Source organism: Pseudophryne corroboree, chromosome 7 (assembly GCF_028390025.1).
Source record: "Pseudophryne corroboree isolate aPseCor3 chromosome 7, aPseCor3.hap2, whole genome shotgun sequence".
Lineage (NCBI taxonomy): Eukaryota > Metazoa > Chordata > Amphibia > Anura > Myobatrachidae > Pseudophryne > Pseudophryne corroboree.
The window spans coordinates 502248404-502365639 of NC_086450.1; the positions used below are offsets into that span (position 1 = coordinate 502248404).

Genomic DNA, 117236 nt, shown 5'->3' on the forward strand with positions numbered 1-117236 from the left:
TAAATATACTGGAACTAAGGGCCATTTACAACGCCCTGAGTCAAGCAGAGCCCCTGCATCAAAACCACCCAGTACTGATTCAGTCAGACAACATCACGGCGGTCGCCCATGTAAACCGCCAGGGCGGCACGAGAAGCAGGATGGCAATGGCAGAAGCCACAAGGATTCTTCGATGGGCGGAGAATCACGTGCTAGCACTGTCAGCAGTGTTCATTCCGGGAGTGGACAACTGGGAAGCAGACTTCCTCAGCAGGCACGACCTCCACCCAGGAGAGTGGGGACTTCATCAAGAAGTCTTCACACAGATTGTAAATCGCTGGGAACTGCCACGGGTGGACATGATGGCGTCCCGCCTCAACAAAAAGCTAAAAAAATATTGCGCCAGGTCAAGGGACCCTCAGGCGATAGCTGTGGACGCACTAGTGACACCGTGGGTGTACCAGTCGGTTTATGTGTTCCCTCCTCTTCCTCTCATACCCAAGGTACTGAGGATAGTAAGAAAGAGAGGAGTAAGAACTATACTCATCGTTCCGGATTGGCCAAGAAGAACTTGGTACCCAGAACTACTAGAGATGATCTCAGAGGACCCATGGCCTCTGCCTCTCAGACAGGACCTGTTACAGCAGGGGCCCTGTCTGTTCCAAGACTTACCGCAGCTGCGTTTGACGGCATGGCGGTTGAACGCCGGATCCTAACGGGAAAGGGCATTCCAGATGAAGTGATTCCTACGCTGATAAAAGCTAGGAAGGATGTGACAGCAAAGCATTATCACCGCATATGGCGGAAATATGTTGCTTGGTGTGAGGCCAGGAAGGCCCCAACAGAGGAATTCCAGCTGGGTCGATTTCTGCACTTCCTACAGTCAGGGGTGACTATGGGCCTAAAATTGGGGTCCATAAAGGTCCAGATTTCGGCCCTATCTATTTTCTTTCAAAAAGAACTGGCTTCACCTTGGGATCTTAACGTTGTGTTGGATTTCCTGAAATCACACTGGTTTGAGCCACTTAGGACCGTGGAGCTAAAGTATCTCACGTGGAAGGTGGTCATGCTGTTGGCCTTAGCTTCAGCTAGGCGTGTGTCAGAATTGGCGGCTTTGTCATGTAAAAGCCCGTATCTGATCTTCCATATGGACAGGGCAGAATTGAGGACTCGTCCCCAATTTCTCCCAAAGGTGGTATCAGCGTTTCATTTGAACCAACCTATTGTGGTGCCTGCGGCTACTCTGGACTTGGAGGATTCCAAGTTGCTGGACGTAGTCCGGGCTTTGAAAATGTATGTTTCCAGGACGGCTGGAGTCAGGAAAACTGACTCGCTATTTATCCTGCATGCACCCAACAAGCTGGGTGCTGTTAGGGTCTCCTGCCCTGTGCTGCCACGTCGTCATGGCAACCGGGAGACAAGTGCTAGTGGAGTAACCTGAGCGCAGCTGATACTCCGGTTCGGGTCTTTTGCTGTGCAGTGGTTATAGGCTCTGTGCACGGCAGGGGATCCGGTGCTGGTTTTTGTGCTCACAGTCTGTGAGGTCTGAGTGGGGCGTGGACAGCACCTGCTTTATAAGGCCTCTTTTCAGGGTAAACAGATGCTGCTGAATCTTTGTTGGTTAGTCAGTTCATGAACGTTAGCCAGTACTGTGTAGCTTTGTATTTGTTTGTTGCTTACTGCATATAGGCCTGGGAATTTGGTATTACACTCTGCCAATCCAGACCTAGCAGTAAGACTGGAGTCAGTCGTTTAGCTTGCTGGGGTTCTGTTACTACTCTGTGAACTTAGCAAGTTTGCGGCTGTATTCTAAGACTTGCCTGTCTAATCCTGTCTCACTGTGCTAGGTGTCAGGGGTCAGTTTAGTGGCAGTAAGCTAAAACCTGTGCACTGCAAGTGAGAATTTGGATTGTGGAGATTCTCCTTGTGTCTATCATTCCATCTCTGACCAAGGAGTTTACTGCCACACCCGTTGGTAACCCTTTAGGGTTTTGCTGTTGCCCTTAGCAACAGCATTTCGGGTACTCTACGTATTAAAACACAACATCTTGCTTTTTCCATCTTAGCAGTTCTAATACAAGGGAGATACCCAGTTCCTTAGCCTCTGGGCTTCTCTGTTCACTTTGTGTGTATTTTGTTACCCTATCACCTTCTGTGTACGTTATGTCATATCCCCCAGTTTGTCTGTGAGTCCATCTGTTTTGCATAACAGTTCAAACACCAGTACATTCCTGCAGACACTGGAGTGCATAACAGTTCTGACACTAGTACTTTCCTGCTGGCACTGGTGTGCATAACATATTCAGCAGCCTAATACTCCTGTTGAAATTTTGTGGGAATATGGAGCATACCCCTCAAAATACATTGCAACAGGTGGTCGATCAGGTGCAGGTCCTGACTCGACAATTTAATGATTTGTCCATTAAAATGCACACCTCCCAGGCTGCTGGCGGAGCTCCCGCAGCAGCAGCACCTGCAGGGGTTAAGGAGCCGAAAGTAAATCTCCCGGATCGTTTTTCTGGAGATCGCTCGCAGTTCTTTTGTTTCAAGGAGAGCTGCAAGCTATACTTCCGGCTTAGGCCTCAGTCTTCTGGGTCGGAGATTCAGCGGGTGGGCATAGTGATTTCCTTGCTACAAGGAGACCCACAGGTCTGGGCATATGGGTTGCAGCCTGACTGTCCGTCGCTTAAAAGTGTTGATGCTTTTTTTACGGCACTGGGCATGTTGTATGATGACCCTGACAAGACGGCCTCAGCCGAGGCTCAGATTTCGATCCTTAAGCAAGGGCGCAGGCCAGTTGAGGTTTACTGTACGGAGTTTCGGAGGTTGGCCCATGATACCCAGTGGAATGACCCAGCCCTGAGACACCAGTACCGAAGAGGTCTTTCTAACCAGATAAAGGACCAACTGGTACAATATCCCTTGCCTGATAGCTTGGATCAGCTCATGCAGTTATCCATCCGGGTGGATAGACGGCTGAGAGAGCGTAGGCTTGAAAGGGAGACTGAGATTTCCTTCCTTCCCAAGGGAACCTCAGACTCTGAGGAATTTTCTGAGGAGCCTATGCAGATTGGGGCTACCCGCCTCTCCTCGCGTGAGAAGACGCGGAGGAGACAGCAGGGGTTGTGTTTGTACTGTGGGAATAAAGGTCATGTGGTAGTATCATGCCCAGAAAAGCCGGAAAACTTCAGGGCCTGAGGGTGATGGGAAATATCCTGTCAGGCCAGAAGTCAGAATTTCCCAAGAAGACTTTTATCATTCCGGTGACCTTGAAGATCCTCGGTCAAACTGTCAAGACTGAGGCCTTTGTGGACAGTGGGGCCGACGGGGTTTTTATGGACCGCCAATTCGCCCTGAAACACTCTGTTCCCTTAGTACCCTTGGCATCGGAAATTGAGATTTGTGGGTTAAACGGGGAACCATTATCCCAAGGTAAAATTACCTCTTGCACTAGCCAGATTTCTTTGTTTATTGGAGCCACACACTCTGAAAAATTGTCCTTTTATGTGACTGTCTGTACTTTTGCCCCATTGGTGTTGGGGTTACCCTGGTTAAGGGCCCACAATCCTCAATTTGACTGGGTCTCTGGGGAGATTCTTAGTTGGGGTACTGATTGTTTCAGGAGTTGCTTGAGCCTTCCAGTCAGGCTCTCGCAGCTAAGTTTGCCAGGATTGCTAGGGTGTTATGCAGATTTTGCGGACGTGTTCTCCAAAAAAGTTGCAGAGGTACTACCTCCCCATCGCCCCTATGACTGTGCCATTGATTTGTTGCCAAATGCTAAGCTTCCCAAGAGCAGGTTGTACTCCCTGTCACGTCCTGAGACTCAGGCTATGGCAGAGTACATTCAGGAGAACTTGGCTAAGGGATTTATCAGACCTTCACAGTCTCCAGTTGGGTCGGGGTTCTTCTTCGTGGGTAAAAAGGACGGTTCGTTGCGACCCTGCATCGACTTCAGGGAATTGAACCGTTTCACGATTAAAAACTCATACCCACTGCCTCTCATTTCGGTCTTGTTTGACCAGCTTCGTACTGCCACCATTTTTTCTAAGATTGACCTACGCGGTGCGTACAATCTAATCCGAATAAGAGAGGGGGATGAATGGAAGACTGCCTTTAATACCCAATCAGGGCATTATGAATATTTGGTGATGCCTTTTGGGCTCTGTAATGCCCCGGCAGTCTTCCAGGATTTCATGAATGATGTGCTCAGGGAATATTTGGATAGATTCTTAGTTGTATACTTAGATGACATCCTAATCTTCTCCCATTCCCTGGAGGAACATCGGAAGCATGTACGCTTGGTCCTCCAGAAACTCAGAGACCACCGGCTTGGGGCAAAGCTGGAGAAGTACGAATTTGAAGTTCAGCAAATCGCATTTCTAGGATATATTATCTCCCCAGAAGGTTTCCAAATGGAGGGTTCCAAGGTACAGGCAGTCCTGGATTGGGTGCAGCCCACTAGTTTGAAGGCGCTTCAGCGTTTCCTGGGCTTTGCGAATTTTTATAGACGATTTATCGCTGGATTTTCGTCTATAGTGGCGCCCTTGGTGGCACTCACTAAGAAAGGGGCGGATGTTGCTCACTGGTCTTGTGAGGCTAAAGCGGCTTTTGCCCGTCTCAAAAGGGCATTTGTTTCGGCCAAGGTGCTGCAACACCCAGATCCAGAGCGTCCTTTTGTGGTGGAGGTGGATGCCTCTGAGATGGGTATTGGGGCAGTGCTTTCTCAGATGGGAGTGTCTGATAATCGCCTTCATCCCTGTGCTTACTTTTCCCGTAAATTTTCGCCTGCCGAGATGAATTATGACGTGGGTAACCGGGAATTGTTGGCTATTAAGGATGCACTCGAGGAGTGGAGACACTGGCTTGAGGGGGCTAAGTTTGTGGTCTCAATTCTCACTGACCATAAGAATCTGGCATATTTAGAGTCAGCGAAGCGTCTCAATGCCAGGCAGGCACGATGGGCTTTGTTTTTTGCTCGCTTTAATTTTTTGATAACATATCGCCCTGGGTCAAAAAACATCAAGGCTGATGCGCTCTCGCGGAGTTTTGCTCCAATCCAGGAGACCACCGAGGAGCCGTTGCCCATTGTTTCCCCATCATGTATTAAAGTGGGCATTACCCAGGACCTCTTATCATTAGTCCTTAGAGCACAGGAGCAGGCTCCTCCAGACCTTCCGGTAGGTCTTTTGTTTGTGCCTCCTAGGTTAAGACAGCGAGTGTTCCTGGAATTCCATGCCAAGAAGTCGGCAGGTCACCCGGGTATTGCCAGAACTCGGGAGTTGCTATCTAGGGCGGTGTGGTGGCCCTCGGTGGCTAAGGATGTGGATCAGTGGGTTCGGGCATGTGACATCTGTGCCCGAAATAAGACTCCTAGAGGGGTTCCTGTTGGCCCATTACATCCACTCTCTATCCCATCTAAGCCATGGACCCACATTTCAATGGATTTTGTGGTGGACTTGCCCAAATCCTCGGGGATGACAGCCATCTGGGTTGTCGTTGACAGGTTTTCGAAGATGGCGCACTTCGTTCCACTGGTTGGGCTGCCATCAGCCAGACGCCTGTCTGAATTATTTATGCTGCATGTTGTGCGTCTCCACGGGTTGCCACTTGATGTGGTCTCTGACCGCGGATCCCAGTTTGTGGCCAAATTCTGGAGGGCATTTTGTTCCGATCTCCAGATTTCTGTCAGCTTGTCGTCAGGCTACCATCCGCAGTCTAATGGGCAGACTGAAAGGGTGAACCAGTCCTTGGAGCAGTTCCTCAGGTGTTATGTCTCCAAGTGTCAGACTGACTGGGTTGCTCATCTGTCCATGGCGGAGTTTGCCTATAACAACGCGGCTCACTCTGCTACAGGGATCTCTCCCTTCCTTTGTGTGTATGGGCATCATCCTAAGGCCAATTCTTTTGACCCCGTGGACTCCACGCCTGGTGGTTCCTCTGTGGTTTCGGTCCTTAGAGGTATTTGGCGGAAAGTGAAGAAAGCCCTTGTGTCTGTGTCATTAGTGACCAAAAGGGTTTTTGATAAGCGGAAAAGACCCAGCAGCTTCAAATTAGGAGACTTCGTCTGGTTGTCTACCAAGAATTTGAAGTTGAGACAGCCATCTCATAAGTTAGGGCCCCGGTTCATCGGCCCTTATAAGATCACCAGGGTTATCAATCCGGTGGCATTTCAGTTAGATCTGCCCCGTTCTTTGGGTATCAATAAAACATTTCATTGTTCCCTTTTAAAACGGGCGATTAGTAATCCTTCTACCAGTGGAAGACCTTCCCCTCTTCTGATACGTGGCCAGAGGGAGTTTGTTGTTGAAAGGATTCTTGACTCCAAGGTGGTTCGGGGTCGGCTGTCATTTTTGGTGCACTGGAAGGGGTATGGCCCGGAGGAGCGGTCGTGGGTGCGCAGTTGTGATCTTCATGCCCCCAGACTGATACGCTCTTTCTTCTCGCAGTTCCCCGATAAACCCGGTGGTAGGGGTTCTTTGACCCCTCGTCAGAGGGGGGGTACTGTTAGGGTCTCCTGCCCTGTGCTGCCACGTCGTCATGGCAACCGGGAGACAAGTGCTAGTGGAGTAACCTGAGCGCAGCTGATACTCCGGTTCGGGTCTTTTGCTGTGCAGTGGTTATAGGCTCTGTGCACGGCAGGGGATCCGGTGCTGGTTTTTGTGCTCACAGTCTGTGAGGTCTGAGTGGGGCGTGGACAGCACCTGCTTTATAAGGCCTCTTTTCAGGGTAAGCAGATGCTGCTGAATCTTTGTTGGTTAGTCAGTTCATGAACGTTAGCCAGTACTGTGTAGCTTTGTATTTGTTTGTTGCTTACTGCATATAGGCCTGGGAATTTGGTATTACACTCTGCCAATCCAGACCTAGCAGTAAGACTGGAGTCAGTCGTTTAGCTTGCTGGGGTTCTGTTACTACTCTGTGAACTTAGCAAGTTTGCGGCTGTATTCTAAGACTTGCCTGTCTAATCCTGTCTCACTGTGCTAGGTGTCAGGGGTCAGTTTAGTGGCAGTAAGCTAAAACCTGTGCACTGCAAGTGAGAATTTGGATTGTGGAGATTCTCCTTGTGTCTATCATTCCATCTCTGACCAAGGAGTTTACTGCCACACCCGTTGGTAACCCTTTAGGGTTTTGCTGTTGCCCTTAGCAACAGCATTTCGGGTACTCTACGTATTAAAACACAACATCTTGCTTTTTCCATCTTAGCAGTTCTAATACAAGGGAGATACCCAGTTCCTTAGCCTCTGGGCTTCTCTGTTCACTTTGTGTGTATTTTGTTACCCTATCACCTTCTGTGTACGTTATGTCATATCCCCCAGTTTGTCTGTGAGTCCATCTGTTTTGCATAACAGTTCAAACACCAGTACATTCCTGCAGACACTGGAGTGCATAACAGTTCTGACACCAGTACTTTCCTGCTGGCACTGGTGTGCATAACAGGTGCTCCTGCTTCAAAGCAAACTATTGCTCGCTGGATCTGTTGCACGATTCAGCTGGCACATTCTGCGGCTGGACTGCCGCATCCTAAATCAGTGAAAGCCCATTCCACAAGGAAGGTGGGCTCTTCTTGGGCGGCTGCCCGAGGGGTCTCGGCTTTACAGCTTTGCCGAGCTGCTACTTGGTTGGGTTCAAACATATTTGCTAAATTCTACAAGTTTGATACCCTGGCTGAGGAGGACCTTGAGTTTGCTCATTCGGTGCTGCAGAGTCATCCGCACTCTCCCGCCCGTTTGGGAGCTTTGGTATAATCCCCATGGTCCTTACGGAGTTCCCAGCATCCACTAGGACGTCAGAGAAAATAAGAATTTACTCACCGGTAATTCTATTTCTCGTAGTCCGTAGTGGATGCTGGGCGCCCGTCCCAAGTGCGGACTCTCTGCAATACATGTATATAGTTATTGCTTCACTAAAGGGTTATTGTTATGAGCCATCCGTAAAAGGAGGCTCAGTTGTTGTTCATACTGTTAACTGGGTATGGTTATCACAAGTTGTACAGTGTGATTGGTGTGGCTGGTATGAGTCTTACCCTGGATTCTAAATCCTTTCCTTGTAATGTCAGCTCTTCCGGGCACAGTTTCCCTAACTGAGGTCTGGAGGAGGGGCATAGAGGGAGGAGCCAGTGCACACCAGATAGTACCTAATCTTTCTTTTAGAGTGCCCAGTCTCCTGCGGAGCCCGTCTATCCCCATGGTCCTTACGGAGTTCCCAGCATCCACTACGGACTACGAGAAATAGAATTACCGGTGAGTAAATTCTTATTTATTCATGAATACACATTATAAAAGTACACAGCCACTGTAGCACTCTCTGTAACCTCTGTTTGCTTATGGCCTTTCCTCCATTTAATGATGCCTGGGCTATTGGTGTAATGCGTTGGTATAGAGATGTGGCGGGAGGTGGAACACATTTATGTATAATATTGTTTCTCTGACGTCCTAGTGGATGCTGGGGACTCCGTAAGGACCATGGGGAATAGACGGCTCCGCAGGAGACTTGGCACATCTAAAGAAAGATTTAGGACTACCTGGTGTGCACTGGCTCCTCCCACTATGACCCTCCTCCAGACCTCAGTTAGAATCTTGTGCCCGGCTGAGCTGGATGCACCCTAGGGGCTCTCCTGAGCTCCTAGAAGAAAGTATAGTTTAGGTTTTTTATTTTCAGTGAGACCTGCTGGCAACAGGCTCACTGCAACGAGGGACTAAGGGGAGAAGAAGCGAACCTACCTAAGTGGTGGTAGCTTGGGCTTCTTAGGCTACTGGACACCATTAGCTCCAGAGGGATCGAACACAGGACCCGACCTCGTCGTCCGTTCCCGGAGCCGCGCCGCCGTCCCCCTTACAGAGCCAGAAACAAGAAGGTGGTCCGGAAAATCGGCGGCTGAAGACTTCTGTCTTCTCCAAGGTAGCGCACAGCACTGCAGCTGTGCGCCATTGCTCCTCATGCACACCACACACTGCGGTCACTGATGGGTGCAGGACGCTGGGGGGGGGGCGCCCTGAGCAGCAATAGTAACACCTTGGCTGGCAAAACTAACACCATATATAGCCCCAGAGGCTATATAGGTGTATATTAACCCCTGCCAGAAACGATAAAATAGCGGGAGAAAGACCGCCGGAAAAGGGGCGGAGCCAACTCCCTCAGCACACTGGCGCCATTATTCCCTCACAGCTCCGCTGGAAGGAAGCTCCCTGGCTCTCCCCTGCAGTCCTGCACTACAGAAAGGGTAAAAAAGAGAGGGGGGGCACAATTTAGGCGCAGTATATATATATTATAGGCAGCTATAGGGGAAAACACTCTGTATAGTGATATCCCTGTGTTATATAGCGCCCTGGTGTGTGCTGGCATACTCTCCCTCTGTCTCCCCAAAGGGCTTTGTGGGGTCCTGTCCTCTGTAATAGCATTCCCTGTGTGTCTGCTGTGTGTCGGTACTGCTGTGTCGACATGTATGATGAGGACAATGATGTGGAGGCGGAGCAAATGCCTGTGAATGGGATGTCACCCCCTGCGGGGTCGACACCAGTGTGGATGGACTTATGGAAGGAATTACGTGACAGTGTCAGCTCCTTACATAAAAGGTTTGACGACATAGGACAGCCGGCTACTCAGCTTGTGCCTGTCCAAGGGTCTCAAATGTCATCAGGGGCTATAAAACGCCCGCTACCTCAGATGACAGATACAGATGTCGACACGGATACCGACTCCAGTGTCGACGATGATGAGACGAGTGTACCCTCCAATAGATCCACCCGTTATATGATTGAGGCTATGAAAAATGTATTACACATTTCTGATGATACCCCAGGTACCACAAAAAAGGGTATTATGTTTGGTGAGAAAAAACTACCAGTAGTTTTTCCTGCATCTGACGAATTAAATGAGGTGTGTGAGGAAGCGTGGACTTCCCCAGATAAGAAATTGATCATTTCTAAACGGTTAATGGCTGCGTACCCTTTCCCGCCAGAGGATAGGTCACGCTGGGAAACACCCCCTAGGGTAGATAAAGCGCTGACACGCTTATCAAAGAAGGTGGCACTACCGTCTCCGGATACGGCCGCCCTAAAAGAACCTGCTGATAGAAAGCAGGAAAGTACCCTAAAAGCTATATACACACACACTGGCATTATATTGAGCCCCGCTATTGCATCAGCTTGGATGTGCAGTGCTGCTGCTGCGTGGTCAGACTCCCTGTCGGAAAACATTGATACCATGGATAGGGACAATATTTTGCTAACGATTGACCATATAAAAGACGCGGTCTTATACATGCGTGATGCACAGAGGGATATTTGCCGGCTGGCATAAAAAATAAGCGCTATGTCCATTGCCGCCAGACGGGGGTTATGGACTAGGCAATGGTCAGGTGATGCCGACTCCAAGCGGCACATGGAAGTTTTACCCTATAAAGGGGTGGAACTTTTTGGGGAAGGTCTTTCAGACCTCGTTTCCACAGCTACTGCTGGGAAATCGACTTTTTTGCCACAGGCTACCCCACAGCAAAAGAAAGCACCGTATTATCAGGTACAGTCCTTTCGGCCCCAGAAAAATAAGCGGGCTAGAGGCTCATCCTTTCTGCCGAGGGGCAGAGGAAGGGGGAAAAAGCTGCAGCACACAGCTAGTTCCCAGGAGCAGAAGTCCTACCCTGCGTCCGGTAAGTCCACAGCATGACGCTGGGGCTGTTCAGGCGGAATCGGGAACGGTGGGGGCACGTCTCAGGTTTTTCAGCACACAGTGGGCTCTCTCACAGGTGGATCCCTGGGTCCTTCAAGTGGTATCTCAGGGGTACAGGCTGGAATTCGAGACGTCTCCCCCCCGCCGTTTCCTAAAATCTGCCTTGCCGGCAACTCCCTCTGCCAGGGAGGCAGTGTTGGTGGCTATTCAAAAACTATATTCACAGAAAGTGATTGTCAAGGTACCCCTCCTTCAGCAAGGAAAGGGTTACTACTCCACAATGTTTGTGGTACCGAAACCGGACGGTTCGGTGAGACCCATCTTAAATTTAAAAGCCTTGAACACTTATATCAAAAGGTTCAAGTTCAAGATGGAATCGCTCAGGGCGGTTATTGCGAGCCTGGAGGAGGGGGATTACATGGTATCCCTGGACATCAAGGATGCGTACCTGCATGTCCCCATTTACCCTCCGCACCAGGAGTACCTCAGATTTGTTGTACAGGACTGTCACTATCAGTTCCAGACGCTGCCGTTTGGGTTATCCACGGCACCGAGGGTCTTTACCAAGGTAATGGCCGAAATGATGATACTCCTTCGCAAGACGGGAGTTTTAATTATCCCGTACTTGGACGATCTCCTGATAAAGGCGAGGTCCAAAGAACAGTTGATAGTGGGGTTGGCACTTTCTCAGGAAGTGCTACAACAGCACGGCTGGATTCTAAACATTCCAAAGTCACAGCTGGTCCCGACGACACGTCTTCTGTTCCTGGGAATGATTCTGGACACAGACCAGAAAAAAAAAGTGTTTCTTCCACTGGAAAAAGCAGAGGAATTGTCATCTCTAGTCAGAGACATCCTAAAACCAGGAAAAGTGTCGGTACATCAATGCACACGAGTCCTGGGAAAAATGGTAGCTTCGTACGAAGCAATTCCATTCGGAAGGTTCCACGCAAGGACGTTCCAGTGGGACCTGTTGGACAAATGGTCCGGGTCCCATCTCCAGATGCAACAGCGGATAACCCTATCGGCCAGAACCAGGGTGTCGCTGCTGTGGTGGCTGCAGAGGGCTCATCTACTAGAGGGCCGCAGATTCGGAATACAGGACTGGGTCCTGGTGACCACGGATGCCAGCCTTCGGGGCTGGGGGGCAGTCACAAAGGGAAGAAATTTCCAAGGACTGTGGTCAGATCAGGAGATTTCTCTTCACATAAATATCCTGGAGCTAAGGGCCATTTACAATGCCCTAAGCCAGGCAAGACCCCTGCTTCAAAACCAGCCGGTACTGATCCAGTCAGACAACATCACGGCGGTCGCCCATGTAAACAGACAGGGCGGCACGAGAAGCAGGATGGCGATGGCAGAAGCCACAAGGATTCTCAGATGGGCAGAGAATCATGTGTTAGCACTGACGGCAGTGTTCGTTCCGGGAGTGGACAACTGGGAAGCAGACTTCCTCAGCAGGCACGACCTCCACCCGGGAGAATGGGGACTTCATCCAGAAGTCTTCCAAATGCTGGTCAACCGGTGGGAAAAACCACAGGTAGACATGATGGCGTCCCGCCTCAACAAGAAGTTGACAAGATATTGCGCCCGGTCAAGAGACCCTCAGGCGATAGCGGTGGACGCTCTAGTGACACCATGGGTGTATCAGTCGGTTTATGTGTTTCCTCCTCTACCTCTCATACCCAAGGTACTGAGAATAATAAGAAGGCGAGGAGTGAAAACCATACTCGTGGTTCCGGATTGACCAAGAAGAGCTTGGTACCCGGAACTTCAAGAGATGCTTACAGAGGACCCTTGGCCTCTGCCGCTCAGACAAGACCTGCTGCAGCAGGGACCCTGTCTGTTCCAAGACTTACCGCGGCTGCGTTTGACGGCATGACGGTTGAACACCGGATCCTGAAGGAAAAGGGTATTCCGGAGGAAGTCATCCCTACCCTGATCAAAGCCAGGAAGGATGTCACTGCAAGACATTATCACCGCATTTGGCGAAAATATGTTGCTTGGTGTGAGGCCATGAAGGCCCCGACGGAGGAATTTCAATTGGGTCGATTCCTGCACTTCCTGCAAGCAGGGGTGACGTCGGGCCTCAAATTGGGGTCCATAAAGGTCCAGATTTCGGCTCTGTCGATTTTCTTCCAAAAAGAACTGGCTTCACTGCCTGAAGTTCAGACTTTTGTCAAAGGAGTACTGCATATTCAGCCTCCTTTTGTGCCCCCAGTGGCACCTTGGGATCTCAATGTGGTTTTGGCATTCCTGAAATCACATTGGTTCGAACCACTTAAGACTGTGGATTTAAAATATCTCACGTGGAAAGTGGTCATGCTGTTGGCCCTGGCGTCGGCCAGGAGGGTTTCAGAATTGGCGGCTTTGTCTTGTAAAAGCCCTTATCTGATTTTCCATATGGATAGGGCAGAATTGAGGACTCGTCCTCAGTTTCTCCCAAAGGTGGTCTCAGCTTTTCACTTGAACCAACCTATTGTGGTGCCTGCGGCTACTGGGGACTTGGAGGATTCCAAGTTGCTGGACGTAGTCAGGGCCCTTAAAATTTATATTTCCAGGACGGCTGGAGTCAGAAAGACTGACTCGCTGTTTATCCTGTATACACCCACCAAACTGGGTGCTCCTGCTTCTAAGCAGTCTATTGCGCGCTGGATTTGTAGCACTATTCAGCTGGCGCATTCTGCGGTGGGCTTACCGCAGCCTAAATCTGTAAAAGCCCATTCCACACGGAAGGTGGGCTCATCTTGGGCGGCTGCCCGAGGGGTCTCGGCTTTACAACTTTGCCAAGCAGCTACTTGGTCGGGGGCAAACACGTTTGCAAAATTCTACAAATTTGATACCCTGGCTGAGGAGGACCTGGAATTCTCTCATTCGGTGCTGCAGAGTCATCCGCACTCTCCCGCCCGTTTGGGAGCTTTGGTATAATCCCCATGGTCCTTACGGAGTCCCCAGCATCCACTAGGACGTCAGAGAAAATAAGAATTTACTCACCGGTAATTCTATTTCTCGTAGTCCGTAGTGGATGCTGGGCGCCCATCCCAAGTGCGGATTGTCTGCGATACCTGTACATAGTTATTGTTACTAAAATCGGGTTTTGTTGTGAGCCATCTCTTCAGAGGCTCCATTTGTTATCATACTGTTAACCGGGGTTCCCATCACGTGTTATATGGTGTGATTGGTGTGGCTGGTATGAGTCTTACCCGGGATTCAAAAATCCTTCCTTATTGTGTCAGCTCTTCCGGGCACAGTTCCTAACTGAGGCTTGGAGGAGGGTCATAGGGGGAGGAGCCAGTGCACACCAGATAGTCCTAAAACTTTCTTTAGATGTGCCCAGTCTCCTGCGGAGCCGTCTATTCCCCATGGTCCTTACGGAGTCCCCAGCATCCACTACGGACTACGAGAAATAGAATTACCGGTGAGTAAATTCTTATTTTATACAGTATAGCAGAGATTTTCAACCTTTTACAACTCGCGGCACACTGAACAAGATTTAAATATTGCCAAGGCACACTCAAATATAATGGTGATGCATGGTGCAGTTGCGTGTCCTAGGATGTCATGGCGCAGCTTCTCCATAGGTCACGCCTGAGCCACATCTGAGAAAGCCAGAAGAGCCCAACACTGCCCGGGCCCAAAATTAGAACTGGCTCTGCAACCACTAACTCCACCAGTATTGAGCGTTCCAGGACCTCAGTTGCGGCAAAACACTGACGGGCCTGGCTGTGCTTCTATGGCGGCACACCTGGAGACTGCTCAGGGCACACTAGTGTGCCACGGCACAGTGGTTGAAAAACACTGCAGTATAGCATTCGTTATTCTTACTATCTGGCCTGTCTCCAGACCCCGGTCCTAAATTAAGAGCTACAGCAAGGGAAGCTGGGTGGGAAGCCGGAGATATAAGTGCAGATTTAAAATGAAACTTTTTTGCCAAGTCTTATGGCTTTTGGTCTGATTACACTGAATGTAAAAGTAGTCCTGTGGTTGTGCGAGCCAGCACTTCTGTACCCGCAGTGCTACAACTTTGTGTTCCAGTGGAAATTATTACTGATAAATTGTATGACACCGTTCAAAAGGGGATGCAGTCATTAGGTCACCACCACAATGTAGACAGTTATGATGATAAAAGGCAATGTGTCAACAGAATGTTGACATGTGAAATGTAAACATTGTCAGAATGTCCGTGTTAGGGTTAGGCTGCAGGGGGGATGGTTAGGGATAGGCTGCATGGGAGGAGGGGGGGAGATCCCGGTCTCATTCCGCGCTGCTCTGTCTCCGGGTGACATCTGCTGCGATGAGCTGCTCCACTTGTAACTCTGAGATGTGGTCACAAAATCTGCAAGGATTGTATGGAGAGGGCAGGAAACGCTCAGGAACATGGCGAATCAACGTGTACTGAATGTAGGAAACCAGCCGAGGATGCTGAGGTCTTCTGCACCTACTGCATACACACTTCTGTTCCTGCTGTGAAGACATATCCAATGGGCACAGATCAGCGGACCACGTCTTAATCGAACCCACCACATCCTTCTGCCCTTGTCTACAATGAGCTCCTGAACTACTACTGCCCACGAAGACGGATCAATGGTCTGCAACACTTGCTGGCTCATCGGAGAGCATAAAAGACACCAGGTGGAGCCACTGAATGAGGCTTCTGAGAAGAAGGAGAAACTGAGAAATGTTCTGGAGAAACGTAAGTTGAGGAAAGAGAAGACACAAAAGAGAATTGAGACTTTCTGAAAACAAATCAGCAGGGTTAAGGACAAAGCAAATAGCCTGAACCACAGCCCTATTTACAGACATCAGAGACCATCTGGACGTCCTGGAGAAACGGATGCTGAAAGAGGTCTCAAGGCAGGAAGAGCAGGTTTTACTTGCCATATCCGAACGTATCCAAGAACTGGAAATAGAGAATGTTGCGTTATCAAGGCAGATATCTTATACAGAGAAGCTCTGTAAAATTACTGATTCTTTGGTGGTCCTACAAGGACAGAAATTTGATAACTCTAACACTTGTCTTGCTTTGGAGGTCAGTAATGGCAGGAGGATGAGCGGCGAAGGTGTCCAGGCTCTTCACGACCTCATTGATGGGGGTCATTCAGGCCTGATCGCTCGCTAGCGTTTTTAGCAGCACTGCGATCAGGTCAGCACTGCGCATGCGTATGCACCGCAAATGCGCAGGCGCATCGCACGGGTTCAAAGCGGATCGTTGCTGTGCGAAGGGTTTTACAAAAATCGGTTCACCCAGCCGATTGCAAGGAGATTGACAGGAAGAGGGCGTTTGTGGGTGGTAACTGACCGTTTTCTGGGAGTGGTTGGAAAAACGCAGGCAAGTCCAGGCGTTTGCAGGGAGGGATCCTGACGTTATTTCGGTCCCGGACAGGCTGAAGTGATCGCAGCGGCTGAGTAAGTCCTGGGCAACTCAGAAACTGCACATTACTTTTTAGTACCACTCGGCTGCACATGCGTTCGCACACTTGCAAAGCAAAAATACACTCCCCTATGGGTGGCGACTATCTGATCGCAGCAGTGCAAAAAAACCATAGCGAGCGATCAGGTCTGAATTAGGCCCCATGTCTTCATCTTTATGACCTTGTAAAGAAATTTGGCTGAAATAGTGAAAAATGTAAAACAGATGAAAGGCTTCCACATGCCAAAGGCTGCAGGGTCCCCTTTGTGATGTCACATGCACCGCCTCCTGCCTAATGCTCGTCTTCCTCTCCGTCCTCCAGAGAACGTGTCCCGAATTCTCTCCAGAGAGATATAACGGTGCCTGTATATACCATGTGCATACATTGCAGTGCCAGCATTGTGTGTATGTGCAGGTATGTGCTCCAGACACCGCACACCGCCTGCATCACCTGCTCCTGGCTGGACCTGTCTTACTGTATGTTCCTGCTTTATATATCTGCTGCATTAACCCCTTGTCTGGCATCCTGCGTTTTACCTGGTTAATAAACCAATCCCCGGTTCTGCTATTCATCGTGTGGAGGGACCTCTATTACGCCCCGCTGACACCTAGCAAGTGTCGGACTGGAGCCTGAAGGGCCCACCGGGGAAATGCAGTGATAGGGGCCCATACTTAGGGGTGTGACCAGCCTACAAAAGGGGTGTGGCCATCCCCCACAGGGGCTTGAAATACACAATAGACTTGTGCAGTGTGATGCAACATTTCTACCATGTATAATACAAGTGCGCAGTCTGGAACCTGATCCCTAGAGGAAGGAGTGGGCCCTCAGGCAGTGGGGCCTACCGGTGGTTTCCCCTGTACCCATGTGGGCCAGTCCGACCCTGCGTGACCTAGCAACACCATAGGTTCTGCCTATAATAATAGCTATTAAACACAGGCCAGATGAGATATATGTAGCGGTTTCCCTTCCCCTGGTCCCCAGAATGGCCATTTATGACACATGAAGGTAGACACATAGCTTTACACATATGACACTGACATTAACACCCCGCCAGGCCATAGCCCCTTCGTTACTTTCTGAAGCTCAACCCTTTCCGTTCACCATGCTCCTGTATTGGGAAAGCAATGAGTCTTACTGTACCAACTAAGGACAATCATCTTCTCCGGCAATAGGCTCTGGGCCTATATTTACCTTTCCCGCTGTAAACTTGAACAGCCAGGACCCCAATGGCTATTGCTGCTTCGGAGACAGGATAGATCTATGCGGGGGGGAAGTATGGGGGCAGGAGAGGGGACGGGACTCTGCCTAAGTGAGAACGGGTCTACCCACTGCAGTGCCGCCTGTCCTGTCAGAAGGATCATTGCGTCCAGTTTGCGCATCACTATGCATAGCCGCATTTGCGTGAGCTCATTTTCCGAGCATGCACTGAGCGAATTGATGCAAGATGCCCCACGCAAATGGGGGTGCATTAAACTCAGCATGACGCCCACTGTGCATTTTGTGCTGACCTCTCAGCACTATCACACTGATCGTTTCCCATATCTCACACTGTAAGTAACAGGTTTGTGTTGGTATGTGACGCAGTAATCTATGTACTACCATACCACACCACAAGGTGTCACTGCTGTAACATTATTTGTCCCATTTGCTGGTGTGAATCTGAGTGCTTCATGCATCCTTCATCTCTAGATGACTCCTCAAAGTACCCAAGTGACATAACTGTCCCACCGGGTTGGGTACGGAATCCCGACGGTCAAAATACTGACGCCGGAATCCTGACCGTCAGAATGCCGGGGGGGCGGGCGAGCGGAACGAAGCCACTTCCCGGCTTGCTACGCTCACTATGCTGCGGGCTCGGTGGCTCGCGCTCACCAAAGGTTCTATTCCCACTCCAAGGGTGTCGTGGACACCCAGGAGTGGGAATAGATCTGGCGGCGCTGCCGGTATTCTGGCGGTCGGGATTTTGGCGTCAGTATTTTGTGGTTACCTGAGACTGAGTTATAGAAGCCATAGCCAGCCTGTTACACTGAGCACCTGTTTCTGCTTACCTGCCTACTGTCTAATGCTGGTTACCTGAGACTGAGTTAGAGAAGCCATAGCCAGCCTGTTACACTGAGCACCTGTTTCTGCTTACCTGCCTACTGTCTAATGCTAATGCTGGTTACCTGAGACTGAGTTAGAGAAGCCATAGCCAGCCTGTTACACTGAGCACCTGTTTCTGCTTACCTGCCTACTGTCTAATGCTAATGCTGGTTACCTGAGACTGAGTTAGAGAAGCCATAGCCAGCCTGTTACACTGAGCACCTGTTTCTGCTTACCTGCCTACTGTCTAATGCTAATGCTGGTTACCTGAGACTGAGTTAGAGAAGCCATAGCCAGCCTGTTACACTGAGCACCTGTTTCTGCTTACCTGCCTACTGTCTAATGCTAATGCTGGTTACCTGAGACTGAGTTAGAGAAGCCATAGCCAGCCTGTTACACTGAGCACCTGTTTCTGCTTACCTGCCTACTGTCTAATGCTAATGCTGGGTACCTGAGACTGAGTTAGAGAAGCCATAGCCAGCCTGTTACACTGAGCACCTGTTTCTGCTTACCTGCCTACTGTCTAATGCTAATGCTGGTTACCTGAGACTGAGTTTGTATAGTTACGGTCAGCTTGCTTACCTGATGCATTTTCATCTATTTATCTAATTGCAGTTGTTGGATTGATGAACTGTTATGTATGACTCTACAGTATGGTTGCCTTTTTAACCGTTCAAGCATATAATAATAAAATGGAGTTGGATCTTGTACCGTGTTTGGGCATTGTGTCTGAGGGGTAAAGCAGGTCTGCCTCTTTGATCTTAACCAGACTTGGTTTATTTTACACCTACATTGAGCTTTAGGTTCCGGCACCGGATTTGCGGGCATTACATATATCAAACAGATTATATATTTGAATAAATGAAAATTACTTACTGGTTTGAACAAGTTTAGTTCTGGCCTGGTCCGCCCTTACAGTTTTAAAGCTTTGTGGTGAGGGCTAGAAGGGATATAGCTCTGCCTCAGTAGTGGTGCGGTGGCCAGAGTCTGCCTGACTCCGCAAAGGACCATGGGAGGAGGAGCTGCAGCGGCCAGGAGCTGTGGCCATCCTTGTTAGGGGCAGCCGACGCAGGAATGCCCAGACTGCCCCTCACATAATCATTTCACATGAATCCATCCTGACCGGGGGACGGCGGCAGGCGCAGCGGTGGTAGGCAGACACAGGAATGAGCAGCGATCAGTGTAATGCAGGCGTGTCGTGTGGGGGTGGCCGGACATTAGGGGGTGCCTGTGTGCACCAGTACACCCCCCCCCCCCCTCCCGTGCGCGCCCCTATGATCACTACTTATTGGTACACATGGATAATATTACAAACTGGCAGCACAGAGCTTAGCGTGCTTACAAAAAATAGCGTCAACGTGAAAAGAATAAAATGTACAGTATACCAACATACTTTTATAAAATGTATCACCAGGACGTAAGAGTAACATACATATAAACTAATGTGAACAAGGCATTGTGCGTATCTACATTATTCATAAGGGAAAGGAGAAGCTTTTTGCTGTGTATCGTGGATTGGATGTAGAAGCCTACACACCTGTCCAATCGCCAGGAGATCAGGTAGTTATACAATCCTACAGCGCACCTGCTCGCAGATTGTGCATTCAATCCATCCCAACACACTTGTCCATATTTTCAACAGACATCCAATCTGCATCCTCTCCAGGACTTGGAGTGTCTTCCAGCTTCTTCACCCGGGGGGCGGTGGCCTTTAAACTCACCTGCATGGCCACCGCCTCCCTAGGACTTCTAACCTCCTCTGCCTTCAGGAGCTCTTGCCTGCTCCTCCTCCTTTATCTAATATGAGCCAGCACAAGGGGGTGGAGTGATAGCTCAGGGCTCACTGCGGGCAACTTGGATTTTAAAAATGCCACTGCTAGTGAACCAATCACGGTTACCGGCGTCATTTTTGAATCTGAAATGCCACCTTTGTCCCCAAAGGGCAGCAGATGGCTCAGTTGGTAGAGTGCATGTCTTATACATTCAGAGTTAGTCTGTCACTGGTTTGAAACCATAGCAGTGGAAACCCGCTACCACTGCTGAACTCCGCAGTAATGGCTGACATGGCTGAATACTCCAGGATCCAGGCCCACCTGGTCCAGTCCTACTACATTGGTAGATGGTGTCGGGGTCCCTCCAGACCCGGACACCCGTCACTCTGGTGTTCTGAGCTGCAAGGACTGTATATATATATATATATATATATATATATATACATATATATATATTTTAGAACTCTAGCTCGTACGTCTAACCAAGAATAAAAATCAGTTCATCCCTATGAAGAACCCTATAAGGTTATCCAGGCATAGCTAATTGTAACTATTGTTAATCGTTTTTTTAAATTATTTTTTTCTTGATAAACTTTATTGAGAGTATCAGTTTTGAGGTAAGGGGGATACTGAAGGCAAGGAGTGGGGCAAAGGGGGAGGGTACAGCGCAGTCTTCATACAATATAGTAAACAAACAGCAATTAACTGGATCACACATTTATGAAAGTGGCATACGTAGGAAAATGTAACCAGCAGGATGCCCATGAAACAGTCATGGCTCCAGCCGCCTGTCCAAGGTGACAAAATAACTAGATACCAAAACAGTGAATGGGGAGCTCTGTAGTCAGCCACCCATGGAGTCCAAGGGCAACATTTGTTGGGAGTATTGGAAATGGAAACCATATGTTCTCTACAATGGTGGTTAGAGGAGGGGGAATTGAGTTCTTCCAATAGGAGGTATCTGAACACGTAGGGGCTGATTCTGCAACGGATGCGGCCGCAGTTGTTTCTTTTGCCACAATAGTGTCTGCGTTTTTAAGCTAATGCCACTACAAAGTCCTTCACCGGTGTACGTCAGCATAACGTGTGACTCTGAAACAGGCTTTGCATTGTATATTGTTCACTGGGATGCTATCTGTATTGTAGACTTAAGTAGGATACTCTACTGTATGATGGTCAGTAGGGTGTGCTGTTTATTGTATGGCAGTCACTAGGATGCTCTCTGTGTTGAATGTTTTTCACTACTATGCGCTATATTGTGAGGCACTCGGTACAATGTGCTCTGTATTGTATATCTGTGACTAGGATGCTCTCTGCATGTCTAAGTTTTGGGTACTGGTAGATTCAGGCAATGTGATTATTCTTTACTTTCTTTAACCCTGTCCACATTATATGTGGGCCCTGATTACAGTTAATTTGAGGCCAATATTTTTTTCCCAGGGCCACTTTAAATTCCCTCAGGGGTCTAACTATGTTACATGAGTAGCGATATTGTGATAGGTGTGTTACTATATTTTATGAGATATGTGACTGTAATGAGGTGTAATGAGATGCCATTGTGTCCTGAAAGAAGGGACACTGTAATGATTGTGTCAGTGAGTCTCCGGAGAACTGAGTTCTGATAGCGGCATAACTGTGTCTCAACATGGTGTCTCATGAGATCTCGGACTGTGATGAGACCCCACTGAGTCTCATGGTGCCTGGGACTGTGATGGGGAGCCACTGTGTATCATGACGTCTGGGACTGTGGTGGAGTGCCACTGTGTCTCATGAGACCTGGGACTGTGGTGGGGTACCACTGTGTCTCATGAGACCTGGGACTGTGGTGGGGGTGCCACTGTGTCTCATGAGGCCTGGGACTGTGGTGGGGGTGCCACTGTGTCTCATGAGACCTGGGACTGTGGTGGGGGTGCCACTGTGTCTCATGAGACCTGGGACTGTGGTGGGGGTGCCACTGTTTCTCATGAGGCCTGGGACTGTGATGAGACCCCACTGTGTCTCATGAGATCTCGGACTGTGATGAGACCCCACTGAGTCTCATGGGGCCTGGGACTGTGATGGGGAGCCACTGTGTATCATGACGTCTGGGATTGTGATGGGGTACCGCTGTGTCTCTTGAGGTCGGGGACTGTGATGGGGTTCCCTCTGTATCTCTTGAGGTCGGGGACTGTGGTGGGGTACCACTGTGTCTCTTGAGGTCGGGAACTGTGGTGGGGTACCGCTGTGTCTCTTGAGGTCGGGGACTGTGGTGGGGTACCGCTGTGTCGCTTGAGGTCGGGGACTGTGGTGGGGTACCACTGTGTCTCTTGAGGTCGGGGACTGTGGTGGGGTACCACTGTGTCTCTTGAGGTCGGGGACTGTGGTGGGATACCACTGTGTCTCTTGAGGTCGGGGACTGTGGTGGGGTGCCACTGTGTCTCTTGAGGTCGGGGACTGTGATCAAGTATATAATACTTGGGTTTATATGTAGTTGTGGGGATATTTCAAGTTTTCTTAAAAGGACAAGTAGAGAAGTTGACCATAGCAATCAATGTTCTTCTGTCTACAATGTATTGTATAAAATGATAGTTGGAAGCTGATTGGTTGCTACCTTTTGAGAAAGTTTGACACATCTCCCCCTGTGTCTCATGCAATTGAGATTGTGATACAGTCTGGCATGATGCTGATGTAAATGCCTTTCCTCATGTAACTAGAGTGTGCTATAGATCACCATGAGGTGTCTTGTAGGGTCACTGTGCTGCGTGTTGTAGGGTCACTGTGCTGCGTGTTGTAGAGTCACTGTGCTGCGTCTTGTAGGGTCACTGTGCTACGACTTGTAGGGTCACTGTGCTACGACTTGTAGTGTCACTGTGCTACGTTTTGCAGGGTCACTGTGCTGCGTCTTGCAGGGTCACTGTGCTACGTCTTGCAGGGTCACTGTGCTACGTCTTGCAGGGTCACTGTGCTGCTCTAAGGTCACTGTGCTATGTCTTCTAGGGTCAATGTGCTACGTCTGGTAGGGTTACTGTGCTGCGTCTTGTAGGGTCACTGTGCTACTGTGCTGTGTCTTGTAGGGTAACTGTGCTGCGTCTTGTAGGGTCAATGTGCTACGTCTGGTAGGGTTACTGTGCTGCGTCTTGTAGGGTCACTGTGCTACTGTGCTGTGTCTTGTAGGGTAACTGTGCTGCGTCTTGTAGGGTCACTGTGCTACGTCTGGTAGGGTTACTGTGCTGCGTCTTGTAGGGTCACTGCTACTGTGCTGTGTCTTGTAGGGTAACTGTGCAGCGTCTTGTAGGATCACTGTGCTACGTCTGGTAGGGTTAGTGTGCTGCGTCTTGTAGGGTCACTGTGCTGCGTCTTGTAGGGTCACTGTGCTGCATCTTGTAGGATCACTGTGCTGCGTCTTGTAGGGTCACTGTGTTACGTCTTGTAGGGTCACTGTGCTGCATCTTGTAGGGTCACTGTGCTGCGTCTTGTAGGGTCACTGTGCTGCGTCTTGTAGGGTCACTCTGCTGCGTCTTGTAGGGTCACTCTGCTGCGTCTTGTAGGGTCACTCTGCTGCGTCTTGTAGGGTCACTGTGATGCGTCTTGTAGGGTCACTGTGATGCGTCTTGTAGGGTCACTGTGCTGCGTCTTGTAGGGTCACTGTGCTGCGTCTTGTACGGTCATTGTGCTGTACTGTGGCGTCACGATATGACAGTGTGTATGTCCCAGCTTGCTCTGTACTGGACACAGATACTGTACATTTGCCGGTACACAGAATGGGAGGCCATAAAGCTTAAGCCTTCCCAGTCCTAAAAGCGGAAGGACAGATCGGTGCCAGACATCTCCCTCCGGTAATACTCATCAAACCTCTCACTCTGAGACACGGTGAAATGGTTCTTCCAGTCTCCGCAGATTCCTGCAGAGAGAAGCAGAGAGAGAAGGCTGAGTCTAAGTGGACAGGGAGATCCAGGATACCGTTACTCAGGGTCCCTGCCGGGCTGTTATACTGTGTATACACAATGCACTGAGCCTATGTACAGCTCACATTGAGAAAGTGACTATAGAATTAGTATGATTTATGGGGGTCATTCTGACCTGTTCGCTCGCTGCTTTTTGTCGCAGCCGAGCGAACGGGTCCCTAGGTGGTGGAGCATGTGGAAACTGAACACTAATTACCAGTGAACTCAACGAAACAACGGTGAGAATACCCGGGTTTTCCATCTTTTTTTCTCACGTTGAGGAGTTGCACTATCTGGTTATAACATTTCTGCATTTTGTCAGAATACAGAATTCATTGTGACGAATATTTGTGTATTTTAATTCATTTTATTAAAAATCCATTGTACCCTCACAAATTCCTTCGTTTGTTTTGTGCTTACACCGAGCATGAAGTAAAATTGAAGGAATATAAGAGGACTACATTTGAATACGTCGAAAGAAACCTTTATGTGAAAGTACACTACATCTTGAAGTAAGCACACACGTGAGCATTCTGCATATCTAGAGATATATTCATGGGTACTTGACTGTTTGGATACCATGTATATATGAGTAAAAGAAACCTTGATGGGATTTATGCCATTTATTTAGAAGTAAGCTCATGTGAGCAGCACTTATTTGTGAACCACTGAGGTGAACCTTACGAATAGAACTGCACAATCCCCCATTACTGGAATAGCCAAAGGAGCCTGGGTGGATACCATGGGCCCTCATTCCGAGTTGATCGGTCGCAAGGCGAATTTAGCAGAGTTACACACGCTAAGCCGCCGCCTACTGGGAGTGAATCTTAGCTTCTTAAAATTGCGACCGATGTATTCGCAATATTGCGATTACTAACTACTTAGCAGTTTCTGAGTAGCTCCAGACTTACTCTGCCTGTGCGATCATTTCAGTGCTTGTCGTTCCTGGTTGACGTCACAAACACACCCAGCGTTCGCCCAGGCACTCCCACCGTTTCTCCGGCCACTCCTGCGTTTTTTCCGGAAACGGTAGCGTTTTCAGCCACACGCCCCTGAAACGCCGTGTTTCCGCCCAGTAACACCCATTTCCTGTCAATCACATTACGATCGCCGGAGCGAAGAAAAAGCCGTGAGTAAAATTACTTTCTTCATAGTAAAGTTACTTGGCGCAGTCGCAGTGCGAACATTGCGCATGCGTACTACGCGGATTTTCACTGCGATGCGATGAAAAATACAGAGCGAACAACTCGGAATGAGGGCCCGTGTTTTTTTTCATACACCATTCTCTGGACGACGGACTTACGTATGAACTTGCCTGTATGAAAAAGAACGGACTTTAGCCCACACGGGTAATTTCTTTTCTCTGACGTCCTAGTGGATGCTGGGAACTCCGTAAGGACCATGGGGAATAGCGGCTCCGCAGGAGACTGGGCACAAAAGTAAAGCTTTAGGACTACCTGGTGTGCACTGGCTCCTCCCCCTATGACCCTCCTCCAAGCCTCAGTTAGATTTTTGTGCCCGGCCGAGAAGGGTGCATTCTAGGACTCTCCTGAGTTTCTAAGAAAAAGTTTAGTTTTAGGTTTTTTATTTTCAGTGAGACCTGCTGGCAACAGGCTCACTGCATCGAGGGACTAAGGGGAGAAGAAGCGAACCTGCCTGCTTGCAGCCAGCTTGGGCTTCTTGGCTACTGGCCACCATTAGCACCAGAGGGACCGAACACAGGCCCAGCCTCGGAGTCCGGTCCCAGAGCCGCGCCGCCGGCCCCCTTACAGAGCCAGAAGCAAGAAGAGGTCCGGTAAATCGGCGGCAGAAGACATCAGTCTTCACGAAGGTAGCGCACAGCACTGCAGCTGTGCGCCATTGCTCCTCAGGCACACTTCACACTCCGGTCACTGAGGGTGCAGGGCGCTGGGGGGGGGCGCCCTGAGCAGCAATAAAAACACCTTGGCTGGCGAAAATACCTCACATATATAGTCCCCAGGGCTATATGGATGTATTTTAACCCCTGCCAGAATACAGCAAAAAGCGGGAGAAAAGTCCGCCGAGAAGGGGGCGGAGCCTATCTCCTCAGCACACAGGCACCATTTTCCCTCACAGCTCCGCTGGAAGGACGTCTCCCTGACTCTCCCCTGCAGTCCTGCACTACAGAAAAGGGTAAAACAAGAGAGGGGGGCACTAATTGGGCGCAGTATTAACATAACAGCAGCTATAAGGGGAAAAACACTTATATAAGGTTATCTATCTATCTATCTATCTATCTATCTATCTATCTATCTATCTATCTATCTATCTATCTATCTATATATATAGCGCTCTGGTGTGTGCTGGCATACTCTCCCTCTGTCTCTCCAAAGGGCTAGTGGGGTCCTGTGTGTGGGCTGTGTGTCGGTACGATTGTGTCGACATGTATGAGGAGGAAAATGATGTGGAGGCGGAGCAATTGCCGGTAATGGTGATGTCACCCCCTAGGGAGTCGACACCTGAGTGGATGAACTTATGGAAGGACTTACGTGATAGTGTCAGCTCTTTACAAAAGACAGTTGATGACATGAGACAGTCGGCTACTCAGCTTGTGCCTGTCCAGGCGTCTCAAAGGCCATCAGGGGCTCTAAAACGCCCGTTACCTCAGATGGCAGATACAGACGCCGACACGGATACTGACTCCAGTGTCGACGGTGAAGAGACAAATGTGACTTCCAGTAGGGCCACACGTCACATGATTGAGGCAATGAAAGATGTTTTACACATTTCTGATAGTACAAGTACCACTAAAAAGGGTATTATGTTTGGTGAGAAAAAACTACCCGTAGTTTTTCCTGCATCTGATGAATTAAATGAAGTGTGTGATGAAGCGTGGGTTTCCCCCGATAAAAAACTGATAATTCCTAAAAAGTTATTGGCATCATACCCTTTCCCGCCAGAGGATAGGGCACGTTGGGAAACACCCCCTAGGGTGGATAAAGCGCTCACACGCTTGTCAAAACAAGTGGCACTACCGTCTCCTGATACGGCCGCCCTTAAGGAACCTGCTGACAGAAAGCAGGAGAATATCCTAAAATGTATATACACACATACTGGTGTTATACTGCGACCAGCAATCGCCTCAGCCTGGATGTGCAGTGCTGGGGTGGCTTGGTCGGATTCCCTGACTGACAATATTGATACCCTGGATAGGGATAGTATATTACCGACTATAGAGCATTTAAAAGATGCATTTTTATATATGCGTGATGCACAGAGGGATATTTGCCGATTGGCATCAAGAGTAAGTGCGCTGTCCATTTCTGCCAGAAGGGGGTTATGGACGCGGCAGTGGTCAGGTGATGCGGATTCCAAAAGGCATATGGAAGTATTACCTTATAAAGGGGAGGAGTTATTTGGGGTAGGTCTATCAGACCTGGTGGCCACGGCGACTGCTGGGAAATCCACATTTTTACCCCAGGTAGCCTCTCAACATAAGAAGACGCCGTATTATCAGGCGCAGTCCTTTCGGCCCCATAAGGGTAAGAGGGCAAAAGGCTCCTCTTTTCTGCCCCGTGGCAGAGGAATAGGAAAAAGGCTGCAGCAGACAGCCAGTTCCCAGGAACAGAAGCCCTCTCCCGCTTCTGCCAAGTCCTCAGCATGACGCTGGGGCTTTACAAGCGGACTCGGGTACGGTAGGGGCCCGTCTCAAGAATTTCAGCGCGCAGTGGGCTCACTCACAAGTGGACCCCTGGATCCTTCAAGTGGTATCTCAGGGGTACAAATTGGAATTCGAGACGTCTCCCCCTCGCCGTTTCCTAAAGTCTGCTTTACCGACGTCTCCCTCCGACAGGGAGGCGGTATTGGAAGCCATTCACAAGCTGTATTCCCAGCGGGTGATAATCAAGGTACCCCTCCTGCAACAGGGAAAGGGGTATTATTCCACACTGTTTGTGGTACCGAAGCCGGACGGCTCGTTGAGACCTATTTTAAATCTAAAATCTTTGAACACTTACATACAGAGGTTCAAATTCAAGATGGAGTCACTCAGAGCAGTGATCGCGAACCTGGAAGAAGGGGATTTTATGGTGTCTCTGGACATCAAGGATGCTTACCTCCATGTCCCAATTTACCCTTCTCATCAAGGGTACCTCAGGTTTGTGGTACAGAACTGCCACTATCAGTTTCAGACGCTGCCGTTTGGATTGTCCACGGCGCCCCGGGTCTTTACCAAAGTAATGGCCGAAATGATGATACTCCTTCGAAAGAAAGGAGTTTTGATTATCCCTTACTTGGACGATCTCCTGATAAGGGCAAGATCCAGGGAACAGTTGGTAGTCGGAGTAGCACTATCTCAAGTAGTGCTGCGGCAGCACGGTTGGATTCTCAATATCCCAAAATCGCAGCTGATCCCGACGACACGTCTTCTATTCCTTGGAATGATCCTGGACACAGTCCAGAAAAAGGTGTTTCTCCCGGAAGAGAAAGCCAGGGAGTTATCCGAGCTAGTCAGAAACCTACTAAAACCAGGCCAAGTATCAGTGCATCAATGCACAAGGGTCCTGGGAAAAATGGTGGCTTCCTACGAAGCAATCCCATTCGGCAGATTCCACGCAAGAACATTCCAGTGGGACCTGCTGGACAAATGGTCCGGATCGCATCTTCAGATGCATCAGCGGATAACCCTGTCTCCAAGGACAAGGGTGTCTCTCCTGTGGTGGTTGCAGAGTGCTCATCTTCTCGAGGGCCGCAGATTCGGCATTCAGGACTGGGTCCTGGTGACCACAGATGCCAGCCTGCGAGGCTGGGGAGCAGTCACACAGGGAAGAAATTTCCAGGGCTTGGGGTCAAGCCTGGAGACATCACTTCACATAAATATTCTGGAGTTGAGGGCCATTTACAATGCTCTAAGCCAAGCAAGGCCTCTGCTTCAAGGTCTGCCGATACTGATCCAGTCGGACAACATCACGGCAGTCGCCCACGTAAACAGACAGGGCGGCACAAGAAGCAGGAGGGCAATGGCAGAAGTTGCAAGGATTCTTCGCTGGGCGGAAAATCATGTGATAGCACTGTCAGCAGTGTTCATTCCGGGAGTGGACAACTGGGAAGCAGACTTCCTCAGCAGGCACGACCTCCACCCGGGAGAGTGGGGACTTCACCCAGAAGTCTTCCACATGATTGTAAACTGTTGGGAAAAACCAAAGGTGGACATTATGGCGTCCCGCCTCAACAAAAAACTGGACAGGTATTGCGCCAGGTCAAGGGACCCTCAGGCAATAGCTGTGGACTCTCTGGTAACACCGTGGGTGTACCAGTCAGAGTATGTGTTCCCTCCTCTGCCTCTCATACCCAAGGTACTGAGAATTATAAGACGGAGAGGAATGAGAACTATACTCGTGGCTCCGGATTGGCCAAGAAGGACTTGGTACCCGGAACTTCAAGAGATGCTCACAGAGGACCCATGGCCTCTACCTCTAAGAAGGGACCTGCTCCAGCAAGGACCCTGTCTGTTCCAAGACTTACCGCGGCTGCGTTTGACGGCATGGTGGTTGAACGCCGGATCCTGAAAGAGAAAGGCATTCCGGAGGAAGTCATCCCTACCCTGATAAAAGCCAGGAAGGATGTAACCATAAAGCATTATCACCGCATTTGGCGGAAATACGTTGCTTGGTGAGAGGCCAGGAAGGCCCCTACGGAGGAATTTCAACTGGGTCGATTCCTACATTTCCTGCAAACAGAAGTGTCTATGGGCCTCAAATTGGGATCCATAAAGGTTCAGATTTCGGCCCTGTCGATTTTCTTCCAGAAAGAACTGGCTTCAGTGCCTGAAGTTCAGACGTTTGTCAAGGGGGTGCTGCATATACAGCCTCCTTTTGTGCCTCCAGTGGCACCTTGGGATCTCAATGTAGTTTTGGGGTTCCTAAAATCACATTGGTTTGAACCGCTTAAATCTGTGGATTTAAAATATCTCACGTGGAAAGTGGTCATGTTGTTGGCCTTGGCTTCGGCCAGGCGCGTGTCAGAATTGGCGGCTTTATCCTGTAAAAGCCCTTACCTGATTTTTCATACGGACAGGGCAGAATTGAGGACTCGTCCTCAATTTCTCCCTAAGGTGGTTTCACCTGAACCAGCCTATTGTGGTACCTGCGGCTACTAGGGACTTGGAGGACTCCAAGTTGCTGGACGTAGTCAGGGCCCTGAAAATATATGTTTCCAGGACGGCTGGAGTCAGAAAATCTGACTCGCTGTTTATTCTGTATGCACCCAACAAGCTGGGTGCTCCTGCTTCTAAGCAGACTATTGCTCGTTGGATTTGTAGTACAATTCAGCTTGCACATTCTGTGGCAGGCCTGCCACAGCCAAAATCTGTAAAAGCCCATTCCACACGGAAGGTGGGCTCTTCTTGGGCGGCTGCCCGAGGGGTCTCGGCTCTACAACTTTGCCGAGCAGCTACTTGGTCAGGGGCAAATACGTTTGCTAAATTCTACAAATTTGATACCCTGGCTGAGGAGGACCTGGAGTTCTCTCATTCGGTGCTGCAGAGTCATCCGCACTCTCCCGCCCGTTTGGGAGCTTTGGTATAATCCCCATGGTCCTTACGGAGTTCCCAGCATCCACTAGGACGTCAGAGAAAATAAGAATTTACTTACCGATAATTCTATTTCTCGTAGTCCGTAGTGGATGCTGGGCGCCCATCCCAAGTGCGGATTGTCTGCAATACTTGTACATAGTTATTGTTAACTAATTCGGGTTATTGTTGTTGTGAGCCATCTTTCCAGAGGCTCCTCTGTTATCATGCTGTTAACTGGGTTCATATCACAAGTTGTACGGTGTGATTGGTGTGGCTGGTATGAGTCTTACCCGGGATTCATGAATCCTTCCTTATTGTGTACGCTCGTCCGGGCACAGTATCCTAACTGAGGCTTGGAGGAGGGTCATAGGGGGAGGAGCCAGTGCACACCAGGTAGTCCTAAAGCTTTACTTTTGTGCCCAGTCTCCTGCGGAGCCGCTATTCCCCATGGTCCTTACGGAGTTCCCAGCATCCACTACGGACTACGAGAAATAGAATTATCGGTAAGTAAATTCTTATTTTCACTGTTTATTATTTGCGCCATCTAGGGATTATCCTAAAAAACTTCTTTGACATTTATCAAGTGTGTTAGGTGACACACCTGGATAGACCTTGGGTTGGCTGCATTTGTGCGCAGGGATATATCTAAAATTCTTTGTTCTTTGTCCAGGGTCCCTACTGCGCATGCACCGGCGCATGCCAGACGGCCGAAGGCTGTAGCAGGGCTGCGATCGCCTCTGCCTAATTGGCAGGCAGAGGCGATCGCTGGGCGGGAGGGGGCGGAATGGCGGCGTTTGGCCGCCATTTTGTGGGAGTGGTCCGGCCAATGCAGGCGTGGCCAGACTGAACGGGGGGCGGGCCTCAGCGGCTGCGTGACGTCACACACAGCCGCTGCAGGCAGGGGAACGATGAGTAGCTCCCGGCCAGCACGCTAAAGCTGCGCAGGTCGGGAGCTACTCCTGAAGTGCAAAGGCATTGCCGCGGGATCCCGGCCGCCAGAATGCCGGCAGGGGGGGTGAGGGCGAGGGCTATTCCCACCCGTGGGTGTCCTCGACACCCATGGAGTGGGATCGGAACCTGTGGCGAGCGCAGCGAACCACCGAGCCCGCAAGAGACGTTGTTGCGATTGCCCCCCTGCCGGCATTCTAGCGGCCGGGGTCCCGCTGTCGGTGTGGTGACCGCTGGGATCCCATAGATCAATCCATTAAACATCACTAGATGTGTGAATCTAGTTAAAAAAAAAAAAGAAGCTAATATCATATCCATAAGTAGAATAAGAACAATACAGGGAAACATATGGTCACCCTTATGACTCCGTTTTAAAAACAGTATATAAATCCGGATTAAATGCTGTTACCATATCGTTTGTGGTTATGAGAGTGCTACAAAGGGGTAGCACTCTCAAAAGCATCATAAAGAGACTTAGGGGTCTTTCCGAGTTGATCACTCGCTAGCTATTTCTTGCAGTGCAGAGATCAGATTGTCGCCGCCTACAGGGGAGTGTATTTTTGCTTTGCAAGTGTGCGAACGCATGTGCAGCCAAGCGGTACAAAAAAGTTTTGTGCAGTTTCTGAGTAGCTCTGAACTTACTCAGCCGCTGTGATCACTTCAGCCTGCCCGGGCCCGGAATTGACGTCAGACACCTGCCCTGCAAACGCTTGGACACACCTGCGTTTTCCCTACCACTCCCAGAAAACGGTCAGTTGACACCCACAAACGCCTTCTTCCTGTCAATCTTCTTGCGATCGGCTGTGCGAATGGATTCTTCATTAAATCCATCGCCCAGCAACGATCCGCTTTGTACCCGTACGACGCACCTGTGCATTGCGGTGCATGCGCAGTAGTAACCTGTTCGCTGCGCTGCGAAAAACGTCAGCGAGCGATCAACTCAGAATGACCCCCTTAGTGCCCATATAAATCTGCCGCGCTTCCGAGGTGTCAGTCCTCAGCAAGGCTGAGTAGGAGCGAGAGAGGGCCAGGATAAGGTCCTGGAGCCTCTCATTAAAGCTTTTTACGTGTAGCTGCTACATAAGCCATGATGTGAGCAATCTCCTTTTTATGATATTAGTCATCGATGAAACACGTCATTTTATAAGTGTCTGGAGTGTTTGATTCTGCCACGCCAAGTTCTCCACTACAAAGAGTGTAGCGCAATCCTCACTTTTATTGGTTTCACATACTTTTTTAAGTATCATTGAGCTTCCATGCGCTCCCTCAGGCTGCAGCAGCTGTCGGAGCAGTGAAATCGGACTGTCACAGTACAACACACGTGATATAGGGCCCGAATCAGCATGCAGCGTTCGCATGCTGGGGCCTTTCGCAGAGTGCGCACACTGTAAGATGCGACGATTGACAGGCAGAGGCGTTCGCGGGGCGGGAGGGGGCGTCACGTCGGCGTTTAGGGGGGCGTTGACTCGTGGTTGGGGGGGCACAGTCTGGACAATGCAGACATGTCCGGACCGTTTGCGGGGCGGGCCGCGGCGGCTGCGTGATGTCACACGCAGCCGCTGTGATCCGAAACATGACAGGTAGCCACCTGCTTTTGCAGCTAGGCTGCGCTGGCGGAGGGCTGTTCTAAATAAGCGAAAGCAGCTTTTGCATGTATGCAGGGGGGTTGGATCCGGCATATGGGGTGGACTTGCCCTGTACTGGGCGTTCCCCCGCATGTCAGAGTATTTGATCGTAGATGAGCGATTTTCCGCACATCTACCATCCATGCTGACTTAGGCCCATAGTAATGAGAATGACGCTCTGGTTATCCTGGACGGGCGCCTTGGATTTTTGACACATCTCTCTACTGCAGTTACGCAGTGAATGAGGGCTCCTTGTAAAGCTGTCTAAACATAAACACCGGAGACTACATGAGGATCGTACAGTGGGTGCAGTGACCTCAGTCTGCTCTGTGTGACCGTATAACAAAAGTACTGTAATGGAGAAATAGGGAGTAGGTCAATTATAATGTATATACTGGGCAATCCTGTCTGCTGGGAGAAGATATAAGGGTCTATTCATGAAGCAGTGATAAGTGTGGCAACCAATCAGCATTGACGTAACATTTATAATTTGCATACTATACAATTGTATGGACCAGCTGATTGGTTGCCATAGGCAACTTCTCCACTCTTTTCACTGCTTCATGAATAGACCCCGTGGTCGGTGTGAGTTGCATGCAGTAGTGCAGGCTTAAGCAATCCAGGAGGGGGCGTCCAAGGGTGGGACAGCACAGACAATCACATCAACGCATCCCCGCCTCCAGCGCATACCTGCCTCCAGCGCATAATGCCATGTTGCGAGGGGGGCTGGGCCGTGATGACACAATAGTGAATAGTGTCATGCTCACTTCACAAGATTATTGAGCAGAATCGGGGGGGGGGTTTGCTACTCAAATCAAGAGCTTCCCGGTGAGTAGGCATGTATGGATTAAACATAAATACTGTAATTTAGAATATAAGAATTGTGTTATAATCCCCAGATAGATTGAAATATTTGATTTAGGGGACTAAATAATAATGTAGATATTGTGGTAAAAGGGACTTTTCTTTGTAGGATTGTTGCATTGTTCAGTATTGGGGACTGTTTAATGTGTTGCAGACTAGTCCCCGTAGTCTTCTGTGGGGAGTGTGAAAATGGCCTATTCACATTAATGCGCTTTTGGGCGCGGATACCCATTAGAGAACACCATCTTCATGTGTCAGCCTGTCTATGGAGAAGGGCGACCGCAGAGAAATCTGTACATCCCCCCTGGTAGGTTGGACACTCCTCCCATCCTCCTTTAGCAAGACTGTCTGTGCGCACATTATGTAAATCCAGTAAGCATCGCGATTGCCAGAACTACCATAACATTTTTCACCTGGACAGCGCCCCAAACCAGCATTCCTAATCACTGTATCAGCCATAGGAAAATATTATGTATTGGGACAATTTTGTGAAAAACTGCTTGTATTTCTTGATATTTATGATTATATTATATAATAACACTTTGTGTATGTAGACTAGTTATACAGCTAATATATACTGAAAACATTATGTGATTTTAGTATATTTGCCAATGTGTCAAACATGAATCATTATGGAAATATAACCATGATAAGAAATGCAGCGGAGTTCAGCGCAATTTTTGGGGAAGTCCCTTTAACCGTCTTTGCTGTCCATAGACAGCGAAACGCGTCAGGTTTCTACCCCTGTGGTCATTGGGCAACAAGTGTGCTTCGATCACCTGTTTAGATATTACATCACATGGATTCTATATTGTGCACGGTCCAAGCAACGACGGTTAAAGGGACTTCCCCAAAAATTGCGCTGAACTCCGCTGCTACCTATCAGGATCAACGCTAAAGTGGAATTCACCCTGGTAAATACCACAGGACCAGTAACCATATCCACGCCTTGAACATTTCTCATGGGTTATTAGACCGAACTGTATCCTTTTATATTTGAGGAGAGTGACTATCTGGTAGCGCCTGTTATTCGATATTTCTTAATTGATTTATTTATTCATACAGCTAATATATAGCTTGGAGACATTCAGGTAGTCTCATAGCAGTTTATATAACCCGATAAGAAGCCAGCAGTGATATTGGTAGGAAATGGTAGTACAGATATTCCCTGTGGTTGGCAGGATCATACCTTTCCTCATGAATGGAGAGACTGCCTGGTCCATAATGGTGGATGAGATCATTGTGTAGTTCGTAGCTGGATTCTCTTTCATGGCCTTGAAGGAGGTATGTAGGCAGATCTTCTCCAGCACCTCATCAGAGAAATCTTTCCCCAGAAACTTGGTTACTTTCTTGATTTCGCGCTTTGGGTCCTGTTTATAGAGAATAGGTATTGATGTAACTTCTTTCCCTGTGTCAGTGCTGACTGTGTTACTCATTATCGGAGGAGACTCACTTCTAACATGTCCTCATAAAATATGTACAGGAGATTTCGTTGTTGTTTCAGGCCCCACCACTCCCTTACATGAGCGCCCCAGGACCCAAAGCCAACTAGGTCAAACAGAGAAGCAAGTTATGTCAGAGAAAATCCAATAACAATCCTAAGCAATAAATATCTTCCATTGGCCTATCCAAACCAATAAACTAATCGAAAACCAATAAACTTGATATCTTCCAGTGACCTCTCACCGTTTCCTTGAAGGAACTTCTCAAGATACTCCTCCCAGGTTCCTGGGTCTGGATGCATGTAGTTCATTTTATCGAAGTGATAGTACGACACAGCCACATCCTTAGGGTTCCTCGCCACATAGATAATCTGATGATGACACAGAGCATTTGAGACGTCACCATCTGAACCAATCCAAAAGATCATTATGAGACAGCTCCGTGAGCTTAAACACAGTCCCTACACTTATAATTTGGTACAGGTGCACTCAGATCTGAGGTTAACATTAAATGAGAGACACTACCTTGCAGTTCTTTTCCCAGAATGACTTTGGAATGAGCGAGACAGGCAGATGGGTCTTGACCCCACGAGGAGAAGGTAGAGATTCTAATATCTGGGATCCTGGAAGATGGAGAGAGAGAAAATGTGTGAGGGGGGAGGTCAAAAAATTAACAAAACAATAGGTCATGGAATCTATTCCATCATACAAAATTTAAAGTGAAACCGTAGTCTACATTCAATAGAGGCAGCCATTTTGCGAGTTGTACAAATATTTTTCTCTAACGTCCTAGTGGATGCTGGGGACTCCGTCAGGACCATGGGGATTAGCGGCTCCGCAGGAGACAGGGCACAAAAATAAAGCTTTAGGATCAGGTGGTGTGCACTGGCTCCTCCCCCTATGACCCTCCTCCAAGCCTCAGTTAGGTTTTTGTGCCCGTCCGAGCAGGGTGCAATCTAGGTGGCTCTCCTAAAGAGCTGCTTAGAAAAAGTTTTTAGGTTTTTTATTTTCAGTGAGTCCTGCTGGCAACAGGCTCACTGCATCGAGGGACTTAGGGGAGAGAAGTCAACTCACCTGCGTGCAGGATGGATTGGCTTCTTAGGCTACTGGACACCATTAGCTCCAGAGGGATCGAACACAGGCCCAGCCATGGAGTCCGGTCCCGGAGCCGCGCCGCCGACCCCCCTTGCAGATGCCGAAGATGGAAGAGGTCCAGAAGCAGGCGGCAGAAGACTTTTCAGTCTTCCTGAGGTAGCGCACAGCACTGCAGCTGTGCGCCATTGTTGTCAGCACACTTCACACAGCGGTCACGGAGGGTGCAGGGCGCTGGGGGGGCGCCCTGGGCAGCAATGTATAATACCTTTTTATGGCTAAAAAATACATCACATATAGCCCTTGAGGCTATATGGATGTATTTAACCCCTGCCAGATCTCACAAACTCCGGAGAAGAGCCCGCCGAAATAGGGGGCGGGGCTTATTCTCCTCAGCACACAGCGCCATTTTCCTGCTCAGCTCCGCTGTGAGGAAGGCTCCCAGGACTCTCCCCTGCACTGCACTACAGAAACAGGGTAAAACAGAGAGGGGGGGCACTTTTTTTGGCAATATTACTATATTTAAGCTGCTATAAGGATACAACACTTATATAGGGTTGTTCCCATATATATTATAGCGCTTGGGTGTGTGCTGGCAAACTCTCCCTCTGTCTCCCCAAAGGGCTAGTGGGGTCCTGTCTTCAATAGAGCATTCCCTGTGTGTCTGCTGTGTGTCGGTACGTGTGTGTCGACATGTATGAGGACGATGTTGGTGTGGAGGCAGAGCAATTGCCGGTAATGGTGATGTCACCCCCCAGGGAGTCGACACCGGAATGGATGGCTTTGTTTATGGAATTACGTGATAATGTCAGCACATTACAAAAATCAGTTGACGACATGAGACGGCCGGCAAACCAGTTAGTACCTGCCCAGGCGTCTCAGACACCGTCAGGGGCTGTAAAACGCCCTTTACCTCAGTCGGTCGACACAGACCCAGACACGGACACTGAATCTAGTGTCGACGGTGAAGAAACAAACGTATTTTCCAGTAGGGCCACACGTTATATGATCACGGCAATGAAGGAGGCTTTGCATATCTCTGATACTACAAGTACCACAAAAAGGGGTATTATGTGGGGGGTGAAAAAAACTACCTGTAGTTTTTCCTGAATCAGAGGAATTGAATGATGTATGTGATGAAGCGTGGGTTAACCCAGATAGAAAAGTGCTAATTTCAAAAAAGTTATTGGCATTATACCCTTTCCCGCCAGAGGTTAGGGCGCGCTGGGAAACACCCCCTAAGGTGGATAAGGCGCTCACACGCTTATCAAAACAAGTGGCGTTACCGTCTCCTGATACGGCCGCCCTCAAGGATCCAGCTGATAGGAGGCTGGAAACTACCCTAAAAAGTATATACACACATACTGGTGTTATACTGCGACCAGCCATCGCCTCAGCCTGGATGTGCAGTGCTGGGGTGGTCTGGTCGGATTCCCTGACTGAAAATATTGATACCCTGGATAGGGACAGTATTTTACAGACTTTAGAGCAATTAAAGGATGCTTTTCTTTATATGCGAGATGCTCAGAGGGATATTTGCACTCTGGCATCGAGAGTAAGTGCGATGTCCATATCTGCCAGAAGAAGTTTATGGACACGACAGTGGTCAGGTGATGCGGATTCCAAACGGCATATGGAAGTATTGCCGTATAAAGGGGAGGAATTATTTGGCGTCGGTCTATCGGATTTGGTGGCCACGGCAACTGCCGGGAAATCCACCTTTTTACCTCAGACCCCCTCCCAACAGAAAAAGACACCGTCTTTTCAGCCGCAGTCCTTTCGGTCCTATAAGAAGCGGGCAAAAGGACAGTCATATCTGCCCCGAGGCAGAGGAAAGGGTAAGAGAGGGCAGCAAGCAGCTCCTTCCCAGGAACAGAAGCCCTCCGCGGGTTCTGCAAAGCCCTCAGCATGACGCTGGGGCTTTACAAGCGGACTCAGGAACGGTGGGGGGTCGACTCAAGAATTTCAGCGCACAGTGGGCTTGCTCACAGGTGGACCCCTGGATCCTGCAGGTAGTATCTCAGGGTTACAGGTTGGAATTCGAGAAGTCTCCCCCTCGCCGGTTCCTAAAGTCTGCTTTGCCAACGTCTCCCTCAGACAGGGCGACGGTATTGGAAGCCATTCACAAGCTGTTTTCTCAGCAGGTGATAGTCAAGGTACCCCTCCTACAACAGGAAAAGGGGTATTACTCCACGCTATTTGTGGTACCGAAGCCGGACGGCTCGGTAAGACCTATTCTAAATCTGAAACCTTTGAACCTGTACATACAAAAATTCAAGTTCAAGATGGAATCACTCAGAGCAGTGATAGCGAATCTGGAAGAAGGGGACTTTATGGTGTCCCTGGACATAAAAGATGCTTACCTGCATGTCCCAATTTGCCCTTCACATCAAGGGTACCTCAGGTTCGTGGTGCAAAACTGTCATTATCAGTTTCAGACGCTGCCGTTTGGATTGTCCACGGCACCTCGGGTCTTTACCAAGGTAATGGCCGAAATGATGATTCTTCTGCGAAGAAGAGGCGTATTAATTATCCCTTACTTGGACGATCTCCTGATAAGGGCAAGGTCCAGAGAACAGCTGGAGGACGGAGTAGCACTAACCCAAGTAGTGCTGCAACAACACGGGTGGATTCTGAATTTTCCAAAATCTCAGTTGACCCCGACAACACGTCTGCTGTTCCTGGGAATGATTCTGGACACGGTTCAGAAAAAGGTGTTTCTTCCGGAGGAGAAAGCCAAGGAGTTATCCGAACTTGTCAGGAACCTCCTAAAACCAGGAAAAGTGTCTGTGCATCAATGCACAAGAGTCCTGGGAAAGATGGTGGCTTCTTACGAAGCAATCCCATTCGGCAGATTCCACGCACGAACTTTTCAGTGGGATCTGCTGGACAAATGGTCCGGATCGCATCTGCAGATGCATCAGCGGATAACCTTATCGCCACGGACAAGGGTGTCTCTTCTGTGGTGGTTGCAGAGTGCTCATCTGTTAGAAGGCCGCAGATTCGGCATACAGGACTGGGTCCTGGTGACCACGGATGCCAGTCTGAGAGGCTGGGGAGCGGTCACACAGGGAAGAAACTTCCAGGGAGTATGGTCAAGCCTGGAGATGTCTCTTCACATAAATATACTGGAGCTAAGAGCGATTTACAATGCTCTAAGCCTGGCAAAACCCCTGCTTCAGGGTCAGCCGGTGTTGATCCAGTCGGACAACATCACGGCAGTCGCCCACGTAAACAGACAGGGCGGCACAAGAAGCAGGAGAGCAATGGCAGAAGCTGCAAGGATTCTTCGCTGGGCAGAAGATCATGTGATAGCACTGTCAGCAGTGTTCATTCCGGGAGTGGACAACTGGGAAGCAGACTTCCTCAGCAGACACGATCTACACCCGGGAGAGTGGGGACTTCATCCAGAAGTCTTCCACATGATTGTGAACCGTTGGGAAAAACCAAAGGTGGATATGATGGCGTCTCGCCTCAACAAAAAACTAGACAGGTATTGCGCCAGGTCAAGAGACCCTCAGGCAATAGCTGTGGACGCTCTGGTAACACCGTGGGTGTTCCAGTCAGTGTATGTGTTTCCTCCTCTGCCTCTCATACCCAAAGTACTGAGAATTATACGGCAAAGGGGAGTAAGAACGATACTCGTGGCTCCGGATTGGCCAAGAAGAACTTGGTACCCGGAACTTCAGGAGATGCTCACGGAAAATCCGTGGCCTCTACCTCTAAGACGGGACCTGATTCAGCAGGGACCGTGTCTATTCCAAGACTTACCGCGGCTGCGTTTGACGGCGTGGCGGTTGAACGCCGAATTCTAAGGGAAAAAGGCATTCCAGAAGAGGTCATTCCTACACTGGTTAAAGCCAGGAAGGAGGTGACTGCACAACATTATCACCGCATTTGGAGAAAATATGTTGCGTGGTGTGAGGCCAGGAAGGCCCCCACGGAGGAATTTCAATTGGGTCGATTCCTACATTTCCTGCAAACAGGATTGTCTATGGGCCTCAAGTTGGGGTCCATTAAGGTTCAAATTTCGGCCCTGTCGATTTTCTTCCAGAAAGAATTGGCTTCAGTTCCTGAAGTCCAGACTTTTGTAAAAGGAGTACTACATATACAGCCCCCGGTTGTGCCCCCAGTGGCTCCGTGGGACCTTAATGTAGTTTTGGATTTTCTCAAATCCCATTGGTTTGAGCCACTCAAATCGGCGGATTTGAAATATCTTACATGGAAAGTAACCATGCTACTGGCCCTGGCTTCAGCCAGGAGAGTGTCAGAATTGGCGGCTTTATCGTATAAAAGCCCATATCTGATTTTCCATTCGGACAGGGCAGAACTGCGGACGCGTCCTCATTTTCTGCCTAAGGTGGTGTCAGCGTTTCACCTGAACCAGCCTATTGTGGTGCCTGCGGCTACTAGCGATTTGGAGGATTCCAAGTTGCTGGACGTTGTCAGGGCATTGAAAATATATATTTCAAGGACGGCTGGAGTCAGAAAATCTGACTCGCTGTTTATACTGTATGCACCCAACAAGCTGGGTGCTCCTGCTTCTAAGCAGACGATTGCTCGTTGGATTTGTAGCACAATTCAACTTGCACATTCTGTGGCAGGCCTGCCACAGCCTAAATCTGTCAAGGCCCATTCCACAAGGAAGGTGGGCTCATCCTGGGCGGCTGCCCGAGGGGTCTCGGCATTACAACTCTGCCGAGCAGCTACGTGGTCGGGGGAGAACACGTTTGTAAAATTCTACAAATTTGATACCCTGGCTAAAGAGGACCTGGAGTTCTCTCATTCGGTGCTGCAGAGTCATCCGCACTCTCCCGCCCGTTTGGGAGCTTTGGTATAATCCCCATGGTCCTGACGGAGTCCCCAGCATCCACTAGGACGTTAGAGAAAATAAGATTTTACTTACCGATAAATCTATTTCTCGTAGTCCGTAGTGGATGCTGGGCGCCCATCCCAAGTGCGGATTGTCTGCAATACTTGTACATAGTTATTGTTAAATAAATCGGGTTATTATTGTTGTGAGCCATCTTTCAGAGGCTCCTCTGTTATGCTGTTAACTGGGTTCAGATCACAGGTTATACGGTGTGATTGGTGTGGCTGGTATGAGTCTTACCCGGGATTCAAAATCCTTCCTTATTGTGTACGCTCGTCCGGGCACAGTATCCTAACTGAGGCTTGGAGGAGGGTCATAGGGGGAGGAGCCAGTGCACACCACCTGATCCTAAAGCTTTATTTTTGTGCCCTGTCTCCTGCGGAGCCGCTAATCCCCATGGTCCTGACGGAGTCCCCAGCATCCACTACGGACTACGAGAAATAGATTTATCGGTAAGTAAAATCTTATTATTAGAATAGAGCCTAGTCAGTAGGAAATTCTGCCTCATGCCTCAGTGATATGACTAGTCCTAATGAATTGATGGCTGCCTCCAGCTTCTGTAGCTGATAGGTATATTTAAATTTTAGATAAGAGAATTGTCTTATGCATAAAGATTGTATTGAAGTGAGTGTGTATTACCCAACAGACAAATGCATGGAAAAAATAGCATATTCCACCCATATTCATAGCTGTACACACACACATCTCCAGATGTATACCGTTGTTCCCATAGAGTTTTATACACTCACTGGTACTTAGGGTGCCGCCTGGACTTAAGCTCAGGCAGTAGGGGCTCATTCAATACAAGGGTTATCACAAGGTATTAGCTGGAGTAAAAACAAATATGTTAGAAGAGTAGAGGTAATTTGCAGAACCAGAACCAGCAGTTGCAGGTCAGAGTATCGGGATTGCACACTGGTGAAAAGCAGACAATTATCCACAACAGCAAGACGTGTAGTAATGGCAGCAACTTAGAATCCACACAGTTGATAACTTGAATAGCTTTCAGCAATAACAGCAGCATAAAGTCCAGCACAGCATACACTTGAATAACAGAGGCAGTTATAGTACAAGATGGTAATCAGCAGAATGGTAATCACTGAGTAAGCATGGACACATACGTCTTTGCAGTTTGTAATTAGCATAGATGGAACTCACTGTGTAGGATTAGTAGTACTTGCAGTTAGTAGATACAAGAATAAAGTCCTGCAAGAACGTAGTAACTGTAAACAGACGGCAGGCTTATGCAGAGCAGGAGACCAGGGCTACTACGATACACGTGGCACAAACCAGTCAGCAGCATTGAGGTATAAACTATCACCGGTGTTGGACGTGCAGCACTGCCTGGGTAATAACAGCTGGAACCCGCTGAAGTGATGAGCCGCGCTGTGACTCATAACAACTACTGTATGCCATACTATGTACTGGAGGCACAGCTTGTGGCATACTATGTATCGGGGCACGGCTATGTGGCATACTATGTATCGGGGCACTGCGGTGTGGCATATTATGTATTGGGGGTACAGGTGTGCAGCACATTATGTATTGTTCACACTACTGTGCGACATATGTATTGTGGGCACTACTGTGCGACATACTATATATTGGGGGCACTACTGCACGGCATACTATGTATTAGGGCCACTGCTATGCGGCATACTATGTATTGGGCGTGCTACTCTGCGGTATACTATTTGTTGGGAGCACTACTGCGCGGCATAATATGTATTAGAGCCACATCTGTGTGGCATACTATGTATTTGGGGCACTACTCTGCGGTATACTATTTGTTGGGGGCACTACTGCGCGGCATACTATGTATTAGGGCCACAGCTGTGCGGCATACTATGTATTGGGCGTGCTACTCTGCGGTATACTATTTGTTGGGGGCACTACTGCGCGGCATAATATGTGTTAGGGCCACATCTGTGTGGTATACTATGTATTGGGGGCACTACTCTGCGGTATACTATTTGTTGGGGGCACTACTGTGCGGCATACTATGTATTAGGGCCACAGCTGTGCGTCATACTATGTATTGGGAGCACTACTCTGCAGCATACTATGTGTTGGGGGCACTATTGTGCGGCATACTATGTGTTAGGGGGACTACTGTATGGCATACTATGTATTGGGAGTACAACTGTTATATATACTATGTATTTGGGGCACTATTGTATGGCATACCATGTTTTGGGGCACTACTGTATGGCATGCTATTTACTGTGGGCCAAGGACATGCATATGGTGGGTCTGTTGGGTGTTGATGGAAAATGTGTAGTGGTGTGTAGAGTTAGGCTGCGGGGCAGGGGAGGGTTAGGATTAAGCACCACAGGGGTAGGTTAGGGTTATGCACTAAGAGGGATTAGGTGTTGGTTTAGGGGGTAGGGGAGAAGGAGGAACATACTTTAGAATTTCAGATATTGAGATGCTGGCATTGTCTGTATTCTCACTGTTGGCATTCCGTCCGCCGGGATATAATACTGAACCCCTGATGGCATGTGAGGGGCATGCTTGTTGGTCTACACAATTTACATATTTTGATTTGGGGACAATGGTCTGGCTCCTAAACTTCTAAGCTAGATCCCAGACCCCCGCTTTATAATGAATACATTCATCTGTACACGATAAGAGAAATTGTGGCCAATATTGAAAAATCGGGACATTTTCAGGGACAAACACTTTGCGTGGAATAATCCTTAAATCCTGGGACGGTCTCTAGAAATTCAGACAGTTTGCAGCTGCAAATAAACCACTGGCGTTGTAGGGTTTACAGGTCAGAACACAGTGCCCGTAGGGTTAATAAAAAGCAACGTGACAGTCTCATGAGGCTCCCCCACTACAGATGCTGCCAAGTACATCACTGGGGGCACCGGGATTCCCCCCTCAGCGGCTGCAGGGACCCTCATCTGCTCACTATTGCCTCCCGTTAGCACCATGGTAAGAGAGTCGTGCCGTACTCTACATGGAGCATGACTGCGATTCACCATACTGCTCCTGTGCTTTCCTCTATACACGTTCCTCACCATGTATACAGCAGATGATTATCACCCATACGTGTATTTTCTACTTACAGATAGATACATGTATGCATGCATACATGTATACTGCCCAATACAGGACATACATACAATATTACACGTAACCTACTATGTGAAGCAGTCTGGGGGTATATTAACTAAAGGTCGATTTTGTTTGTTTTTAGATCGATGTTAAACCAATTTTAATCGATGTTGGCCTTCCAGAGATAAAACACACATTTACTAACATTTAAAAATTAATATAAAAAAATCATCTGCTAGTAAATGTGTGTTTTTTAACCCTGGAAGCGCAACATCGATTAAAATCGGTTTAATATCGATCTAAAAACAAACAAAATCGACCTTTAGTTAATATATACCCCCTGGTGTATTATAATTGGATCTGGTCTTTAGGTCGACAGTAAGTAGGTGTGGCCCTCTCAACGTCACTAACGGGGGCGTACCCCAACCATCGCCGTCGTTAATGGGAGTGTGGACAGTACTTACGCAGGTGCTGGGCTTCCCCCCCAAGCTCTCCCTTGAATGTGAATAGATGCACATGCATGGCATCTATTCACGCAGCACCAGGCAGGGTACATTTTGCCCTTTATAAATCGGGCAGGGCGCTGTGCCTTGCCAAAACAGCCTGGCGTGAAGACTTATACACAAGGTTGTTCCTTCATGGCACAATATGTAACATATTTGCAGTTTTATAAATCTAAAAGTGAAATACATTCCCCCACTGTTGGCATCCCCGGACACACCTGGGGGCACCACGCCGGGCACACACATCTCCAGCATCGGGACCTTGTGGAATATGGCATCCCTGGCGCTCCTCCCTGTGTCCCCATCGCTGAGGATGACATCCACAATCTCACTCATCCAAGTGGTGCCTGAACGACAGGAGGAAGAACACGGTGGCGTGAACCGACAAGGGTGGCAGCCTAAACCCAGGCTCACTGCCAGCATCAGGTACCTGACTTGGGGTAAGTGGATATGACAATATCATCTTCCCTGGCCTGGAAATCATCAATCCGCTTCCAGTCTGGGGTGAAGGGGCAGATGATGGGTACACCTCGAACAGGAACCCAATTTTTGCGACGCCATTCTGATGTCATCTCCATCGCGGTGAACTGGGTGGGATGACAGACATTATTATTAATGCAGTTGTCCTCCTCATTCTATGGGGTCTATTCATGAAGCAGTGATAAGAGCGTAGAAGTGAGCCTGTGGAGAAGTTGCCCATGGCAACCAATCAGCTGCTCCGTACGATTGTATAGTATGCAAATTATAAATGTTACATCAATGCTGATTGGTTGCCATGGGCAACTTCTCCACTGGCTCACTTCTCCACTCTTATCACTGCTTCATGAATAGACCCCTATGTGTCCATCTGGTCACTGAGAGTGTTTCCTCTCCCTTAGGCTGCAGGCCCACTCACCTCAAGGCTCTGCCGGTGACAACGTTGTCTACAGTCGTTTCCCACACTGTTCCTATCCCGACCTCTCTCACTTAATGAACTTTGTGTTCCAGACAAACAGAGATCTGGGACACTCCCCTCCCTAATCTCCCAGGCTGTGAGTGCAAGCTCCCTCTGGCCATAAGCAGAAGTGCTGTGTAATGCTGATATATGGGCTGCAGGATGTTGTGTTATAGAGGGATCACTTTACCCGAAACTTCAAGTTCCTCCAGTGCACATTCCTATGCAATCCCCAGCAGTGTGTGTACACAGGCACGGAAGAAATGTGAATACAATAGTTTTAGACATCCAGATGTAGGAAAACAAAGACTTGGAAAGTTGCATCGCTGTCACTAGGACGGGATTGTATATTGTATATTACAGCATTTCTGGCCCCAGCAACAATCCTATGTATGCACATAGCTCTGACAGGGACCTTCTTCTTGGATCTGCCGTGTAGGCCGTGTTTTAGGTAGCGCACAGACTGTGTTCCTCTGCAGGGCGCGTATGAATAGGCAAGGGGGATAAAAGGGGGGAATGAAAATTCCAGAGTGTGAACTGGAGGATTGTGTGAAAGATCTGGATAACTATTAAGTAGCCTTTTTCCAGACAGGGAATGAGTACACTAAGGGTCCTTTCCATTTGGGCATCTCCTGTGTTAAGAATAAAGGGCTCCTAAGGGCCTGGTTCAAAGATCGGCGCATATTCTGTCGCAGCTGTGGATCTGTACGCAGGAGACAATTTTACTGCCTGTGGGATTGCAGTTGCAAGCGGTAACACTCCAGAAACAATTGCGACACGCCAATGTTTGGGTCGCCATTTCCCCATTACCTCCCCCATGTGCAGTTGCGCCTTTGCATATAAGATTGCCCCAATCTCTGAATTATGACCTAAATACAGTAATAGTGTTCTGTAGAGAAATATGAGGTGTACCCAAGCCTACATTTTTTGGTAAGCCAATATAGATTTTGGTGCCCCCACAATCTAAAATAGGGTTATTGGACGCCAAAGGCATGTGTCAAAAATAGTGACGTGTCTTCATGGGGAAGGAGACATACCACAGAATAGTACCAATTCACATTACACCGCACAGTAGTGCCCGTCAGTCACATTGCACCACACAGTAGTACCCCTTATACCATGTTAGAGCCCCTTACACACATTACCCCTTACACCACAGTAGAGCAGAGCCCCTTATACACATTATGCCAGGTAGCCCCTTATACACATTACGCCAGGTACAGCCCCTTATACGCATTACGTGAGGTACAGCCCTTTATATACATTACGCCAGTTACAGCCCCTTATACACATTACGCCAGATAGCCCCTTATACACGTTACGCCAGGTTACCCCTTATACACATTACGCCAGGTACATCGCTTTATACACATTACACCAAGTATAGCTTCTTATACACATTACGCCAGGTACAGCCCCTTATAAACATTATGGATGGTAACCTATTATACACATTACACCAGGTACAGCCCCTTATACACATTATATTGGCTGCTGTTTGTTCCCAGAGCGGCTGCAGGATTACAATGGGGCTGATAGAGCTGCAGGTCCACACCCCAAAATAGGCCCGCTGCATCTGCAGCAACATACCCTCCAACAATGTACTCATAAAAATCGCTACGAATTCCAAAGAGGGGCATGGCCATGGGTAAAGTGAAGTGGCTACGCCCCTTTTCCTATACTTTCAATGGAAGTTTGGAGAGCCAAAAATCGGTACAGACCGTAAAAAAAAAAAGGTCCTGTACCTGCCAGAAAGGTGCAGCTGGAGGGTATGTCACTGCATCAAGTCTCTGCGCTGTAGATAGGGGAAAAAAATCCTTTTACTGCTGTGTCCTATGTCCTGCTGCCAGTCCGCCTGCCCCCTCTGGCATCAACAATCCCCACTCCCTAGCCGCACCGCAGGTGGAACAAAAGCTGCTGCAGCCACCGGCATAGATGTGTATGAAAGCGGCGCAGCAGAAGGCTTTCATAGCCGTCCCAGCGCCACATACCTTCTGAGCCCCGGAGCCTCCTCTGCGTGTGATGTCACAGAAGTGCCTCCCCACCACAGCCGCACCCAGATCCCCAGAGGCCCTGACTCTGCAACACAGCGCCTGGGCTGCCGGCCTGGAAGCCCGAGATGGCTAATGTAACGGACAGAGAGGGTGAGATCACGGAGGGTAATGTATGGACGCTGAATCAATGTAAAAGGTGACAGTGCTGTGCAGTGCAGTGGGTGTGCGGTGTCACCGACACTGCACAGCACTCTCACCTTTTACATTGATTCAGCCAGTCACTCAGTTCTGCCAGCCAGTCACTATTGTTAGCACCGATGTCCCAACGCGCCGCATAACAGGGAAGTAGACGCACTAAATAAACTACAGCTCCCAGCAGCCCTTAGTGCCACAGCATTTCGGCGCTAAGGCCTGCTGGGAGCTGTAGTTTATTGAGTGCGCGTTGGGACACCAGCGCTAACATCTGCCCCCCCTGCAGTGCACATGGTTTTGCCCAATTGCTAACAAAAATCCTGCTGCGATCAACTTGGAATTACCCCCAATGTGCATACAGCAGATGTAAGGGAAAGGTCACCTAGACCAGCCTGCAGGTAAAACCCCATTCACACTGATCTGTAAAAAGGGAAAACCACAGAGAAGCACAGGGCGGGATACAGTCACGGTGAGACTGGTAATGACCTGAGCTGTTAGTAGATCCCTCACTGAGCACCTGAGATAAGCAGACAGCAGCAGAAGTGCGCCACACAGGGGAAGCACATTTATCTGCCTGGCCGGGTGGAAACTACCAGCTCATGCTGGAACAATCCATACAGGACTTGCAGATAAGCTCGGTAGTGTTTGCTAAGAGATAAAGGGCATGACTCCGTGCTGGACGCAATGCAGATGTTTGCGCAGTTGAGCGATTATTTGCTACGGTGCATGCATAAACAAAAATCGCTACAGCGCCTGCGTTACCATGAGTGTACGCGGAGACCCCTGTTGCATACGGACTTGCTGGTATTAAAGCTGGTGGAAGCACATAGGGGGCATTCCTTAGGCGTGTAATGGCAGTGTCTCTGGCGTGTCTGTGAATGTGGCAGATCCGCAGACACAGAGGCCACGCTTAGAGGAGTAAGTGTAGATGGTGGATGCGATGGTGCTCCGATGGTGGGGTGTTTGGGGCGGAGTTGCGCTGTCTGCGGATAGTGAAGGTGGGCGTCTCAGGCGTCGCTCAGTCCTGCACACGCTATTACACAGGGGGAAGAATCTGCATATTAGCGCCTGTTAAAGAGAGATTTAAATATCGGGCAAATAAATCAATCTGAATTGCTTATAAATTGTTTTTCCTTTGAGCGATGTGATGGCAATTTCCCCAGGACTAGTGATCGCATGTTACCATAAATGTGGGTGCATGCAACTGCGCCGTAACGGCGACATGTAACCTCATCGCTTGTTCTATTAATATAATAATAATCTTATCTATATAGCACTGCATCCCCATCTATGGTATATATTTATCAATATCCAGCATTCAGGAGTTGGGCCCCGCAGCTACCGCCATCTGAAGATGGCGGTAACCCACTGTAGCCTCTGGGCTATTTGCCGCATATGTAGTAGGAGAGGATTCCTGTGGAACGCTCCCCGGCAATGGCCGCTGTGTATGTGCGGTCAGCGATATCGCACATGTGTAGTAGGCCCAGCAGCTGAGCACATCGCGGAGACTCCCTGCGGGGGCCCACTGATACATCCCGCCATTATAATTGCATATTGCAATGCGATGCTGGGCGCTAATGTCGCTCCCCGATTGTATTGTATATGCAGTTAATGATAAATGGGACTCAATGAGAGTTGCTCAATACCAATGCAATACTAACTTTAGATATACTTACACCGATACCAATGTTCAGTCTTTGTACCTATTCAACATAATCTTGGGCTGTCAAATATTGGTTAGTAAACAATTGTCCTTGTCCTTGTCTGTGCTAAATACACTAGATCTTATCTTAATTTCAACATTGTAACAATGGGTGAGATATGATGTCCCGGCTTTCGGGATGCCAGAGGTCAAAACACCGACTGTCTTATCCCAATGGAGACAATCCGAACACGGGCTAGGAAAGTATACTAACCCTCCCCCAATACCCCCCAACCCTCTCTTTCCGCAGCCTAATTGTCCCCGGGGGTGCCTAACCCTAACGTCCCCTTCCCTACAGCCTAACCCTAACGTCCCCTTCCCCGCAGCCTAACCTTACTCCCCCTTCCCCGCAGCCTAACCTTACTCCCCCTTCCCCGCAGCCTAACCTTACTCCCCTTCCCCGCAGCCTAACCTTACTCCCCTTTCCCTGAAGCCTAACCTTAACCATTAGTCCATCAGTGGTGAACCATCTGCCATCCTTAAGGGCCCCATATACTAGAACGATTTGCTCTATTTCAGCTCAATTCGGTCATTCGGGCCGATATATAGGGGGAAATCGTGCATTTTCGCTGTGTATCTGATCCAATCCGATCCGATGCGCGGCCCCGTGAGTGTCGGGTCGACTCCCCCAAGTCGTTGGTGCTGCGCTCGTTATTTGTCGTGATCAAATGGAATTGTATGGAATCGAACGGAAAAAAGTGTGGTTTTTGTGCTCGCGATATATCACATGCGATCTATAGTAGGAATTTTGACTGGCATTCTCAGTATGTATCTGATGGTACCTGTGAATGCATGCTATACATCCCATGCGATATGTAGGTGCTTGACATATCGTATGCGATGTATAGCATGCTCAAGAAAGTCAAATTGTACAAAATTGTTTGGAATCGTATGTAAACACTCCCGGGAAGCTCCCGGGAGAGTTCAAGGGAAATCGCCCCGACTTCAGCCTCTAGACATATCGTTCTAGTGTATGGGGCCCTTTACATCTTTGCAAGGAGACTGAGGAAGGCTCAGAATTCCACAATGGCTGGATACAAGGCCCGGGCTGCCCAAACTCTGTGCTGAGTGACCAGACTTTTCTTGAGCAGAAAGTTGTGTGCGCGTGTCATGTGACTGGGTACTTCAATTATAACAGGGGGTAATTCAGAACTGATCACAGCAGCAAATTTGTTAGCTAATGGGCAAAACCATGTGCAGTGCAGGTGGGGCAGATGTAACATGTGCAGAGAGAGATTTGGGTGGGGTGTGTTCAAACTGAAATCTAAATTGCAGTGTAAAAATAAAGCAGACGAATTTACCCTGCACAGAAACAATATAACCCTCCCACATCTAACTCTCTCTGCACATGTTATAGCTGTTGGGATATGGTCGTTCGGTTGACCCAACTTAGGTCGACACTCATTAGGTCGGCCACTGAAGGTCGACATAGGCATTAGGTTGACATGTACTAGGTCGACAGGTCAAAAGGTCGACATAAGTTTTTCACATTTTTGGATTTTTTCATATTTAACGATCCACGTGGACTACGATTGGAATGGTAACCTGTGCTGAGCGAAGCGAGCCATGCGAGAGGACACGGTGCACTAATTGGGGTTCCCGGTCACGTTACGCAGAAAACAACCCAAAAAAAACCCTCATGTCGACCTTTTTAGCTGTCGACCTAACGCCCATGTCGACCTAGTGTCTGTTGACCTAATGCAACTGTCGACCTTCAGTGGTCGACCTAATGACTGTCGACCTAAGTGGGGTCGACTCAATGACCCGTACCCTATCTGTCCCCCCTGCAGTGCACATGGTTTAGTCCAACTGCTAACAAATTTGCTGCTGAGATCAGGTCTGAATTATCCCCAGGGATACCATGAGAGCGAAAGCACCAGATTATATAACAGAGATGTGGAGGGTTATGAAATACCAGCGGATCTGCTGACTCAGAGAGCGCATGCTCCTATGACTGCGACACTGTGTGAACTTGAGAACCTTCCGTTCATTCACTTTCCTAAGTTCAAATCACCTGTCACTCACATCCAATGTAAACTGCTTCACCGAGGTCAGGACATGGGGGTATCATATCAGGGGTGCCCTATAGATTAGATAACATTGTAAAGATATACCCCCAAATATACAAGGGTTGTTTGGACATAATGAAAAAAAAAAAAGTTGAATGTATGAACTTGGTTTTATAAAGAGGTTCAATCTTCCAGCGTTAATGTGACAGGAGCCTCACATCACTGCGCTGCTGGGGACCCTGCTCCTTCCACTGTATAACTCTCAGTCTGTGGTTTCCTGCTGCCTCCATTCCCCTCCTCACATCATGTCACTGCCCCTGTCACATGCAGCCCTGTCCTCACTGATACCCCTTTTCCACTAGCTCAAAAAACATGGGTAAATGCACGGCGGCGCGCATTTACCCATGTTTTCTCTGACGTCCTAGTGGATGCTGGGAACTCCGTAAGGACCATGGGGAATAGCGGCTCTGCAGGAGACTGGGCACAACTAAAGAAAGCTTTAGGACTACCTGGTGTGCACTGGCTCCTCCCACTATGACCCTCCTCCAGACCTCAGTTAGAATCTTGTGCCCGGCTGAGCTGGATGCACACTAGGGGCTCTCCTGAGCTCCTAGAAAAGAAAGTATATTTTAGGTTTTTTATTTGCAGTGAGATCTGCTGGCAACAGACTCACTGCAACGAGGGACTAAGGGGAGAAGAAGCGAACCTACCTGACTGGAGATAGTTTGGGCTTCTTAGGCTACTGGACACCATTAGCTCCAGAGGGATCGAACACAGAACCCGACCTCGATCGTTCGGTCCCGGAGCCGCGCCGCCGTCCCCCTTACAGAGCCAGAAGCAAGAAGATGGTCCTGGAAATCGGTGGCAGAAGACTTCGGTCTTCAACAAGGTAGCGCACAGCACTGCAGCTGTACGCCATTGCTCCTCATGCACACCTCACACTCCGGTCACTGATGGGTGCAGGGTGCGGGGGGGGGGGGGCGCCCTGAGCAGCAATATGAATACCTTGGCTGGCAAAAAATCACAATATATAGTCCCAGAGGCTATATATGTGATAAATACCCCTGCCAGAATCCATAAAAAAAAGCGCGAGAAAAGTCAGCCGAAAAAGGGGCGGAGCTATCTCCCTCAGCACACTGGCGCCATTTTTTCTTCACAGTGCAGCTGGAAGACAGCTTCCCAGGCTCTCCCCTGTAGTTTTCAGGCTCAAAGGGTTAAAAAGAGAGGGTGGGCACCAAATTTAGGCGCAATATTGTGTATACAAGCAGCTATTGGGGGAAAAAAATCACTCAGTTATAGTGTTAATCCCTGCATTATATAGCGCTCTGGTGTGTGCTGGCATACTCTCTCTCTGTCTCCCCAAAGGACTTTGTGGGATCCTGTCCTCAGTCAGAGCATTCCCTGTGTGTGTGCGGTGTGTCAGTACGGCTATGTCGACATGTTTGAGGATACGTGGAGGCGGAGCAGATGCCGATAAATGTGATGTCGCCCCCTGTGGGGCCGACACCAGAGTTGATGGATAAGTGGAAGGTATTAACCGACAGTGTCAACTCCTTATGTAAAGGGCTGGATGACGTAACAGCTATGGGACAGCCGGTTTCTCAGTCCGTGCCTGCCCAGGCGTCTCAAAGGCCATCAGGGGCTCAAAAACGCCCGCTACCTCAGATGGCAGATACAGATGTCGACACGGAGTCTGACTCCAGTGTCGACGAGGTTGAGACATATACACAATCCACTAGGAACATCCGTTGCACTCGGCAATGAAAAATGTGTTACACATTTCTGACATTAACCCAAATACCACAAAAAAGGGGTTTTATGTTTGGGGAGAAAAAGCAGCCAGTGTTTTGTTCCCCCATCAGATGAGTGAATGAAGCGTGGGTTCCCCCGATAAGAAACAGTTTTTTTCTAAAAAAATTACTGATGGCGTACCCTTTCCCGCCAGAGGATAGGTCACGATGGGAGATATCCCCTAGGGTGGATAAGGCGCTCACACGTTTGTCAAAAAAGGTGGCACTGCCGTCTTAGGATACGGCCACTTTGAAGGAGCCTGCTGTTAAAAAGCAGAAGGCTATCCTGAAGTCTGTATATACACACTCAGGTACTATACTGAGACCTGCAATTGCCTCAGCATGGATAGTGCTGCTGCAGCGTGGTCTGATACCCTATACAGGGATACTATTTTGCTAACCATAGAGCATATTAAAGACGTCGTCTTATATATGAGGGATGCACAGAGGGATATTTGCCGGCTGGCATCCAAAAGTTAATGCAATGTCCATTCTGCCAGGAGGGTATTAGGGACCCGGCAGTGGACAGGTGATGCTGACTTTAAAAGGCACATGGAGATTCTGCCTTATGAGGGTGAGGAATTGTTTGGGGATGGTCTCTGGGACCTCGTATCCACAGCAACAGATGGGAAGAATTTTTTTTACCTCAGGTTCCTCACCGTATTATCAGGTACAGTCCTTTCGGCTTCAGAAAAGAGAGCGGGTCAAAGGCGCTTCCTTTCTGCACAGAGACAAGGGAAGAGGGAAAAAGCTGCACCAGACAGCCAGTTCCCAGGATCAAAAATCTTCCCCCGCTTCATCTGAGTCCACCGCATGACGCTGGGGCTCCACAGGTGGAGCCAGGTGCGGTGGGGGCGCGTCTCGGGAACTTCAGCGACCAGTGGGCTAGCTCACAAGTGGATCCCTGGGTTCTGCAAGTAGTATCACAGGGATACAAGCTGGAGTTCGAGGCGACTCCCCCTCGCCGTTTCCTCAAATCAGCCTTGCCTGCTGCCCTCGAGGAGAGGTAGTACTGGCGGCAATTCACAAGCTGTACTTCCAGCAGGTGATAATCAAGGTACCCCTCCTTCAACAAGGCTGGGGTTACTATTCCACAATGTTTGTGGTACTGAAACCAGGCGGTTCGGTGAGACCCATTCTAAAATTGAAATCCTTGAACACTTATATACGAAGGTTCAAGTTCAAAATGGATTCGCTCAGGGCGGTTCTTACAAGCCTGGACGAAGGGGATTACATGGTATCACTGGACATCAAGGATGCTTACCTGCATGTCCCCATTTACCCTCTTCACCAGGAGTACCTCAAAATTGTGGTACAGGACTGTCATTACCAATTCCAGACGTTGCCGTTGGTCTGTCCACGGCACCGAGGGTATTTACCAAGGTAATGGCCGAAATGATGATACTCCTTCGAAAAAAGGGAGTTTTAATTATCCCGTACTTGGACGATCTCCTTATAAAGGCGAGGTCCAGGGAGCAGTTGTTCGTCGGAGTAGCACTATCTCGGGAAGTGCTACAATAGCACGGCTGGATTCTGAATAGTCCAAAGTCGCAGCTGGTTCCTACGACGCGTCTACTGTTCCTGGGTATGGTTCTGGACACAGAACAAGAAAAAAGGGTTTCTCCCGGAGGAGAAGGCCAAGGAGTTGTCATCTCTAGTCAGAGACCTCCTAATACAAATACAGGTGTCGGTGCATCAATGCACGCGAGTCCTAGGAAAGATGGTAGCTTCTTACGAAGAAATTCCATTCGGCAGGTTCCAGGCAAGGATCTTCCAGTGGGATCTGTTGGACAAGAGGTCCGGGTTGCATCTTCAGATGCATCGGCTGATAACCCTGTCTCCAAGGGCCTGGGTGTCGCTGTTGTGGTGGCTGCAGAGTGCTCATCTTCTAGAGGGCCGCAGATTCGGCATACAGGACTGGGTCCTGGTGACCACGGATGCCAGCCTTCGAGGCTGGGGGGCAGTCACACAGGGAAGAAACTTCCAAGGACTATGGTCAAGTCAGGAGACTTTCCTACACATAAATATTCTGGGACTAAGGGCCATTCACAATGCCCTAAGTCAGGCTAGACCCCTGCTTCAACACCAGCCGGTGCTGATCCAGTCAGACAACATCACGGCGGTCGCCCATGTAAACCAGCAGGGCGGCACAAGAAGCAGGATGGTGATGGCAGAAGCCACAAGGATTTTCCGATGGGCGGAAAATCATGTGTTAGCACTGTTCATTCCCGGAGTGGACAACTGGGAAGCAGACTCTCAGCAGGCACGACCTCCACCCGGGAGAGTGGGGACTTCATCCAGAAGTCTTCAAAATGATTGTACACCGTTGAGAAAGGCCACAGGTGACGTGATGGCGTCACGCCTCAACAAAAAGCTAAAAAGATATTGCGCCAGGTCAAGGGACCCTCAGGCGATAGCTGTGGACACTCTGGTAATACCGTGGGTGTACCAGTCGGTGTATGTGTTCCTTCCTTAGCCTCTCATACCCAAGGTATTGAGAATACTAAGAAGGAGAAGAGTAAGAACTATACTCGTGGTTCCGGATTGGCCAAGAAGAGCCTGGTACCCAGAACTTCAAGAAATGATCTCAGAGGACCCATGGCCTCTGCCGCTCAGACAGGACCTGCTGCAGCAGGGGCCCTGCCTGTTCCAAGACTTACCGCGGCTGTGTTTGACGGCATGGCGGTTGAACACCGGATCCTAAAGGAAAAAGGCATTCCGGAGTAAGTCATTCCTACGCTGATTAAGGCTAGGAAAGATGTGATCGCAAAATATTATCACCGCATATGGTAAAAATATGTTGCTTGGTGTGAGGCCAGGAAGGCCCCAACGGAGGAATTTCAACTGGGTCGATTTCTGCACTTCCTACAGTCAGGAGTGACTACGGGCCTAAAATTGGGTTACGTTAAGGTCCAGATTTCGGCTCTGTACATTTTCTTCCAAAAAGAACTGGCTTCACTGCCTGAAGTTCAGACTTTTGTTAAGGGAGTGCTGCATATTCAGCCCCCGTTTGTGCCTCTAGTGGCACCGTGGGATCTCAACGTGGTGTTGGATTTCCTGAAGTCGCATTGGGTTGAGCCACTTAAATCCGTAGAGCTAAAATACCTCACGTGGAAAGTGGTCATGCGGTTGGCCTTGGCGTCGGCCAGGCGTGTATCAGAATTGGCGGTTTTGTCATGCAAAAGCCCTTATCTGATTTTCATATGGATAGGGCGGAATTGAGGACTCGTTCCCAATTCCTTCCTAAGGTGGTATCAGCTTTTCATGTGAACCAACCTATTGTGGTGCCTGCGGCTACGTGGGACTTGGAGGACTCCAAGTTACTGGACGTAGTCAGGGCCCTGAAAATAGATGTTTCCAGGACGGCTGAAGTCAGGAAAACTGACTCGCTATTTATCCTGTATGCACCCAACAAGCTGGGTGCTCCTGCTTCTAAGCAGACTATTGCTCGCTGGATCTGTAGCACGATTCAACTTGCACATTCTGCAGGTGGACTGCCGCACCCTAAATCTGGAAAAGCCCATTCCACGAGGAAAGTGGGCTCTTCTTGGGCGGCTGCCCGAGGGGTCTCGGCTTTACAACTTTGCCGAGCTGTTACTTGGTCGGGTTCAAACAATTTTGAAAAAGTCTGCAAGTTTGATACCCTGGCTGAGGAGGACCTTGAGTTTGCTCATTCGGTGCTGCAGAGTCATCCGCACTCTCCCGCCCGTTTGGGAGCTTTGGTATAATCCCCATGGTCCTTACGGAGTTCCCAGCATCCACTAGGACGTCAAAGAAAATAAGATTTTACTCACCGGTAAATCTATTTCTCGTAGTCCGTAGTGGATGCTGGGCGCCCATCCCAAGTGCGGATTGTCTGCAATACTTGTATATAGTTATTGCCTAACTAAAGGGTTATTGTTATGAGCCATCTGTTAGTGAGGCTCAGTTATATTTCATACTGTTAACTGGGTATAATATCACGAGTTATACGGTGTGATTGGTGTGGCTGGTATGAGTCTTACCCGGGATTCAAAATCCTTCCTTATTGTGTCAGCTCTTCCGGGCACAGTATCCTAACTGGGGTCTGGAGGAGGGTCATAGTGGGAGGAGCCAGTGCACACCAGGTAGTCCTAAAGCTTTCTTTAATTGTGCCCAGTCTCCTGCGGAGCCGCTATTCCCCATGGTCCTTACGGAGTTCCCAGCATCCACTACGGACTACGAGAAATAGATTTACCGGTGAGTAAAATCTTATTTTCTCTTGCGTCCTAGAGGATGCTGGGGTCCACATTAGTACCATGGGGTATAGATGGGTCCACTAGAAGCCACTGGCACTTTAAGAGTGTGGGCTGGCTCCTCCCTCTATGCCCCTCCTACGAGACTCAGTTTAGAAAATGTGCCCGGAGGAGCCGGTCACAGCTAGGGGAGCTCTAAAGAGCTTCTTTAGTAAAAGTTATTTTAGAGGTTTTTTATTTTACAGGGAGGCTGCTGGCAACAGCCTCCCTGCTTCGTGGGACTAAGGGGGGGGGGGGGGGGGGGGGGGGGGGGGAGTAGTGTTCGCCCTGCGGGGTCTGAGCCACTATCTCAGCTGACAGGACACTGAGCTCCTGAGGGGATAGAACGTTCCCCACCACAGGGGATCGCTCACCCCAGCAGCATGCCGCCACCCCCTTACAGAGCCAGAAGATCGGTGACTAGTTAGTCACCGGACCCCCTTGCAAGCGGGGAGCCGGTGTGAAGATGGCGGCAACAGGGTATGGAGCAGAGTACTAACTGCGCTCCGGGGCTCAGCGGTACATAGTGCGGCGCTGTGAGGGGCGCCCTGAGCCAGCGCCTACACCCTACACTGACCTCTCAAGCCTGTCAAGGTCACGGGATCTCTGCCAGCATCAATCCTCAGGCCAGTATAATCCTATGAAGAGCGGGAAGACAGCGCCACTAAGGGGGCGGAGCTTCTCCTCAGAGCGGACCCAGCAGCGTTCAGCGCCATTTTCCTGCCTGCAGAAATGCTGTCAGTGATGTGCAGTCCCTCCAGAGCAACTCCAGCTATCTCTCACGGTACCAGGGGGTTGTAGAAGGGGGGGGGGGGGGGGAGGCTGTATAAAGACTGTGTAACCTATTAAGGTGCACAGTCAGCGCTGGTTTAGGGTCTCCCTATACCTGAAAAGCGCTGTGTGTGGGTTGGCTCCAATCTCTGTGTGTCTCTTGCCATTTTTGGGGGGAAACTCTGTCTGCCATCCCCTGTGTGGGTGTGGAGTGTCTGTGGTCTCCATTAAGCTATGTCCAGGTACTTTGTGTCATATGCTGCAGAGGATATGTCCTCTCAGGATGATCCCATTCCATGTAATCAGGATTGCACTGTTTTGGCACAGATACCAGCAAAGGAGCCTGAATGGTTATCCTCTATCAAATCCATGATTTCTCAGATTTCTACTAGGGTTGCACAGAATGAATCTGCAACTCAGGTTTTACAGAACTCTATGGCAGTTTGGTCCGGTTCTGTTACCTCAGGGCCCCCCTCTGGAGGTTCCCATAAATGTGCTCTTGCACAGATTATGCAGGATGACACGGATACCGATTCTGACACGGCAGACGGTGATGGGGATGTGCTCATGGGACAGCATCTCTTGCTAAAGGGGTGCAGTTGATGATAGAGGCTATAAGGGATGTGTTGAATATTGCAGATACAACATCTGAGCAGGTGGAGAAGGCTTACTTCACTGACAGTAAGAAAGCCTTGCTAACCTTCCCTGCGTCCAAAGAATGAAATGCTATATTTGAGAAAGCATTGGAAAACCCGGAGAAAAAAATTGCAGATCCCTAGATGGGTTCTGGTTGCTTTTCCCTTCCCTGAGGAGGATAGGAAAAAATGGGAAAACCCACCCATAGTGGACGCATCTGTATCCAGACTCTCTAAAAAGGTGGTTTTACCTGTTCCAGGATCTACTGCCTTAAAGGAGCCGACTGATCGCAAAATTGATACTACGCTCAAATCCATATACACAGCTTCAGGGGCGATACTATGGCCTACTATTACCTGTGCATGGATTTCCAAAGCTATAGTAAAGTGGTCAGGCACGTTACTTGAGGATTTGGATACTTTGGATAAAAGGGACGTAGAATTGTTTTTACGTAACATTCAGGATTCTGCAGGATTTATGGTGGAATCCAAGGCCCTGGGTTCAGTGGCTGCAGGAATTTCTTCCATGTTTGTCTCAGCTCGTCGAGGACTGTGGCAGCGCCAGTGGTCTGCCGACGCAGAATCCAGGAGAAGTGTGGAGACCCTACCCTACACAGGTCAGGCTCTCTTTGGGGAAGCGTTGGATGCGTGGATCTCCACGGCTACAGCAGGTAAGTCACCCTTTCTTCCCTCAGCTGCACCTGCTGTGAAGAAACCTTTTCCTTTAGCGGCATCACAGTCCTTTCGTGTTACTAAAACAAGAAAGGCCAAACCGTCCAACACCTTCTTTAGAGGAGTTCGGCCAAAATCCAAGAAACATGCTACTGCGGGTTCCCAGGAACAGAAACCTGCTTCAGGTACACCAAAGTCTTCAGCATGACGGTGGACAGTGCGGCCTGGAGGAAGGGCCTGTGGGGGCGAGACTCAGACATTTCAGTCACGTCTGGGTGTCGTCCGGCCTGGATCCCTGGGTATTAGATATTGTGTCCCAGGGGTACCGGCTGGAATTTAAAGATCGCCTTCCTCACCGGTTCTTCAAATCAGGCTTGCCAGCTTTGCTGGTAGACAGGGCTACGCGACAGGGAGCCATCCAGAAGCTGGTGGAGGCACAGGTTATCGTACCAGTTCCTTCCCAGATGCAAAACAAAGGTTACTATTCGAACCTTTTCATGGTACCGAAGCCGGATGGTTCGGTCAGGCCCATTCTGAACTTGAACTCCCTCAGAAAGGGGTTTAGTGATTTTAAGTTCAGAATTGAGTCTCTAAGGGCAGTGATGTCAGGTCTGGAGGAGGGGGAATTCCTGGTATCCCTGGATATCAAGGATGCATACCTCCAAATTCCGATTTGGCTGCCGCATCTAGCTTATCGCCGATTCGCACAGTTGGACTGTCATTTTCAGTTCCATGCCCTGCCATTCGGTCTTTCCAAAGCACCGAGGGTATTCACCAAGGTGATGGCGGAGATGATAGTTCTCCGCAGACAGGGGGTGAACATAATTCCATATCTGGATGATCTGCTGATAAAGGCATCATCCAAGGAGAAGCTGTTACGGTCCATAGCTCTCACGACACAGCTTCTCAGGGAACATGGTTGGATCCTGAATCTTCCAAAATCACATTTGAAACCAACCAGGAGGTTCTCCTTTCTGGGAATGATCCTCGACACGGAAGTGCAGAGGGTGTTTCTTCCAGAGGAAAAAGCTTTGGTGATACAAACAATGGTCCGGGATGTCCTGAAGCCAACCCGGGTGTTGGTTCATCAGTAGATTCGCCTTCTGGGGAAGATGGTGGCCTCTTACGAGGCTCTGCAGTACGGGAGGTTTCACGCTCTCGTCCTTCCAAGTGGTCGGGATCCCATCTACACATGCACCAGAGAATACATCTGTCGCCAAAGGCCAGGATTTCACTCCTCTTTTGGCTGCAATTACCTCACCTTCTGGAGGGCTGCAGGTTCGGGATTCAGGACTGGATCCTTCTAACCACGGATGCAAGTCTCCGGGGCTGGGGCGCAGTCACTCAAGGGGAAACCTTCCAAGGAGGGTGGTCAAGGGATCAGTACGAGATCCCGCCGGACGGGATGCCGGCGGTCGGAATACCGACACCGGGATCCCGACCGGCACAATCCCGACAGGGGGGCAAGTGCAACGCAGCCCCTTGCGGGCTCGCTGCGCTCGCCACGCTGTAGGCACGGTGCCTCGCTACGCTCGGCACACTAATTTATTCTCCCTCTATGGGTGTCGTGGATCCATAAAGGTCCAAATTTTGGCCCTATCCATTTTCTTCCAGAAATAGTTGGCTGCCCTCCCTGAGGTTCAGACTTTTTTGAAGGGAGTTCTGCACATCCAACCTCCCTTTGTACCGCCGCCGACGCCTTAGGATCTTAATGTGGTGTTGCAGTTCCTCCAGTCGGACTGGTTTGAACCTTTACAGGAGGTTGAGGTTAAGTTTCTCACATGGAAGGCTGTCACTTTGTTGGCCTTAGCTTCTGCTAGACGTGTGTCGGAGTTGGGGGCTTTGTCATGTAAAAGCCCATACTTTATCTTCCATGAAGATAGAGCTGAGCTTCGGACACGTCAGCAGTTTCTTCCGAAGGTTGTGTCGGCATTTCATATCAACCAACTTATTGTGGTGCCAGTTGTGACTGACTCCTCAATTTCATCAAAGTCCTTAGATGTTGTAAGGGCTCTAAAGATCTATGTGAGGAGGACTGCTCGTCACAGAAAGTCGGACTCTGTCCTGTATGATCCCAAGAAAATTGGGTGTCCTGCTTCTAAGCAGACGATCTCTCGCTAGATTAGGTTCACTATCCAGCATGCGTATTCTAAGGCAGGCTTGCCGTGTCCTACGTCTGTTAAGGCCCACTCTACTCGTAAGGTGGGTTCTTCCTGGGCGGCTGCCCGGGGAGTCTCGGCATTACAACTCTGCCGAGCAGCTACTTGGTCGGGGTCGAACACGTTCGCAAAGTTCTACAAGTTCGATACTTTGGCCTCTGAGGACCTTAAGTTTGGTCAATTGGTTCTGCAGGAGCCTCCACGCTCTCCCTCCCGTTCTGGGAGCTTTGGTACATCCCCATGGTACTAATGTGGACCCCAGCATCCTCTAGGACGTAAGAGAAAATAGGATTTTAATTACCTACCGGTAAATCCTTTTCTCGTAGTCCGCAGAGGTTAAGTACTGTTTTGTTACTTGGTAAGTAATCTTGTTCAGCCGTTGCTGATGTTTCAAGCTAGTTAGCTTGGTTTGCCTTGTATGTGTGAGCTGGTATGAATCTCGCCACTATCGGTGTAAAATCCCTCGAAGATGTCCGTCTCCTCAGGCACAGTTTCTAGACTGAGTCTGGTAGGAGGGGCATAGAGGGAGGAGCCAGCCCACACACTCAAACTCTTAAAGTGCCAGTGGCTCCTAGTGGACCAGTCTATACCCCATGGTACTAATGTGGACCCCAGCATCCTCTACGGACTACGAGAAAAGGATTTACCGGTAGGAATTTAAAATCCTATTTTTTGCTAGTGGAAAAGGGTCAACCCGGATCGAGTTCAACCCGGTAAGCTGTGCAGTGTAAACGGAAGCCGTGTCGATGCGACACGGCTCCCGTTCACAGTCTATGGAAGGGCGGCGCTGGGACGTCATGTGATCTCACAGCGCCGCTCCTGCCGCGTCGCCAGCAGCGTCACCAACCCGGCAATATGCCGGGTTGGTGAGCACAGTGGGAAAGGGGGCTGAGCACTGGCCGCAGCCAGGTAGCACACGTGTCAGGCTCCCGGCTGCGACCCGTGCTTAGAGGTGGAAAAGGGGTATAACACATCACTCTTCTCCTGATATACTCTGTGCTGCTGTGGACCCTGCTCCTTCCATTATATAACTCTCAGTCTGTGTTTTCCTGCTGCCTCCATTCCCCTCCTCACATCATGTCACTGCCCCTGTCACATGCAGCCCTGTCCTCACTGAGGGTGTAGTATGTGATGCTGGCGGTCGGGCTCCCGGCGGCCAGCATACCGGCGCCAGAATCCAAACCGCCGGCATAACGACAGCTGGGCGAGTACAAATAAGCCCCTTGCGGGCTCGCTACGCTCGCCACGCTATCTAATCTCCCTCCAGGGGGGCCGTGGACCCCCAAGAGGGAGAAAATCTGTTGGTATGCCGGCGGTCGGGATTCCAGCGCCGGTATGATGGTTGTCATGAGCCCGGCCACCGGCAACCTGAAGACAACCCTTCACTGACATATCACTCACCTCCTGATATACTCTGTGCTGCTGGGGGACCCTGCTCCTCCCACTATATAACTCATAGGGGGAAATTTACTAAGCTCCCGATTTTGACCGAGATGCCGTTTTTTCATCAAAGTGTCATCTCGGTAATTTACTAAACACTAATCACGGCAGAGATGAGGGCATTTGTAATTTTTTGCAAGTCCAAGTAAAAAATTACGAATGAATACACCATCGGTCAAAACGCGGCTGTTTAAGTATGAATCTCGGTCATTTACTAAGAAGTGCAAAGCAAAAAAAAAACAAACACTGCCGTGAAAAATTACAACTCGTAAAAAAGTGCTAAAAAAAAACAGACCTTTTTTTTTTATTCGTGATTGGATAGGCATGCACGGATCCATGAGATCCGTGCATGTATATCAGTGGGAAGGGGTGGGAAAGTGCTTATTTTTTCAAAAAAAATTGCGTGGGGTCCCCCCTCCTAAGCATAACCAGCCTCGGGCTCTTTGAGCCGATCCTGGTTGCCGAAATATGGGGAAAAAAATGACAGGGGTTCCCCCATATTTAAGCAACCAGCATCGGGCTCTGCGCCTGGTCCTGGTCCCAAAAATACGGGGGACAAAAAGAGTAGGGGTCACCCGTATTTTTAAAACCAGCACCGGGCTCCACTAGCTGGACAGATAATGCCACAGCCGGGGGTCACTTTTATATAGTGCCCTGCGGCCGTGGCATCAAAAATCCAACTAGTCACTCCTGGCCGGGGTACCCTGGGGGAGTGGGGACCCCTTCAATCAAGAGGTCCCCCCCCCCCAGCCACCCAAGGGCCAGGGGTGAAGCCCGAGGCTGTCCCCCCCCATCCAATGGGCTGCGGATGGGGAGGCTGATAGCCTTTGTTGTAAAAGAAAATATATTGTTTTTAGTAGCAGTACTACAAGGCCCAGCAAGCCTCCCCCGCATGCTGGTACTTGGAGAACCACAAGTACCAGCATGCGACGGAAAAACGGGCCCGCTGGTACCTGTAGTACTACTACTAAAAAAATACCCAAAAAAAGACAAGACACACACACCGTGAAAGTATAATTTTATTACATACATACACACATACATACATACTTACCTTAAGTTCCCACGCAGGTCGGTCCTCTTCTCCAGTAGAATCCAAGGGGTACCTGTTGAAGAAATTATACTCACGAGATCCAGGGGTCCAGGCTCCTCGGGAAATCCAGGGGTAATCCACGTACTTGAAAAAAATAACAAAACGGTGTCCCGACCACGAACTGAAAGGGGACCCATGTTTGCACATGGGTCACCTTTCCATGAATGCCAGAAACCCACTTTGACTTCTGTCTAAGTGGGTTTCTTCAGCCAATCAGGGAGCGCCACGTTGTAGCACTCTCCTGATCAGCTGTGTGCTCCTGTCCTCACTGACAGGCAGCACACGGCAGTGTTACAATGTAGCGCCTATGCGCTACATTGTAACCAATGATGGGAACTTTCTGCCCTGCGGTTGACCTAAAGTGACGTCACCGCTGAGCAGAAAGTTCCCATCATTGGTTACAATGTAGCGCATAGGCGCTACATTGTAACACTGCCGTGTGCTGCCTGTCAGTGAGGACAGGAGCACACAGCTGATCAGGAGAGTGCTACAACGTGGCGCTCCCTGATTGGCTGAAGAAACCCACTTAGACAGAAGTCAAAGTGGGTTTCTGGCATTCGTGGAAAGGTGACCCATGTGCAAACATGGGTCCCCTTTCAGTTCGTGGTCGGGACACCGTTTTGTTATTTTTATCAAGTACGTGGATTACCCCTGGATTTCCCGAGGAGCCTGGACCCCTGGATCTCGTGAGTATAATTTCTTCAACAGGTACCCCTTGGATTCTACTGGAGAAGAGGACCGACCTGCGTGGGAACTTAAGGTAAGTATGTATGTATGTGTGTATGTATGTATGTAATAAAATTATACTTTCACGGTGTGTGTGTCTTGTCTTTTTTTGGGTATTTTTTTAGTAGTAGTACTACAGGTACCAGCGGGCCCGTTTTTCCGTCGCATGCTGGTACTTGTGGTTCTCCAAGTACCAGCATGCGGGGGAGGCTTGCTGGGCCTTGTAGTACTGCTACTAAAAACAATATCTTTTCTTTTACAACAAAGGCTATCAGCCTCCCCATCCGCAGCCCATTGGATGGGGGGGGGGGACAGCCTCGGGCTTCACCCCTGGCCCTTGGGTGGCTGGGGGGGGGGACCCCTTGATTGAAGGGGTCCCCACTCCCCCAGGGTACCCCGGCCAGGAGTGACTAGTTGGATTTTTGATGCCACGGCCGCAGGGCACTATATAAAAGTGACCCCCGGCTGTGGCATTATCTGTCCAGCTAGTGGAGCCCGGTGCTGGTTTTAAAAATACGGCGGACCCCTACTCTTTTTGTCCCCCGTATTTTTGGGACCAGGACCAGGCGCAGAGCCCGATGCTGGTTGCTTAAATATGGGGGAACCCCTGTCATTTTTTTCCCCATATTTCGGCAACCAGGATCGGCTCAAAGAGCCCGAGGCTGGTTATGCTTAGGAGGGGGGACCCCACACAATTTTTTTTAAAAATTTTACAGTGTTTAATTAAAAAAAAAATAAAAAATAGAACCCCAGCACGGATCACACAGATCCGGCCGAGATTAATTGTAAAAAAGTCGGCAGTGTTTTGCTAATCACTGCCGTAAAAAACACAAAAAAAACACGAATGACATCGACATCGGAAGAAAAGAAAAACCCGAATACGACAGCTTAGTAAATCCATCGTAACAAATTCAAAAAGTTGCAGTTTTACACTTTCGATGTCATTCGTGATTGAACTTTGACCTGAAACGGGTAAAATACGAATCTTAGTAAATTTACCCCATAGTCTGTGGGGTCCTGCTGCCCCCATTCCCCTCCTTACATCGTGTCACTGCCCCTGTCACATGCAGCCCTGTCCTCACTGACACATCACTCATCTCCTGATATACTCTGTGCTGCTGGGGACCCTGCTCCTCCCACTATATAACTCTCAGTCTGTGGCTGCTGCCTCCATTCCCCTCCTCACATCATATCACTGCCTCTGTCACATGCAGCCCTGTCCTCACTGACACATCACTCATCTCCTGATGTACTCTGTGCTGCTGGGGGACCCTGCTCCTCCCACTATATAACTCTCAGTCTGTGGCTGCTGCCTCCATTCCCCTCCTCACATCTTATCACTGCCTCTGTCACATGCAGCCCTGTCCTCACTGACACATCACTCATCTCCTGATGTACTCTGTGCTGCTGGGGGACCCTGCTCCTCCCACTATATAACTCTCAGTCTGTGCCTTCCTGCTGCCTCCATTCCCCTCCCCAAATCATGTCACTGCCCCTGTCACATGCAGCCCTGTGTCCACTAACACGTCACTCATCTCCTGATATACTCTGTGCTGCTGGGGACCCTGCTCCTCCCACTATATAACTCTCAGTTTGAGGCTTCCTGCTGCCTCCATTCCCCTCCTCACATCATGTCACTGCCCCTGTCACATGCAGCCCTGTCCTCACTGACACATCACTCATCTCCTGATATACTCTGTGCTGCTGGGGGACCCTGCTCCTCCCACTATATAACTCTCAGTTTGTGGTTTCCTGCTGCCCCCATTCCCCTCCTCACATCATGTTACTGCCCCTGTCACATGCAGCAATGGATGGATCACCTGAGCAAGCGGCAAGGGAAGGGTCACCTGAGCAAGCTTCAAGGAAAGAGTCACCTGAGCAAGCGACAAGGAAAGGGTTACCTGAGCAAGCAGCAAGGGAAGGGTCACCTGGACAAGCAGCAAGGGAAGGGTCACCTGAGCAAGCGGCAAGGGTTACCTGGGCAAGTGGCAAGGGAAGAGTTACTTGAGCAAGCGGCAAGGGAAGAGTTACCTGAGCAAGTGGCAAGGGAGGAAAGGGAATGGTCACCTGAGCAAGCGGCAATGGAAGGGTTACCTGAGCAAGCAGCAAGAGATGGGTCTCCTGAGCAAGCGGAAAGGGAAGGGTCACCTGAGCAAGCGGAAAGGGAAGGGTCACCTGAGCAAGCGGAAAGGGAAGGGTCACCTGAGCAAGCGGAAAGGGAAGGGTCACCTGAGCAAGCGGAAAGGGAAGGGTCACCTGAGCAAGCGGAAAGGGAAGGGTCACCTGAGCAAGCAGCAATGGAAGGGTCACCTGAGCAAGCGGCAAGAAAAGGGTCACCTGAGCAAGCGGCAAGAAAAGGGTCACCTGAGCAAGCGGCAAGAAAAGGGTCACCTGAGCAAGCGGCAAGAAAAGGGTCACCTGAGCAAGCGGCAAGAAAAGGGTCCCCTGAGCAAGCGGCAAGGGAAGGGTTACCTGAGCAAGCGGCAAGAGATGGGTCTCCAGAGCAAGCTGCAAGGGAATGGTGACCTGAGCAAGCGGGAAGGGTTACTTGAGCAAGCGGCAATGGAAGGGTTACCTGAGCAAGCGGCAATGGAAGGGTCACCAGGGTCACCTGAGCAAGCGGAAAGGGTCACCTGACCAAGCGGCAAGGGAAGGGTCAGCTGAGCAAGCGGCAAGGGAAGGGTCAGCTGAGCAAGCGGCAAGGGAAGGGTCAGCTGAGCAAGCGGCAAGGGAAGGGTCAGCTGAGCAAGCGGCAAGGGAAGGGTCAGCTGGGCAAGCGACAAGGGAAGGGTCAGCTGAGCAAGCGGCAAGGGAAGGGTCAGCTGAGCAAGCGGCAAGGGAAGGGTCAGCTGAGCAAGCGGCAAGGGAAGGGTCAGCTGGGCAAGCGGCAAGGGAAGGGTCACCTGGGCAAGCGGCAAGGGAAGGGTCACCTGGGCAAGCGGCAAGGGAAGGGTCACCTGAGCAAGCGGCAAGGGAAGGGTCACCTGAGCAAGTGGGAACCCAGCCGCATACCTCCCAACATGACCCTCTCCAGGAGGGACGCAATGCTCTGCTTCTGGACTTCTCTCTTAATATATGATTGCCGGCACCTGTGTAGGACAGGTTAATGGATAAGAAAGGTGTTTCACCACAGGTGATGGCAATCATACAGTAAGAGGGACGTCCAGGAGCAGAGCATTCTGTCCCTCCTAGGGAAGGGTCATGTTGGGAGGTATGCAGCCGATGCCCATGGAGACTGATGTGCAGTGTGTGAGTAGTGCTTCCAATGAGACCACAGACGGTGTGTAGGTGACCAGAACAGATTCATACTTACCTGCTGACACGCAGGCTGAGGGAGATGCTGCTGAGCTGAACAGTCCGGCTCAGCAATCAGTGGTGGCTCAGTGTGTCCCAGCTCCTGGTATACTGAAGCCAAAGAATGGTCGGGATTCCTCACCTGCAGCAGGTAACTGTGTGCCTGATCTTCCAGAGCTGTGTGCGGTTCCGCTCCCCTAGTACTAGTGCTGAGTGTGGCTCTGTCCGCAGATGTCTGCCTGAGATGAACTGCTAGATGAGGACAAGCACATGCAATTGATTATGGTGCAGGTTTTACTAATCAAAATTAAGAAAAAAAAGGTTTAAGGCAAATATGGCAACAAATGTAAATGATATGTCAGTAATTGGTGAGAATACTGTGCAGTCTGGTGTAAATGGTGCAAAGACACCTCCAGGCCCAGATGGGGTAACATCTGACTTTTATAAAGATTTTGCAGACCTCTTGATTCTTCCCCTTGTAGAAGTTTGTCATTTGCTCTCATCAATTACCAAATTTTCATTCCAACCAGCCAACTCTAGCAGATGATCTGCTAGATAATTGTATAGTGTGTACCTAGCTTTAGGATCCTTCTGAAATTAAGATCTGGTGCCCCATCCCCTTTCTCAATATGGATAGAAAGATTTTGGCAAAAGTACTTTTCAATAGGTTGTTGAAAATTTTCAGGACAACTACTTTCTCCGTCTGAGCACTGTATGGTGAAGGGTTGCAGAAACTTCAGTGCTGTCCTTGGCATCCAGGAGGTCATAGAGCTGTGCTGAGAAGTGAGGAAAGTACTTCCTGTCATTAGACCAGGTGCATACACGCGGTGAGATATTGACTATCTACAATTTTTACTTGAGATATTGGCTATGTGTGATTTTGAGTAAACTATGCCTTGTACTAGATAGTCAAAATTGCCGTGCCTGCACAGTCTATTTTACTTGCAAAACCGACCCCACGAGAGTGCGCATCGGTATCGCAAGTTGTGTACACATGGGGGGTAATTCAGACCTGATCGTAGCAGCAAATTTGTTAGCAGTTGTGCAGAGAGAGTTAGATTTGGGTGGGGTGTGTTCAAACTGAAATCTAAATTGTAGTGTAAAAATAAAGCAGCCAGTATTTACCCTGCACAGAAACAATATAACCCACCCAAATCTAACTCTCTCTGCACATGTTATATCTGCCCCCCCTGCAATGCACATAGTTTTGCCCAACTGCTAACAAATTTGCTGCTACGATCAACTCTGAATTACCCCCATGGTGCGATATTGACTAACTTCAAAATCGTAAGCATATATCGCACCGTGTGTACACACCTTAAGCCACAGGTTCTCAAAATCCATCCTTAGGACCCCAAACAGTTCATGTTTTCCAGGTCTCGCAGAATCACAAGTGAAATAATTAGCTCCACCTGCGGGTTCGGTATGATGTACCGCCGCCCGGGATGCTGAATGTCCGTACCCCATCATCGACATTCTGAGCGGTAGAATGCCAGCAGGGGGGCGAGCACAACGAAGCCTCTTGCGGGCTCAGAGGTGAGCTTCGCTAGCCACAGGTTCTATTCTCCCTATATGGGTGTTGTGGACTGCAAACCCCTCCTGCAAATGTATCAGGGAGTAATGAGTACACCCGTGCTCCTACTAGGTGACCGAGTTTGAGAACCACTGATCTTATAGGCCCTACATGTGGCATACTGGAATGTTAACAGATATTGGAAAATTCCAAAAGCCATTTGATTCTTATCAGTGAGTGGTGGAGTTTATGTCCACAAAACCAGTTAAACCAGTTCTGGCAGACCCTACCACATATAGGACAAACAAAAAAAGGACAGAGGGAGATGAGCAGTATGCTGGATTGAGAGATGGAAGACACAGGCTAAGTGACAAGGGATGAGACCCCATGCTAAGGCTGTGGAACAGGCATGGTACTCCACAGCCCCTGGCATTATGGAGCAGCATGTAGGTGCTGCTAGGAAGAGCAAGAGATATCCAGATTTGCCTTTTTGAGAGCAGCAACAGCATGAGTGATCGGTGGAAGAAACAAAGGGGATCCCCATCTTCAGGGGTACCTTACAAGCAGGACGGGAGGTGTAAGTCTTTGGGAGAGTACTATCTGGGTGAGTGGTAGGAAACCACGTGTGGTGGAAGGCCCCCAGTGAAGAGTCGGAGAGATCCTGTTTAGATCCCCCAGTGAATAGGGGAGAACGCACCGAAATGAATCTGTTTGCGACCGCCGCACTACTGATTCCCAGAGACTGCACTGGTATGTACTGTAATGCTGTCCCATCATTGTTTATGCTGTTGTTGCCGGTGAAGCGAATGGAAGGAATTGTAACCTGATGTAACCCATATGACTATTGTGCTGGAGAGAGGAGAACAAGAAATTAAATGTTATTGTCATGATAACCCTATCTGAACTGTGAATAAACTGGTTGCTTATGTGATGAGACGGCCTGACGTTTAATGCTTTAGAATCACTGACTGAACTGGTGCTGCCTGGGTATCACATACACACTTAGTGATTACACTGAAAGATATGAACGATGATATCTTTTTAGTGCGTATGCACCAACGATGAATGATGCGCGGCCCCGTGCCATGTTGTTTATACATGCATGCCAATACTGTCCATATTAGCATGCAGGACTATGTGGTCGGGTGACGGGGGAGTGATGAAACTTCACACCCCCCGTCCCACCACCGGGTCGGCCGTCGGGCACCTCGGCGGCACATCGCACTGTGTGTAGGGCCCATGAGTACATGTGGACCTTGCTTGCAAGGTATGGTTTTCCAGTACGAGTGGTGAACTGGTTAAGACTAATACAGTCAGGCCGAGAGCTTCTCACTTGTGAATGGTTGGGTGGGTCCTACTATTAGGATGAGCTCTGGTGTTCCCTCTGAAGGTGGTGCAGAGGCGTTTCTAGAGAGGAGGCCCATGTGCAGCTCCGTCTGGGCCCCCTCCTCTCTAGCCGGCGGCAGCACTTAGCTCTGGGCACTAGGGTCCCTCGGTGGTCGACCCGATGACTGTCGACCTAGATACAGTCGACCCTATCATCCACACCCGAAAGCCGGCTCCAGTATCACAGTGTGGAGAAGGGGACGGTAGCTGATTGCTGAAGTCCAGCGGCTGCAGCGTTTCAGGCAGTTAACCCCCAGTGCGCCGAACTTGGTTAGAGTACCAGCACTTACCAGGCTGCAGGAGGGAGGGGGCCCGGTGCCGAGTTTCAGGAACTGTGCATGCTGCAAACTACTGGGGTTTCGGGGAGTAGCTCCCAAGACTTCCAGCACTGGAATAATTCAAGTCCCAGTGCTGGGCCGCTTTTTTACATTAAACAACCTGTAGGAATTGAATATATATTTTCTGTATCTAGTCCCTCCTAACAAGGGACTTAGTGAAATAGGCAGCCCCTTCCAAGGAACACAGTATCTTATTGTATCCAATTAGCCTCAGAACAGCACAGCAGGAGAGTATTTGGTGTGTGTGTATGTGTGTGTATATATATATATATATATATATATATATATATATACACACATATACATATATATATATATATATACACACACATATACATATACATACATACATACATACATACATACACCAAATACTCTCCTGCTGTGCTGTTCTGAGGCTAATTGGATACAATAAGATACTGTGTTCCTTGGAAGGGGCTGCCTATTTCACTAAGTCCCTTGTTAGGAGGGACTAGATACAGAAAATATGAAAAGAAAAAAGGAAATTGGCGCCCGAAGGTTATTTTAACCTATAAATACAGGGAACCCTGTGGGTTTCACAATTATCATTAATTTTAAAACATAAACATGAACTGTTCTTTCATAATTTTTTTATAAATGTACAGAAGCAAAGAAGCATGTCCATCATATTACACAGACAAAATGATGTAATTTCTCTTCGAATACTCCATCATTGAAGTTGGTAGAGGAATATCGGCAACTTAGTGCAGTATCTTTATTCTTCCTCATATGATATTCAAAGATAACATCAAATATAACAACCCAACGCGTTTCGTCTAGTGACTAGACTTCATCAGGGGTATGTCTAAGGATTACAAGACAACTAATCAATATTTATACAATACAATAAAATAATATAATAATAATATTGTACAAAGAACAGTCCATGAACAATAGGATGTGCGAGACATGGTGAAACAGAGCAAAAAGACAATAATTGGGCTAATGACAAAATATGAGAGCTAAAGTAGGTGGTAGCGATAAAACTCATTATCATTGGGTATTTTACATACCTTTTGGTATTAACATCTATCAAAATGTAATCAAAGTGGACAATCAGGATTTTTCAAAGAATAACTTCAGAGCATCACAAAAGAGGCTGCCGAGGCTTCAAGCCCGTCTAATTAGAAGATAAATCATTCTTTGATAGTAATAAGAATCAATTATCAACTATTGTGTTGTTCATAAGATTGAAGCGTCACATACCTCATATTCAACTGATCAGAATTCAGCTACTTCCTATGTTTATAACTTTCAAAAGGAAGGTGAAAACAGCAAGATCCTGTCAAAAATGGACCTAACAAATCAATAGAGAGAGAGAGAGAGAGAGAGAGAGAGAGAGAGAGAGTGATTGGTTATCAACCCCCTCACTATTGTCCTCCATTAGGGAAATACATGGATTGCAATATAACTGTCTAATTAGTCAGTATAAACTGACTTATTGTATACAGAGTCTCCAGACAGAAATACACTATAAATAACCCTAATGATAGCAGGAAACTGCAATAATCAAGCTCTACAATTATATAGGTGTTTGAATGTTTTTAAGGTTATTACAGATAGGATTCTTAAAGCGTCATAACATACCTCATGGGTCAAATGCAAGCATGAAATATAGATACGGGTAAGATGTCCATACAGATTCACACAGGAAAAAACCTAAAGCCCAATACCCACGGGCCGATGCAGGAGAGGTGTGTGCTGAGCGAACCGCTCAGCACACACCTCTCCTGCCGCTCAGCACAGCGCGATCTGTGCTGAGCGTGCGGGGGGAGACGGGGGGGGGGGGGCGCTCATTTCACCCAGCGGGTGAAGTGAGCGACCCACTAGATTGGCCTGCATGCCGAGGGGGCTACACACGGAGCGATCATGCCGATATTCTAAGCAATCTAGTCAGATTGCTTAGAATATCGCTCCGTGAGTACCCCCCTTAAGGGTCAATTAGATAATAACCAATGATTTTAAGTATGGTGGCAATACTGAACTACAAACTGTATCACCTGTCCTCTGTGAAAGTTTAAAAACTGAGACATCATTCATTGCTCACATGCTAACAAACTTATAAGGAATCCAATTCATACTGATTAGACTTCATAGATAAGACATAATGCATGTTCAAAAATCAACCTTAAATGTCACTCCTTTTGTACATAACACTTGGCACTATGTAAGTCTAAATTAAAGACTTATAGGCCCTACACACTGGCCGATATTCTGAAAGATATGAACGATCTCGTTCATAAATGAACGAGAACTCGTTCATATCTTTCAGTGTGGAGGCTCCAGAGATGAACGATGCGCGGCCCCGCGCTCGTTCATCGCTGATCTCCCGTTGGCTGTGCATGCAGGCCAATATGGACGATCTCGTCCATATTTGCCTGCACGTCTATGGAGCCGTGTGACGGGGGGAGTGAAGAAACTTCACTCCCCCCGTCACTGCCCCCCCGCCGCCGGGTTGCTCGTCGGCCGTATCGGCCGTCGGGCACCTCGGCGGCGCATCGCCGAGTGTGTAGGGCCCCTAAGAGGTTGAAACATTAAAGAATTAAGTGCCAATCAGTCTAACCAAGAAAATGTACATATCATAAATTAAATGAAGCCCTCTTCTAAAAGGTATGGAGAAAATCCTTACTTTCCAAACAGACAGCCAGTGGTACTCCAGTGTCCTTGCAATGAACCATGGGAGCTAAACTCAAACTTTTATAGGGGAAGTCTTATGACATAATTTCCCTAATTGGACTAATGGGCATAAAACCTGTGTTAATCTCCTCTAAATGCCAGTTAATTAATCAATTAATTAATCAATTAAATATGTGAAACTGAATTAGTATTTGAGTCATTTTTACTGAAGTGTGATATATGAACCATAAATGGTCTGTGTGCCACTAGTGCAATAATAATATAGTGTACACCTGAATAGTTCAGAGTGACATTGTACCCGACCAATGAAAGTAGTGAGGGGCGGGCCAAGGACCCTGCAAAAAGACTACATACAGCCGTGAGCTAATTAACCAAACTTATCACCTAATCAAGTTAAGTTGTGAACGAGCGTTTCTCTGCTCGTCATTAGTGCCGCAGTCCCGGCTCCAAGGGTTGCCTAGGGAACCTTCCCCGTCCGTCCGCATCACGTGAACCAGTCACGTGGTGCGGAAGTGGGGCGGCTTGCGCTCCAGCGCCATAACAACCAGCGCTGTGCAAAGCCGCCTATGTACTTCCTTAGTAAATGCAATCACCTGCTGTTAATGAGCCAATAGGAAAACGGAAGGCAAAAGGGCCCTACTCACTGGCCGACCCGCCGCCGAGCTGCCCGACGGCGGATACGGCCGACGAGCGACCCGGCGGCGGGGGGGCAGTGACGGGGGGAGTGAAGTTTCTTCACTCCCCCCGTCACGCGGCTGCATTAAAGTGCAGGCAAATATGGACGAGATCGTCCATATTGGCCTGCATGCACAGCCGACGGGAGACCAGCGATGAACGAGCGCGGGGCCGCGCATCGTTCATCTATGGAGCCTCCACACTGAAAGATATGAACGAGTTCTCGTTCATTTATGAACGAGATCGTTCATATCTTTCAGAAAATCGGCCAGTGTGTAGGGCCTATTAGTGAAGTAAAATAACGAAACTAAACGTGTTTATAATCTATTTACAGTGCACAGAAACCAGTTAACCGAAGGAGCCTTAGATGTGGCTAAGTTACTGTTGATAATGTGTGAAACTATTCTAAATGAATTTAAAACAGTGATTATAGAAATATAATGTATTACCTGGCTGGTAATATAGAAACAGTTACGTCTTATTTGACTTTTTTACCGTAGGGGAACCTCTCCAAATAGTGGAGGTGAAAATGTGCCGCTTAATATGCTACTCATACATTAAAGAAATAAGGCTCCATTTGTACAAATAAAGATATAAGTATAATTAATACCACAAATACATTAACTTCCATAGTAAAAATAGACATTCTACAGAATGTATGTTAAATCAATCATCCCGCATAATATTAGTCCCTACAATGCAGTTCTAACGCACAACTCCATATCAAATTTCAGGAAAATATTTATTGCGAAATTACACAGAGTGTAATTTTATATATATATATATATATATATATATACATACATACATTTTTTTTTTAAACTGCAGAGTCTTGGTGTATAAAGCAGAGTAACATAGAATGTGATGGCAAATAAGAACCACTTGGCCCATCTAGTCTGCCCATTTTTTATCCTACATCATACACAACCCACAGTGACCATCATACACAACCAGGGGTAAAAGTGAGCCGGAAAGCGGAACTGCGTTCCGTCAGTTCCACTTCGTTCCGCCTCCTCCGGCTCACCTAACCCGATGTGTGCCCGGCGCCGCACAGGAAGATGCTGGGTGCCCGCTAAGATTGTGTTACCAGCAGGCGCCCAGCTTTCTTTCCATAGTGGAAGCCGGTGGCAGGAGCTCACTACTGAGCTCTGGCTTCCGGCTCCTGGCTCTGTCAGTGTGCGCTATGGGAGAGACGTCATGACATCTCTCCCATAGTGCAGAGGAGCGGACGCCAGGAAGACTGCAGCGGTCGGACGTGGGAGCGGGGCTCGGTGAGTATGGTGTGTTGTTTTTTTGTGTGTGAGTGCTTTTACTGGGGGCAAACTACAAAGGTGTATTACTATTGATGGCATAACTACAGGGGCATTACTACTTGGGGGCAAACTACAGGGGGGCTAAACTACAGGGGGGGGCAATCTACAGGGGGGCATTACTACAAGGGGGCTAAACTACTGGGGGCATAACTGCAGGGGCTAAAAAACTACAGGGGGGGCCAAACTACATGGGGAAAACTACATGAGGGCTAAACTACTGGGGGCATAACCACTGGGGGCTAAACTACAGGAGGTATAACTACAGGGGCATAACTACTGGGGCTAAATGACTGGGGGCATTACTACAGGCGACATTACTACTGGGGGGCAATACTACACGGGCATTACAATTAAGGGCATTACTACTGGGGGCCCTTCTAATGAGGGCATTGTAAAGGAGGCCTTCATAAGGGGCATCACTCCTGGGGACATAAGGGGCACTACTACTGGGGGCATTGCAACAGGGGCACCACTACTATGGCATACTTGCCTACTTTAGAAAACTAGTTTCAAGGAGATTCTGGATGGTACAAGAGTTTTCACGATGCACCGCTGAGGGAGTGGGTCAGGCTCCGCCTAAAGGGCGTGTCTAGCTCCACCTGTGGGCGGGTCTATTGTCACTTATTGTTATAACCTTCACTGTTAGGGCACAGAGGGGTCAGTGCCACCCTACACACACCCACAGGGGTCAGTGCCACCCTAAACATACAGCCTACACAAACACACACATAGAAACATAGAAAGTGACGGCAGATAAGAACCACTTGGCCTATCTGGTCTGCCCATGTACACGCACACACTGGGGAGTCAATTAACCTACCAATATAGTGTTGGATTGTGGGAGGAAACCATAGTAACCAAAGGATATCCACGCAAGTATGGGGAGAACATACAAACTCAACATAGTTAGGGCCATGGTTGGAATCAAATCCATGACCTTAGTGCTGTGAGTAATGCCAACCGTTACACAGCCTGTACTACCCTTACAACATCTGTACTGCCCCAAGCTGGACAGTCTGTGGGCAATTTAATTGTGTCTACCATTGTCCACGGCAATGTCTAGCAGGGAGTTAAGTGTCTGTCTCCACTGATGGGATTTTATGCAAAATACATTCTCCTGCAGGACAAACCAGAGCTGCAGCTGCACCAAATCTAAATGACACCCTGCCAGGGTGTGTAGTAATTACCAAGAGACCATACACAGGGCAAAAGGCAGTGATATGGGGTGAGGGAGGTTGAACAGACAGGGACAAGTCAATTGACTGTGAGTGAAAGGGAAAGTTGAAGGGTGAGGAGGGCGAGGGAGAGGAGGAGGAGTGGTGGGGGGCAGAGCTGGCCCTAACCAATATGATGCCCTAGGCAAGATTTTGGCTGGTGCCCCGTAGCACCACCGCTAGTTCCGCCTCTGACCCTGCACCCCTTCCCCAGCACCATCACCCCCTCACCCATAGCAGTCCTTATTTTGGTGTTACTACCCCCTATTTTTTTTTAAATAGAAACAGTGCGCCCATTTGGCGCACAGCCCAAAAAGGGGTGTGTTTTTGCTGGGAAGAGGAATGGCCCCACAATAGTACCCTCAATTCAAATTACTCCACACAGTAGTACAACTTTATTCACATTTTATCATGCAATAGTGTCCCTTATTCACATTACATTGCACAGTAGTACCACTTTACCTCATATACGTTACTCCTCACAGTAGTGCCCCTTATTCACGTTACATCACACTGAGTTGACCCTTATTCACATTACACCATGCCAATTGCTCTTTATTCATATTAGACCACACAGTAGTGCCCTTTCTATATATAACACCAGACAGTAGAGCACCTTATACACATAATGACACACATTAGTAATGCATTTATACACATAATACCACACAGTAATGTCCCTTACACATATGACACACATTATTGATGTCCTTATAAACATAATGCACCTTGCACATTATGCCAACCTGTATTAATGCCCTTTTACACATAATGTCCCTTACACATATGCCACACATTATTAATGCCCTTATACACATAATGACACACGTAGTGCCCCTTACACATACTGTATGGTGCACATCATTAATGCCCTTATGCACATAATGACACACATAGTGCCCCACACACATTTGCTGCACATTATTAATGCAGTTAAACACATGACACACTTAATGCCCCTTACACATATGCCAAACACTACTGCACAACCAACCCACCTGCACGCAGCACTCACACGGCTGCTAACACTGTGACCTCTGCCTCTGCTTGGATACAGATGTGTCCTCATACTTCTTGCCTCAATACGCCATGCAGCAGGAGATGCCTGGCGTGAGTCCGCTGGCAGCTCTGCTTATGTCGGCGCCTTTTTTATGAAAATGCATTTTATTTTTATTACTGTGTGGCTAGGATGCACAAGCAGCTTCTGCTAATTAAAATTATATGCAGCATGCCTATATACTGTGTGAGACTGTGGCTGTATCTGCATATGAAATGCTACACACAGAATATAGGCATGCCGCATATCATTTTAATCAGCAGAAGCTGCTGGTGCCCCTAGGCATACCAGATGCCCTAGGCAATTGCCTAGTTTGCCTATGCCTATGGCCGGCTCTGGTGGGGGGTGTTGGGCAGCAATAACCAGAGATTGAGGTCTGTGAAAGAGACTGATTACTGTCATCTTGCTGCGTGTGGGCTGGAGTCCTCTTTCAGCAGTGCAGGCAGTGTGACCGTGAGACTGTACCTTAGAATGCAGTCCACCGCCAGCTCCTGTGCTTCTCCCCCTCCCGTAATTGTAATGAGTGGAAGGTAGGGCAGCAGGGAAGGCATCCAGGAAGATCGGTTTTGTGAGGTGGACGTCCCGACCTCGGCACTGCACTGTGCAGTTACCCGCAACCCTGCTGTAGCTCCTGTCATCTACTTGGCTTGCTTCCTGGTCAGGTGGTAATGTGATAGATAGAGGTGGGTGGGGGAAGCAGTAGGCTGGGGTAGGGGCTTACGGCTGGTGCAAGTGAGAGGGTCCCGGAGCACATGACGTACTATCGTCATGCCTCTCTCCCTTCACTCACGAGTCCTCATCATGACAACCCATGCGGGTCCCGCACCCTCCATTCTGGACTCGCGCATGCGCAATCCACAGTTTCAGCGGCAGCGCAAAAAACAAACAAACGGGAGGATGCAGAGGTTTAGCGGGGCAGCGGGAGGCTTATTCAAAAAACGGGAGCCTCCCGCTGAATGCGGGAGGGTAGGCAACCCTGTACTATGGGCTCTATATAAGGGGCACTACCAGTACAGTGGGCATTGTATAAGGGGCGCTACTGCTGTGGGCATTATGTGTATTACGGGTGCTACTACTGTGGGCATTATTACTATTGACTACACCCCTTTTTTTAGACCACACCCCTTTTTGGGGACAAAACATAAAATGTGCGCCTGGTGGAGAGGGGGGGGGGGCGGTCTGTCACTGAGCCATGATGGAATGTATAATACTTGGTGAAGACAAAACAGAGCTCAGGACGTCCTCATACAAGCTATTTGTTTTTCTTTACTTTCCACTTTAAGGAAGAATAATTTCAAGTCATGTCACAACAGCAGAATCTGTTCCTAGTGCTGGAAAATGTGTCTGCGGGAGGTTTGGCCCAGAGAGGCTAGGAAAGCGCAGCCAATACTTAGAGAGGAACCGCCTGTGTATGTAGGCCCTCATTCCGAGTTGTTCGCTCGCTAGCTGCTTTTAGCAGCATTGCACACGCTAGGCCGCCGCCCTCTGGGAGTCTATCTTAGCTTAGCAGAAGTGCGAACGAAAGATTAGCAGAACTGCACGAAAATCTTTTCCTGCAGTTTCTGAGTAGCTCCAGACCTACTCCTAGACTGCGATCACCTCAGTCCGTTTAGTTCCTGGTTTGACGTCACAAACACGCCCTGCGTTCGGCCAGCCACTCCCCCGTTTCTCCAGCCACTCCTGCGTTTTAGCCTGACACGCCTGCATTTTTTTTAGCACACTCCTGGAAAACGCTCAGTTACCACCCAGAAACACCCACTTCCTCTCAATCACTCACCAATCAATCAGCAGTGTGAATGAAAAGCGTCGCTCGCCCCTGTGTAAAATTGCTTAGTTTTGTGTGAAATTACTTGGCGCGTGCGCCCTGCGGCCCATACGCATGCACACAAACACAACAGCCGATTTTTAGCCTGATCGCTATGCTGCGAAAAACGGCAGCAAGCGATCAACTCGGAATGAGGGGCCGTAGATCCCCTCTGGCCCATTTATCACTGCTTAGTAAATCTCTCCCAGTATCTGTAATACCTCAAGGGCATCTGCAGAGGCACCTGGGCCTGAATTTATCTTATTTCTAGTGTAACGCCATCAAATAACTGTATCATGGGCCTAATTCAGACCTGATCGCTCGCTACGAGTTTTTTGCAGTCCTGCGTTCGCATAGTCGCAGCCTATGGGGGGAGTGTATTTTCGCTGTGCAAGTGTGTGAACGCATGTGTAGCAGAGCTGTACAAACAGAACTTATGCAGTGTCTGCGCAGCCCAGGACTTACTCAGCCGCTGCGATCACCTCAGCCTGTCCGGGACCGGAATTGACGCTAGGATCCCTCCCTGCAAACGCTTGGACACTCCTGCGTTTTTCCAACCACTCCCAGAAAACGGTCAGTTGCCACCCACAAACGCCCTCTTCCTGTCAATCTCCTTGCGATCGCCCGTGCGAACGGATCCTTCGCACAAACCCATCGTTGAGCGGCGATTCGCTTTGCACCCGTACGACGCGCCTGCGCATTGCGGTGCATACACATGTGCAGTTTAGATCTGATCGCAGCGCTGTACGAAAACGCAGCCTAGCGATCAGGTCTGAATTACCCCCATGTCTTTAAAGTGGACCCATCACATACATACAGCAGAGGCAGTTTTGCGGGTCACAGCTGGGTCTGATCCAATATTTCTAATAAGACTTGCCAATTGCAGGAGTTAATATTGCTTATACCCCTTTTCCACTAGCTCCTTAAAACACGGGTAAATGCGCGGGGGCGCGCATTTACCCGTGTTTTTCCCTAGTGGAAACGGGTCCCCCGGGAAATTCCCGGATCAAGTGATCCGGGAATCCTACCCTGGTAGCTAGCCGGGTTGAACACGTGTTCAACCCGGCTAGCTGTCTAGTGTGAACGGGAGCCGTGTCGAGGCGACACGGCTCCCATTCACAATGCATAGGGAGGGCGGCGCTGGGAGATCATGTGATCTCCCAGCGCCACCCCTGCCGCGTCACTAGCGTGTCACCAAGCCGGCAATTGCCGGGTTGGTGAGCGCTGTCTGCAGGGGGCTGTAGCACGGGTCGCAGCCGTGTCAGGCGACACGGCTGCGACCCGTGCTACTCTAGTGGAAAAGGGGTATTAGTAATAATAGTATACAGTGTTTTGGGGGTCTATTTACTAAGCCTTGGAAGGAGATAAAGTACCAGCCAATCAGCTCCTAACTGCCATGTCACAGGCTGGGTTTGAAACATGACAGTTAGAAGCTGATTGGCTGGTGCTTTATCACCTTCCACTATGTAACGATATCTGAACAGTCCTGGCCTCACCCGGCTCCAGTTTATACCAACACTGCCCTGTACGTAGATAAACAAAGGCAGGCAACCCTGCAGAAAGGTGACACCGACCGCAGTACAGCAGTCAGCAGTCAGCAATACCATGGGGATTATTAATTTGTGAAGGAGAGAAAATGAGACACGGTGAGTTCACGGCGTCTTTTCTCATACGTCCTAGAGGATGCTGGGGACGACATCAAGACCATGGGGTATAGAATGGATCCGCAGGAGACATGGGCACTCTAAAGACTTTTCATTGGGTGTGAACTGGCCCCTCCCTCTATACCCCTCCTCCAGATCCCTGTTTTAGAAATGTGCCCAGGCAGACTGGATGCACTCTGAGGAGCTCTACTGAGTTTCTCTGAAAAGACTTATGTTAGGTTTTTCATTTTCAGGGAGATCTGCTGGCAACAGTCTCCCTGCTTCGTGGGACTGAGGGGGCAGAAGCAGAACCAACTTCCTCAGAGTTTCATGACTCTGCTTCTGGCTGACAGGACACCATTAGCTTCTGAAGGGAACTGAACGCTAGCCGTGTCTAGATGCTCACTCCCACAACACGCCGTCACCCCCCTCACAGAGCCAGAAGTCAGAAGACAGGTGAGTATGAGAAGAATGAACTTCAGTCAAGTAAGTGACGGCTGAGGTGCGGCGCGGCTGGCGAGAGCGCAGCGCGCCATTGCTGCCCACACACAAGCACTGCAGGGTGCGGGGGGGGGGGGGGGGCGCCCTGGGCAGCAAGAAAAATACCTCAAACTGGCTAAAAGGGGGCATAAGATGCCCAGGCACAGCCCTACCACCGCCAGTATAAATATTATGAAAAGTTTCTGAGGTAAAAAGGGCAGAGCTTCTTCCTCAGGCAGCCAGCACACTACTCCGCACCATTTTCTCTCTCTCACCAGGCTGCAGAGAACACGCTGGTCCTCTCCTCCACTTCTGACAAGTACAGGGTGCTATTAAGGGGGGGCACAAAGCGATTGTGGTGCATTTGATAGTGTATATTACTATTTAAAAGTGCTTTTGGGCTGTGGACATACTGTGTTCACAGGCAATACTGGCGCTGGGTTTGTGAACTGGCTGCTCCTATCCTGTGTCCCCCTGACAGATTTTACTGTGGGTCTGTCCCCAAAATAAGTCCCAGTGTGTCTGTGAGTGTGGTGTACACGTGTGAGGCATGTCTGAGGCAGGGAGTTCCTCCCCAGAGGAAGCCATTTTAGGGACACAGAGTTGTAATGTGGTGGCACTACTGGCACACCAAGAGCCTGCATGGGTGAAAGAGCTACGTGACAGTATGCATCTGATTAACCGTAGATTGGATAAGTCTGAATCTAAGGCTGCATGGTGGAGAAAATCTGTGTAAGATGTGATTTTTCAGGATGCTGTTATCCCTTATGCGGGCGGCCCCTCTGGGTCACATAAGAGACCATTTGCAAATGTTGTAAACACTGATACCAACACGGATTCTGATTCTTGTGTCGACAATAGTGAATCCAGAGAAATAGATCATAAATTGGCAAAAAGTATACAATATATGATTGTGGCTATAAGGGACGTGTTGGAGGTTACAGAAAGCACTCCTGTACCCCAGGAGAAAGCTTATTTATGTAAGGAAAAGAAATCCAAAGTCACGTTCCCTCCTTCACATGAACTAAATGCTCTGTTTGAAGGGATGTGGGTGAATCCTGATAAAAAATTTCGTATTCCCAAAAGGATTCACATAGCTTATCCTTTCCCGGTTGAAGACAGGAAAAAATGGGAGTTGCCCCCTGTGTTAGACAGTGCACTTTCCAGGTTGACAAAGAAGGTAATTCTCCCTGCTCCTGGCACGGCTTCTCTTAAAGAGCCGGCAGACCGCAAAATGGAAACGACATTGAAATCCATTTATGTTACCAATGGTACACTGCTCAGGCCCACTATTGCCTGCGCATGGGTGAGTCGCGCTGTTGAAAAATGGTCAGAAAGCGTGTCATCAGAAATTGACACGATTGATAAAGATGAGATACTCCTTAAGTTAGGGAATATCAAGGACGTTGCCGCCTACATGCTGGAAGCAATGAAGGATATTGGACTCTTGAGTTCACAAGCCGCTACCATGGCAGTATCGGCTAGGCGGGCGTTATGGATTCGCCAGTTGAACGCGGATGCAGATTCCAAAAGAAACACGGAGGCTCTCCCATATAAAGGTGAAGCCTTATTTGGCGATGGCCTGGATGCGTTAGTCTCGGCGGCTACCACAGGTAAGTCAACATTTTTGCCCTCTGCACCGGCAAAAAAGACCTATCACCCGCAAATGCAGTCCTTTCGGCATACAAAAAGACGAGAGGTTCCCCCTTCTTTGCAGGAAGGGGAAATGGAAAGAAGCCCACACCGGCTCCAGGTTCCCAAGAGCAAAAGTCTACCCCTAATTCTGCCAAATCCCCAGCATGACGCTGGAACTCCCTTGCAGGAGGCCGCTCGGGTGGGGGTACGTCTCAAACTCTACAGCAAGGATTGGATTCTGTCTGGCCTGGACCCCTGGATGTTGCAAATAGTATCCTAGGGATACAAACTAGAGTTTCAAGACGTTCCCCCATGCCGATTTTTCAAATCGACCTTGCCAGCTTCTCCGCCAGAGAGAGAAGCAGTAACAGCGGCAATCCAAAAAATTATGTCAAGACCAGGTCATAGTCCTGGTACCGTTGTCACAACAAGGGCGGGGTTTTTATTCAAGCCTTTTTGTTGTTCCGAAGCCAGACGGCTCGGTCAGACCGATCCTAAATCTAAAAAATCTGAATTTCTTACTGAAAAGGTTTAAGTTCAAGATGGAATCACTTCGGGCGGTGATTGCCAGTCTGGAGGAGGGGGACTACTTTGTGTCGGTGGACATAAAGGATGCTTAACTGCATGTTCCCATTTATCCTCCTCACCAGGCTTATCTGAGATTCGCGATTCAGGATTGCCATTACCAATTCCAGACGTTACCTTTCGGTCTCTCTACAGCGTCGAGGGTATTCACCAAGGGGATGGCGGAGATGATGGTCCTCCTTTGTCAGAAAGGAGTCAATATAATCCCTTATCTGGACGACCTCCTGAAAAAGACGAGATCCAGGGAGCAGTTATTACAAAACATATCCCTCTCCCTGTCAATACTCCAACAACACGGGTGGATCATAAATTACCCAAAGTCACAGTTGGAACCGACGACAAGGTTGTCTTTCCTCGGGATGATTCTGGACACAGAAGTTCAGAGAGTATTTCTTCCGCTGGAAAAGGCTCTGGAAGTCCAGAAAATGGTAAAACAGATATTGAAACCATCAAGTGTGTCGATCCATCAGTGCATTCGGTTGTTGGGGAAGATGGTGGCGGCCTACGAGGCCATACAGTTTGGCAGGTGCCATGCCAGAGTATTCCAGTGGGACCTGTTGGACAAGTGGTCGGGGTCACACCTACACATGCACAGAAGGATAATCCTGTCGTCAAAAAACAGGACTTCACTCCTGTGGTGGTTGCACAGCTCTCACCTGCTAGAGGGACGCAGGTTCGGGATTCAGGACTGGGTCCTATTAACCACGGATGCAAGTCTCTGAGGCTGGGGAGCAATCTCTCAGGGAGAAAACTTCCAGGGACGTTGGTCACATCAGGAAGCCTGCCTTCACATAAACGTGCTGGAGCTAAGAGCCATTTACAACGGCCTTCAACAAGCAGTACATCTTCTTCAAGACCGTCCTGTGCAGATCCAGGCGGACAATGTAACAGCAGTCGCATACATAAACAGGCAGGACGGAACGAAAAAAAGCAGAGCGGCAATGGCAGAGGCGACAAAAATCCTCCGCTGGGCAGAAAAACATCTACAAGCTCTGTCAGCAATATTCATTCCGGGAGTAGACAACTGGGAAGCAGACTTCCTCAGCAGACACGATCTCCATCCAGGAGAGTGGGGCCTCCACCAAGAAGTCTTCGCAGAGGTGACAAGTCTTTGGGGAGTTCCTCAAATAGACATGATGGCGTCTCGTCTCAACAAGAAGCTTCAGAGATACTGTTCCAGGTCGAGAGACCCTCAAACAGTAGCAGTGGATGCACTGGTGACCCAGTGGGTGTTTCCGTCAGTGTATGTTTTCCCTCCACTTCCGCTGATCCCAAAAGTACTCAGGATCATAAGAAAGACAAGGGTTCGAGCAATCTTCATTGCCCCAGGCTGGCCAAGAAGGGCTTGGTACCCAGATCTTCAGCAGTTACTCATAGAAGATCCTCGGCCTCTTCCTCCTCGGGAGGACCTGCTGCAGCAGGGGCCGTGTGTGTACCAAGACTTACCGCGGCTACGTTTGACGGCATGGCTGTTGAGCGCCATATCCTAGCCAGGAAGGGTATTCCTAAGGAGGTCATCCCCACCCTTATTCAGGCCAGAAAGGGAGTAACGTCAAAACATTACCACCGTATTTGGAGAAAATATGTGTCTTGGTGTGAATCCAAGAAAGCTCCTACGGAAGAGTTTCACTTAGGACGTTTTCTCCATTTTGTGCAGGATGGTGTGGAGACGGGCCTACGATTGGGATCAATCAAGGTCCAAATTTCGGCCTTGTCAGTGTTCTTCCAAAAACAATTGGCCTCTCTTCCAGAGGTTCAGACCTTCGTGAAAGGGGTTCTGCACATTCAGCCTCCATTCGTGCCTCCAGTGGCACCATGGGACCTTAACGTGGTATTGCCGTTCCTTCAATCGGAATGGTTTGAGCCTCTACAAAAGATAGAGTTGAAGTTTCTCACTTGGAAAGTGGTGATGCTTTTGGCATTGGCATCCGCAAGGCGGGTGTCTGAATTAGGGGCCTTTTCTCACAAGAGCCCTTACCTGATTTTCCATGAAGATAGGGCAGAGTTGCGAACTCGCCAACATTTTCTTCCTAAGGTGGTTTCTGCTTTTCACATAAACCAGCCTATTGTGGTGCCAGTAGTTACTGACACATTCACTGATTCAAAGTCTCTAGATGTGGTTAGAGCTTTGAAAATCTATGTTGCTCGAACAGCTCGTATACGGAAAACAGAGGCTCTGTTTGTCCTGTATGATCACAACAAGATTGGCTGTCCTGCTTCCAAGCAGACTATTGCACGTTGGATTAGAAATACGATTCAGCAAGCTCATACTACGGCTGGATTCCCGTTACCGACGTCGGTAAAGGCCCACTCCACTAGGAAGGTGGGCTCATCCCGGGCGGCTGCCCGGGGGTTATCGGCATTACAACTTTGCCGAGCAGCTACTTGGTCAGGGTCAAACACATTTGCTAAGTTCTACAAGTTTGACAACTTGGCCGATGAGGACCTAAAGTTTGGTCAATCGGTGCTGCAGGGTCATCCGCACTCTCCCGCCCGTACTGGAGCTTTGGTATAGACCCCATGGTCTTGATGTCGTCCCCAGCATCCTCTAGGACGTATGAGAAAATAGGATTTTGATAACCTACCGGTAAATCCTTTTCTCCTAGTCCGTAGAGGATACTGGGCGCCCGTCCCAGTGCGTACTTTACCTGCAGTTTAGTTATTACAGTTACACAAGTTGTGTTATATTAGTTTCAGCATGTTGCTGCAATTAGTTCATGCCTGTTGGCGTGTGTTATGTTGAAAGCCATGTGTGCGGCATGGTTGAGGGTGAGAGTTGGTAGATATCTCACCACTAGTTAATAATTCCTTTCCTCGAAATGTCAGTCTCCCTGGGCACAGTTCCTACAACTGGGGTCTGGAGGAGGGGCATAGAGGGAGGGGCCAGTTCACACCCAATGAAAAGTCTTTAAAGTGCCCATGTCTCCTGCGGATCCCGTCTATACCCCATGGTCTTGATGTCATCCCCAGCATCCTCTACGGACTAGGAGAAAAGGATTTACCGGTAGGTTATCAAAATCCTATTTTTTTCACGCATCCCCAAGGCAAGTCTGATTTTTCCTAAAATTGTTATATTTAGGAAAAATTAGCGGGACTTGCTCTAAGCAGAAAACCCTACATGCATATTTTTTTTTACTCAGTTACCACGGGTATCGGGAGAGCGCATTCCCGAGGTAATCCAAAATTGGGCATGAGGTTCATGAGGTTTTTTTTTTTTTTGCAGGATAAACCTCACACCCAACTGGATACCCCACCGTATATGATAGATGTAGGAAACTGCTGGACTAAAGTCTTCAAAGGAGCTGGATGTGGTTCTTCTTAGTTATTATTAAAATATGCTCCTGGGGAAGTGGGTGGGATGCGGGAGGGTGCCCTGATCTCAGAGGGAACTCCTCAAAATTCAGTTTCCTTTACATTCAAAACGTCCCCCCCACCCCCCCATCCTTCACCTCTATAACATATCTCTTTCCTTCCCCATCACATATCACCTCTCACCTCTCTCTTATACATATTGGTCAGACATTGTGGCAGTTCATTCAGACCTGGACAAAGCCACGCGTCTGTACGCAGCGGCTGCATCCGGGGGGCTCTGTGCACGCACACCGACCGCAGCGCACGAGCATGCAGCCGCAAAGTGACTGACAGCGGCAACAATCAGGAGGAGGGGGGGGACGTTGTGGGGGCGTCGTGAGCCAAACGGGTGTGTTGGCAGCATTTTCGGGGTGGATGCGTGACATCACATGCAGCCGCTCCGATAAAAAATGGCGCAGGCAGGGGCCCTAAATAAACTCCCTCACCAGCGCAATCTCTTATATAGAAAAAGGGAAAATCACAGATCAAATAGGGGATCATTATTCACCATGGGGGATGCACCAGAAACCGCCAGTGCCGTAACTAGACATTTTAGCGCTGTGTGCAAGAAACGGCATCGGCGCCCCCCCCCACCTCTATGCAAAACAGGGGCAGTGTGGGCCGTAGGCGCGCACAAAAATATATAGGGACGTGGCTTCATGGGGAAGGGGTGTGGCCACAAAATAATACAAATTCATATAACTGCACAGTAGTCTCCATTATTCAAATTACGCCGCACAGTGGCGCCACTACACCAGGTAGAGCCCCTTTTACACATTACAGCGGACAGATTCCCCTTTTTACACATTACGGCAGACAGCGTCCCCTTTTTCACATATTACGGCAGACAGCGTCCCCCTTTTACACATTACGGCAGACAGAGTCCACCTTTTACACGTTACGGCAGACAGCGTCCCCTTTTTTACACATTACGGCAGACAGAGTCCCCCTTTTACACATTACGGCTGGATAGGTCCCCCTTTTACACAGTACGGCATGCAGATTCCCCCTTACACCCCCACTACCCTTAGAGTGTAGTGTAATGAAGTGTAGTGTAATATAGTGTACTGTAGTGTAATATAGTGTAGTGTAGTATAGTGTAGGCACTTATGTGATGCGTACGTTTTTCCAGCGCTGTTGCCGGCTCCTGACTCCTCTGCACAGTCTGTCCACTTCACAGGCAGAGAGGGGCGGGCCGCTGCTGCTGACTTTACACAGCATGACAGCGAGCAATCAGCGGCTCCAGCTGGTCGGAGCTTGGGGCTTCTGCGGGCGCAAGGTACAGGGGAGCGGGAGGGCGGCCGTCAGCGGGAGGGCTATTTCGGCCACTTGGGGTGTATGTAGAAGGTGCGCCCACAGGGCAAGTGCGCTGTGAGCAATGCACCTTCTGCACACACCTAGTTACGGCCCTGTCAAGCGCCTACTATGGAGAGAGACATTTCATCATTTCGCTCTTATTCTAAAATTACATTTTCCAATGCTATCTTTTTCCCACTAATTCTGAGCTGAAATCTTTATACAATTTCCTTTTCCTACTTAGGGGGTAATTCAGATCTGATTGCAGCAGCAAATTTGTTAGCAGTTGGGCAAAACCATGTGCAGTGCAGGTGGGGCAGATGTAACATGTGCAGAGAGAGTTAGATTTGGGTGGGGTGTGTTCAAACTGAAATCTAAATTGCAATGTAAAAATAAAGCAGCCAGTATTTACCCTGCACAGAAACAATATAACCCACCCAAATCTAACTCTCTCTCTGCACATGTTACATCTGCCCCACCTGCACTGCACATGGTTTTGCCCAACTGCTAACAAATTTGCTGCTGTGATCTGGTCTGAATTAGGGGGTACGGGTCGTTGGGTCGACCCAAATTAGGTTGACCACTAAAGGTCGACAGGTCAAAAGGTCGACATGAGGTTTTTGTACTTTTTTTTTTTTTGTGTTGTTTTCTTTGTAAAGTGACCGGGAACACCAATTAGTGCACCGTGTCCGCTCACCATGCTTCAGGCAAGGTCACCGTTCTCAGTCGTAGTCCACATGGATTGTAAAGTATGAAAAACTCAAAATTTTTTGACCTGTCGACCTAGTGTCCCTGTCGATCTAATGCATGTCGACCTAATGACTGTATCCTGAATTAGGCCCATGGTACACTGACCTCACACCATGCACTTATCTCAGGGCTGCGCGGTATTTCAGCCAATGCAGCAATATTCTCACCGCCAGCTGGTCTATGACGTAGGACATGGAATGTCGCTTAACAGAGCATGTACAGTGTGCACGGGGCATGTACAGTGTGCACGGGGCATATACAGTGTGCACGGGGCATGTACAGTGTGCACGGGCATGTACAGTGTGCACGGGGCATGTACAGTGTGCACGGGGCATGTAGTGTGCACGGGGCATGTACAGTGTGCACGGGGCATGTACAGTGTGCACGGGGCATGTACAGTGTGCACGGGGCATATACAGTGTGCACGGGGCATGTACAGTGTGCACGGGCATGTACAGTGTGCACGGGGCATGTACAGTGTGCACGGGGCATGTAGTGTGCACGGGGCATGTACAGTGTGCACGGGGCATGTACAGTGTGCACGGGGCATGTACAGTGTGCACGGGGCATATACAGTGTGCACGGGGCATGTACAGTGTGCACGGGGCATATACAGTGTGCACGGGGCATGTACAGTGTGCACGGGGCATGTACAGTGTGCACGGGGCATGTACAGTGTGCACGGGGCATGTACAGTGTGCACAGTGTACTGGAATTGTGCAGTTCCATTCTTCCTACACTGAATATCCTGAAAACATGCACCGGTGTTTCCACACTGTATATCCTGACAAGCTGCACCAGTGTCATACAACATTACAGAACAATAAGATCTTTAATTTGGTGCCACAGGTTGTCTTGTCCATTTGTTTACAAAATGAAGGATGGTTCATCTGACCATACAATACAATTCCTGTATCTCCAGTGTATGACCCTTGGCTTGCCTCTGACCTTACTCCGGCCTTATCCCTGTGGCTGTTTCCTGGATCTCCAGTGTATGACCATTGGCTTGCCTTTGACCTTACTCCGGCCTTATCCCTGTGGCTGTTTCCTGTATCTCCAGTGTATGACCCTTGGCTTGCCTCTGACCTTACTCCGGCCTTATCCCTGTAGCTGTTTCCTGTATCTCCAGTGTATGACCCTTGGCTTGCCTTTGACCTTACTCCGTCCTTATCCCTGTGGTTGTTTCCTGTATCTCCAGTGTATGACCCTTGGCTTGCCTTTGACCTTACTCCGTCCTTATCCCTGTGGTTGTTTCCTGTATCTTCAGTGTATGACCCTTGGCTTGCCTTTGACCTTACTCGTCCTTATCCCTGTGGCTGTTTCCTGTATCTCCAGTGTATGACCATTGGCTTGCCTTTGACCTTACTCCGGCCTTATCCCTGTGGCTGTTTCCTGGATCTCCAGTGTATGACCCTTGGCTTGCCTTTGACCTTACTCCGGCCTTATCCCTGTGGCTGTTTCCTGGATCTCCAGTGTATGACCCTTGGCTTGCCTTTGACCTTACTCCGGCCTTATCCCTGTGGCTGTTTCCTGGATCTCCAGTGTATGACCCTTGGCTTGCCTTTGACCTTACTCTGGCCTTATCCCTGTGGCTGTTTCCTGGATCTCCAGTATATGACCCTTGGCTTGCCTTTGACCTTACTCCGGCCTTATCCCTGTGGCTGTTTCCTGGATCTCCAGTGTATGACCCTTGGCTTGTCTTTGACCTTACTCCGGCCTTATCCCTGTGGCTGTTTCCTGGATCTCCAGTGTATGACCCTTGGCTTGCCTTTGACCTTACTCCGGCCTTATCCCTGTGGCTGTTTCCTGGATCTCCAGTGTATGACCCTTGGCTTGCCTTTGACCTTACTCCGGCCTTATCCCTGTGGCTGTTTCCTGGATCTCCAGTATATGACCCTTGGCTTGCCTTTGACCTTACTCCGGCCTTATCCCTGTGGCTGTTTCCTGGATCTCCAGTGTATGACCCTTGGCTTGCCTTTGACCTTACTCCGACCTTATCCCTGTGGTTGTTTCCTGTATCTCCAGTGTATGACCCTTGGCTTGCCTTTGACCTTACTCTGGCCTTATCCCTGTGGCTGTTTCCTGGATCTCCAGTATATGACCCTTGGCTTGCCTTTGACCTTACTCCGGCCTTATCCCTGTGGCTGTTTCCTGGATCTCCAGTGTATGACCCTTGGCTTGCCTCTGACCTTACTCCGACCTTATCCCTGTGGTTGTTTCCTGTATCTCCAGTGTATGACCCTTGGCTTGCCTTTGACCTTACTCCGTCCTTATCCCTGCGGCTGTTTCCTGGATCTCCAGTGTATGACCCTTGGCTTGCCTTTGATCTTACTCCGGCCTTATCCCTGTGGTTGTTTCCTGTATCTCCAGCGTATGACCCTTGGCTTGTCTTTGACCTCGTTCCTTTCTTATTCCTCTGGCTTTTCTCCAGTCTATGATCTTTGGCTTGCTTGTGACCTTCCTTTACACTACTTCTGTAGCTGTTTCCTAGCTATTTCGTGCACCAGATACCCCCCCCCCTTTTTTTTTTCTTCAAATCAAGTGATTTTTTTTTCATTAAAAGAAACAAAAACAGAAGACGACAACAACAACAACAACAATCATGTACTATTCTTTGGTGCCTATCACGTTAGATACCTCAATGTGACTCATATACCGCCTTTAGTATTATTTCTATTGATAGTGTAGAATTTTACATTGCATTTACGTTTAGCAATAAGGGGGTAATTCAGACCTGATCGCTGCCGTGCGTTTTCTCACAGCCTGTGATCACGTCTGAACTGCGCATGCACCGCAATGCGCAGGCATGACGGACCGCAGCAACGGGGATCGCCGGGCAGCGATGGTGCGCAATTTCCGAACGCACGGGCGATCGCAAGGAGATTGACAGGAAGAGGGCGTTTGTGGGTGGCAACTGACCGTTTTCAAGGAGTGTCCGGGAAAACGCAGGAGGGACCGGGCGTTTAGAGGGAGGGTTTCTGACGTCAGCTCCGGCCCCGATCATCGCAGCGGCTGAGTAAGTCCTGGGCTGTGCAGAGACTGCACCTAGATCTCACTAACTCTTCCTATTGGTGTTGTTTAGCCAAGCCACCCATTGTCCAACTGAGTGCCAGCTGCGTACCAACACGGTGCCCCCCCCCTCCCGGGCACCAGGAACTGTTTGCATATCCTGGTTAATCAGCAGCAGTGGCTTCACCTCTTTGCAAGCTGCTTTGTCTGAATCCTTTCTGAAAGCCTACGGGGATCTGATGGGTAACCGGCCAGACGCTGGCTCTGGAATGCTGGACTAAACGAAGCACAGATGGGCTTTGGATTTCAGTGTGAGCATGGGGACACAGCTGTGCAGAGGCAGGCAGGATCTCTTTAGTATGTGTGCGCAATCAGTTCAATGTGATTTTGTAAGATATTCCATTTCAAAGACGTATGCTACGAGAATGTACAGGTTATATAGTCTACTAGCCCTTTCTTCATGGGGTAAGTAGTCCAACGTCCATGACCTATAACCAGCCCACCCAAGTGACACTTTCCATTGGAACTTTCTCATCCTTGACACATTCCATTGGATGACCTAGAGTGGTCAGTTGTCAGTCAAGTAAGATAACTGGACCTACGTACTCATGTTGGTAGCACAAATCTGGCATTCTTGGTATGTCAGTTATACCACAACCATAAGCACTTTGACCTGGACAACAAGCATCGGCCCCGATTCACTTGTACCAACTCCTATTGCTGCCAACTGCTTACTGAACAAAGGTGCATGCACTCATTAGGCCTAGTTAGTTCCTATCCCGCTTTAGGGCGGATCCGCCAATATGATTCTAAAATATGGTGATGCTCATCCACAGTGGGTTTGGGGGAACTATTGTACCCTTCACCAGTCTTCAGAAAGGCTACAAACACCCCTGAATACATGATAGCAACTCAGTATCTAAAATAGATAACAAGGGAAAGAGATAAAGGCAGTGGTGGGATTCAGCCGGTTCGCACCGGTTCTTCAGAACCGATACCTAATGTTAGGTATGGTTCTGAGAACCGTTTGTTAATGAGCGCCGCCAGCATAGGTGCAGATTCCGTTACCCCAGTAGAGCTTGCCGCCGCTGCCCCCGCAGTAGATTGAGACGCGCTGGGGGCTGCAGAAGCGCTTCTGTACCATAGCAATGAAAAAAAAAACAACCAAAAATGGCCGCCGCCATGGAGGAGACAGAAGCTAGAGGTCACATTTGACCTCTAGCGCCTGTCACCTTGGCGGCGGGCATTTTAAGAGGGTGTTTTTTTTTACACTACTATGGTACAGAAGCGCTTCCACAGCCCCCAGCGTGTCTCAATCTACTGCGGAGGCTAGCAGGAACCACTGATGCCCGCACCCACCCTCCCTACTTTACTGATGCAGCGGCCAGGAGATACCTGGCAATACGCAGGAAAGCCCTGGCAACGCACAGGAGACCCCCTAGCAACACATATGAAACCCCTGGCAATGCACAGGAGACCCCTAGCAACGCACATGAAACCCCTGGCAACGCACAGGAGACCCCTAGCAACGTGCATGAAACCCCTGGCAACGCACAGGAGACCCCTAGCAACGCGCATGAAACCCCTGGCAACGCACAGGAGACCCCTAGCAACGTGCATGAAACCCCTGGCAACGCACAGGAGACCCCTAGCAACGCGCATGAAACCCCTGGCAACGCACAGGAGACCCCTAGCAATGTAAGTGGCATTATTGTGTGTGGGCATAAAATGGTGTCAGGGCCATAACTGTGTGTATCATAATATGTAATTGGCGTTACAGTGTGTGGCATAACGCATAATGGGTGTTATTTGAGTATTAAATGCATGAATTATTAAACTACCTTTCGGTATACTTAAAATGGTCATTAGGACATGATAGAACCTGTTGTTCATTTATTTGAATCCCACCACTGGATAAAAGGCGTGTGGGTCACCATGAGGGACAGATCTGTAGAAGAGAGCCCAGCGTGACTGAGCAGAATGACTAGGTGTTCTCCATGTGTCCCTTCACTGTCCTCACACCTCTGTCACAGGTTCTCAGACATTGTTCCCAGGTAATCTAAAGGGCGTGTGGGTCACCATGAGGGACAGATCTGTAGAAGATAGCCCAGCGTGACTGAGCAGAATGACTAGGTGTTCTCCATGTGTCCCTCCACTGTCCTCACACCCAGAGCCGGCCTTAGCTATAGGCAGGCTAGGCATTTGCCTAGGGCATTCAAGCATGTCTAGGGGCATCCAAGCAGGTCCCTGCAGCATCTCATGCTGAGAGGGACAGTCCGCAAACTAACTGTTACTTTCCAAATGTATTCAATCAGTACTTGTATACACTGCTGTTTACATTTGTAAAAAAAAATGCACACTGTGCCTTTAACTTCCTCTGACATGCTTGAATGCCGCTGACTTGTGAGACCTCAGACAGACAGCAGAAGCCAAGTAAATGCAATTCCTGGACCTGTGACATTTTCACTGACTATATAAGGTTATTACGGGATCCGGTCTGAAGATCGACAGTGTCTAGGTCGACAATGTTTAGGTCGACCACTATAGGTCGACAGTCACTAGGTCGACATGGATGGAAGGTCGACAGGGTTTCTAGGTCGACATGTGCTAGGTCGACAGGTCTAAAGGTCGACATGAGTTTTTCACATTTTTTTTATTTTTTTATTTTTTCATACTTAACGATCCACGTGGACTACGATTGGAACGGTAAAGTGTGCCGAGCGAAGCGGTAGCGGAGCGAAGGCACCATGCCCGAAGCGAGGGGACGCGGTGCACTAATTTGGGATCCCGGTCACTTTACGAAGAAAACGACACCAAAAAAATAATAATCCTCATGTCGACCTTTAGACCTGTCGACCTAGCACATGTCGACCTAGAAACCCTGTTGACCTTCCATCCATGTCGACCTAGTGACTGTCGACCTATAGTGGTCGACCTAAACATTGTCGACCTAGACACTGTCGATAAAACGAACCACACCTGGTTATTACTGGATGGCTTCTATAACACGTGTATTTTGGAAGACTGCTTCACAGAAACCTGACATCACCTATACTGCTTGTGCACATAGGGGAGGGGGACCCTGTTATCCTGTGTCCCTTATCCCTGTGCAATTCCCATGTGTCTGCAGGGACATAACATGGGCAATGTTCTCCCCACACTTTATTTCCTAGTCAGTCCATGCCGTAAAATTCCCCTGCCATCTAGCACTGTAACGTGGTCAGTAAGTTGCGTTGTGCTATTTTCTATATGAAACATCAGTGCAGCGTGACTTTCGGACACATCAGACTGGAGGGCAGAGCATTTAGCTCCCACAGTATAAAGTAAAGGGCATGCAGTAACAGACACCAGCAAACACACTGAATAGTGAAGAGAATGGACAGTTTCTACATGTTTGATACTGGTCTTTTTGTATAACCAGCAAGTGTGGCAGTATCTGTGGCAGTATATGTGTATTATGGGCATTACTAATGTGGGGCATATGTGTAAGGTGCATTACTGTGTGGCATTATGTGTATTATGGGCATTACTAATGTGGGGCATATGTGTAAGATTCCTTTACTGTGTGGAATTATATGTATTATGGCCCTCATTCCGAGTTGATCGGTCGCAAGGCGAATTTAGCAGAGTTACACACGCTAAGCCGCCGCCTACTGGGAGTGAATCTTAGCTTCTTAAAATTGCGACCGATGTATTCGCAATATTGCGATTACTAACTACTTAGCAGTTTCAGAGTAGCTTCAGACTTACTCTGCCTGTGCGATCAGTTCAGTGCTTGTCGTTCCTGTTTGACGTCACAAACACACCCAGCGTTCGCCCAGGCACTCCCACCGTTTCTCCGGCCACTCCTGCGTTTTTTCCGGAAACGGTAGCGTTTTCAGCCACACGCCCCTGAAACGCCGTGTTTCCGCCCAGTAACACCCATTTCCTGTCAATCACATTACGATCGCCGGAGCGATGAAAAAGCCGTGAGTAAAATTACTTTCTACATAGCAAAGTTACTTGGCGCAGTCGCAGTGCGAACATTGCGCATGCGTACTAAGCGGATTTTCATTGCGATGCGATGAAAAATACCGAGCGAACAACTCGGAATGAGGGCCTATGGTCATTACTGTGTGGCATTGTGCAGAGTTGAACTGGCCCACAGGGTACCCCCCCGGTGGGCCCCACTACCTGAGCGTTGCAGGTACAGTTGCAGAACTAGCGGCGGAGCTAGGGGGCACCAGACAAAATTTTGCCTAGGGCATCAAATTGGCTAGGGCCGGCTCTGCTCACACCTCTGTCACAGGTTCTCAGACATTGTTCCCAGGTAATCTGTGCTCAGCAGGCAATACACAATGGACATAGGGGGTAATTCCTAGTTGATCGCAGCAGGAAATTTGTTAGCAGTTGGGCAAAACCATGTGCACTGCAGGGGAGGCAGATATAACATGTGCATAGAGAGTTAGATTTGGGTGTGGTGTGTTTAATCTGCAATCTAGATTGCAGTGTAAAAATAAAGCAGCCAGTATTTACCCTGCACAGAAACAAAACAACCCACCCAAATCTAACTCTCTCTGCAAATGTTATATCTGCCCCCCCCCTGCAGTGCACATGGTTTTGCCCAACTGCTAAAAAATTTCCTGCTGCGATCAACTTGGAATTACCCCCATAATTCATATATTGGATGTCGGGTAACTGGAGACCGCTGTTTAATTAAAGTATTAGGGACAGGAGGAGAAAGACCAGGATTACAGGAAACGGCTAATTATTGAATTGAGACAAGTTTAACAGTCTGGTGTTAGACCTGATTATACCGCTCTCTACACCCATTTACTGCATATATGATGGTATGAGCACTGGTCATGTGTACAAATGGGGATACGGTCAACCATACTTAGGTCAACCACTATTGGTCAACATGCATTAGGTCGACAAGGTCACTAGGTCGACATGTACTAGGTCGACATGGAAAAAGGTCGACATGCGTTTTTCACGTTGTTTTTAAATTTTTTTTAACTTTTTCATACTTTACGATCAACGTGGACTACGATTGGGACACGGTGCACTAATTGGGGTTCCCGGTCACTCTACGAAGAAAACAACACCAAAAAAAGTTAAAAAAACTCATGTCAACCTTTTTCCATATCGACCTAGTACATGTCAACCTAATGACCCTGTCAACCTAATGAATGTGGACCAATAGTTGTCGACCTAATGCCTGTCGACCTAAGTGTGGTTGCCCTAATGACCCATACCCATACAAATGCTATGGGGGTATTTCTGAGAACTGTACACGGCCGGTCACATTATACGGTCACTAGTGATAATTTACCCCAAAGTGGCGGTCTCTGTGCAAATATAGAGAACGTATAGTGTTGGGTCAGGTATAGAAGGTATGCTGGCCATACACCAGGATGACCAGCATCCGATCCATTCCGGGCACGATTTCCCTTCAATTCCCCCGGCAGCTGTGGACACATGATTTGAGGCTCTGGCCACACGACGGGTCATTAAACGATGATGGTGTGTCTCACTCTCCAAAAAAAAAATAAAAAAATTCCAGGGTAATCTCAAAATCGTACGATGCATCGTATGTACATAAAACATGGTGCGATGTGCATACGATTACAACGTATAATATGGGCTGCACATATAATCATTCGATGCAACCCGCTGTACCGCGCATCGCATCGTAATTGTGCATAAAACATGCATGATGTGCCCACAATGCGTCAATCGAGGCGTCAATATCGCGTATTCGTACACGATATCGACCTAATCTTTGACCAGCATTAGACATTTCAAGGATAGACAGTCATTAGGTCGAGGTCAACAGGGTCAAAAGGGCCAACACACACAAAAAAGTGTTTTTAATTTTTTTTTACCCAAATTTGTTGAAATGTGTCCCCTCGAAGGCTCACCATGCTTCAGGCTCGATGGCATTCCACCAACCCTGTATATACACATCATAAACTAATGTGTGTTGTAGGTCACATGTACACATATTCTCACATTCTAAACACTTAACACATTAATACCATAACACAGATGGGTGTGGTTCATTAGATCGAGATACATTGGGTCGACCCCGTTTAGTCCACATGCATTAGGTTTTTTCCCACTTTTTCTTTAACGCTGCCGGCGAAGGGTGGTTGCGAAGTGCACATGTGCGGCAGGCATTCTCACAAGCACATAGGTCTTCAATCCACAAAGGCATTGGTGAATTGGTAATATCGTCTATAGGTGTCATTACCTAGAGGCAGAAAGTTACCCTTTCCGCTGCTTGGGTGAAAGCCTGAGCGGCCCGAACTCCGGAACGCCGGACCGGCTTCCTGCAGCGACTTGTGCCCATCCCTGTGTATGTGACGACGGTCACACAGCAAACAGTTCAAGGAGACATGCACAGAGAGCTCCACTGCACATAGCTGGTCCGGCGTTCTGGAATCCGGACCGTTCCGGCTGTCACCTAATCCCGCCTCGGAGAAATCTCTGATTTCGTTTGATACAAGCTTGTGATAAAAGACCCAAAGCAGTAAAGAGCATTTTATCCTGAGGTCTTGCTACAAAATTGATTTTTCAATGTTTCATAAATAGAGCCCATAGAATCATACGAATACATTCACTTATTTTAGTATAAGGCAAGAACATTAAAACACATTTCTAGATATTATTGACATTGGTAATAAGAACACCACTACCTACAACTGTATAAAGTTTGTTTTTCTAGTATTTGTTTTACAGACACCTGTTATAGCAGCAAGGCCCAGATTACATTGTTAATTATATTTGCTTATTAATTAGGCACACAAAGTCTACGCCTAAAGGATGTTTTTCCTTCCTGCTCACAGTACCGCCCTGAGCCTGATCTGTATTACACCGATTGGAGGAGTCCTAAATAACAGACATGTCCGATTTATCCGTACTCCCACCGCTCATACCACGTAAGTCACGTAATCTCTTTGGCCCATATTCAATTAATGCTTACCACAGGCTTGTAGCTCCGGAGTTATTCAATTACAAGCCCATTTGTTCATGCAGTAAGCCCACATCTAATGCACATTAACCCATAGATTTCAGGTGAAGTGCCCGGAGCTGTAAGCTACTGTAACACGCTCAGCGGCCGCTGTAAGGGCAAAATCCCTATTTAGCGCAGATTTTTGTTCCCACCGCAGGAGAATGCAAGCAGAAATCTGCGTTAAGTGCATTTAAGTCCTTTAGATGCTCCTGACATGCAGACTGTAGTGCAGCCGGAGCGTCCTTTAGATACCCCAGACATGCAGACTGCCGTGCCGCCGGAGCGTCCTTTAGATACCCCAGACATGCAGACTGCCGTGCCGCCGGAGCGTCCTTTAGATACCCCAGACATGCAGACTGCCGTGCCGCCGGAGCGTCCTTTAGATGCCCCAGACATGCAGACTGTAGTGCAGCCGGAGCGTCCTTTAGATGCCCCAGACATGCAGACTGCCGTGCCGCCGGAGCGTCCTTTAGATACCCCAGACATGCAGACTGCCGTGCCGCCGGAGCGTCCTTTAGATACCCCAGACATGCAGACTGCCGTGCCGCCGGAGCGTCCTTTAGATGCTCCAGACATGCAGACTGCCGTGCCGCCGGAGCGTCCTTTAGATGCCCCAGACATGCAGACTGCAGTTTCGCTGCAGTGTCCTTTAGATGCTCCAGACATGCAGACTGCCGTGCCGCCGGAGCGTCCTTTAGATGCCCCAGATATGCAGACTGCCGTGCCGCCGGAGCGTCCTTTAGATACCCCAGACATGCAGACTGCCGTGCCGCCGGAGCGTCCTTTAGATGCTCCAGACATGCAGACTGCCGTGCCGCCGGAGCGACCTTTAGATGCCCCAGACATGCAAACTGTAGTGCCGCCGGAGCGTCCTTTAGATGCCCCAGACATGCAGACTGTAGTGCAGCCGGAGCGTCCTTTAGATGCCCCAGACATGCAGACTGTAGTGCAGCCGGAGCGTCCTTTAGATACCCCAGACATGCAGACTGCCGTGCCGCCGGAGCGTCCTTTAGATACCCCAGACATGCAAACTGCCGTGCCGCCGGAGCGTCCTTTAGATACCCCAGACATGCAGACTGCCGTGCCGCCGGAGCGTCCTTTAGATGCTCCAGACATGCAGACTGCCGTGCCGCCGGAGCGACCTTTAGATGCCCCAGACATGCAAACTGTAGTGCCGCCGGAGCGTCCTTTAGATGCCCCAGACATGCAGACTGTAGTGCAGCCGGAGCGTCCTTTAGATGCCCCAGATATGCAGACTGTAGTGCAGCCGGAGCGTCCTTTAGATGCCCCAGACATGCAGACTGCCGTGCCGCCGGAGCGTCCTTTAGATGCCTCAGACATGCAGACTGTAGTGCAGCCGGAGCGTCCTTTAGATGCCCCAGACATGCAGACTGTAGTGCAGCCGGAGCGTCCTTTAGATGCCCCAGACATGCAGACTGTAGTGCAGCCGGAGCGTCCTTTAGATGCCCCAGACATGCAGACTGTAGTGCAGCCGGAGCGTCCTTTAGATGCCCCAGACATGCAGACTGTAGTGCAGCCGCAGCGTCCTTTAGATGCCTCAGACATGCAGACTGTAGTGCAGCCGGAGCGTCCTTTAGATGCCCCAGATATGCAGACTGTAGTGCAGCCGGAGCGTCCTTTAGATGCCCCAGATATGCAGACTGTAGTGCAGCCGGAGCGTCCTTTAGATGCTCCAGACGTGCAGACTGTAGTGCAGCCGGAGCGTCCTTTAGATGCCCCAGACATGCAGACTGTAGTGCAGCCGGAGCGTCCTTTAGATGCTCCAGACATGCAGACTGCCGTGCCGCCGGAGCGTCCTTTAGATGCCCCAGATATGCAGACTGCCGTGCCGCCGGAGCGTCCTTTAGATGCCCCAGATATGCAGACTGCCGTGCCGCCGGAGCGTCCTTTAGATGCCCCAGATATGCAGACTGCCGTGCCGCCGGAGCGTCCTTTAGATGCCCCAGACATGCAGACTGTAGTGCAGCCGGAGCGTCCTTTAGATGCCCCAGACATGCAGACTGTAGTGCAGCCGGAGCGTCCTTTAGATGCCCCAGACATGCAGACTGTAGTGCAGCCGGAGCGTCCTTTAGATGCCCCAGACATGCAGACTGTAGTGCAGCCGGAGCGTCCTTTAGATGCCCCAGACATGCAGACTGTAGTGCCGCCGGAGCGTCCTTTAGATGCCCCAGATATGCAGACTGCCGTGCCGCCGGAGCGTCCTTTAGATGCCCCAGATATGCAGACTGCCGTGCCGCCGGAGCGTCCTTTAGATGCCCCAGATATGCAGACTGTAGTGCAGCCGCAGTGTCCTTTAGATGCTCCAGACATGCAGTTTCGCCGCAGCGTCCTTTAGTTGCTCCAGACATGCAGACCGCAATGTGAAACAGCCAGTTCTGCTCTTATCGGCGCTGGTGGCCCCACCCCTTACACATGATGTAATTCGCCTCGGGGGCATGGGTGACAAAGGGCACAAATAAGCCTTGTCATAGTGCTATATGTAGATGCACCTATGACTAGTGTATGGTTATTACTACCTAATGTGCAGAAAAATATTCATTTATTAACAGATATTAACATAGCGCACACATAGGGGGTAATTCAATTCAGTGTGACGCTGTGCATCGCTGTGATATGCCCGGCTGCACACATATTGACCATGTATGGAAGGGCCGACACTGCAAGTTTTCCCTCGTACCTCTATGGTTTTGGAACAGCACATCGCATCCATTGCGCTGAATTTACTCCCCCCCCCCCCCCCCCCATATTCCCCGTTGCGCTTTACAGAGATTATTTGTCCATTCACATCAGTCCATGACATTTAATAAAAATATCTATTTATGACAGATGCAGAAAGCGTAACATAGCCAGCAAAGCTGTATGAACCTTCCAAACATGGTGAGAATACTGAGACTGCTATCTAAATGATTCCCACACTGCATCTAACTAAATAAAAACATACAGATGTGTCCTCGTACATCCAGCCTGAATACGCCACGCAGCAGGAGACGCCTGGCGTGAGTGAGCTTCCAGGTTCCGTGCAACTCCATTAGTGGCTGGTGTCCGGCGTAACTCCATTAGCGTCTGGTGTCCAGCGTAACTCCATTAACATCTCGTATCCGGCGCACCTCCATTAGCGTCTGTTGTCCCGCACATCTCCATTAGCGTCCGTTGTCCCGCGCATCTCCATTAGCGTTTGGTGTCCCATAAAACTCCATTAGGGCCTGGTGTCTCACACATCTCCATTAGCGCCTGGTGTCCCGCGCAACTCCATCAGCGCCTGGTGTCACGCGCATCTCCTTTAGCGTTTGGTGTCCCATAAAACTCCATTAGCGCCTGGTGTCTCACACATCTCCATTAGCGCCTGGTGTCCCGCGCAACTCCATCAGCGCCTGGTGTCACGCGCATCTCCTTTAGCGTTTGGTGTCCCATAAAACTCCATTAGCGTCTGGTGTCCTGCACATCTCCATTAGTGCCTGGTGTCCCGCGCATCTCCGTTAGCGTCTGGTGTCCCGTGCATCACCGTTAGCGCCTGGTGTCCCGGCAATCTCCATTAGCGTCTGTTGTCCCGCACATCTCCATTAGCGTCTGTTGTCCCGCACATCTCCATTAGCGTTTGGTGTCCCATAAAACTCCATTAGCGCCTGGTGTCCCACGCATCTCCATTAGCGTCTGGTGTCCCGCGCATCTCCATTAGCGTCTGGTGTCCCGCGCATTGCCATTAGCGCCTAGTGTCCCGCACATCTCCATCAGCGCCTGGTGTCCCGCACATCTCCATTAGCGCCTGGTGTCCCGCACATCTCCATTAGCGTCTGATGTCCCGCGCAACTCCATCAGCGCCTGGTGTCCCGCGCATCTCCATCAGCGCCTGGTGTCAAGCGCACCTCCATTAGCATCTGGTGTCCCGCGCATCTCCATTAGCGTTTGGTGTCCCATAAAACTCCATTAGCGTCTGGGGTCCTGCACATCTCCATTAGCGTTTGGTGTCCCATAAAACTCCATTAGCGTCTGGGGTCCTGCACATCTCCATTAGAGCCTGGTGTCCCGCGCATCTCCATTAGAGCCTGGTGTCCCGCGCATCTCCATTAGAGCCTGGTGTCCCGCGCATCTCCATTAGAGCCTGGTGTCCCGCGCATCTCCATCAGTGCCTGGTGTCCCGCGCATCTCCATTAGAGCCTGGTGTCCCGCGCATCTCCATTAGAGCCTGGTGTCCCGCGCATCTCCATCAGTGCCTGGTGTCCCGCGCATCTCCATCAACGCCTGGTGTCCCGTGCATCTCCATTAGCGCCTGGTGTCCCGCGCATCTCCATTAGCGTCTGGCGTCCTGCGCATCTCCATTAGCATTTGGTGTCCCATAAAACTCCATTAGCGCCTGGTGTCCCACGCATCTCAATTAGCGTCTGGTGTCCCGCGCATCTCCATCAACGCCTGGTGTCCCGCGCATCTCCATTAGCGTCTGGTGTCCCACGCATCTCCATTAGCGTTTGGTGTCCCGCGCATCTCCATTAGTGTCTGGTGTCCGGCGTAACTCCATTAACATCTGGTATCCGGCGCATCTCCATTAGCGTCTATTGTCCCGCACATCTCCATTAGCGTTTGGTGTCCCATAAAACTCCATTAGCGCCTGGTGTCCCACGCATCTCCATTAGCGTCTGGTGTCCCGCGCATCTCCATTAGCGTCTGGTGTCCCGCACATTGCCATTAGCGCCTAGTGTCCCGCACATCTCCATCAGCGCCTGGTGTCCCGCACATCTCCATTAGCGTCTGATGTCCCGCGCAACTCCATCAGCGCCTGGTGTCACGCGCACCTCCATTAGCGTCTGATGTCCCGCGCAACTCCATCAGCGCCTGGTGTCCCGCACATCTCCATTAGCGTCTGATGTCCCGCGCAACTCCATCAGCGCCTGGTGTCACGCGCACCTCCATTAGCATCTGGTGTCCCGCGCATCTCCATTAGCGTTTGGTGTCCCATAAAACTCCATTAGCGCCTGGTGTCCCGCACATCTCCATTAGCATCTGATGTCCCGCGCAACTCCATCAGCGCCTGCTGTCACGCGCACCTCCATTAGCATCTGGTGTCCCGCGCATCTCCATTAGCGTTTGGTGTCCCATAAAACTCCATTAGTGCCTGGTGTCCCGCGCATCTCCATTAGCGTCTGGTGTCCCATGCATCTCCGTTAGCGCCTGGTGGCCCACGCATCTCCATTAGAGCCTGGTGTCCCGCGCATCTCCATCAGCGCCTGGTGTCCCGCGCATCTCCATCAGCGCCTGGTGCCCGCGCATCTCCATCAACGCCTGGTGTCCCGCACATCTCCATTAGCGTCTGGTGTCCCGCGCATCTCCATTAGCGTCTGGTGTCCTGCGCATCTCCATTAGCGTTTGGTGTCCCATAAAACTCCATTAGCGCCTGGTGTCCCACGCATCTCCCTTAGCGTCTGGTGTCCCGCGCAACTCCATCAACGCCTGGTGTCCCGCGCATCTCCATTAGCGTCTGGTGTCCCGCACATTTCCATTAGCGTTTGGTGTCCCATAAAACTCCATTAGCGTCTGGTGTCCTGCACATCTCCATTAGCGTTTGGTGTCCCATAAAACTCCATTAGCGCCTGGTGTCCCACGCATCTCCATTAGCGTCTGGTGTCCCGAGCATCTCCATTAGCGTCTGGTGTCCCGCGCATTGCCATTAGCGCCTAGTGTCCCGCACATCTCCATCAGCGCCCGGTGTCCCGCACATCTCCATTAGCGTCTGATGTCCCGCGCAACTCCATCAGCGCCTGGTGTCACGCGCACCTCCATTAGCATCTGGTGTCCCGCGCATCTCCATTAGCGTTTGGTGTCCCATAAAACTCCATTAGCGTCTGGTGTCCTGCACATCTCCATTAGCGTTTGGTGTCCCATAAAACTCCATTAGTGCCTGGTGTCCCGCGCATCTCCATTAGCGTCTGGTGTCCCGTGCATCTCCGTTAGCGCCTGGTGTCCCACGCATCTCCATCAGTGCCTGGTGTCCCGCGCATCTCCATCAGCGCCTGGTGTCCCGCGCATCTCCATCAACGCCTGGTGTCCCGCACATCTCCATTAGCTTCTGGTGTCCCGCGCATCTCCATTAGCGTCTGGTGTCCTGCGCATCTCCATTAGCGTTTGGTGTCCCATAAAACTCCATTAGCGCCTGGTGTCCCACGCATCTCCATTAGCGTCTGGTGTCCCGCGCATCTCCATCAACGCCTGGTGTCCCGCGCATCTCCATTAGCGTCTGGTGTCCCGCACATTTCCATTAGCGTTTGGTGTCCCATAAAACTCCATTAGCGCCTGGTGTCCTGTGCATCTCCATTAGCACCTGGTGTCCCGCGCATCTTCATTAGCGCCTGGTGTCCCGCGCATCTCCATTAGCATCTAGTGTCCTGTGCATCTCCATTAGCGCCTGGTGTCCCACGCATCTCCATAAACGCCTGGTGTCCCGCGCATCTCCATTAGCGTTTGGTGTCCCATAAAACTCTATTAGCGCCTGGTGTCCCGCGCATCTCCATTAGCGCCTGGTGTCCCGCGCATCTCTATTAGCGTCTGGTGTCCCGCGCATCTCCATAAACGCCTGGTGTCCCGCGCATCTCAATTAGCGTTTGGTGTCCCATAAAACTCTATTAGCGCCTGGTGTCCCGCGCATATCCATTAGCGCCTGGTGTCCTGCGCATCTCCATTAGCATCTGGTGTCCTGCGCATCTCCATCAGCGCCTGGTGTCCCGCGCATCTCCATTAGCGTTTGGTGTCCCATAAAACTCCATAAGTGTCTGGTGTCCTGCACATCTCCATTAGCGTCTGGTGTCCTGCGCATCTCCATCAGCGCCTGGTGTCCCGCGCATCTCCATTAGCATTTGGTGTCCCATAAAACTCAATTAGCGCCTGGTGTCACGTGCATCTCCATTAGCGCCTGGTGTCCCGCGCATCTCCATTAGCGCCTGGTGTACCGCGCATCTCCATTAGCATCTGGTGTCCTGTGCATCTCCATAAACGCTTGGTGTCCCGCGCATCTCCATTAGCGTCTGGTGTCCTGCACATCTCCATCAGTGCCTGGCGTCCTGCGCTTCTCCATCAGCGCCTGGTGTCCCACACACCTCCATTAGCATCTGGTGTCCTGCGCATCTCCGTTAGCGCCTGGTGTCCCACGCATATCCATTAGCGCCTGGTGTCCCGCGCTTCTCCATCAGCGCCTGGTGTCCCGCACACCTCCATTAGCGCCTGGTGTCCCGCGCATCTCCATCAACGCCTGGTGTCCCGCACATCTCCATTAGCGTCTGGTGTCCCGCGCATCTCCATTAGCGTCTGGTGTCCCGCGCATCTCCATCAACGCCTGGTGTCCCGCGCATCTCCATTAGCGTCTGGTGTCCCGCACATTTCCATTAGCGTTTGGTGTCCCATAAAACTCCATTAGCGCCTGGTGTCCTGTGCATCTCCATTAGCGCCTGGTGTCCCGCGCATCTCCATTAGCGCCTGGTGTCCCACGCATCTCCATTAGCATCTGGTGTCCTGTGCATCTCCATTAGCGCCTGGTGTCCCGCGCATCTCTATTAGCATCTGGTGTCCCGCGTATCTCCATCAACGCCTGGTGTCCCGCGCATCTCCATTAGTGCCTGGTGTCCCGCGCATCTCTATTAGCGTCTGGTGTCCCGCGCATCTCCATAAACGCCTGGTGTCCCACGCATCTCCATAAACGCCTGGTGTCCCGCGCATCTCCATTAGCGTTTGGTGTCCCATAAAACTCTATTAGCGCCTGGTGTCCCGCGCATCTCCATTAGCGCCTGGTGTCCCGCGCATCTCTATTAGCGTCTGGTATCCCGCGCATCTCCATCAACGCCTGGTGTCCCGCGCATCTCCATAAACGCCTGGTGTCCCGCGCATCTCAATTAGCGTTTGGTGTCCCATAAAACTCTATTAGCGCCTGGTGTCCCGCGCATATCCATTAGCGCCTGGTGTCCTGCGCATCTCCATTAGCATCTGTTGTCCTGCGCATCTCCATCAGCGCCTGGTGTCCCGCGCATCTCCATTAGCGTTTGGTGTCCCATAAAACTCCATTAGCGTCTGGTGTCCTGCACATCTCCATTAGCGTCTGGTGTCCTGCGCATCTCCATCAGCGCCTGGTGTCCCGCGCATCTCCATTAGCATTTGGTGTCCCATAAAACTCAATTAGCGCCTGGTGTCCCGTGCATCTCCATTAGCGCCTGGTGTACCGCGCATCTCCATTAGCATCTGGTGTCCTGTGCATCTCCATAAACGCTTGGTGTCCCGCGCATCTCCATTAGCGTCTGGTGTCCTGCACATCTCCATCAGCGCCTGGTGTCCTGCGCTTCTCCATCAGCGCCTGGTGTCCCACACACCTCCATTAGCATTTGGTGTCCTGCGCATCTCCGTTAGCGCCTGGTGTCCCACGCATCTCCATTAGCGCCTGGTGTCCCGCGCTTCTCCATCAGCGTCTGGTGTCCTGCGCATCTCCATTAGCGTTTGGTGTCCCATAAAACTCCATTAGCGCCTGGTGTCCCACGCATCTCCATTAGCGTCTGGTGTCCCGCGCATCTCCATCAACGCCTGGTGTCCCGCGCATCTCCAATAGCGTCTGGTGTCCCGCACATTTCCATTAGCGTTTTGTGTCCCATAAAACTCCATTAGCGCCTGGTGTCCTGTGCATCTCCATTAGCGCCTGGTGTCCCGCGCATCTCCATTAGCGCCTGGTGTCCCGCGCATCTCCATTAGCATCTGGTGTCCTGTGCATCTCCATTAGCGTCTGGTGTCCCGCGCATCTCCATCAACGCCTGGTGTCCCGCGCATCTCCATTAGCGTCTGGTGTCCCGCACATTTCCATTAGCGTTTGGTGTCCCATAAAACTCCATTAGCGCCTGGTGTCCTGTGCATCTCCATTAGCACCTGGTGTCCCGCGCATCTCCATTAGCGCCTGGTGTCCCGCGCATCTCTATTAGCATCTGGTGTACCGCGCATCTCCATCAACACCTGGTGTCCCGCGCATCTCCATTAGTGCCTGGTGTCCCGCGCATCTCTATTAGCGTCTGGTGTCCCGCGCATCTCCATAAACGCCTGGTGTCCCACGCATCTCCATAAACGCCTGGTGTCCCACGCATCTCCATTAGCGTTTGGTGTCCCATAAAACTCTATTAGCTCCTGGTGTCCCGCGCATCTCCATTAGCGCCTGGTGTCCCGCGCATCTCTATTAGCGTCTGGTGTCCCGCGCATCTCCATAAACGCCAGGTGTCCCGCGCATCTCCATAAACGCCTGGTGTCCCGCGCATCTCAATTAGCGTTTGGTGTCCCATAAAACTCTATTAGCGCCTGGTGTCCCGCGCATATCCATTAGCGCCTGGTGTCCTGCGCATCTCCATTAGCGTCTGGTATCCTGCGCATCTCCATCAGCGCCTGGTGTCCCGCGCATCTCCATTAGCGTTTGGTGTCCCATAAAACTCCATTAGCGTCTGGTGTCCTGCACATCTCCATTAGCGCCTGGTGTCCTGCGCATCTCCATCAGCGCCTGGTGTCCCGCGCATCTCCATTAGCGTCTGGTGTCCTGTGCATCTCCATAAACGCTTGGTGTCCCGCGCATCTCCATTAGCGTCTGGTGTCCTGCACATCTCCATCAGCGCCTGGTGTCCTGCGCTACTCCATCAGCGCCTGGTGTCCCACACACCTCCATTAGCATCTGGTGTCCTGCGCATCTCCATCAGCGCCTGGTGTCCTGCGCATCTCCATCAGCGCCTGGTGTCCCGCGCTTCTCCATCAGCGCCTGGTGTCCCGCACACCTCCATTAGCATCTGGTGTCCCACGCGTCTCCATTAGCGTTTGGTGTCCCATAAAACTCCATTAGCGTCTGGTGTCCTGCACATCTCCATTAGCGTTTGGTGTCCCATAAAACTCCATTAGTGCCTGGTGTCCCGCGCATCTCCATTAGCGTCTGGTGTCCCGCACATCTCCATTAGCGTCTGATGTCCCGCGCAACTCCATCAGCGCCTGGTGTCCCGCGCATCTCCATCAGCGCCTGGTGTCACGCTCATCTCCATTAGCGTCTGGTGTCCCGCGCATCTCCATCAACGTCTGGTGTCCCGCACATCTCCATCAACGCCTGGTGTCCCGCGCATCTCCATTAGCGGCTGGTATCCCGCGCATCTCCATTAGCGGCTGGTGTCCAGCGCATCTCCATTAGCATCTGGTGTCCTGCGCATCTCCATCAGCGCCTGGTGTCCCGCGCATCTCCATTAGCATCTGGTGTCCCGCACATTTCCATTAGCGTCTGGTGTCCCGCTCATCTCCATTAGCGTCTGGTGTCCCGCGCATCTCCTTCAGCGCCTGGTGTCCTGCGCATCTCCATCAGCATCAGGTTTCCCGCGCATCTCCATTAGCGCCTGGTGTCCCGTGCATCTCCATTAGCTCCTGGTGTCACGCGCATCTGCATTTGCGTCTGGTGTCCCGCGCATCTCCATCAACGTCTGGTGTCCCGCGCATCTCCATCAACGCCTGGTGTCCCGCGCATCTCCATTAGCGCCTGGTGTCCCGTGCATCTCTATTAGCATCTGGTGTCCCGCGCATCTCCATCAACGCCTGGTGTCCCGCGCATCTCCATTAGTGCCTGGTGTCCCGCGCATCTCTATTAGCATCTGGTGTCCCGCGCATCTCCATTAGCGTCTGGTGTCCCGCGCATCTCCATTAGCGTCTGGTGTCCCGCGCATCTCCATTAGCGTCTGGTGTCCCGTGCATCTCCATTAGCATCTGGTGTCCCGCGCATCTCCATTAGCGTCTGGTGTCCCGCGCATCTCCATTAGTGTCTGGTGTCCCGCGCATTGCCATTAGCACCTAGTGTCCCGCGCATCTCCATCAGCGCCTGGTGTCCCGCGCATCTCCATTAGCGCCTGGTGTCTCGCGCATCTCCAATAGCGTCTGGTGTCCCGCGCATCTCCATTAGCGTCTGGTGTCCCGCGCATCTCCAATAGCGTCTGGTGTCCCGGGCACCTCCATTAGCGTCTGGTGTCCTGCCAATCTCCATTAGCGTCTGGTGTCCCGCTTCTCACTACCATTTATTTAGGACAATTGGGCAACTTCCCCACTTTACCCCTGTCTAACGTTTAGGGGCCCATTTAGGGGGAGATGTATCAAACCTTAGAGAAACGTGGAGAAGTTGCCCCCATATCAGCTTCTCGCTACCATTTATTTAGGACAGTTGGGCAACTTCTCCACTGTACCTCTCTCTAACATTTGATACATCTCCCCCTTAGAGGTCCATTTATCATGGATTGCGTAGTGAAAGTGATCTGGGCGGGATCTTACCACCCAGGATCACATAGCAATATTCAATCCTATCGGCTGGATGTATCATGCAGCACAGCCAGGGAGAGTGGCTCCGAAAAGCCCCTGGTATTCTGATCAGAGGCGTAGCTAGGGTTTTCGGAGCCCAGGGCAAGATGGAAAATGGCGCCCCCCCCCCCCCCCCAAAAAAAAACCAACTCCAAAAGAAGCATGTGGGCGCGTGGCGGAAAAATGGGCGTGGCCACACACCAGAAGGGGTGTGGCCACTGAAAATGGCCCGCAGTGCCAGTTACATTGCCCCACAGTGCCAGATACAATGCCTCACAGTGCCGGATACATGCCCCACAGTGACAGATACATTGCCCCACAGTGCCAGTTACATTGCCCCACAGTGCCAGTTACATTGCCCCACAGTGCCAGATACAATGCCCCACAATGCCAGATACAATGCCCCACAGTGCCAGTTACATTGCCCCACAGTGCCAGTTACATGCCCCACAGTGCCAGTTACATGCCCCACTCAGTGCCAGATACATGCCCCACTCTGTGCCAGATACATGCCCCACTCAGTGCCGGTTACATGCCCCACTCAGTGCCAGATACATGCCCCACTCAGTGCCAGTTACATGCCCCACTCAGTGCCAGTTACATGCCCCATTTAGTGCCACTTACATGCCCCACTCAGTGCCAGTTACATGCCCCACTCAGTGCCAGTTACATGCCCCATTTAGTGCCAGATACATGCTCCACTGTGCCGCCCCCCTCCCCCGGTCACTCACCGCTTGTTGATGATATGTGAGGGGAGGAGAGCGCAGCGCAGCGCAGCTCCTCTCCTTCCCCTCACCGCTCCAGGTCTACGGCGGCTGTCTGGCGCCGGTTCGCTAGCCAATTAGAGCTCGCGGACCGGCAGCCAATCAGGAGCCGGTCCGCAAGCTCTGATTGGCTAACGCCGCCGGAGACCGAACACAGCAGCGCTGCTGGCAGGGTAGATGCTAGAATCAAGTGGGCTAAGGGACCTTTTCCATCTGGGGGAGGAATCACGACACAAGGGGGAGGAGCTAGGCCAGCGGGATAGTTCCTCTACTATCCACGCCACCAACTATTACCTTTAGTAATCAGGTGGCGAGTGAAGCGAGCCACCGAGCCCGAAGCGTGGCGAGCGAAGCGAGCCTGCGAGGGTACTTTTCGGGTACCCTGTTCGGCCGTAGCTCCTTCCCCTGGTGACGTGTCTCCTCCCCTAAGTACGTCAGAAGGTCCCTTCTGCCACTCCGATATAGACTCAACCCTGCTGGCAGCGCTCTCCTCCCCTCACATTTCGGCTTGACGGGGGCGAGTGGGGCATGATGCCCTGGCCGCCGGCGGCGCCCCCCTCTTCTGCCCAGGGCACGTGCCCCACTCGCCCTACCCTAGATACGCCTCTGATTCTGATACAATGTCATGTACACTGCACCTGTGAAACAAGTATTGCAGACCACCCAACTCCAATTTTCAGTGGGTCAGTGCAAATTTGAGGGCTTTGTCCAGGAACCACCGATGGGCCCCACTACCTGGAGGCCCACCCCCTCCTCTAGGGATCAGATTCCAGATTTACATTATACTGCACAGGACTATGGTGTACTCTCTACAGTGCATTATACATTATACATATGTTACATAATACTGCACAGGACTATGGTGTACTCTCTACAGTGCATTATACATTATACATATGTTACATTATACTGCACAGGACTATGGTGTATTATCTACAGTGCATTATACATTATACATATGTTACATTATACTGCACAGGACTATGGTGTATTCTCTACAGTGCATTATACATTATACATATGTTACCTTATACTGCACAGGACTATGGTGTATTATCTACAGTGCATTATACATTATACATATGTTACATTATACTGCACAGGACTATGGTGTACTCTCTACAGTGCATTATACATTATACATATGTTACATTATACTGCACAGGACTATGGTGTATTATCTACAGGGCATTATACATTATACATATGTTACATTATACTGCACAGGACTATGGTGTATTATCTACAGTGCATTATACATTATACATATGTTACATTATACTGCACAGGACTATGGTGTACTCTCTACAGTGCATTATACATTATACATATGTTACATTATACTGCACAGGACTATGGTGTATTATCTACAGTGCATTATACATTATACATATGTTACATTATACTGCACAGGACTATGGTGTATCATCTACAGTGCATTATACATTATACATATGTTACATTATACTGCACAGGACTATGGTGTATTATCTACAGGGCATTATACATTATACATATGTTACATTATACTGCACAGGACTATGGTGTATTATCTACAGTGCATTATACATTATACATATGTTACATTATACTGCACAGGACTATGGTGTATTATCTACAGTGCATTATACATTATACATATGTTACATTATACTGCACAGGACTATGGTGTATTATCTACAGTGCATTATACATTATACATATGTTACATTATACTGCACAGCACTATGGTGTATTATCTACAGGGCATTATACATTATACATATGTTACATTATACTGCACAGGACTATGGTGTATTATCTACAGGGCATTATACATTATACATATGTTACATTATACTACACAGGACTATGGTGTATTATCTACAGTGCATTATACATTATACATATGTTACATTATACTGCACAGGACTATGGTGTATTATCTACAGTGCATTATACATTATACATATGTTACATTATACTGCACAGGACTATGGTGTACTCTCTACAGTGCATTATACATTATACATATGTTACATTATACTGCACAGGACTATGGTGTATTATCTACAGTGCATTATACATTATACATATGTTACATTATACTGCACAGGACTATGGTGTATTATCTACAGTGCATTATACATTATACATATGTTACATTATACTGCACAGGACTATGGTGTATTATCTACAGGGCATTATACATTATACATATGTTACATTATACTGCACAGGACTATGGTGTATCATCTACAGTGCATTATACATTATACATATGTTACATTATACTGCACAGGACTATGGTGTATTATCTACAGGGCATTATACATTATACATATGTTACATTATACTGCACAGGACTATGGTGTATTATCTACAGGGCATTATACATTAAACATATGTTACATTATACTGCACAGGACTATGGTGTACTCTCTACAGTGCATTGCTGTTATCAGTCTGGTACATTATCATGCATGCACTAACAGTATTTACTATATATATTTATCAAGGGGCCCAGACCATGCACTCCCTAATGGTTAGCCAAGCCAATGTGGTGGCTGGCCACACCCTCTCTGGAGACTGGCCACACCCCTACCACTGCATCCCCCCCAGTGGGCCCTTCATGCCCCAGTCCAAAACTGGCTTTATCCCACTTGGCATTGTCCCGATCGGGCCAGAATGTTGGGAGGCACGTCTGATCATTGCTGCGTTGCTTTGCGTGCGCCTCATTGAAATGATGTTTTTAGGGTAGGTGAGCATGAGTTTTTGTGGGCACACCATGGTTTTGTAGGTGCATGCTCGGGTTGTACCCAACTACTCTATCAAGTTGTTAGGGGAGATATTATATTATACTTATCTACTCTCTGGAGGACATTGATACTGGGTTCCTGAGAGAGTAGGCACGACTCCCGCATGACATCCATTTCCCAATGTGAAGTGAGCCGTTTGGGGCTTGGTGACGCAATTTGCAGCAAATTGCCTTATCGGGGCCTATCCCTCGCTTTACAATGCTGCATTCACCATGTTGTGCACTTTCCTTGTTAATGGATGAGACACTAAAAAACTATTTGTTCTGTTTTTAATATTCTAATTTCCCAGAGTGCACAGAACAGTCTTACAGCACAACCAGATCACAGAGCACAGGAGGCCTGTAACTGGGCCAAACCACCACACAGCGCTGCCTGGACAACTCAGTCTTCTACCGTCATTCAGGGTAAAGTTCTCATTGGTTTGAGATTATTAGCGCCTTCACTTCCAGAGGACACAACGATCACAAACTCCAAATGATCGGATCCATTTGTAAATTTCGTTCTTACTATATAAAAGGGATTCTGCACAATTCTCCACGTCTTATCCTCCCAATTTATTTTTAATGAATATGTTTTTATATTAAAATTTTACACAGTGAAAATTCATGGCATAAAGCTAAGCAGAGAAATATTGTTCTAGATAGGTTAATGAAGGAATGTTATTTAATCTTAATAATATAAAACGGAACATCGGGTATTGATTTATTAACGAGCAATGCTCTAGGGCAGGGGTGTCCAACCTTTTACCTTCCCTGGGCCACATTAGAAGATGAAAATTTGGTTTGGGCCGCACATAAAATAAAACAACAGTAACGATACCTGATCATCCAAAAAAACCATAGAAAACATAGTTAACATATTAAACTTACTTGTAGCTGTGCCCCTGTAGCTGCATCCCTTGTAGTTGTGCCCCTGTAGCTGCGCCCCTTGTAGCTGTGCCACTATAGCTGCGCCCCTTGTAGTTGTGCCCCTGTAGCTGCGCCCCTTGTACTGTGCCCCTTGTAGTTGTGCCCCTGTAGCTGCGCCCCTTGTACTGTGCCCCTTGTAGTTGTACCCCTTGTAGTTGTGCCCCTGTAGCTGCGCTCCTTGTACTGTGCCCCTAGTAGCTGTGCCCCTGTAGCTGCGTCCCTTGTAGTTGTGCCCCTGTAGCTGCGCCCCTTGTAGCTGTGCCACTATAGCTGCGCCCCTTGTAGTTGTGCCCCTGTAGCTGCCCCCTTGTACTGTGCCCCTTGTAGCTGCCCCCTTGTACTGTGCCCCTTGTAGTTGTGCCCCTGTAGCTGTGCCCCTTGTACTGTGCCCCTTGTAGTTGTGCCCCTGTAGCTGTGCCCCTTATAGTTGTGCCCATGTAGCTGCCCCCTTGTACTGTGCCCCTTGTAGCTGCCCCCTTGTACTGTGCCCCTTGTAGCTGCCCCCTTGTACTGCGCCCCTTGTAGTTGTGCCCCTGTAGCTGCCCCCTTGTACTGTGCCCCTTGTAGTTGTGGCCCTGTAGCTGCCCCCTTGTACTGTGCCCCTTGTAGTTGTGACCCTGTAGCTGCCCCCTTGTACTGTGCCCCTTGAAGTTGTGGCCCTGTAGCTGCACCCTTGTACTGTGCCCCTTGTAGCTGCCCCCTTGTACTGTGCCCCTTGTAGTTGTGGCCCTGTAGCTGCCCCCTTGTACAGTGCCCCTTGTAGCTGCCCCCTTGTACTGTGCCCCTTGTAGTTGTGGCCCTGTAGCTGCCCCTTGTACTGTGCCCCTTGTAGCTGCCCCCTTGTACTGTACCCCTTGTAGTTGTGGCCCTGTAGCTGCCCCCTTGTACTGTGCCCCTTGTAGCTGCGCCCTTGTACTGTGCCCCTTGTAGCTGCCCCCTTGTACTGTGCCCCTTGTAGTTGTGGCCCTGTAGCTGCCCCTTTGTACTGTGCCCCTTGTAGCTGCCCCCTTGTACTGTGCCCCTTGTAGCTGTGCCCCTGTAGCTGTGCCCATTGTACTGTGCCCCTTCTAGTTGTGCCCCTTGTAGTTGTGGCCCTGTAGCTGCCCCCTTGTACTGTGCCCCTTGTAGTTGTGCCCCTGTAGCTGTGCCCCTTGTACTGTGCCCCTTCTAGTTGTGCCCCTTGTAGTTGTGGCCCTGTAGCTGCCCCCTTGTACTGTGCCCCTTGTAGTTGTGCCCCTGTAGCTGTGCCCCTTGTACTGTGCCCCTTGTAGTTGTGCCCCTTGTAGTTGT

General features: G+C 49.6%; 1 protein-coding gene and 1 long non-coding RNA gene across 6 annotated transcripts; one reads left to right on the forward strand and one right to left on the reverse strand.

Moving 5' to 3' along the window:
* Window positions 1–20607: 20607 nt before the first annotated feature.
* On the reverse strand, window positions 20608–68639 carry LOC134945796 (sulfotransferase 1B1-like). Of its 3 annotated transcripts, none has more exons than XM_063935301.1 (8): window positions 68578–68639; window positions 45202–45358; window positions 44990–45118; window positions 35766–35863; window positions 35485–35611; window positions 35252–35346; window positions 34988–35168; window positions 20608–23786 (listed from the first exon to the last, which is right to left on the reverse strand). In XM_063935301.1, the coding sequence occupies exons 2-8, from the start codon at window positions 45347–45349 to the stop codon at window positions 23680–23682; spliced, it is 885 nt and encodes a 294-aa protein (XP_063791371.1). In that variant the 5' UTR covers window positions 45350–45358; window positions 68578–68639; the 3' UTR covers window positions 20608–23679. The 3 variants fall into 3 exon arrangements, with proteins under 3 accessions (XP_063791371.1, XP_063791372.1, XP_063791370.1); XM_063935302.1 differs by lacking the exon at window positions 68578–68639 and adding an exon at window positions 68455–68518; XM_063935300.1 differs by lacking the exon at window positions 68578–68639 and adding an exon at window positions 45667–45968.
* A 13226-nt stretch (window positions 68640–81865) lies between these two features.
* LOC134943938 (uncharacterized) lies at window positions 81866–115584 on the forward strand. Of its 3 annotated transcripts, none has more exons than XR_010181834.1 (4): window positions 81866–82039; window positions 99926–100065; window positions 102987–103037; window positions 115328–115584. It is a non-coding gene; the product is annotated as an uncharacterized LOC134943938 (long non-coding RNA). The 3 variants fall into 3 exon arrangements; XR_010181835.1 differs by lacking the exon at window positions 81866–82039 and adding an exon at window positions 94404–94840; XR_010181836.1 differs by lacking the exon at window positions 81866–82039 and adding an exon at window positions 94404–94840 and having other exon boundaries at window positions 99973–100065.
* The last annotated feature ends 1652 nt before the right edge of the window (window positions 115585–117236 follow it).

Coding starts and splice junctions, on each gene's coding strand:
- LOC134945796 (XM_063935301.1), bottom strand. CDS start 45,349: ATGGAGATGACATCAGAATGGCGTCGCAAAAATTGGGTTCCTGTTCGA. Junction 35,169..35,251: donor TTTATGAGGACATGTTAGAA/GTGAGTCTCCTC, acceptor CTCTATAAACAG/GACCCAAAGCGCGAAATCAA. Junction 23,787..34,987: donor CTCTCCATTCATGAGGAAAG/GTATGATCCTGC, acceptor TTCTCTCTGCAG/GAATCTGCGGAGACTGGAAG.